The following is a 125,044-nucleotide window of genomic DNA, read 5'->3' on the forward strand; positions in this document are numbered from 1 at the left end:
AGGTTTCCAGTAAATTCACTTGTTCTTTGTTTAATTTCAGTCTTATTTTTTGCTCCCATAAACATATATGTATTTTAATAACAATGTAGGGCACTCGTCTGCTTTCAATAAAATCCCCTAAATTATCTCCCTTTCATTCTTTAATTCTCTCTGTTTTACTTGTTACTTCTCTTTTCACACGAGCGGTGAATTGGCAGCAACAGTAGTCGCTGAAGCGACGTGGTTGTTATGGAAACCAGTCATAAAAAACGTCGCTCACCTCTTTACGTTTATTTACGATTTTGAAAACTAGTAAATTCATCATAACTTTTGTTTTAAAGAACGAAAATTTAACATTTTTCTTTTTCACGATATAGCTGAGAAGGTAATAATTGTTTGAAATTTGGTCAAAAAATGAGTGAGCGATGAAACTTTAAAGCAGTTCTAAATGACTAAAACTGCAACTTAACCATATATTCGAACACTACCACTAGGTGTGTCAGAAATTTCGTGAAAATAGTGAATAATTCCACCCCATCTTTCCAAGCTCATAACTCCTCGAAAAATGTAATTCAAGCTCTAATTTTTTTTTTCAATTAAAGGAGCAAGGACCAAGGTTTCATTAAAAAAAAAACAAAAAACAACAACAACAACAAAAAAAAAAAAACAACGTGCTTTTTTTTTTAAAAAGGTTTTAAACTTCGGACTTTACAGGTAAATTTCTAAAAAAAACTGTTCTTTTTTTTTTGTTTTAAATTTGAATATATTATTTATTGACCTTTTCTCTTCAATTTGTGATATATAAGACTTTGGTACATAAATTAATTATTTACTTTTTAATAGACATTTCAAAATGGGAGGCGTTAATTATTCGACCCCCTGTCTTTCCAAGCTTATAACTCCTCGAAAAATGTAATTCAAGCCCTAATTTTTTTTTCAATTAAAGGAGCAAGGACCAAGGTTCCATTAAAAAAAAAAGAAAAAGAAAAAACAAATAATGTGGTTTTAAAAAAAGGTTTTAAACTTCAAACTTTACAGGTAAAATTCTAAAAAACTACGTTTTTTTGATTGTTTTAAATTTGAATATATTATTTATTGACCTTTTCTCTTCAATTTGTGAGTAAATTAATTGTTTACTTTTCGGTGAGTAAATTAATGATTTACTTTTTAATAGAAACTTGAAAATGGGGGTGGGCGTGAATTTAAAAAAAAAAACGTTTGTCTAAAATATTATATTCTGTTTATTGGAAAGAACATAAAATTTCACATTGACCTTGAAAATATCGTAAAAATAGAATCAATAGAAAAATTTTGATAGATTTTTAAAGTTTAAAAATTTAAAAATATTGAGTTCGGAAAATTCATTATTGTTTTAAAAAAAAATGTCTATTACTTTTAAAACAACTTTAATAGTTCATTTTGGAAGTATAATCCATAAAGAAAATAAATAACCCACTTTTAACAGAGAAATTACGAGATTTTTATATTTTATTCGCAGTTTCGTGTTAGGGGTGTCAAAAATTCCTACAAAAATTCTGATACACCTACACTACTACCACGTTTGAAGAAGAAGAAGAAGAACAACAACAACAACAATAATAATAATTATAATAATAATTACAATAATAATACTTAAAACTTAAATAATTTATGGGTATTAAGCAAGGATCGTGTAATATTTATTGTTTGTAAGTGTTAACTTTCTTTTTTATGTGAAACATTCCTAAAATTAAACAAACATATTTTTTACAAAAAAGTATCATTTTTACGCCAAACTACTTATAATAATACAAATACTAATGCTTGAAATACTAGTTATAATTCGTCAAAGAATGTGATAACTTTCTCCAGTTAAAATATCTGTTGGAAGATGTTTCGTCAGGGACGCCATATTAGCTTTCACCGTCTAGAAAACAGGGGAAGTAATGCAAGAATAAAAAGTCTCGAGAGATATTCCGGAGGGCCAAAATATTTAGTTAAAAAACCCTAAATGTTAACATGACCCAGAAACGAGAAAGCAGGGGTTTATATTACTGTACACATAGACTCGAAAAAGTTGTCAAAAAACAAAAAAAAATATATAACAAATAAATATTATCAAAGGCAAGATAAGTTACTTTTCTACCTAACTGAATATGCTTTTTTTGTGTTTTTATTTAATGTAACATGTTTATTCAGTTCGAAAAACAGTGTTTTTTTACCGATGTATTGGAAAATTTAAAATGGCGCTCGGCCGCCCGACTCTTTCTTTGACACGGTAAGTTTGGGAAAAGGAGTTAAAAATAAAAAAAAAACTAGAAAAATACTATTAAAAACCCACCGAATATATGTTAGCCTACGTCACGGTAACAACATACATTGAGCGAGTTTCTAACAGTATTTTGTCTAGTTTTTTTATTTTTTATTTTTAACTCCTTTTCCTAAACTTTTTTATTTTTAACTCCTTTTCCCAAACTTACCGCGTCGAAGAGAAAGTCGGACGCCATTTTAAATTTTCCAATACACTGTAAACACTGTATTTTTTCGAGTTAAATAAAAATGTTACATCAAATAAAAACACTAAACACATCCAGTTAGGTAAAAAAAAAAAAAAGTAACTTATCTTGCCTTTGATAACATTTATTTGCTATATATTTGTTGTTTTTTTTTTTGACAACTTTTTCGAATCTATGTGTATAGTAATACAAACCCGAAACGAGTTTACGTTAAAAGCATATACAAATCTGATCCCCCATTTTAAGTTTTAATTTTCTATATTCTGCCAAGTTTTCTAGAATTTTCACACATAATCGTTTAAAAAAACTTAAATATCATTTTTTCGCAGGAATGGCTTATTTAGCTGAGGATATTGATCTATAAATTTCATAATATATATTTAAAAAAAAAAAACATTTTAATTTTTAGAAGTTAGATTGTCAGTTTTCTAAATTCCCTATTCAAATTGAAATGTGGTTGTGGGACCGAAAACTGATCCCAAAATAATTTATGTGAGAACAATTTTACGTTAAACTTAGATAGAAAACCGAGCCCCCGGCTAAAAACTGAACAAGTAAATGTTTCTGAAAATAAAAATTTAATCTGTGATGCATGAATCGGTATAATAATCTAAAGAAATAAACAACAAAAAATTCAATAACATATTTTTATACCTCGATTTGTCCACTGAAAAAAAGTTATTTTAACCGTAGAATTACTTAACGACTAAGAAAAAGCTTATTAATAATTATTAAAGCCTTTAATAATTATTACACCATCGAGCATCCGTAGTTTATTTCGAAAATAAATGTATACTGGCTGTGGTTAAATTTTCTGTACATATTTTTTTGTTTTTATTTAAATAAATTTATCCATTATTCTTATAGTAAAAAATTTAAAAAAACAAAAAAACAAACAACAACTTATCATTAACACTATTAGTATTTTGTTATTATCCAGAAAAATAGTAATGTTCACCGACGGTGAGTTTTTCTCGTAGATCACGTGGTATAGTGACGTCATCGAAAGAGTGAGCGTGTGTAAACCCCCCCGCGCGCGCAAGTCGACGGGGACCGAAAATGTCGCGCAAAGGGGTACGAAACAGGGAACAAGATGGCGGCGCCCATGGCCGTGCACATGCCGAGAGCGGTCGACCCCAGTCCGGACTTACTTCGAGTATTTCCCTGGCCGCTGGGGCCGGCAGCACGGTCGTAGACGGCTGGCACGGATCCGTCTCGACGAGCCGTTGTCGGCCAGCTGCGGACAGAGCTGCCGCCGCCGACTTCCAAGATGGCGAAACAACACAACAACATACAAGACGGAGGAGGAGGAGCAGACATAACAACGTCGTTGAAACAGGCGAAAACAATACGGAATTAACTGATTCGTCTTCGTCGTCGCCCTATCATATCCAACAGTGCCCAGTAACGGTTGAGTCTTCTTCCTGTAGCACGGGTAGGATTGTTAACGTCTTAAACAGTAGTAGTAGAAATTCGATAAGCAATACTACTATTACTGGTAACAAACAGCAAGCGAAAATTAAAGGAGATTTTCTTCCTAATATTGTCACCACGGCGATTTGCAACAAAAAGAAGACTGTATTTCTTCAAGAAACACCATCGAATTGCGACAGTCTCTCGTTTAAGACGATTGCTACCCTCGACAGTAGTAGTCACAATAACAACACGACTATGGCTATTCGTGATCTACAATACTTATCAAATTCCTCTGATTATGATTATGACGAGGACGTTGAAGATGAAACCGAAAATATGGAGAATGGTTCCGAGTGGTTTAAATCTCGCTGTCGAAATTTCGACTCTGTCGTCGGTTTTGAACTGGTCGACCCCAACCAAGCGACCACCCACGGTGTTGTTGTCGATAGCCTGGATATGTGCACGGGTAAGGCCAACAAGGATATTACCGTGGACGATTTATTTGCTGAGGAACATTTAGCAGTGAGTCCCGGACCAGCTGTCGTGATTCCCCCCTTAGCCGGAACCGACCACCATGTGGTACTCTCAAACATAGAATGCGCATCTGTTGTCTTATACACCGCGTCCTCTGCTGCAACCAATGACAATGACATTCATAGTGGCCATAGCAATATCGTTCTTAACGGAGTTGACAGCAGTGACGTATCACCTTCGATCACAAATCCTGATAACAATATCGTGTCTATTAATAGTGTTATCGATAATGATCCAACATTAAATGTAGCATCATCTCAAATCGTGTCCAAGTCGAATATTTCTACAGATTCTTCGATAAACACTATTTGTGCAACATCCCTAACTTCAAAAAACTCAGCACTTGAACCGGTGGGAGGCCGAGAGTCTTGTATGTCGTCGACCCATCCTCCGGTATCATTGACGAGTGCCAAAGAGACAGCGGATGATTATAAACACCCGACCACGACTGACAGTACAGAAGACACCCTGGCTTTACACGTGCCCCTCCTGGATTTTAAACGCGTCGGAACGGACAAGAGCAACACTCTGATGACCCCTCAGGAATTGGAAAGTATGCCCGATCAAGGAATTGAGTTTGAAGAATCCGTTGGTCCCAAACAAGAGACGCATTCACCCCCACACCTCTGTTTGGGTCCGGATTCTTTGTCTGTAATTTCTAGCCCTCAAAATCAGACCCCCCGACAAAATACTGTCCATGTGTCAACCTCTAATACCACCACTAACAACAACAACATTTTTTCACCAACATCAGTCAATTCTGAATCGTTTACTTTAGAAACCAAATCTATATTTATTAACAATGACGCCCCCGACGCAAATACTACAAATAAAACCAATTTATCTAGTATTAGTAGTAGCAGTAGTAATCCTACTATTAATTCAAGTACTACGATATCTACTACTACTACTACTACTACTACTACTCTTACTACAAATAGCATTACAAATAATGGGGTTGGCACGACGTTAAATACGAATTTATTAAATTCTGGGAACTTCACGTTGGCGACAATCTCCATTTCTACAGACAGATCAACCAATTCTACTCAGATATTGGTGAATACGAACCAGGGTCAGCAGGTGTACCAAATAAACACCGCCGACTTGACCAAAGCTCAGACCCTTCCTGTTGTCCAACCCGAGACCCAGACTCCCTCTCCTCACTCTTCGAAACTGGTTACCACGACAACGACTGCAGTCTCCTCACAGACCACAACCAATGGTGCTTCCTCACAGACAGGTGCTTTTTTTTTTCAACATTTGTTTTTGTTTTCTTTTATTTATTTATTTATTTATTTATTTATTTTGGTACTTGTACAGTTTAGTCAAGACATTAAAAAATGAAAATATTGAAAAAAAGTTTGAATTGTATGCATCCGTTTTGGACCGAAGATCTCCGAAAAAAAAATTCATTTAATTTGATCGAGTAGTTTTTTTTTTTTTTTTTTTACAGCGGAAAAACACGTTTTTATGAGAGCGCGTTGAAGTCAGCCATTGTGAAATTTATTGGAGCACGCCACGGGGAGATAACTCCAGTTAAAGCGCCGACACTCCCTCCCCATCTTTAATAATAGGTTTTCTTCCTAAAAATCGAACCTTTTGCTCGGTATCATAACAAATTGTTTTTTCGCTGTAAAAAAAAAAAAAAAAAAAAAAAAAAAAATGATGAAATTAAGTGAATTTTTTTTTCAGAGAACTTCGTTCCATAATGGATACGTACAATTTAAACTTTTTTTCGATATTTTCATTTTTAATGTTTTCATCAAACTGTACAAGTACCCGAAATTGGTTGGTACTTCTACAGAATTTGAATCGAATGTTTTTTTTTTTTTTTTTTTTCATTCAACCTAAGTTTTAGATTGAGTTCTGCAAATGTCAATTTGGTTCAGTTCAAATCCACCAAAATACGTTACGATTTCTTAAACTAGTCAACCATTTTTAATCTTCCTGTAGTCCTTGCTACAATAACAAAAACTACATTCTTGGCCTTCGGGACAAGATCAAAGTGTAGTATCTGTTCTTCAGATGCTGCACTTCTATTTCTTGTTCTCTTTCGGTGGAGGAGAAATCCTTCACGACTGAGACAATTTTTATTTTTGTACCTTTTCTCCACGTTAAAAAACGACCCTGGTGTCTAACTCTGTCCCGTGGGGAGGCACAGTAAATAGGTACAATAACAACAATCGTAGAATAACAACACCTGAAATCATTCGACGCTTGCTCATAAATGTTTGATATTGATTAGAGCAAATATTCCATATTTATTTATGAATATTTACAATAAATAAATATAAAATGCGACACAAGGCCAAAAAGGGGGAAGGGGATAAACCTGTCCTATTTACTATTTGTTAACTAACCTTTCATCAAAATACCAGAATAGCTCCATGAATCAACTATTTAAAAGTTTGAAATGACTATATATATATATATATATATATATATATATATATACACACACATACACGCACACATATGATGTGGGGAGTTGAGAAGTAAACGTTTTATATATATATATATATATATATATATATATGGTGATTGTCACTTCTTGACAGAAGACCATCTTTCCCTTGCTTGTTGATTACTCATTCATTTTCATGTATTTTTGAAATATCTTCTTTTTTTTTAAAATTATATACACATATATACACTTATACACACACACACATATATACATGTGGAGATGTGATCAAGATGCATCAATTCCTATTTTCTGTGGGAACACAAGTGGCTCTTCAGACCATCCCTGCTCTTACACAGTCTGCTGCAAAGGTCACACTTAAGCTGAGATTGAGGGATGCCAACTGGTGCTGCTCTACTGTGGATGCTCATATGACGCTTCAGGCCCCCACTCGATTTACAGACCACACAGCAAACAGAACATCTGTGCCCTGCAATGTTATCCCCATCAAAGAAAGATTGATCTCCATGTGAACGCTTGTGGCCAGCTCCTGATAAAGTCATTTTACCACATAAATCATAGGTGTGGTTCTGCATGAAATTCTCCGACAGACCTGATAGATCTGACAGATTTTTCTTCCGGATATCACGCTTCATTTTTACATGCTCATATTTTTTCTTCTCAAAACTATCACAGCCATGATAGACCAAGGAGCGCCACTTTTTACGATCATTGGAAGCACTTACCCAACTGAACACGTCAATACCAAGAGCTTTAAGATTATCTTTGATGTTATCCTTAAAGCGTTTCCTCGGTTTATGTTGTGGACGCTTTCCTTGTGTAATTTCACCATAAAACAGGCGCTTTGGCAATCTATCGTCGTCCATCCTTGTCAGATGTCCAGCCCACCTCGTCTGGTTGCGTATAGTCAACTTCTCGATACAAGGTACGTCAGCTTGCATGAGAACATCCGTATCAGGTATAAAAGTGCTCTACCTGATGCCCAGAATGTGTCTCAGGAATTTCTAGTGCACTCTCTCCATGACTTTTATGTGTCTACCATAAGTTGTCCAGGTCTCAGAACTCGTAAAGCAGGGATGGTAAAATACAAGATTGATAGACACTGATCTTTGTATGAATAGTTATACCCCTGTCAGACCATATTCGCTTCTCTAAGCCACCAAAAGCCTTTGTGGCACGCTGTATCCTATAGTTGACCTCAGCATCCAGGGTTCCATCTCTGGCGAAAGTACTACACAAATACACAAATGTGTCAACCACGGCAAGTCTCTGGTTGTTGACAAAAATATTTGGTTCCACATACAAACTACCGGGTGGAGGTGTGAACATGACCTTAGTCTTTTTAAGACTAATAGTAAGCCCAAAAGATGCACAGGCCCCCCCAAAGAAAACAGATCCATGATACTCTGCATATCCCTCTCACCATGGGCCACAAGATCGGCGTCATCCGCATAAAGCAATTCACGAACCAGGTGCTGAAAGGTCCTTGTAGAAGCATGAAAATAACGAAGATCAAAGACCCTACTTGTGGTTCTGAAACGCAAATAAACACCTAGAGAACATTCCCTTAAAGGCATACGATAACATAGTTGCAGAATAAATTGAAAAAAGTGTAGGTGCTGGGATATCGCCGTGCTTCACACCATTGTCGACCGAAATGGGTTCCGATAGGCATCCGTTGAAGTTCAGTCGAGCCTTCATATTAGTGTGGAGCTCCCTGAGTAATCGTAGAAATTGAGGGGTCATCCCAACTTCCCCAGAATTATCCATAGGGCACTTCTGTTCACCGTATCAAAAGCCTTAGTCAAATCAACAAAAACCTGATAAAGCGGAACACGGTGTTCAGTACATTTCTCCTGCAACTGCCGAGCAGAGAAGATCATGTCCGTGGTTCCTCTGCCCGGACGAAAGCCACTTTGGCTTTCTGGAATGACGGATGGACAAATATACTTTAACAATCTATTGAGGAGAACTCCCGACCTCAGTTAGATGACAGATATGTTAGTTTGTCAGTGATGTAGGCCCACTTTCGAGGTGTTTGAATAAAATTGGCTTTTGGGGGACTTACATTCTTTTTGACTGGCAAAACTGCTTATCTGACACATTTCCTGGGGGAGGGGGATTCTTAAACTAACACCCAATTTGGACATTGTATATATTTTTCATTTATGTGTACTGTATATAAAATGTTTACTTCCCAACTCCCCACATCATGTGTGTGCGTGTATGTGTGTGTGTGTGTGTATATATATATATATATATATATATATACACACATACGCGTATGTGTGTATGTATATATATATATATATGTGTGTATGTATGTATGTATATATATATATATATATACACATATGTGTGTATGTATATATATATGTGTATGTATATATATATATATATATACACACACACACACATACACGCACACACATGATGTGGGGAGTTGGGAAGTAAACATTTTATATACAGTACACATAAATGAAAAATATATACAATGTCCAAATTGGGTGTTAGTTTAAGAATCCCCCTCCCCCAGGAAATGTGTCAGATAAGCAGTTTTGCCAGTTAAAAAGAATGTAAGTCCCCCAAAAGCCAATTTTATTCAAACACCTCGAAAGTGGGCCTACATCACTGACAAACTAACAAATCTGTCATCTAATTGAGGCCGGGAGTGGAAATTATTAAACAGAAAAGAAAATGGGGGACAAAATAAAGATGGACCATATAACGTCATTCATACTTTAAATACCGCCGTTCAGTCTTGAAAGACAAAGGATACCCCTTGTAAGTCGTAAGGCAAGGGTTGCGCAATCTCCAACCACACCTCTCCTGAATCGACACTGCTTGAGTCCAGTGGCAAGGAGAAGTCCAGGACGACTGGAAACAATGCCGAGATAAGCGGAGAGCACATACAGTACCTGGAAGTCTCAAATGGTCACCCATCTGATACTGGCCAGGCTCATCGTTGCTTAATTTCGGTGATTCGACGGGAACCGGTGTGTCAAACATGATTGTGCCGTATATTCATACTTTAGCTAAAGTTAAAAAAGGAAAAAACCTAAAACTAACCTAGCCTAACTGGTTCAGTGACTTGACTATGTTCGTCCGGCTAATCAAAATTCTGAACTTAAGTTATGTCTAAGTACCACTCGAGATCAACGCGATTCACTCAACATGAACGCGAAACTTTCACTCACCTTTTGTTGAAATCTGCCAGAGAAAGTTTCACCTTTTCCAGCCTGATATGCATTTTCAAATGGTGTTTGAAAATGAGAACACGCTGACAAGCAGTGAAGGTTTCATCTCCGTAAACTTCCTTCTGCTGTATTGACCAAATCACGCCTCTCATAACTAGTAGTAAGCAAAGAAAAACAATGTTCTTCTTTTCTCATAGTCAGTGCCCAATTGCAGCATGTCAAAACTGACTCCAGAACAAAGAACTGTCCATTCAACATGCGAACCCTGAATGGACGTACAATAGTGCAGTGGAAGAAAATGTTGTTGATATCTTTCTCCTCGTCTCCACATCGCACACAAGTTGGTGTCTCCACCAAGTCCATTGCGTAAAGTCTTTTACCGACCCAGAGAGCATTTCTAATTATCAGCCAAGTGAATGATGCCTCATAATTATCAAGACATCTCATCCCAGGCGCCCAAGGCCATATTGAGTCACACTCCCCATTTGTAAGACCAAGCCTCTCAATACAAGACAAGTTGCAGATCGTTTGCTAAGATCTTTGCCAAAATCTTTAACTCTGTGTTTAACATTGTTAAGGGCCAAAAATTACCTCTACCATCCCCTCCATTTTTATTCCTGCATAGCAATTTAATGATCCCCCTGTAAAATACTGGGGAATAAACCAGGAGTTGAATATCATGGCCAGCAAGGGAATTAAAATGGGCAACAGCCTCAAATATAATTCGTAAGGCAGACTATCGACACCAGGAGTTCTGTCGAGCCTGACCTGTTTTAGGGCTTTCAGGGCTTCTTCCTTCTTTATACACCCTTCACACCCAATTGGTCACCTCCAGGCGAGAGAATTGAGCTAAACAGGTGTCGAACTGAGCAATTATCAGGCCGGGTTCCCTGGTAAAGAGATGTAAAACCCTTCAAGATCCTGTTCTTTACGGTCACAGTATATCCGTTTGGCAATGTGACACTGGCGATGTGTTGATTGGTAGACTGTTGACACTCCTCTGCATGCAATGAAATGGCCATATTTGTTGACTTGTTTGGCGCTCTCTTTAACCTAGTCCTAACAAAAGTTCTCTAATCCTTCTTGTTATCCAAGGAGTCCAGTTCTTTTTTTTTTTTTTTTACACAGAAATCACCACATTATCAATGCCAAGAGGCCACTCGAGGATAAGGGTTAAAGAGTGTACAGTAGAAATTGGACAATATAGTAATCATTAGTAATGAAAATTTGGTAAATTTGTTAACTTATATGGAACGGCTCATCAAGAACTTGTTTACGTTAGACTTGAAGACAACCATATTGTAGTCAGCCAGAAAGCAGGAAAATGGAAGACAATTCCACAGGCATACAGTTCTAAGAAAGAAGCTTTGTTCATGGAATCTACGTTTAGGTTTAGGCACAGATAAAGAGTGGGAGGAATTATTGATAGTGTTTTCAGCTAGATGAGTGTTTCTTGTGAAAGTTTGGCGAGGGGGGACAATAGACTGAAGCTCAGTCGAACACTTTCCATGAAAATAACGATACATCAGAGACAAACTCGCAACATCTCTTCTGTGAGATAGAGGTTGCAGGGAAGAGAAAAGGACATCTCCTACGAGGCTACGAAGTCTATTTTGAACTCTATCAAGGCAGGACAAGTCCTTTCTAGCAGCTCCTGCCCAGATGTGGCAACAGTATTCCATCCTTGGACGTACCTGGCTCTTATATAGATAGAGAATTGCATCAGCAGTGAGATATCTACTGGATTGATAGAAAGATCCCACCATTTTTCCAGCGGCATTGGCAACAGATTTGATGTACGTGTTCCATTTAAGATCAGGAGTAACGATCAAACCCAGAAGCTTGTCAAAACTTGAGGCCTCCTGAAGACGAGAGCCATTCATTTCAATTGATGCCAGATGTGGATCAGAATGTTGATGATGTAAAGATAGAAGCTTGATTTTAGATGCATTAAAAGTAACCAGCCACTCCTTTCCCCATTGTACCACGTGCTCAAGATCAGAGAAGAGAGAATCGGAGAGAACTTGGTCGTTTACTGTCTTAGATGTGCTACTATGAATGGTAATGTCATCAGCATAAATGTCTACAAATGATGTAAGGATGTGATTTGGAAGATCATTAATGTAGATCAGGAAAAGAGTTGGACCTAGGATGGACCTCTGAGGGACTCCAGCATTAATACTGTTAGCTTCTGATTTTTGCCCCTCAACTACTATTATGAACCTATCAGAAAGAAATGATTTAATAATTGAGTAGACATTTCCAGCTATACCATAGCTAGAGATCTTGTGAAGTAAACCTTTATGCCATACCCTATCAAAGGCCTTAGATATGTCAAGAGCAATTGCCCTAAAAGGTTGCCTCCGTCGAGAGATTTGCTAATTCTATGAGATATAACTGTAAGCACATCTTCTGTAGATCTAGCAGGACGGAAACCATATTGAGTGTCACTAAGAAGGTTATTTTTGTTGAGATGGTTGATTACTTCTGTATTTAACACAGATTCCAGCAACTTACTCATGACGCACAGGAGACTTATTGGCCTGTACTGAGAGGGGGATGTGCGATCACCTGAATTCTTAAATACAGGGCATACTGATGAGATTTTCCAGGGTGTTGGGAAGCAATTCTCCTTAAGACAACGTTTAAACAGTTTTGTAAGTATGGGAGCTAGTTCTGGTTGAAGTTTTTTGAGTACTATAATTGGAATACCGTCAGGGCCAGTTGCTTTACTGGAATCAAGGTTTTTGATTAGCTTGGCAACATCACGTACAGATATATGTATATAGTAAAACTACTGCTATCCCCTTCCTCCACCAGTCAATCTAGTTTCTGGTGTCGCTTTGGCTGCTCTAGACCTAAGATTGAGTTGGCGACTATAATCGGCAAATACTCAATTTTGATTGGTTCCCAATGTTAGGATTTAACCAATCAGAAACAATCTGCTGCAGCTGCGTACCTGTACTTAGTTGTTATATAAAGAATTGTGGTCATTCTTTTTGATCAGTTTGTGACAAGAAAGCCAAACTGCACAAACAAACTCCATCTGAATTTATGACTCTTTGAAATTTTAAAAGAATTTAGGAGCTATTAAAATTGTCAAATGAACAATCAAAAAAAAACAATGTTTAAACTTGAGTTCAAAAATTTTTAGCCAATGTATTAAAGGATTCCAAGCTTATTTCCAACCAATAATTTTATAAGTAGAAATTAAAACTGTGTAATTAGTTTATAGTTTTAGTCAATGTTACCCAATGTTGCCCGGGTTTTGGAAAAAAAATAGAATAATTGGAAATAAAAGTGTAACCTTGTCCTTTTAAACTTCACTCTCCCCCTCCCTCTCATGTCAGTTTTTAAACACATTTCTTCCTGACAGTGCGTCTCTTACTGCCACTTGGAGTGTTAAGGGGTTACTATTTTGGATCATGTCTAATGTTAGATTATTGGGAACAAGATGGTGGCGACCATGGCCAGGCACATGCCGAGAGCGGTCGACCCCAGTCCTCACTTACTTCGAGTATTTCCCTGGCCGCTGGGGCTGGCAGCACGGTCGTAGATGGCTGGCACGGATCCGTCTCGACGAGCTGTTGTCGGCCAGCTGTGGACAGAGCTGCTGCCACCGACTTCCAAGATGGCGAAACAACAAAATGAGTAATAGCCTCAAATATAATTTGTAAGGCAGACTATCGACACCAGGAGTTCTGTCGAGCCCGACCTGTTTTAGGATTTCAGGGCTTCTTCCTTCTTTATACACCCTTCACACCCAATTGGTCACCTTGGAGTGTTAAGGGGTTGCTATTTCGGATCATGTCTAATATTAGATTGTGGGAAACTAAGCAGCAAGATGTCTGTTCACATTGCATTTAAATTTCTGCAGGTTAGTATAGTCAGGGAAGCAGGAGACAGAGAAGGAATTTCAAAGTCCAACAGTCCGAAGGTAGAAACTATTAAGAGTGAAAAGACTTTCTGTTATCTATGGACTTCACGAGTAAAGGAGTGGAACTTTGCTGCTTGTCGAGTTAGTCATGTTACAAACTCTCATCTAGGGAAATAGTCGGTCCAATGCCAATTTCGCTTGAGAATAATAGTAGCATTACAAGTTGATTTTTTTTTTCTTTTTAGATAATTGTTATTTTATCAACTTGCATGAAAAGAACTATGTAAAAGATGCTTGAAACAGTTTGAATTATGCAAATATGATCAGTAGTTCAAAAGTTATGAGAATTTTAAGAGCCAAAATTTTGGCTTTTTTGTGGACATTTTTCTTCAGAAAAAGTGGGTTAAATTACAAACCTCAACATTTAAAGAAATTCAGTAATTTCGCCACTATTTATTTATTTTTCAAGCTATTCTCATGAAACTTGGCATTTTGTGCTCTTTCTGATTATGCAGTCAAATCTGATGTATCTCTTTAACATAAGCCATGGATTATAAATTAAGATGTACAAATTTCAATTTCTTTTTAAACTGGCGCATGGTATCATACAGTGAGTGTCTATTCATGAACAAAACTAAGTATTATAGTGGTATTTAAATATAGCTTTATTGAGAGCAGGCATTTTCCTTCCTCCTCACCAAAGGAGAGCTTAATCTCAGAAATAAATCAAAGGAAATTTTTCATATAGATTTTGGATTTCTGTAAAAGATGGAAATTTCCATAGTCGACCAGAACTTATGCATTTTGGGACCAGTCCAATTTTCAATTTTGTAAATCCTCTCTATCTGGCCCAAAATATACCCCTATTTTCTGAGATGCAACCATAAATCGTACTCTGTGAATCTTTGATGTAGCTTTCACAGTACCAGGATACCAGGAATCCTGATAAGCAACAACTATATATTCACTAGTTGATGGTAATTTTTGTCATTTCTATTGTTTTACTGAAAATTCAATTATGTAGACAAAGAAATACAACGGTAATTTTTTACCTTGTTTCCCTTTAAGCAATTTGAATTTCTATAAAAGATAACATTTTAAAGAAATTCCTGCATAATTAATAATTATCAAATATTTACATATTATACATGAAAATAATTCTGAAACTATTATCTATATGAAAATGGATGATATATGCAGATTTATCTTATCAATTTTGAAATATTCTTTGTCAACTTTGCTCGGTCGTAATTTTGCTTCCTGTTGTTGTAAAAATCAAAATCAAACACCAGTAGAGATGTACTTCTATGTTTATATAGCCTGTAAAATTTCAGCCATATCCAATCGAATTCAACCCCACGAATATGTATCTAAATGTAACGTATGAAATGTAAATATTGAAAAAAAACTGCTTCCCTTTTTGCTGTTGTAATTTTTTACCGATTTTTCATTTTTAACTTGGAGCATAAAAATATTGAACGCATAAAAGAAAAATAAATTAACATTGGAATGCTTAGTTTATTCTCTTTTCATCAATATAATTCTTTTAAAAATTGACCAACAAATAAAAAGGATATGACTTGTTGAAGCACATTAGGTATGTAATATTGCTGATGTCCACGAAAATACAGCATACACTTGTAATGCTAATAATAGGTCTGGTTTTGTCTCCTGTATTTGGTTTTCAACCTCTGAAAGGTTGAAATGTTGACCCCTGATGTTGGAGAAGGCGATATGGTAGTGGGAGTCTACGTTGAGGGGGCACAAGTGCTATGAGTTCATCAGAGCATATTCCATTAAAGTATGTATAAAACAAGCACAAGAATGTGACATTACGGACAAGTTTGAGACTCTTTTTTTTTTTGGATCCTGTCTAAAAGTAAGTCGATTCGGAGTAGATTTCGAATCCAGTTGAAATGTGCAACTATTCATAAATTAGTTTTAGGATTGAATGAAACATACGTCCTCCTTTCAGCCCATGATACCAGATTACTTATTTCTTAACTAGCAGGGCTACTATGGAAAGAAATTTCCATGAATGTGAGGGGGAAAAAAAACTTAGGGGGTCTTCAGAGCGCTACTGAAATAAAATTCTCAATGCCATATTAGTTACAGCTTTACCTTATGTGTTACAAAAAAAAAAATATTTCTTCGTTTCTTTTTCTCTCTTACTTTCCCTTTCTGCCCTACTTTAAGCAAGTCTGTCAACCTATTCCACAAATCCCAAAACTCCATCATGAAAAGTTTCCTATAAAAATACAGGATTAAACCTAGATCTCCAACTTCCAACGTAGACCCCTACTATCATCTCTCCTTCTCCAACCTTCCAGAGGTTGAAAGCCAAATACAGAAGACTAAACCAAGACCTATTATTCCTAAGTGAAACTGGCATTGGACCGACTATTTCCATAGATGTGAGTTTGTAATTAAAGGATACTCTAACTTAACATCCAAATCTGACCCCAAAGATCACCATGGGTATGGAATATGTGCCTACATTAAAGATGGCTTTCGATGTGGTAAGGACATCTCCAGAGAAAATCCTAAATTACCCTATATGTGCTTCCGGGTTGCACTTGCTCACACTACTGCGTTTATATTTGCCCTCTATCGCCTTCACAACAGCTGAGTTACTATCTTTAATAGCATATCTGAGAAAATTGACCACATCCTGTCTGTTCATCCTTTGGCTAACATTCGCGTCCGTGGAGACTTTAATGTTCACGATGTAGAATGTTTCGTCCACTCAAATAAGACAGATTTTCTCCATTGCTTATGACCTCACTCAGATTGTTCACCCGACTCTGATAGTCAGTATGCAAGTCTCCTAGACCTTTTCATCATACAGTATATCGATACTCTATGGCTGACTGGGATAGCTTCCGTATGATTTTATCAGATCTACCTCTGCATTCCATGTTTAAAAAGGATCCTCTATAGTATCAGACCTGACGGAATTGTTAATTGTAGGTATAGACCGTTTCATACCCTCGAAAAAATTCCAGCAAAAACCTAACAGCCAGCCATGGTTCTCTCCAGAATGTGCTGCTGCTATTGCACACAGAAATCACTTTTTCCATTGCTTCCAACGTAATAGATGTACTGAGACTAAAGCCGCTTTCGGGACTGCCGGGAACCACTGCAGAAGAGTAATTAATGAAGAATGCAAGAGAGTTGTATGCTCAGTCCGTCAAATCCAAAGTAGCTGAGCAGCGGTTTGGTTCCCACTAGTTTTGGCAAATAGAAAACAGAATCCTGAACAGAAACGTGTGCTCTATCCCAACTATCATTAATGGACCTAAGGTAATCTTGTCAGCATCAGACAAAGCCAAACTCTTTGCCAGGAATTTTGCAGCTAACTCTACCCTATGTGACCCTCCCTCCCCGTATTTCCTCCTGTATCAGAAAACACACTATGCAACATACAAATATGTATGTGATGTTGCCAAGCTAATCAAAAACCTTGATTCCAGTAAAGCAACTAGCCCTGATGACATTCCAATTATAGTGCTGAAAAAGCTTCAACCAGAACTAGCTCCCATACTTACAAGCTGTTTAAACGTTGTCTTAAGGAGAATTGCTTCCCAACACCCTGGAAAATCTCATCAGTATGCCCTGTATTTAAGAATTCAGGTGATGAGTCATCTCCCTCTCAGTTCAGACCGATAAGTCTCCTGTGCGTCATGAGTAAGTTGTTGGAATCTGTGTTAAATAGAGAAGTAGTCAACCATCTCAACAAAAATAACCTTCTTAGTGACATTCAATATGGTTTTCGTTCTGCTAGATCTCCAGCAGATGTGCTTACAGTTATATCTCATAGAATTAGCAAATCTCTTGACGGGGGTTTCCTTTCTAGGGTAATTGCTCTTGACATATCAAAGGCCTTTGATAGGGTATGGCATAATGGTTTACTTCACAAGATCTCCAGCTATGGTATAGCGAGAAATGTCTTCTCAATTATTAAATCATTTCTCTCTGATAGGTTCATAAGAGTAGTGGTTGATGGGCAGAAATCAGAAGCTCATAGTATTTATGCTGGAGTCTCTCAGGGGTCCATCCTAGGTCCAACTCTCTTCCTGATCTACATCAATGATCTTTCAAATCACATCCTTAGATCATTCGTTGACATTTATGCTGACAACACTATCATCTATGGCAACACATCAAAGCCGTAAACAACCAAGTTCTCTGATGTTCTCTCCTCTAATCTTGAGCACATGGTACAATGGGGAAAGAAGTATCTGGTTACTTTTAATGCATCTAAAACCAAGCTTCTATTTTTACATCATCAACATTCTGATCCACATCTGGCATCAATTGAAATGAATGGCTCTCATTTTGGGGAGGCTTTATGTTTTGACAAGCTTCTGAGCTTGACCTTTACTCCTGATCTGAAATGGAACATGTACATCAAATCTGTTTCTAAGGCCGCTGGAAAAATGGTGGGATCCTTCTATCGATCCAGTAGATATCTCACTGCTGATGCAATTTTCTACCTATATAAGAGCCAGGTACATCCAAGGATGGAGTATTGCTGTCACATCTGCTAGAAAAGATTTATCCTGCCTTGACAGAGTTCAAAATAGACTTTGTAGCCTAGTAGGAGATGCCCTTTTCTCTTCTCTGCAACTTCTTTCTCACAGAAGAGATGCTGCAAGCCTGTCTCTGCTTTTCATTATTTTCATGGCAAGTTCCCGTCTGAGCTCCAATCTATGGTCCCCCCCCTCATCAAACTTTCATGAGAAACACTCATCTAGCTGAAAATACTATCAATAATTTCCTCCACTCTTTATCCATGCCTAAACCTAAATGTAGATTCCATGAACAAAGCTTCTTTCTTAGAACTTCACACCTGTGGAACTCTCTTCCGTTTTCCTGCTTTCCAGCTGATTACTAGATGGATGTCTTTAAGTTCAATGTAAACAAGTTCTTAATGGGCCGTTTCCCTTAAATAATCAAATTTACCAAATTTACACTGCTAACAATTCCTTTGATATTTTCTGATTGACTAATATACACTCTTTAACTCTTATCCTCGAGTGGCCTCTGGGCCTTGATAAGTGGTGACTCCTATGTAAAAAAAAAAAAATTCAAACTAATTCCCCACTTTCTTTGTAGAGAAATGACAATAGTTAAGGAACGATAAATTAAATCTGGAGTTAACATCTTTCAATCTGAAAAAAATGCTGACTGTCAATCCAGAGCTGTATTCATATCAGGTTGACATCAAAGTTCTTGCGGTTTTTAACTTTTAAATTCAGATGAACATGTCTCTGCTCAAACAAAAATTTCTTGATCGAAATAGGAACCATCAGAATCAACACACTTTTGCCAACGCAAAAAAGTGAAGTTATGTCAGTAACGTAAAAATCTTGTGTTCTAATAGCAATGAAGTCGCTGAAGGTGTTTTTGATATTGCTTAGGCTTTTGAAACATTTCTCATGCAGAAAGTTATCACGATGCTTGAAAAAGTGGTAGTCTGTAGGTGAGAGGACTGGAGAGTATGAGAACTTTGCAGCTAATGCGACCCACCCCCTGTATTTCCTCCTGTATCGGAAAACATGCTATGCGACATACAAATATCTGTGCATGATGTTGCCAAGCTAATCAAAAACCTTGATTCCCAGAAAGCAACTGGCCCTGGTGAATGAGGCAAAGTTTCGTAGCCCAAGTCGTTTAACTTTTGCAGAGCCAGTTAAGTAATGTGCAGTCAAGCATTGTCGTGGAGAAGAATTGGGCCTTCTCTGTTGAATAATGTTGGGTGTTGTTGTCAAAGTTTCTGATGCATTTCATCCATTTGTTGACAGTACTTGTTTGCTGTAATGGTTTCGCCTACATTAAAAAAACTAATGAATGAGAATGGGTTGTTATTGTGTCAAAGAAGGGAAGATGACACTGTCATTCAATTCATGAGGCACTCATCAAGTTTTTTTGTCTTTTCAATCTCTCTCAAGTGGTTGAAAATCTTCACGTCTAATTCAGAAGCAAGTTCTTGAACAGTTGTGTTTTGATTGTGGATTAGCTGCGACTAAGATTCTTCGTTGTCAACATCCAATGGCCAACCCCTATGCTCATCATCTTCAAGACTCTCGTCGCCGCCACAAAATTTCTTAAACCACCATTGTGCTGTGCGTTAAGTAGTAGTTTCTGGGTCAAATGCTTCGTTGATATTGCAAGCTGTTTCAGTAACTTTTTAGCCTAGCTTGAATTGAAATGAGAAAATTGTGTGAATTTGCTTTTTTTTCCCCATCTTGTATTTAATGTTCTGAAAAGAAGACATAATTGTTTTAAAATGATTATAATTTAAACGATTAGATAGAGCGTAAGACACTCTTTTAAAACGATATATAAAGTAAATGCATTATAACAAAAACTTATAAGAAAATGCATCATTTGGAATTAAAAATTCTGCAAGAACTTTCTTTTCAACTTAATACATGATATTAAAAATTGTGTTTAGTTCTTTATGATATTCAGTGATATAAATGGCCATTTGACCCGAAAAGAATGAATCTTTTTTTTTTTTTTTAAATTTTAGATATTATTTTTCTGGGGTTATACTGATTATAAATCATCAACTTTATATGGGTTTGTTATGTATTTTTGAAGTTTTAGCTGAACATACAAACACACAGACAACTGTATAATAGATTTTACATCTTATAATCTACAATTTGGGGTTGGGGCAACTCAAAAGTTCATTCAACATTGTTTGGGTGGAATGATTTAAGTGCAATCACATTGCAATTATTTTGGGGAATTTTAAAACCTTTAATCGCATGAGACATTTCCTCAAAATTTATGAAGACCCATGTATAAATCTCATATTAACATTAAATTTATTTTTTCGTTTTCACAATTATACTAGACGGAAGATCTGACGTTGCCCGGGATTGAATGATGATGAACGAATATTCCCCACTCGTATATTTTTATTGTCATTGAAGTCCATGAAATCGCCTGCGAGGAAGCTCCACATGTCTCCATGCAGTAACTTAGTCAAATATATGTTATTCTACATTGCACTCTAGAGAACCTACTGTTTCTTTTATAAAATTATTTTATATAAAGTTCTTTCCAGTTAACAAAAAAAAAAACATTAAGAAATTTACATGCAGGGTTTGAACGTACAGACCATGTCATGCAAAAAAAAAACCGTAAATTTTCAAGTCTCATAAAATTCTTTGCAATTAATGACAAAAAAATTAAGAAATTTACGTGCGGAGTTTGAACCTACAGACCACGTCATGAAAAAACCCCAAAAAACATGCTATCAACTTACTCACAGTAGAATTTTCATGGACCGTTTTTCTATTATTGTTGCTAAGCAACGACATGGAAAAAATGGCTTTACCGATGATAGATAAATTAAAATAACGGTTTCGATTATCGGTAATTATTGGGGGTGTTCGGAGACAAAACTTAACTATTTTACTCCCAAACTTATACACTAAAGTTCTGTAAATTTTAAAGAAAATCTGTTCAGCCGTTTCGTTGTCTATAAGGAACACACACACACACACACACACACACACACACACACACACACACACAGAGTTGCATTTATATTATTGGAGAGATAAGTTATAAAACCAAATAATCGTTACATTCGTTTTAATATTTGTTTTGCATGCTGGCATGTATTGGACAGCTTTTAGAAATTGACTTCCAAACTAACCTATCTCTGACCAGGTCTTTATTCATGTCTCATTTTCTTCAGTCTATCTTTAGCACTTCTATGTTCTTCCCTTACTTTGCTACCTCAGCTGTTCTATATCTAAAAAGCCAATCACAACAACAAAATCTCACTTTCTGCAAACATCCTTACACTGTCTAGATTTAATCTTCATTTGAGGTCATCAGACTTACGCCTGCCTTTAAGACTTGCATTACATATCCATCATATCATTCTCATATCATTTCTCTCCATGCAACACATGTCTTCAATTCTCACTGGACAGATTTCACTTTCATACATTATCATACTTCATACACCTGCCTGATAGTCTCTTCTAGTCGGTACCAGCAGCAACCTGAAAAATGAGTTAAATTCGTAAAAAATGGTCAACTTTAGGTTATGTTCACCAGCCTGTATTTCATTTGTTTGAATTTGTTTTTGGATAAAATATATATTAAATGAAAGAGCAAATCTTCCTCTTTCATATGGTGTTTATTTTGTATTTGTTGAATAAAAATTCAATTTTACTGATTTATTTTAATAGCACCAACAAAAGTGATAACATTTTGACGTGGAACGCTAGCTGCTAATTTTTTAAAAATCAAGAAAATCATACCTCTTATTTAAAACTCTCGCAAATTTTTGCCATTCGACCAATAAAAAAACTATAAATAGCATCAAATTAAGCAAAGAATGATCTTTATTTACCCATAAAAATTACAACAAATATAAAAAAAAAATATGCGAAATTCTTTTTAAAAATATTTTCTGGTTTAATTTGCTTCTAGTGAATTAACTATTCATAATAACCATGGCAAACATGATATTAAATTAAAGTTCATTCAATTTCCTATAAAATGGTGCTAAGAAATTGTACCTAGCTTTATTCGCGAAAAATGCGCAAGGCGAAAGAAAATTGACACCTCGGGAGTCTTTTGGACAAAATTGCGTGAACCGTGAACACGGTGAAAATGTGCGAGTCAATGAATGAAAGTTGTTCAACTTCGGTATTTCACCAAATAGTTAACTATACTTCTTCAATTTCAATATAAGCGATAAGAAACCATTTCTGTACATTAATTTGTAAAAATTACGTTTGAATATTTTAAATATTCAGAAGTATTTTGTAACATGTAGTTAGCACGCGTTCAGCTTTTTAACGTAAACAAATAAGCGATATTTTGGATTTTTTTCAAAAATTAGATTAATATTGTATCATTTTGGAGGGGAAATAAATAGGGAGTATTTATAATAAATTATTTATAAAACTAGTGATTTAATTTTAAAATGTTTGAGAGCATCTAAATATTCGTTTATTCGGCATTCTAAACCAGTTTCCTGAAAGTAAACAAACTTGGCAAAAGAGCGTAAAAAATGCTAGACAAGAAGCAAATTGAATAGCACGTTTCTAGCATTTTGTATTTATTTGAAAATGATTTCGTGCATGGTAGATATTTTATTCAAGGCATGCGACTGCATAAAATTAAAGTTTGAATAAACGTAAAAAACTATTGTCGTCCATAGATGAAAGTACGGTGGTTGCACTTAGCGAAACCGCGCTATTTTTAAATAGTATTTTCAAATTAAATTAAAGTTTTACGATAGCTTTTTATGTTAAATTGTTAGTTGAAAGTCCAGAAGCGTTACAAAACACCCTCTCCTCCCTATGTTAAGAGTGGCTTTCTAAATATTATTTCAGCACAGTTCGCTAAGTGCATAAGTACCGAAACTACAGACTAGGCTAAATTAAAAAAAACAAAAAAACACCCTCTCTTCCACATGTTAGTTCGCTTCATAAGTACTATTGTTTTCTTTTATTGTTTTGAAATTTATTTTTTATTTTTGTATAATTTAAATTGTTAGCTGAAAATACGGCGCTTCTACACTTTATTGACGTAATTGGAGGCGCCATTTTATTTCACGCACCTGCTGTCCAAATCCAGGGGAGACTATGGCCGAAGCGTGAAATAAATAACAAAAAAAATTAAACTGGAGAACTATTGCAGTTAAAACAAAAAAATAAATAACTAAACAACCCACTTCCCCGTTAAAAATTGGAAATTGTAGACGCCATTTTATTTCACGCACCTGCTGTCCAAATTTAGGGGAGAACATTATATTAAACTGTGGCCGAAGCATGAAATAAATAACAAAAAAAATTAAATTTCCGGAAAGAACTATGAAAAAAGTAAATAAAAAAAAGTGAAAGAGAACATATATCCGTAATTGTTTAATTGGAAATGTTTCGATTTAATTAATGAGAACGGGAAAGTTTTTCATGGAACGTGTTTTTTTTTATTAAAAACATAAAATGAAATGACATATTCATAATGATTTAAACTGGGCGAGCGCCTTTTTTTTCAAACAAATAAATAATTTTAAACATTTTTTTTAAATTAAAGCAACTTTGAAAGATACACAACAAATTAATTTAAATGATTATTTTTTCTTTTAAAAAAAACGACACACAGAGTTAAGAGTGGTTTTCTAAATAATAGTTTCATAAATACTATTTTAATATATTTTATTCTTGTATCGTTTATTAAATTGTTAGGTGAAAGTACAGACTAGTTAAAAAACACGCCCCCCCCCTCACATGTTTCCTAAATAATAGCTCACTTCATAAGTTTCATTGTTTTAATTTATTTTATTCTAGACAGAAAAATCAAATTAGCACAATGAAAACAACTTATGTTGAAGACGCAGCATTATTTTACTTAAAGGCCCGTCTCACGTCCGTATATAACAAAATGTGTATTTTTGTAGATTTCAGTGTGCTAAAAACGAATCTGAAAACCGTTTCCGTCGCAAAAAATAGTTTTCATGATATGAAGAAATTACTTTTTCGAAAAGTGGGTGATCACTTTTAATTTAACTTAAAATGAGTACCCACTTTCCACTTGGGGGGGGGGCATTTTTTTTATGATTATTGGCGAAAAAGTTTGTTTGATTTCTTTTGCATGGTATTAACTCCTGAACTCTGGGACTATTTTCCATTTTACAGCCTAGCCTTCGTTTACGCTACGTGCGAGCATAAACGAAGGCTGTTGAATGTGCACTCATGTACCAAACTGCCTTGTCACAGTGTAGTATTGGCAAAAAATTAAAATTAGACAAAAAACAAATACTTTTCCAAAAATTAAACCAAAAATAAAACTATGTTATGAAATTTGATTTTCTTAATCAGGCTGAGAAAAGAAATGTTTCTATGAAGGAATATAATAGCAACCGGTACACCAAAGATGTCATCAAGTGTGTCATTGAATTGATAGAGCAAGCAGAAGTATCTGGCAAGAATTGTGAAAAGATAATTGATATTGTAGCAAGACACATCTTTCACACAGCTATAGATTCAAAAGACCTGCCATCAGAGCAATCATCTCTAAGGTATGCTGGCAAAGGGCATGTCCTTGCCAAACAAAGCAAAACAGATGAAGAAAGTGCTCTAGTTGATCAGGCAGAGTTTGGAAACTACAGCTTTAGCAAACAAGGACAGTTTGTGGCAGTATATTATGACGATGACTTTTATTTAGGTCAAGTAATTTCTGTCACAAGTAGTGAAGAAGGACAAGTGAAATTTCTGGACAAGTGTAAGGTGAAAATAAATGCCTTTAGATGGGCAAGGTCAGAAGTAGAGAAAGTCTCTTCTCTGTATGTGTTTGATTGGGGATTTGAGGTAACCACCTCAAATGGACAAATGTGGTCAGTTCCAAGCGAAGAGTTCAACAGAATCACAAGGAAATATCAATTCTATAAAGAACTCTATTGTTAACATGCAGCTTCCCTTTGTATTGAATGTAAATTGGTGTTGAACAGGTATGTTTGCTTATATACGATACTTCGCCATGATAAACAGTGAATTATTGCGATTTTTAAGTTTATTATTTTAGAACTACAAGATGTACAGAGCTGAAATTCAGATATGATATTCTACAATATGTATTGATTATGCATGCAAAATTTCACATCTGTATCTTTAATAGTTTTTGTGATTTTTAAGTTTGTATACATTTAAAACATTTGGTACTTTATTTCCGCCATTGAAATTGAACATATCAGTATTTTTATCGATTTATAATGAAAAAACTTGCAGCTGGAATTGTTTGAAAAAAAAAACGGGCATAATAACCACTATGCATAGAATTATATTGCATGTTCATATTTAATTTTCTTTAATTCAGTTTTATTTGCTGGTAGTTCAAAAAGTGCCCACCAGTGCAATTTTGCGATTATAAATATTGCAATGTTCACTTCAAAAATGAAGGCTGAAATTGAATTAGATATGATTATACTTTTATTTCCTATTGTCTTCTAATACTAAGAGTGATGAAAGCATCTTTCGTGACGTTTTTACCGGTTACTTTTTTTGTCAGTTGCTTTCAAAGTTGCCATGTCGTAATATAAACATGTACATGCTACGTTTGTAAATATGAAAATGATCATAACTTGAAAACGAAACAAGATATCTTCATGATTTTTGTTTTGTTTTTCTTGTATTTGTGTGTATTTTTATATGAGAGGATCAAATTTAGCCATAGGCGATTTTAAAATTTTGGCTGCCGGTACCTAAGTGGTCAACAGTGATAACACTCTGCTGGTTAGTCATGACAAAAGTTTTCTGAACTTTTTCCACCCACTCTAAACCCTTTCCATCACTCTTGCATCATCTCCGTCTTGTCCTCCAATGTTATCACCAAAATAACACAACTTTCTTCTTTCTGATGACTTTCCAACACTGATCATTACTTTAGTCTTTATAAAATTCTCTCAGTTGGATAGAATTCTTTCCAAGTCTTTAACTCAATAACTCTCCCACAGAAGAGACGTTGCGAGCCTATCCCTGTTTTATTGTTATTTCCATGGCAGGTGCTCGTCTGAACTCCAATCTTTCACGAAAAACACCCGTCTAGCTGAATCCACTGTGAAAAATTTCCCCCACTCTATATCTGTGCCTAAATCAAAACGTGGATTCCATGAACAAAGCTTCTTTCTTAGAACTGCATGCCTGTGGAACTCTGTTCCATCTGCCTGCTTCCCATTGGACTACAACTTGGATGTCTTCAAGTCCAACGTTAACAAATTCCTAATGAACCGCCCCCTTAAGTAAACACTTCATCAAATCTCCACACTAACGTAATGTACTTGCAATAACCCTTATCCCTGAGTGGCTTCCGGGCCTTGATAAGTGGTGATCACTGTGTAAAAAAAAAAAAAAGAAGAAAACCTTCTATTGTTTCATAAGCAAGTATTGTCTGTATGCATTATCTCTGTTGGACAACCTTTCTGAGACACAAATTAGAAGCAACAGACGCAATACAGAAACCTGCTGCCCTTCCACTTTAACTTTAAAGCTGTCACTAATACGAATTTGAGCACATCTCTGCATTGCTTGAACAACCCTCACTAACCACTCGATTGCCCCTAGTTTATGTGAGCTCTAACCCAAACAATTCTCTTGACATTTTGTCAAAAGTCTTTTCCAAATCCATACAGGCAAAGTACAGGTTCCTCTTCTTACCAAGATACTTCTTTTGCATTTGTCTCAGGGTAAGGGTCTTACATTGTCTTTATTCTTTTTATATATAGGGGTCACCACTTATCAAGGCCCAGAGGCCGCTTGAGGATAAAGGTTACTGAGTGTACAGTAGTCAGTGGGATAAAGTAATCATTAGTAGTGGAAATTTGGTAAATTAGATTACTTAAGGGGACGGTTCATTAAGAATTTGTTTATGTTGGACTTGAAGACAACCAAATTGTAGTCAGATGGAAAACCGGCAAACAGAAGAGAGTTCCACAGGCGTACACTTCTTAGAAAGAGGCTTTGTTCATGGAATCTATGTTTTGGTTTAGGCCCAGATAAAGAGTGGGGAAAATTATTGACAGTGGTTTTAGCTAAAACCAAATTCAAGTCCTAGCTTTAAGACTGTAATTACATCTACCTAAAAGTTTATACATTAGTAGGGGTAGAACAACAAAATATTATTGTTTAGACTTGACAAAATATGTCCGACACAGACAACTGAGAACCACGTCATCTACGTATAATATAAAAGTGAAAATGGGTGTTTGTGTGTGTGATTTTTTATTTGTATGTCTGGCAAAGGCTTTTGGAGGGGGTGGGCATTCGGGGTGGGGGGGGGAGTCACTAATTCTTACAACTTTTTATATACTCGCTAGATTATAATATCTCCGATTTACGAAACAAGGTCGCATCTATCTTTTATTTGAGCAACTTTTATGTTACAAAATTCACAAAATGTGATTTCATTTCTCCATGGCTTGATGTTTGACCTAGAAAACCACACATCAACGTTCGTTTAACCACCGGCTTTTTTAAACGTTTAATTTCAACCATTATCACTTCTCTCCCCTCGTAGCATTGTGGTAAGTTGTCAGGCTATTCGCCTCAAGGCTTTGGGTTCGAGCCTACTTCCCTACCAAAACCTTTTCTTTTTCTTTTACACCTACAAACACCTGGGCAACGCCAGGCACCCCCGCGAGTTCTATATGAAACCTAGCTAGCACTCTGATGTTGCCCGGTCATACAATACGCTTAAACATGATATTTTAATTTATGCAGATTGTGTATGCATTATTATAGAATCAATCCTCTATTGATTATTATCCTGTGGACTAATTCACAAAAACAAATAAATAAATAAAATAAATAAAAATAAATAATAAAATAATAACGATAATGTCGTTCATCAAATTCCGTGTGTGTTCATTTACAATATCACATCAGCTGATATTTGAGCTTGACGATGAATGCCATGGAAAAATTACTTCTGATTAATGTTTGCATTTAAAATATGCAAACAAAGAAATGATTTGCAGCGATTTTAAATGGTACCTTTTCTTTTATCATAAATTGAACTCATTAATAAAAAAGAAATTATAATGAAATGGTGAGGTACACCCAGGCTTGAACAAGGGGATCTTTCGATCTGTAGTCAAATGCTCTATCACCAGATTATAAAAACCTATTTTTTTTAAGACGAAATGACTTTCTGAAATTTTATTATCTCCCTTGTCGGTGTAACATAAAATATTCCCCTGTAAAAAATGATTATTTTTTATCAATAAGAGAGAAAAACTATTTTTAAAGATTGGATTTTTTTTTATTTTCGATACTTATCGAATGAATTTCTGTACGAAACATATCCAAGAACACTGCCAGACATATAGCTTTGTGTGAAATTTGCAAAAAATAGGCTCATCCATTTCGGAACCTATGAGGAAGCAACTCACACACACACACACAAAGTGACTTATATATAATAGTAGAGATATATATACGATATCAACGTAGATTTCATAAACAAAGCTTCTTTCTTAGAACTGCACACCTGTGGAACTCTCTTCCGTTTACCTGCTTTCCAGCTAACTACAATATGGCTGTCTTCAAGTCCAATGTAAACAAGTTCTTGATGAGCCGTTCCCCTTAAGTAATCCAATTTACCAAATTTACACTTCTAAGGATTACTATGATATTGTCCTTTTGACCACTATACACTTTTTAACCCTTATCCTTGAATGGCTTCTGGGCCTTGATAAGTGGTGATCTTTTGTAAAAAAAAAAAAAATATATATACTTGAGTCAAAACAAAGGAATAATCTGTTGTCCTAGTCCTACTCATTATACTTGTAACGATTCATAATTTTACTAAGTTCTCAGGTTTTCTTCTTTTATGATCTGATTTATCAGGTGTGTGGTGTTACGACTCGGCTATCTCCACTGGGAACTGTAACGATAGGATCGCAACAATAATAAAAAAAATAATTTTTTCCGGGATTAGAAAAAATGAATATTGGAAGGGATTATCCAAATTCTTCAGAGACAACGGTAAAACAAAAGACAGAAAAACACAACCGAAATAACAAACAAAAGGCTGATGGGAATCATGAATGAAAGTTTATTTATAACAACACAATAAAAATATGTAAAAAAAAAAATGCAATTGTTTTTATAGTTTAAAATGTAATGCGTGAAAGAAAATAAATTGTCTTTATCGAGAGAGAATGTTCAAGTTAAATATATGCCAGACCTAAATACAACATTTTCGTATGGTCATTGTCGTCTGCTCAGTTCAAAACAAAAAGAGAGTAAGGGAGAGAGAGAGAGAGAGAGAGAGAGAGAGAGAGAGAGAGAGAGAGAGAGATTTTGTTTCACTCACTGTCTTAGCGTCTTTACTTCTTTCTTCTTCTTGTCCGATTTCCTTCCGAAAAAACTGGCTCCCAAAATATCTTAAGTAGACGCCTTTTCAATATTCATCGAATTCTTTTCCGTCTTATCTGGCTTCCTTTTGCAAAAACTTATTCCAAATACATCAAGTGGACTCCTTTCCAATGTTTATTAAGCGCGCCGTCCTCAGCTTTATCAACCGCAATGCGATATTACTGCTAATATTACAACTGTTTGCAGTGTCGCCGTTGACGACTGCTTCACTCGGTAGCGAGAGGCAGAGTCTTTTTTTGTCTTTCGTAAGCACGCAGGTTAAAACGCCCCCCTCTCTCTGTATATATATTTTCACCTCCCCCTCTCTATACAGCCTGCCAGCGTTTCTTTCTTTCTCCTCTACTGTCAGCGCTCGTTAACTATTCTTTCTTTTCTTCTTTTGTCCACTCTCTATATATCTCTCTATATATATATCTCTCCACATCCTCTCTCGTTGTGATTATTTTTGACTGAGTGCAGACGACAACAAAATTAATGAAAATAAAAAAAAAACAAACAAACTCCTATTCTCTCTCGATTTCGAACAACATATAAAAAAAATAATTAATTACATTTTTTTTTTACTAAAAATGTAACAGTGGTCATCTCAATGCCCATTTAAAAAAAAAAAAGAAGCTTTACTCGAATCTTGAATACAAAAATGTATTAGGCCTCGAATTTTCAACACTATGTGAGACATTGCACTGATACGTTACATGGCTCTACATTGCAAGTGAAACAGTCGCATTTGCGAGTAATTTTTCAAAGTGGCAACTAGAAATAATGAAACGCTTATCTTTTGCCGATTGTATTTCTTTCACCGGCACTCCTGCAAAGCTCACTACTGAGTGAAAAATATCTTTTCAACCTTTTTAAAAGAAAACGAACAAAGTCAAATTATTTAAACAATAAAAGGTTAAACAAAACAATATACTTTTTTTTAAACAAAGGCTTTTTAAAAAACATTTGAGGAAATTCGAATTTTATACGTTCAAGTATCAACATAAAATTTGGTGTATATTTACAGGGCTTTACATTGCGAGTGAAACAGTCGTATTTGCGAATGATTTTTCAAAGTGACAACTTGAAATAATAAAACACTTATCTTTTAGCAATTGTTTTTTTTTTTCACTGATAATCTTCAAAAGTTCACTACTGAGTGAAAAATATCTTTTCAACTTTTTTTAATAAAACGAACAAAGTTAAATTATTATAACAATGAAATTTTAATAGAACAATATGTTCTTTTTTTTTTAACGAAGGCTGTTTAAAAAACATCTGAAGAAATTAGACTGTTTATACCTTCAAGTATCAGCATAAAATTTGTTGTATATTTAGAATTACACTTATTAAAAAAATGCAGAAAAATATTTATGTACATATTCATCACTGAACGAAGATGTCATATTCTAAAAATCATGTGGGTTTGGCTAGTAACTTTTCTATTTGACTAGTAAACGAAAATATTTAGTGGAGATCCTATGCAAAAATGAACATCTCATGAGAATCCATCAATGTCAAATTGGAATCTTTAGAAAAAGAAAATTGAGAGCAATGTAGACGTTGGGAAAATAGAATGGCCAGTACCCAGTTTCCCCTCATCCAAAAGTGTTATTTTCTAACATTATTTCATTGTGTAGTGTGTAGCTTTTGAAATGAGAGCTTGTTTCCAGCATACTACAATAGCCTTTTGGTGTTTCCGGTAAGCTGCCATAGGTTGTTAACCCGGGGATCTTTATTTGGTTTGTCGTGGGGACATTTCTCGAATTGTTGTTACGTCCTGGCACAACAACTAGCTCCCCGACGGAATAAAGAATAAAATGATAAGACATTTCCCTTTTAGACTAAAGGATTGATATAACCTTTGTTGCTGTTAGATCAAGGATGAGTCACTAAGGTTAATTTGACGTTGGCTACAACTGCTGAGTCTTCGATTGGCGTCATTCGTGGCAGGGCTTCATCGGCATTGTTGATAGGGACTGTTTGCTGAAATTGAACGCTTGTATAAAACCGTGAACAAATACAGATTTCTTATAAAAATTATTTTTTTTAACAGTTAAGGACCATTTTAAATTTGGAACCCATTCTTGACAATCAGTCGTTGTCTGCAATTGTGGCCCAAATAGCTATGCATCTTGTTCAATAGCTATGCATCTTGTTCAATAGCATTTGCAGCAAAACTCTTTAATGCGATTACTCTCTCTTTGCAAGAGAGAGAAAGAGAGGGATAAGAAAAAAGAGAAGAATGAAAGAAAGAGAGGGACCTGCATACACGCTACAAACAAAGCCACTGAAATATTGTCATTGTTAGCAATTTCTGATGACAGCAACCAGGTTTGATCTTTTGTCTATTTTGCACCTGGTTATATAAACAATTTCAGATCAGCAGTTATCGCGTCTCAATCTGAGCCAAGCTGATATGCGTTGACATTTTGAAATATCTGCATCTGCCTATCTCCTCATGGATACAAGACAAGCCTGGTACAAGGCTTATTAATACGAGAAGCCCGAGTTCATCAGTTAAAATAATGTCCAGTTACTGGTTTTGCTAGCCTAATGTTGAAAAACCTAAAAAGTTGATGAAACCAGCATTTCCTGATTTAAACTGATCTTCCTCTTGTGTAATTAGTTAAAATGCTTAGTTTTAAGTCCATAATTTTAAAATTCAAACCCTACACTATGGCTGTAAAATGCACTGACTGCAGAAGGGTAAGATTCCAGTTGATCGTGAGTGGTGACCTGTGATGCCAGAGGACAGAATCTTAGTGTTTGAGATCTCCAGGAACTGGGATATACATATGCCCCTAAACTCTGATACACCACTTGGGTCCTAACTTTAGCTAACTGGTTGGAGAGACTCAATCAAATTAACTGGCTGGTTATGTCAACTCTGTCAGACCAAACATTCTTTCTCCTTATGGTTTGTTTTTCCAAAAGATAAGCTATACTTAACACCATGAAATTACTCAGTAAATTTTTGGTCTAAACATTTGAAATTTTACATAAAGTGTATTCAGATATAGGGCAAGCTTTTTAATCGGTTTTTGGCCAAAAATTTAGCTGCCAAGAGGTCAAAGTTGAAAGAATTGACCTTTGCAGACTCTACCAAACTCCTCTGTCAATTTTGGGTCTAAACACTTGAAATTTTAGATGTAGGTTACCTGGACAGGAGTCAAACTTTATATATATATATATATATATATATATATATATATATGCACATAAAGTTATGAACAGTACATAGGGCCCGAGCAAAGCTGGGCTGAACTGCTAGTATACATATATATATTTAGAGACTTAAAAAGAATCAGAATTGTTAATTGTATTAGAATTGGGAAAAAATATGAGAATCATCCCATCACTAATATTCATTCAATTCAAAATAATCCAGCACTAGGAATTGATAGGAATGTGTTCCAGGGGTTGACCTTTGGATCTTGACTATTCAGTATTCATGTCTGAGGTGGGCATATTTGCTGATAAAACCATGCCATGCTCTTGGTATAAGGGCAAATTGAACGCACACATATTCAAGGCAATGATTGAATTCTTCGGAAAGTACACCCTGTCTGTAGTGGAAAGGAACCATAAATGAATGATTACATTCAATGCTACTAAGACAAAGCTGCTTTCCTTTAACAATTATAAGAAACCATGGATTAAAATAAATACATTGAAGATACTACTACTAAGATTTTGCAAAAAAGGGTAGGTTCCCTTTATTAGGCTAGAAAGCGTCTCACATTTGCCAATATCCTATACCTCTACAAATCTACCATTCACCCATGCATGAAGAATTGCTTATTCATTTGGGCTGATGAACCCACTCTTGACCCCTTTGACACAGTCTAATATAAAAATGTCTCTAATCTAATAGGTCCCATGCTGTCTACTAAGTTCCAACTCCTGTCCCATCATCTCAATGTTGCATCTCTGCACTTGTTTCATGAATACTTCAACAGAATGTTCTATGATGAACTTGCCGCACTTGTGCCCCTCACTGCTGATACCATTCTCTATCTATATAAGAGCCAGGTACGTTCAAGGAGGGAGTACTGTTGCCTCATCTGGGCAAGAGCTGCTATAAAGGACTTATCCTGCCTTGATAGAGTTCAAAATAGACTTCAGAGTCTAGTAGGGGATGTCCTTTTCTCTTCCCTGCAACCTCTTTCTCACAGAACAGATGTTGCGAGTTTGTCTCTGCTTTATCGTTATTTTCATGGCAAGGGCTCGACTGAGCTCCAATCTCTGGTCCCCCTTCGCCAAACTTTCACAAGAAACACTCCTCTAGCTGAAAATACTATCAATAATTCCCACACTTTTTATCTGTGCCTAAACCTAAACATAAATTCTATGAACAAAGCTCTTTCTTAGAAGTGCACGCCTGTGGAACTGTCTTCCGTTTTCCTGCTTTCCAGCTGACTACAATATGGTTGTCTTCAAGTCCAACGTAAACAAGTTCTTGATGAGCCGTTCCACTTAAGTTAACAAGTTTACCAAATTTCCATTACTAACGATTACTATATTGTCCAATTTTACTACTGTACACTCTTAACTCTTATCCTTGGGTGGCGTCTGGGCCTTGATAAGTGGTGGTGCCTATATAAAAAAAAAAAAATCCAAACCAACTCGACAGGCAGCAAAACAATCACCCCTTTCCTGTAGAAGTCCTCAGATGCCAGTTTTATTTTTTAATTCTAATAGATTCTTTGAATACTTACCTTTGGAATTCCCTCTTTGCTCCCTAACTGTACAAACATGCAGAAATAAAAATGTAATGTGAAAAGGCATCTTACTGCACAACTCCCCACTTAAGATTGCTTTGTAAATCTGGCCTCTAATTCATAGTAACCCCTTATGTCTTACTAGCAGTGTGCCTTGTTTGTGGTGAATTGAAATTTAAAAAAAAAACTTTGATTTAAAAATAAATTATAAAAATTATACTTAAATCATATAAATATTCAGGGCTCTAGTTGACTTTTGACAACTGAATATTTTCATTTACTAGCTAAATAAAAAAGTTACTAGCCAAACCCACATGATTTTTAGAATATGACATCTTTGTTCTGTGACAAGTTGTGTACATCATAAAGATTTTTCTTTTTTTTTCTTTTTTGATAAGTGTAATTCTAAATATACAAATTTTATGTTGATACTTGAAGGTATAAACATTCTAATTTCTGCAGATATTTTTTAGCCTCTGTCCCATCAACGAAACGTTGCATCCCTCTGCCTGTTCTACAAGTATTTTAATTGTGAATGCTCTGACGAACTGCAGACACTTGTGCCCCCACGACGTAGACACCCTCGACAAACCCGATAGGCAGCTAAATCCCACCCCCACACAGTAGAGATTCCTAGATGTAAAAGATCTTTCTACTCTAGTAGTTTCTTCCCCAGAACCACTAGACTCTGGAATTTCATTCCAGGTTCCTGATTCCCTAACTGTACTAACATGCAGAAGTTCAAGTGTAACGTGAACCGACATCTTGCTGCCCAAATCCCAACATAGTGCACCAGTAGTTGCTGCCCCTGATAGTAGCCCCCTACACGAAAGTGGCAATGTGCCTTGTTTGGGGTGAAAATGTAATAAAAACAAAACAAAAAACAAAAACAACCTTCGTTAAAAAAAAAAAAAAGTATATTGTTCTATTAAACTTTCATTGTTTAAATGATTTAACTTTGTTCATTTTATATAAAAAAGTTGAAAAGATCTTTTTCACTGAGTAGTGAGCTTTGGAAGATTGTCTGTGAAAGAAACACAATCGCCAAAAGATAAGCGTTTTATTATTTCTAGTCGCCATTTTGAAAAAGCACTCGCAAATTGCTACTGTTTCACTCGCAATGCTATTGCCCTGCTATTGCTTCTTATTTCTATGGCTGTAATTTTTTTCTTTCTAGCAGTGACATTTTTGACATGTACTTATTGCTTTTAGCTGTCTTTCATCTTCTTTATTGTAATAAAATGGCCCTTAGTCCTAATTTATTGTAACCTCAGCTGCAATGATTATTTCTGTCATTAGGATCATGATACATAAGATATAAATACGCTATTAATGTTTTTATAATTTCTTTGATATCCACAAGACCAGCTTTTTTTTTGTACCATGAGCAATTTTTATTGAGTGGGGCTCTTAATGCATGCATTTCCCCCTAAGTAATCCAATTTACAAAATTCCCACGACTTATGTTTACTACGCTATAATCACATTGACTAATGTATACCCATTAACCCTTATCCTCAAGGTCTTGATAAGTGGTGATTCCTGTGTAAAAAAAAAAAAAAAAAAAAAAAAAAAAAAAATTTAGAAATAAAATTGCTTTAATAATTTGCAAGTCTCAAAAAAGCTTGCAATGTCTACACACTTATTGGTGGAGGTATATTTTTTTTAAATTATTCTTAATGTGTCTGGCTATCTATAGCAATTGATTAAAAAAAAAATTGACATATTTTGAGAATAAAATGACTTATTCCAGTCTATTCTGAATATGTTTTGATATCAATCTATGGTGAACGTTTCTGCTTATTTTTTTTGTGATTAAATGTATCATTAGCATAGAATTCACATAAGAAATACAGGTTATTCTGCGGCAAAAAACATATTTAGTATTGGTTTGCCGATTATTATATACATTTATTTTCATCAAATGTTTATGTTGAATTGAAATTTAACATGTGTCTTCCATGTGCGCATTTATGGATTTTCTTTTTGCTCCCTCGATAAAAGAGGGATTGGACTTAGTAATTCACTCCCGTTCATTTGTTCATTTATTTGCACTTTTCTCAACAACCACGCCTTGGATTTTTTGTGAAATTTGCACAAACATTAGACATGGTGAAAGTAAATTTTTGCCAGAATGGATTTTCTAGGATAACTCTGGTTGTTCCCTTCGAAGGCATTATAAGGATCAAATTGTCCCCAAATTATTCATTTGTTCGCACTTTTCCCAATAACCACGCCTTGGATTTTTTTGAAATTTTAAGCAAACATTAGTCATGGTGGAAGTAAATTTTTCACTTGTGGAAGGGGACCTCGCATGCTCCGGTATTTATTGTAGCAAATGAATTTTTTTGTTTATTTCGAATTAATTATATTTTTTAACTTTCAGATTTGTTTTACTGAACTTTTATATGATGTTAAAACTTGTTGCGACAATTACAATCCTCTTCATTTTTAAATGGACAATTTTTGGTTCTTGTCCAGAATTCACCCTATATTAAAAACAAAAACAAAAATAAAGAAACATTTGTATGATATCGATACACATGACAAAACAAAAATATCATATTCCAAAAATCATATGAATTGATCAAGTAGTTTTATTCTGAAATAAGAAAATCACATTCTATGACTATCCAAGTAGTGACTGTCTTGTGGTGCCATCTTGAAATAAATTTCAAGAAACAGAGGGAGATAACTCAACATAATTCAAACTTGCAAATTTTTTGTTGCCATTAATTGCTTAAAAATGATTTTCTTTATAAAAAACTTCTTGATCAATTTATATGATTTTTGGTATATGATATTTTCTTTCTGTCATGGGTACTTACATCATACAGATTTTTTTTTTTTTAATATAAGGGAAATTTTGGACAAGAATCCAATTTTTATATAAGTATATTTGTCTGTATCCGTAGCAAGGATTAATTTTAAAAGAAAAATGATTTTTACCATCTTCCTCCTGTATGTATATCAAATATCTCTTTCCTCAATTTTTAGCAATATCATCGTTGACATTCTTCCACTATGATTTGTAATACCTGTTTTGATAGTATACATGATCTTATTTCGATGTCTTTTGGAACTGTTAGTCCTTGCATAATATTTTTTTTTTGTTTGTTTTTTTACAAAAGAGTCACCACTTATCAAGGGCCAGAGGCCACTCGAGGATAAGGGTTAATAAGTGTCCAGTGATCAAGGGGAAAATGTCGGTCATCGTTCGTAGTAGAAATTTGGTAAATTGGATTACAAGAATTTGTTCATATTGGACTTGAACACAATCATGTTGTAGTCAGTTGGAAAGCAGGAAAACGGAAGCGAGTTCCACAGGCGTGCAGTTCTAAGAAAGAAGCTTTGTTCATGGAATCTATGTTTAGGTTTAGGCACAGATAAAGAGTGGGGGAAATTATTGATTGTGGTTTCAGCTAGATGAGTGTTTCTCATGAAAGTCAGGCCAGGAGGGACTATAGATTGCAGCTCAGATGAGCATTTGCCATGAAAATAAGGATAAAGCAGAGACAGGTTTGTGACGTCTCTTCTGTGGGAAAGAGGTTGCAGAGAAGAGAAAAGGGCATCCCCCACTAGGCTATGAAGTCTATTCTGAACTCTATCTAAGCAGGATAAGTTGCTTCAAGTAGCTCCTGCCCAGATGTGTCAACAGTACGCCATCCTTGGACGCACTTGGTTCTTATATAGGTAAAGAATGGCATCAGCAGTGAGATATCTACTGGAACGGTAGAATGATCCCACCATTTTCCCAGCGGCCCTGGCAATGGATTTAATGTGCGTGTTCCATCTCAAATCAGGAGTAAAGGTAGTAAGATCAGTTAAATTTCTCACACTTCCTATTCATTATACTTGCAAATGTTAGCTAATCTATTTGCCATCGTCTTAGGCCAGATTAACACATGGCCAACGTGTGTTAACAATTAAACTCTTTTTGTCTCAAATTTTTGTTAATTGCAAGATAGTTTCCAGAAACAAAATATTTACTGGATTTTTTTTTTTTGTACGCACTCTCTCCTTACCAATTAACAAAACAGAAAATATTTAAAAATCAGAGTAGTATTTTTTTTTTTTTATCCATGTTAGAAGCGTTGACTGAAATTTGAATTTTAAAATAAAATATGTATTCAATACGTTTGAAGCCAAATTACAACGTGAAATTATTAAAATAAACAAGTTTTTATTTTTAAGATATATATTTCGGAGTAAAACTCCCTCGTCAGTCTTTTATATTTTTTTCTCTTTTTCCTAGCCATGATGTTAAGTTGAAGAAAGTTGAATGAAGAGTCCACGTGATGTTAACGGTGGTGTTGTTTTTGAAATTCTGGAAAGGCATTCAATTTTCTTTTGACTTCATAGCGAGGAAAAAAAGAGAAAAAAATATAAAAGACTGACGAGGGATTTTTACTCCGGAATATACATCTTAAAAATACACATTTTTTTATTTTTATAATTTTGCTTTGTAATTTGGCTTTCAACATATTCAATAGTATTTTATTTCAAAATTTAAATTTCAGTCAATGCTTCTAACACAGATAAAAAAAAGAAAAAAAGCTACCCTGATTTTCAAATCGGGCGATCAAGTGCAACCTTTCTGGCATTACAAGAACACTGCAGCTAAAATCACGTAGACTCTTCATTCGACTTTCTTCGATTTAGCATCAGGGCAAGGAAAAAGAGAGAAAAAAAATTATAAAAAAATGATGATGGCGTTTTACTCCTAAATATCTTAAACACTTATTTTAATAATTTCGCATTGTAATTTAACTTCAACTGTATCCAATGCGTATCTTATTTTAGAAGATATTGAGTTTCAAATCTGAATTACGAAAGTAAAATTAGTAAAAATCAATCTCTTATAAAATTTATTGATCAGTAAAACTTTATTTATCAGTAAAAATTTATTGATCAGTAAAAATTGGATTTTTAGTGTTTTACTCATGTTATCAATTTTATAAGATTTGAAATCAATAAGTTTTCACAAATGAAAAGCATAAATTTTAAGAATTCTAAAATAATAGTTTTTTTGCTTTTAAATTCTTTCTGCCATAATCTCACCTTTAACTTGTCTAGAATGATAACTTTGTCTCTCTTTCTCATCGACTGCACATACAGAGTGGAATGATAAAATTGTTGCCCTAAAGAAAAAAACACTACAGCTTTATTTCAAAACTTTTATTGAAAAAATCAATTCAATGAACTTGATTATGTAGTAGTGCTGACATCTATTCAATGTAGCTGCCTTCAGCCTCAATCACCGCCTTGATACGCGTCCAGAACTGGGAGCATGCCTTTTCCACAAGCGCTGGCAAGAACTCAGCGGATGGCGGTGATCAGACTGGCTTTGGTGTCGTGGGAGGTCATGTTGGTGATGTTCTTGATGTATGACCAAACGAAATAGTTCGGCGGGTTCAGATCAGGGGAAGAAGAGGGGGGCAGTGAGAGAAGGGTACAAAGTCATCGCACTCCTTCTGAAGCCAAGCCTGGGTCTCTTTGGAATTGTGAGCTGGTGCCAAGTCCTACTCCCACATCCAGGGTTTGCAGCCACCTAATTGCACCAGGGGATCACCACACTCTTCAGCATATCCAAGTACACTTTGATGTTGACTTTCAAGCTGACTTCAAAGATGTGAGGTGACATAATGTAGTCCTCACTTGAAACCACCAAAGACCATAACCATGGCCAGAAACTTCATTGAGCTGTGCCCTAAAATGTTGAACTCTCCAGATTTGCATTTTGAGGGTGCTGGCAATGGTCCTGTTGTTATGACTTGGATTGGTATAAAGCATTAGTTGTACAAGTGGTGCATCTCTAATCTCGCTCGTTGTAAATTGTGTCACTTTCAGACATGATAGAAGGCTCCTATCACTCTTGGGATTTGTACACAACTGGCCAACTAGTAGATGGTCTACAACAAAAATAGAAAACTGGTCTTCATCAACCAGAAATGTAATCATGGTGTCTTTTCTAGGGCGGCAATTTTATCATTCCACCCTGTACATAAATCCGTTATAACTAATGATACAATTTAAATACAGATCACATCATAAAAGAACAAACACGACAAGTCCATAATCAGTGATGACAAACATTACATCACTTCAACCATGACTGACTTAGATTTAGGAACACCACATCCTGCAGTCGAAGTATACTATCGTTTTCATTCTGAATCCAGATTCCCAGCATCCCTCCAGTTTCTTCCTATTGCAATCAAATTTTTCTTGATTGTCCGCTTCCTGTTCTTTTTTGGTCTTCTTTTTTTTTCTATCAGGAGTCCATTGGAGCACTTTGCTGGCTATTTTCTCTGGGGTCAATCTTAGAGTATGTTTGAACATGCCTAGATGTCATTTACAAATTATTGACGATACTACCTGTTGGTTAGTACGGTCTCTGACTTCTTAATTGGTAATTTGATCGCTCCATTTGATCTCTAGAATCTTTCTCTGGCACTTGGAATCAAATCCCTCTAATTTCTTGGCTGATGCTAAATTTTACTTCCATGTTTGCTTAATCATGACAAAGACATTATTCCATCACATCGCTCATCATTCAATGAGAAATTATGAATCCATGACTCTCTTTTAAGCAAATTAATCATACAGCACTCCTTCTCACTATTGGAACGGTATTAATCCAATTAGCATTCGTATCTGATCAGCTGTTATGGTGCAACATTTATACATTAATACTTTAATCTATTCAACTGTTATTTTTTTTTGCTTAGTTCTGGTCAGATCTTAAAGATTATTTATATGGTTGGAATGAAAATATATGGTTGGAATGAAAATATATGGTTGGAATGAAAATATATGGTTGGAATGAAAATATATGGTTGGAATGAAAATATATGGTTGGAATAATCTAAATACGTAATTTATCTGTTTGCATTATTTTTTACTAACAGTTGGAACTGTATTTTGCTTCACAAACAGATGGAAATGCAAAATATGAATTTTTATTCCAAACTTATTTTTACGACATTTAATTCTTTTGCAAAATAAAAATAGTAAATCTTCTTTATCCATTTTCTAGAAATTTTATAAATAATTTGAGGACATCTTAAACTACAATCAGTTCCAAGCCACAAACATCAGGACAAAGTTAGTGGAGCTTCCTTCAAATGTTATAAGATGAGCAAAAAACAAACAAAAACAAAAAAAATGCCAAAATATATTTGGTAAGTCAGAAAGGGAGGGGATAATAAACTATTCTATTCGACGTTGTCTGGGAACAATAAAATTGTCGTTAGTAATATTTGGTAAGTGATTTTGGGGGAGTAACAAAATCTTTTGTTCCACTTGGAATTTTTGGGGAGCAAGAAATGTAAATTATAGTATTATATTTACATGTCTTTGGACTATTTCCATTATCAACATTATTTCTCTTCATATTATTTATTATTATCAAAGCAGATCGAGGTAATTACCTGGCATTAAAAATGTCATAATGTTTTATTCTATTCGGCATTGTCCAGAGCAATAAATGTAAAATTACAGTATTACATTTAAACAGGATATCAGGTATCACTGGCAAATGAGTTACATTACTTTTATTTTTAACGCAAGGAGAAAGAAGGAGAGAAAGATAAAAGGGCGACTAGAGAGGAAGAGATAGAAGTTTTAATATAAATATGTTGTACTCTGCTATTTTGTTTTTTATGACCCGCTCAGCGCTAGGTAGCCCTACTAGTTTTAGTAAAATAAAAAAATATCCATTATGGAAATTTAATCAATAGCATTATAACATCCATTATACATGTTATCATGTGTTGGACGACTTTTAAAAAATGATTCCAATCTAACCTATTGCTTTATTTATCTGTCTTATGTCCATTCCTATCACTTCTTCCCATGTTTTCCTTGACCTTTCTCTGTGAATTGGACCTACTACCTCAACTGTTCTATATCTACTAATCCAAGAACTTTCATCCATTCTTTAAACATGGCCATACCATTGACGTTACCTGTTCTGCACGCATCTCCTTGTACTATTTAGATTTAACTAAGTCTTCTAGGTTGAAATCTGTTGGGAACTGTCATAGAATTTCAAACCCAACTCTTCATTAGAATCCAGAGTATTAATGCTGGAGTCCCCCAGGGGTTCATCCTGGGCCCAACTTTCTTCCTGATCTACATCAATGATCTCCCAAAACACATACTTAAATCATTTGTTGAAATCTATGCTGATGACACGACCATCTATGACAACACATCAAAGGCTGTAAATGACAGTTCTCTCTAATTCTCTCTCCTCTGATCTTGAGCACGTGGTACAATGGGGGAAGAGGTGGCTGGTCACTTTTAATGCATCCAAAACCCAGCTTCTATCTTTACATCATGAACGTTCTGATCCCCATCTGGCATCAATTGAAATGGATGGCTCTCGTCTTTGGAAGGCTCCATGTTTTGACAAGCTTCTGGGTTTGACCTTTACTCCTGATCTGAAATGGAACACATACATCAAATCTGTTGCTAGGGATGCTGGGAAAATAGTGGGATTCTTCTACCGCTCCAGAAGATATCTCACTACTGATGCAATTCTCTATCTGTATAAAAGCCAAGTATGTCCAAGGATGGAGTACTGCTGCCACATCTGGGCAGGAGCTGCTAAAAACAGCCTATCCTGTCTTGACAGAGTACAAAATAGACTTCGTGGTTTAGTGGGGGATGCCCTTTTCTCTTCCCTGCAACCTCTCTCCCACAGAAGAGACGTTGCGAGCCTGTCTTTGTTTTATCGTTATTTCCATGGCAGGTGCACGTCTGAGCTCCAATCCCTCGTCCCCCCTCGCCAATCTTTCATGAGAAACACCTGTCTGGCTGAAACTACTGTCGATAATTTTCCCCACTCTCTATCTATGCCTAAATCCAAACGTAGATTCTATGAGCAAAGCTTCTTTCTTAGAACTGCACATCAGTGGAACTCTCTGCCGCTTGCCTGTTTCCCACCTGACTACAACTTGGACGTCTTCAAGTCCAACATAAACAAACTCCTGACAAACCGCCCCCTTAAGTAAGACACTCTATCAAAACCCGTAATACTAATGATTACTACAATACTATCTCATTGATTACTGTACACACAATAACCCTTATCCCTGAGTGGCCTTTGGGCCTTGATAAGTGATGACCCCCATGTAAAAAAAAAAAAAAAAAAGAGGTTACACGGTTCATATTCCATTTTTCTTGCTTGTGGCATTCTTTTAATTAAACCATTTTGCTGCTTTTGCTCAGGATTGAACTCGAGATAACTTGCATATTTTAACTAACATTTAAGTCATCTGAGCCAGTTGTCTCTGGAACTCTGAAAAAAGCTGAAGAAATAAATAGTCAAAACGTTGCGATGATAACAATCAGAATAATGAAACTATTGTGAAAATAATGACTAAAATTCCTCATCCCCACAAAAAAATCTGAGACAAATGTATAAAATAAAGTAAAAAAAAAAAAAATGTTATTTTTACGTATATTTTCAACTAGCAGAACCTGGGGATCCCTGTGCGTGGATGGAGGAACAGTAATTTTTTTTGTGTGCTTTTTAGCAATAGGTATCTAGAAATTTGCAAACATGACTTATGCAGTTTTGAGTTTTTGAAGAAAGTTGAACCAAGTTCCAATGCTTCTAGACAATACAAACCAAACTTAGTTTAGGATTAGACTCCCTGCTGAATCTTTTTTTTTTTTTTTTTTTCGATTAAGGGTTAAATGCTTTGGTTCTTTTTACTTATAGGTGTCTAGAAATTTGCATATGTGACATAAACACTTCTGACTTTCTGGAAAAAGCGAAATCAAGTTCTGATGCTTCTGCATAATACCAGCCAAAACTATACCGATTTTGCAAACAAAGTGTTGGTGCGGAGGTGGAAAAGAAAGGCGAAAGAACCTGACTTTTTACCGCTCGGCCATGACAGGAGAAGAACTGAAAAGCGTTTTAATTTAACGATTAAAAAGTTAAATGACAGGTGCATTAATTTAATGAGGTCAAACATCATGCGACTTAACTTTGGCTGCAAGCCAGTTTGTTTCCCCCCCAAAATGTTGGGGAAAACCATTAAACGGGGAGTGTCCAAATGAATAGCAATTGTCTGATATAAGGGTTTTCCATCATATTGATCAAACCTCATTGCTTTTCTGGACGTCTCTGCACGAGTGCCAGGGAGGTTAGTTTGCTACGTATTCAGTTTTGCTTTTGTACTGAAAAGCCAAACAAACACGCGTAGACCAAGGAATATCACGAAAATAGCGCATAAAAGTCGCCCAAATAAAAGATACACACCACCCACTTTCGTAAATCATAGATATTATAATCTAGATAGCATATAAAAGGTTCTAAGAAACAGTACCCCCCCCCACGAAAAAGCCTTTGCCAGACATATACAAAAAATGCACGCACACACACGTTTTCGCTTTTATATTATAGATGGTTTAAAGTTAAAGTCAGTTTAGTATTACATAGTAAAAATTATTACATAGTAACATGTAAAGAGATGTTTTAATACTTTTTACATCTATAAGACTCCATTTTATGGAAATCACATCTTTCAGCATATTCCAAATGTGTTATACTAAATAGATATTCAGTCAAAATGGTTTCTCATTAAATGTTATTAAAAAAACAAAACATGAAACGATTTGTTATATTACTATACTGTACACAATTTTATTATTGCAATGTTTGCTGCTTCTAACTCATCATTTACCCACAACAGATACTACACTTTAACATTGATTTTAATTTGCCTATTAAAATTAAAATATACAGAATAGGTATGGTAATTTTCAGAAATATTGAAAATAGTATTGGAAGAATGATTGCACCAGGGGATCACTGCACTTTTTAAGACATCCAGGTACACTTTGGTGTTGACTTTGAAGATGTGAGGTTGCACGATGTAACCTTCACTTGAAACCACACTGAAGACCATAAGCATAGCCAGAAACTTTGTTGAGCTGTTCCTTCAAACATTGAACCATCTAGGTTTGCATTTTAAGGGTGCTGGCAATGACCCTGTTTTTATAACTTGGATTGGCATGATTTGTATAGTGGCGCATCTCCGATCTCTCTTGTTGAACATTGTCTTACTTTCAGACATGATAGGAGGTGCCTATCGCTCTTGGGATTTGTACACGACTGGCCAATTAGTAGATGGTCTGCAACAAAAAAAGAAAACCGGTTTTCATCAAACAGAAATGGAATCATGTCATCTTTTCTAAGGCGAAAATTTTATCATTCTACTCTGTATTAATTTTTTTTTTTAATGCTGTAACTGATGTAGGAAATTTTGAAATCAAATGAAACTGATTTATAGTTTATAGAAGCACACGTTAATTCTTGAAATTCTACACAGCGAATATGTTTATAATCCTGTAGTGACTACAGTTACAAGGCAAAAATTAAGATTACTTTATTAATATAGATAGAAATAAAGTTATTTGTAATCATATTTCCATTAGATAAAAATAAAATTTGTAGAATTTATAGAGCTGTGTTCAGTTGTTGGTTTCAAACATTTTTCTTCCACCAAATTTTAGTTGAAAAATTTTTCAGACAAAAACTTCTGTAATTAACTTCAGAAAAAATCAGTTGTCATCTGTTTCTTATTTACATATACATGAAAGCTATTGTTACTACTCCTGTTGTATCAAGTTTGGATGGATTACAACTTTTTGATTCAGTGCCTGCATACTGGCAGTGTTATGGTCATGTTAACTAGCTAAAGAATTATTATCTAAATATGTGTCCGGACCATTTGTGTATTTCATAAATATTAAATCTTCAATGTTCAGAAAAAAAAAACCTAAGGCTATGTTTGTCTCTCTCTCTCACTCTCACACACACATACATGCATATATATAAAGTAGCCTGAAAACATTATCTATAAAAGTGAGAATGTGTGTGAGGACACTTCTCAACCTATATACTCAACAATTTTTTTGAAATTTAGTATATAAGGTATTCAGACATGTGGAAAACATTTTAATTGGTTTTCATCTGGAAGAAGGGCTGCCAAGGGGTCAAAATTGAAAAATTGATACGTTGGGGGGGGGGATATCGGATTTTTACATGTTTGTCAACTGTTTCATGAATGCACATGAATCGTTTACATGACAGATTACTTATGTTAAGAATAAGTAGGTTTGAAAACTCTTTTTAAAGTTCATGTCAGGCTGGCCTAATGGTTATCGTACTTGACTTTAGGTTTTGGTTTCAATCTCAGCTCGAGTATTTTTTTTTACTTACAAGAAGTGAACTGTTTAGAAAAACATAACACTCGCATGCTTCAGTTCCTGTATAAATTAAAATATATTTATGCGTATTTTACAACTGGCCAATGCTGGGCGGCTTGCTAGTTATAAATGAAAAGTGCTTTTAAACATTTCTATCCTGCAAACAACATTTTGTTTTAAAGTTTTTAAAAAAATTCACTCGTTAAGTTACTACCAATTCCTTTCACCGCGAGAAACGCATCGATTTTTATTGACAACTTGTTAGGACAATCCAAAATCAAAGGTTTGTAATTAATAAGAGCTCAGGGTATCTTAAAACATTTCAAATGAAGAGAAGTAGAATTTAATCTGTGCAAAGTTTCATATAGAAATGTGTCTTTCAACTATTGCTATGTAAGATTTTTTGCAAATGACACTGTGTAAGTTCAGTAGGCTAGGGAGTGTGTATTGAATAAGTTCATGAGTATGTTTCTTGCTGTTTGTGCGACAACCCTTGGTCTAGCATCCAATGCTGATTTTGAGGGATGTTCTTCTGTGTATCGTTTGAAAGCAACTGAAAGAGAGAGAAAGAGAGAGAGAGAGAGAGAGAGAGAGAACGCTTGTGTTTGAGTTTTTATCTATGTACAAAATTTGGAGATGAATCTTTCTGTATCTGTGACTGGCTGAAAGAAACTATTGGTTTGAAATTTTGTGCAATTGAACATTTACACTTTTAAACAACATTCACTGCTGCTGCTTCTATGAACTCATGAATTTAAATTTATTTATTTATAAATTTCTGAGATAAAAACGTTATGTGCATTAAAGATCTGTTCATAAGTTAAAATTTTCCTTTTTCTTTTTTATCACCTGTAGGTTACCTTTTACTGCCAATGACTCCTGCTGATAACAGTAACGACATTATAATAACAAACCCGGTGAATAATAATAATAATAATAATAATAATGGCCTCCTGAAACAAGTTGTAAAGCAAGAAGTAAGTATCTTTACATCTTATTACAATCAGCCTTCTGTACAAGAATCAAAGGATTTTCGAATGAATCCATTATTTGGATTATTTGGACGACTCTTCTCATCCTCAGTTTTATTTTCACAACATTTCGAATAATATAACTCCCGACCTTCTTCAGGTACATCTTTTTAAACTCAGGAATTTTTAAATTGAAAAGAAACACAGGAAGGTCGGAGGTTATATCTGCTGTGTTTTATCACTAATCAGCATATGGTGACAAGAAAAAAAAAACAGACACAGGATAAACTTTTAACTGATTGCAACATTCAGTCATTTATTTTCTGTTGATAATAGATAAGAATGGTTGTCTGCTAAATGGCATTGAGGTTTCATTAACAAAAGTTTTATTTCAAGTGACGGATTTTTGATGAAACAGTAGCAATAATAGTAAAGTTTCGATGCTCACCAGTCATTTGTTTCTTGGATAATATTTTATGAGCCATGATCACAATTTGATGATAGACAATTCTCGCTTGCCAAATAGTGATGAAATATTGGATTTATTTTTTGATGGTTTGGCTTATTCATTTATTAGTCAATGATGATAACAATAACTGTGGATTAATTGATATGATTTTTATAGCTGTGGACTTGTCACTTTTTAATGATAGCCAATTCTCATCTGCCAGGTGTTAAACAGTTAGGTTATTCATGATAATTATAATAGTGGATATTGTTTTGTCTAGCAAGAACCTATTGTCAGGATTTATGTGGCTTGTTCATGAGGAGTCTGAGGAGTCATATTGTAATTTAGAAAGGTTCATTTGACAAGCTATGATTCCTCTCCTTTGGTGTGCTTCAGTTCTTGTTTATGTAGCAATACTTAAAATGTGTTCAGTTCCCAGAGCGACTGTTTTTTTGATTCATTGAAGTTGGATATTAACAACCAATCAAAAGTGAATATTTTATAGAAATTGTTTTCTTTTTCTGCTTTTTTTTTTTTTTTTTCGTTTGCTTGGAACAGTGTTTTATTAGTACCTATTAGTTAGGACAAAAACTTAATAACTTGGAATGAAGTCTAGCTAATGATTGTGTAATAGCTAAAATAAGTTGTGTCATGGATTCTCAGTTTGTGCTTTTGAACATTTTAGGAGTGACTTCTGAAATCCAATATGGCTTCCATGCTAACTCGCTTCATAAAACAAAGCATAGAATCCTTTGATTATCACACAGAAAAATGACAGGCTTTCAGAAGGACTACGGCTTACAATACACACGCATAAATTAGTTTCTTTTAATGATGCACAAAAAAACTGTTCCTTTTCTATGAAAGCGCTGTCTTTTTTAATCCTTCTTTTAGTCCTTCTTTAATGCCAATAAGTAAATAAAGACTTTGCTTTTATCTGGCCTGCAGCCAGTTGCTTCTTCTTTCTTTCTTTTTCTTCAGTGTATTCTTCTTCTTTGGCTTGGTCTTCTTCTCTTATTTTTCTTTACATTATTGTACATGTTCTTACCAACAGCAAGTATATAAATAAACAGGTAGTTTTTAGCTGGCCCGCATGCAGTTGCTTCTTCTTTTTGTTTCTTTTCCAGCTTTTTCTTCTTCTTCTTCTTCAGTGTCTTCTTTGTCTTCGCATTAGTATTGTTGCCATCTTCTTTTTCTTCTTCTTCAACACCCTCTTAATGCGATGTTTAAAGAACACGAAATAGATTAAATACGAGCGTTTTCAGAAGTATAACTTTTTATTTGACATTTTAAATGCTTTAAAATTAATTTTAATTTTTCCTGCAAACGTTACAAATGGTCACAACAGATTACAGAAATTTCTTTTCATAACTGCCGAACACGTTTCAAAGTGTTCAGACTGATTCATGACACCAATATATTATGCAACTTACCACATTCATTACAGGAATGTAGGGAAACTCACAATTTCTTTGCAGAATATAAAGTTTGACATATTCTTCATACATAAACATATTCTTTAAAAAACAACAAAAATAACTTTGTTATTCGCAACAAAACACAATATCTTTAGGTATTTTTGTGTAATACAAAATTTACATTCATATAAGTAAATAAATGTCTATATTCTTCTTACAGTTAATGCTTAAAAGAAGCAAGTTGGAACTGTTACGGACTAGAACGCAAATTAGTTTATCACCATCTACTTCCGATTTAAGTTATTGCCGATTAGAATCAGTTAAAATGCTGGATCGCCTTCATGCTCTAATCAGTTAACAAATGGGTACTTTATGCAGAATACAGACCGTGCTGAAATGTTTTTATTTATAGACGCAGTCTTAACGTGGGAGGCACCTAACAATTTAATAAACAACAACTACTGTATGCATGTTTATTTTTACTTGAATATCATATGTAAAATATAGCATGATTCGTATTCTACATAAGTACAAAACATGCTGCGATATATATCTACATTAATGCAGCAAATCGGTATTGAGTAGAACAAAGAATAGGGTTTACACAGGATTGAAACATAACACTGCATCTGTCAGTGCCGCTATTTACTGACACTTGACAACATTGCCCAAAAATGCCTGCCAGCGCCTCAAAGTGCTAGTAACTACTTTCAAAGAGCACTAACCCCTCTCCCAATAAGTCATGACCGCCACTGGATGACAGTACCAACAATTGAAGACAGGCAATTTCTTTTTGGAGCAGTCCAATGGACGCAGACAATGGTCATAACAGACAATGACAGATTGTTATAGAGGCAGCCTGTGCCCACAAAACACCTCAAAACACTCCAACACACCAGTGCTTGCCAGTTTCATTTTAGAGCAGTTAAATTTAAGCTGATATTGATAAATGACAGCCAGTGGATTCTGCTAGCTGCCACTGCCAGGCAATGCACAACACTGGAAGCCAGTTGATTTCATTTTGGTCACTGTTGCCAGCGCTCGCAATTTTCCAGAGCCGACAGTGGCTACCTCTAGATACCGCTACCATCTCTGTGTTAATATTTTTTTTTTGCTGTTTATCCATAGTCAGTAATTTACGTGATTTGCATAAAATAATGCACTAGATAATCATAAGTTGATAATCTCTTCTGGTAGTAGATTGTATTTCCACTGGGCATTGCTGGTACATGAGTCCTGCTAGTTATTTATATTACACAAATTATGGGTGTTGTATATCAGCACAAATTGTTTACTATTTTCACAATTTCTGAGTGACTTGTGCTACCATATTTTAATACAGGCAAACATGTCGACATTTTTTATTGTATCATAAGTAAAATTTAAAATTCAAAGAAACAAAACATGAAAATTATTGTTTGATTCTAGAAATTTACTGAGATGTCAGGAGTCTATTGATGTATTCATTCAAATAATTGACATTTTTTGAAACATTAATCGGACATCTTTTTGTGGTGGATGATTTTAATAGATATATGTTTCTTGTTTTTAACCATAATATTATTTTTCTTTTTTTTTTTTTTTTAAATTTTCTACTCTCTTTTTAACCAGTCTGATCAGCAGTGGATGACCGATGTAAAAGAAGAAGTTAGTGATGATACTGATAGCAAATCCGATTCTCCGTCAGAGGTAAGTTGTAGGGGTTTTCCATTTCAATTGATATCTTTTTCTTATTGTTCTTTTGATGTCTCCATCACACGTTTCACTAATTATGTACGACAAATTAAGGCACGGCAAATGTAGGACAAAGCATGACAACTGCTTCTGCTGATTCTCTATTCGTGTGATAATTCGGCACGTCATTCGAGCCACATGGGATTCTTACTTCAAGAACAAAAAGTAACCATTTTTTTTTAATATTCCTCCTAAATTTACCCCCCCCCCCCAAAAAAAAACAAAAACAAAAAAACTTGTATACTTGATACAAAGACTTTTAGTGGAAAAAAGTGCTTTAATTTGCTTTCCTTAATTTATTTTTCACTTAATTATAATATGAGCTGGTTTTTAGATCAAATTTTGATCAAACTAGGCTCCATACTTAAAGGGGTTTGATGGGCCATTTTTATTATCTAAAATACTACTAAAAACATAAAATGAAGAATAAGATATTCTTCCTCATAATATTAATTTATTATGTATGATGAATTCACCGTAAATTATGTCAATATTGATAAAAAAAACAAAAAAACAATATATTTCAGTATTTCTTCACATTTTATTTGCTTTGAGTGTTAATTAACTATCCCAACTATAACTCCATTAGAGGAAAGAAGTTTTCCAAAGTTGAAACTAAATCAAACATACTTGATCTCTACAGTCTTACAAGAGAGACTTAACAATTTATTAATGCTCTTTATAGAAGACAAGATTACTAAAGTCATTAGCTTTGAAAAAAATGTTCAAATAAAAATGATAGAAAAGTCTTTTTCTAAAGTGTATGTCTGTAATTTGACTTTTTTATACTAAAAGCAAAGCAATAAAACTTTTCGTATTGCCTTTCAATATTTTATTATACTAAGAATTTAATGTTTGTTCATATTTTTTTGTCGGTTTGTATGTAGTATTTTTTTTATATGAAATATAAGCATCCATAAATTTTACTATGTAGAATAGGGGCGCTACCATCAGTTTTGTTAATTGTATGTATTAGTGTTGAGACAATTAATCGGAATTAGAAATCAGAAAAATCAGAACCTTTGGGAGTATCAGAATTGGAATTGGAAAAATATGAGCCTAATTTCCGATTCCAAAAACGATTCTTTGTATTTTATGAAAACTTAAGTTTCCTTTGCTCATACTACTGATAAATACTGTTTTTAAACAATTAGTAAGATTAAAATCTATAGATCATAATAACATAAAAATATAATGTAAATGTTTTTTTTTTTTTTTTTTTCGTAAAATAAACAAAACAAAAGTTGAAACTTTACCTAAATTCATTAGGTACACTTTAGAAGAATGCAGTTTATTTACAACTAGCGAGGGGTACCTGGCATTGCCTGGGTGTTTTTCGGAGTATATGAAAAAAAGCCGAAGCGTTGATGACGCACAGTTGGAAAATAGTAAAGTGTTTTAAATAAAAACAGGTGCGCGTTTTTGATTGACGTGATGGCGTAGGTATTCAGCAATTATTTTGTGCGGGACAGTTTTGAATAAATGTTTTTAAAAAGCCGCTCCCTGTTTATTAGGAGGAGCGAAGACGAACCAAACTGGCTCTGGGCCTATGATTAGAGTTGAGGTTCGCTTTTTTTATACCGAAAAGCGAATGTAACGCGTGCCGATGCGGGAAATGTGGAATAATTAAGGTTTGAAAGTCAATAAAATTAAATAGAGAGGCGAGCTCCGTGGATAATTTGTAGATATTACAATTTATAGATGATATATAAAAGTTTTAAAAAGTTGTGAAGCGAGCAAGCGCTTGTTTGAAAGAAGCCTTTCGTGGACATCGAGGAAAAGCGAACATACATACATACATACATTTTCGCTTTTATATTTATAGATGTTCGAAAAAATATTTTAAATGCCCAATAAAATATTTTTGTCCCAAAAATAATATCAACCATTATTGATAATTAAATTTTAATGTCCAATAAAATATTTTTGTCCCAAAAATAATATCAACCATTATTGATAATTAAATCAAAGGTAGAATATAAAAAGTATTTTTTAATTTTTTTAACTATTTATTTTATGATCTCAGCTTTTGTCCAGTTGGGTTTTGTTCAGTAGACTTTTGTCCGGTCCCTTATCTAGCATTTGCAAGTATTACAAGGTTGGGGCGGTGATGACACGTATGAGAAAAGGTTCACTTTGAATTGAATGAAGTCACTGGGATGATATTGACAGGGTGAAGTAAAATGTTTACAGGACGGACTATGTGAAGGTTGCCAACATCCTAAGTAAAAGTATTTCTGTAAAAGGAACTGCATTTGAACCTGGCATACTCAGGTTAGTAGTCCATATTGCTAACCACTAAGCCGAATATTCTCTAAAACGTTGTTAGTCCCTCAACTAAGGACGGATTGGACCTAGTTAATTCATTCCTGTTTGTCCATTCGTCTGTTTGTACTTTTCTCAATAATCACACCTTGGAATTTAAAAAATTTTGCACAAACATTAATCACAGTGAATGTAAATCTTTGCCAGAATAGATTTTTCAGGATAACTTTGGTTTCCCCCCCCCTCCACCTAGGGAGCATTATAGGGGTAAAATTGCCTCCAAATCATTCATCCATTCATTTGTTTCTCAATAACCACATCTTGGATTTAAAAAAAAATTTGCACAAACATTAATCATGGTGAAAATAATTCTTTCACTTGTGGAGGGGGTCCCTGCATGCTCGGCTTGTTTTTATATGAAAGCAAAAATCCAAATGCTGAAAATGAAAATGTTCTTGTGCTCGTATACATATGCATTATGTATGAAGTGGTAGTCGAGGTGCGAGAAAGAAGAGCTGTCTGCACTCCAAATCAACTTTTATTTTTCCTTCTTGCTTGAGAAATTCTAATTAAACAACTTCTGCATTTTTTAAAAATTTTGTTTGTTTTTCAGCCATCTTCTCTGAAGAAGGAGTGGCCATGTTCGCAGGCTGGCTGCGAGCAGGTATTTAAGAAATTGTCGAAACTCAAGATACATTTGATGAGACATACAGGGGAACGACCTTTCCGGGTAAGTTTAACATCTGTGACTATCTTCACAAAAAAAAAAAAAAAAAATAGAAAGAAAATACTGGTGCTTGTTAAGAGTTGACAGATTGATTTTTTTTTAAATGTGTTGTTTTAAGCAAAAAGCAATATTGCGTACTTGCTTGTCATGCTGAAAAATAATAATATATCTAAAAATTACGAAAAATCATTGAGTAGAAATTTATTTCTAGTTAAAAGTAATTTTTACGGAAAATTGGGTAAAAGTGCATTTTTCTTAGATATTATAAAGTAGGCAGTAGGAGGCTATACACAGGGGAGATAACAGTGAAACGAATATTTTAGATTACTTGTGTCATGGCTGCAATATTTGTTGTTGAGAGTGATAGGCGTTTTTTTACTAAAACCACAATAGCAATTGTCCTACTCAATGAATTTTCGTAATTTTTGGATATATTATTATTTTCAGCAATTAAGTATGTAATATTGTTTTTGCTTAAAACAATATATTTAAAAAATCGATTTGTCCACTATTACTTAACAAGTACCGAAATACTTTTTCTGTTACATACTACTTAGCAGTAACATGCTTTTCAAGTTGAGTGTACCTGTATGATTTGCCAAATGCTTACTGTGACAAGCATGCGCAGAAGCACTCAAGAATTGTATTCCAATGTCTAAGTCAGGCCTACCTATGGCAAAAATGAGTTCATCCAAAGGCTATAAAAAAGCTGATAACAGTACTTCGGCGAGTAACTCCCAAGGTGCTCTGGTAACGTGTCATGTTGAGTCATTGCGTTCAGAATCGTGTTGAATCGTTGGCAGTGTTCAGATTTGAAGCGGCTGTGTTGTTCAGGATAGTGTCAGATCAAATCGACTGTGGTGTTGTTCGGGATCGTGTTGTGTCGAATCGTTGAAGGTGTACAGGTTCAAGTCAATGAAATTGTTCGGGATCGTGTTATGCGAAATCATTGGAGGTGTTTGGGTTTGAATCAATGAAGTTGTTCGGGATAGTGTCGTGTTGAATCGTCAGAGGTGTTCGGATTCAAATCGAAAGTGTTGTTCGGGATCATGTTGTGTTGAATCAATGAAGTTGTTCGGTATTGTGTCGTGTTGAATCGTCGGAGGTGTTCAAATTCGAATCGACGGTGTTGTTTGAGATAGTATTGTGTTGAATTGTCGGAAGAGTTCAGATATGAATCGACAGTATGGTTTGGGATGGAGGTGTTTGGATTCGAATCAATGAAGTTGTTCGGGATTGTGTCAAATCGTTTGATTTGAGGTGTTTAGGTTTGAATCAATGGGGAGTTGTTTGGGATCGTGTTGTATTGTGTCAAATCGTCGGAGGTGTTCAGATTCAAATCGACAGTGTTAGGGATAGTGTCGTGTTGAATCGTTGGAGGTATTTGGATTCAAATCTACGGTGGTGTTTGGGATTGTGTCGTATTGAATTGTCGCAGGTGTTCAGATTCAAATCGACGATGTTGTTCGGGATCGTGTTGTATTGAATCAACAGAGGTGTTCGGGTTCGAATCGATGGCGTTGTTTGGGATCGTGTTGGGTCACGTAGATGAAATTGTTCAAGACCGTGCTGCCGCGTTTGATATTTTTTTGTTCTCTCTTCCCTCGTGAAGAGACACTTATGGTTAAGGCTTATATCATAGGTTTACTTTTCACCTGATATGCATGAATCATGTATTACTGTTTTTGTTAATGCTGGTTAAAATAGTATTAAATAAATGGTTCATTTTGTTCACAGGGCTGGGAATAAACAAAGTGACATTGCCGGTAAAACCATAAAAAAGAAAGGTTAATCACAAAGCTTGGGGATGAATTGTACAATTTCAACTTTCTCTAACCATTTGACCCATTAATCAAACAAAGATGATACACATTTCCGACTATTTTTACCAATCTACTAACAGATCTTGTATGGCATATTGTTGTCACATTTTGGGCTGGTAAATCTCTCTCCCATTTGAGAATTCTTGATAAGATTCAAAAACGTATCTTTGATTTTATTGGTCCTATGTTTTCTTCTCTGTAACATCTCCCTCACAGATGTGTGATGTTGCTAGTCTCAATCTCTTCTATAAATACTATTATGGCATGTGTTCTTCAAAATTGTCTGGTCCATTCCCTGCTTTATTTGTTCCATTTTGTATATATTGTAATTGTAATTGTTTTTGTTTTCTTTACAGTGCAATCAGCCTGGCTGTGACTGGGCATTTACGACAGCCTATAAACTTAAACGGCATATTGAGTCTCATCAGGGTAGAAAAGATTACATTGTAAGTTGTCCGACTTTTCTTTCCCTTGTTAAACATTTTTTTTGGTCCCTCAACAAAAGGAGGGTGGACCTGTAAATTCACACTTGTCCGTTCATCCGTCCGCACGTTTTTTTTATATGAATCTCATATACATATTATTTGGATTCCTCGGACTACTTTTCTCATCTTTGTTGTTATTTGCACAATGTTTCGCTCGATGTAACCACCGTCTTCAGGTGTATCTTGTCGAACTTGGAAAGTCTGAAGAATTCAAATAATATCTATATATCGATATCCGTATTCGCTTCAGCCATTGTCATGCTGACTATCCCTTAAAAGGAAAGTGGAATATTCCAAATGGCTAATAAACATTTGAGTTTAATGAAATGGTACTTGTACAGTTTAATCAAGACATTAAAAAATGAAAATATCGAAAAAAGGTTATATTGTACGTATCTGTTATGGACTGAAGATCTCTGAAAAAAAAATTTAATTTAATTTGATCGAGTAGTTTTTTTTTTTACAGCGGAAAAATACGTTCTTATGAGAGCACGTAAATGTCAGCCATTATGGAATTTTTTTAACACACCATGGGGAGATAACTCCAGTTAAAGCGCTAACACTCCCTCCCCATCTTTAATACTAGCTTTTCTTTCTAAAAATAAAACCTTTTGCTTGGTATCATAACAAATTGTTTTTTTCGCTGTAAAAAAAAACTACTTGATGAAATTAAATGAAATATTTTTTCTGAGAACTTTGTTCCAAATCGGATATGTGCACTATAACCTTTTTTCGATATTTTCGTTTTTTTAATGTCTTGATTAAACTGTACAAGTACCAATAAAACAAAAAAAACAAATTTAGTGTCGCTGGGAAGCATCATGCCAGTGAAAAAGGAATTACCTCCCTTTATGTTCACTCTTAAATATCATTTAAAATGAAAACATATCAGTATCAGTTTGACAGTTTCAAACGCTTATTTGAGCACGCTGTTTTAAATAGTATTTTCAAGTTAAATTAAAGTTATATGATATTTTTTAATTAAATGGTGTAAATCATTTAATAATTTAAAGAAAGACGTAGCTTCGTCATGCATAGCGAAACAAGAAAATGTGTCGTCAACGTAAGGCATATAAAAGGCTGGTCTTGAGCACTTATTAAACAACAACTGCTCCAAAAAGCCAACAAAAATATTGGCTAGAGTTGGTTCAAGGGGAGAGTCCATCAATATACCATCAACCTTGCGATACATAACGTTGTTGAAACTGAAGGAAATGGACTTGGTAGCAAGTTCCATAAGTTTAACAAACCTCTCTTCAGGAAAAGAGGAGATGGGGCCAGGACCTCTATATAGAAAATCGGCACAAATATTGATAACCTAGTCAAAAGGGACAATAGTAAATAAATTATTAATGTCAAAAGAGACCAGGTAACATGAGTTAACAGTAAGAGGAAACTCCTTAGTTGTCGAAGCAAAATAAAAGAGTCGGGGTACAATATATTGAATAAAAAGAATAAACTGGTTCAAGAATTACAACCAACCATTTAGCCAGATTGTGTTGGGCCAAGCCTACCATTGACAAGATTGGTCTCAATGGAGTATCCACCTTGTGTACTTTAGGCAATCCATAAATTTTGGGATGCTGTGAGCGTACTGGTCGTATAGTATTATATACTTCCTTGGACAAAAACTTACAAACAAAATTACAAAACAACTCCTCCGATGGCATAAATGCCATCGGAGGAGTTGTTTTGTAATTTTGTCTCAGTGGAAGGAGTGTCATCCAGGGAACCCAAACAAACAAATTTAATATTGTTGTTTAAAATAGAAAGCATTTTGTCAACATATTCTTGGCGGTCGAGAATAACAACTCCTGCGCCTTTGTCTGGGCGAGAAATGTAAATGTCATGATTACATTTTAATTGCTTTGCAGCAGTAAGATGATTTCTTTGCCAAATAAAATGTAGAGAAGAAATATTGCACTGAATAAATGTATTGGCAAGTTCAGTCAAACGAGACTTAACCTGATTTAAATTGTCACCGGACCCATGACTTTTTATTTGAGAAAATAAAATCTCAAATTCGCTAAGAGTTTGAGTAACATCAATCTTGCGAGGGGTGGGGGGCGCAAAATTCAAGACCCCTAGACAACATGAACATGTCAACGTCAGACAATTCAAATTTCGACAAATTAAATATATGTTTATCAGAGAAAGAAGGCTTGCTAAATTTATTTTTAATCAAAAAGTTTTAAAAATTTGTAAAGTTTTGATTGTTAGAGTGACGGCACTTAGCATTTTAGCTTAGAAAATCATAATTTATCGAAAGGTGACAACGTTTTCCAAGCAGAAGACCAAGCCAAGTGATGCTTATTCTGTAGGCTCAAAAGCACATCGGAATAAAAGGTTAATTCGTCTTTAAGAAAGGCACGAGTAAGGTTCGTATAAGTATTTCTACAGGAAAAAAAAAAACATTCAGATATATATTCTTGAAAAGTTTGTCTGACGAAAAGTGCTTTGGATTCCATTACAATTTGTGATTTTATTTTTTTAATCGACTTATTTATTTTATAACATCCGAATATGGTTAATTTCTTTTTCATTATTTTAAAATTTTGCAATTCTAATAAAGATATATATATATATATAAATGAGAATGTGTGTGTGAGGACACTGTCAACCTTACATACTCAACAAATGTTTGATCTACAGACTTGAAAGTTAGTATATGGAGTATTCAGATATGTGGAAAACTTTAATCGGTTTTCATCCCGAAAAAAAGGGCTGCTAAGGGGTCAAAATTAAAACATTGGTACGTGAGTGGGGCCATTGGATTTTTATCTGTTTGTTAAATGTTTCATGAATGCGCATGCGTGAATTGTTCACATGACAGATTCCTTATGTTAAGAATAAGTAGGTTTGAAAACCCTTTTTAAGTTTTTTGTCAAGCTGGCTTAATGGTTATCATATTTGACTCGCTGTCTTTAGGTTTTGGTTTCAATTTCAGCTTGAATATTTCTTTTTTTAATACAAAAAGCGAACTGTTTAGAAAAACATAATACTCGTATGCATATGTCTAAGTTTCTTTCCATTTTTTTGTTTTTTAAGAATTTAACATTACGTTTAATACCGGGCAACACTGGGTACATCTTCTAGTGTATGTGAGTGTGAGTGTGTGTATATATATATGTGTGTGTGTGTGTGTGTGGACATAATGAAGAAATGGACCATATTCATTATTCTTCATTATTTTAGAATTTTACGGTTCCAATAAAGATATATATATTCAATAATTTTTTCAAATTTACAAATTGAATAATTCTGTACACTTAAAGTGAGTATAAATATTAATACTAATATTTATAACTAAAAGATAGAGTTAGAGCATTGATATAAGGAATTCAATTTAAACTATAAATTAGAATTTACAACAATTTATTATTCGACAAGGTATGCAAGTTGGAGCTTTTCTTATTTGTAGTTTTCAATTTATGTGCTAACCAGTAAAATTATAGCTTGAATATTATTTTGCTATTTTCTTCCATAGAATAAGAAAAATTTAATAGTTTTTCAATTTGTATTCCTTGTTGAATAATGAATCGTTGTGAATTCTAATTTTTAGAGTTTAAATTTGCCCTGAACTATGTTCAGTTTCCGTTCTGTCTCTTGGATCTTCCGACCACTCAGTTGTATCAATTAAGATAAAAATGAAATGTAATAAGTCCTCAGACGTACCTCTCCATCGTACAATATATCGATACACTATGGCTGACTGGGATAGTTTCCGTACATTTATATCGGATCTTCCTCTGCGTTCCATGTTTAAAAAGGATGTGTCGTCTATAGTATCAGACCTGACAGAATGGTTAATTGTAGGTATAGACAATTTCATACCCTCGAAAAAGTTCCAGCAAAAACCTAACAGCCAGCCATGGTTTTCTCCAGAATGTGCTGCTGCTATTACGCACAGAAATCACTTTTTCCACTGCTTCCAACGTAATAGATGTATGGAAACTAAAGCCGCTTTCAGGACTGCCAGCAACCATTGTAAGAAAGTAATAAAGAACGCAAGAGAGTTGTATGCTCAGTCCGTCAAATCCAAAGTAGCTGAGCAGTGGCTTGGTTCCCACCAGTTTTGGCAAATTGCAAACAGAATCCTGAACAGAAGCGTGTGCTCTATCCCAACTATCATCAATGGACCTGAGTTAATCTCGTCAGCATCAGACAAAGCCAAACTCTTTACCAAGAACTTTGCAGCCAATTCTACCCTTTGCGACCAACGCCGCCAACCCCCAATATTTCCTCCTGAATCAGAAAACACACTATGTGATATACAAATATCTGTATGTGATGTTGCCAAGCTAATCAAAAACCTTGATTCCAGTAAAGCAACCGGCCCTGACGGTATTCCAATTATAGTACTCAAAAAACTTCAACCAGAACTAGCACCCATACTTACAAAACTGTTTAAACGTTGTCTTAAGGAGAATTGCTTCCCATCACCCTGGAAAATCTCATCAGTATGCCCTGCATTTAAGAATTCAGGTGATCGTTCATCCCCCTCTCAGTACAGGCCAATAAGTCTCCTGTGCATCATGAGTAAGTTGCTGGAATCTGTGTTAAATAGAGAAGTAATCAACCATCTCAGCAAAAATAACCTTCTTAGTGACACACAATATGGTTTCCGTTCTGCTAGATCTACAGCAGATGTGCTTACAGTTATATCTCATAGGATTAGCGAATCTCTCGACAGAGGCAACCTTTCTAGGGCAATTGCTCTTGACATATCAAAGGCCTTTGATAGGGTATGGCATAAAGATTTACTTCACAAGATCTCTAGCTATGGTATAGCTGGAAATGTCTTCTCAATTATTAAATCATTTCTCTCTGATAGGTTCATAAGAGTAGTAGTTGATGGACAAAAATCAGAAGCTCACAGTATAAATGCTGGAGTCCCTCAGGGGTTCATCCTGGCCCCAACTCTTTTCCTGATCTACATTAATGATCTTCCAAATCACATCCTTACATCATTCGTAGACAGTTTTGCTGACGACACTACCATCTATGGTAGCACATCTAAGACAGTAAACGACCAAGTTCTCTCTGATTCTCTCTCCTCTGATCTTGATCACGTTGTACAATGGGGAAAGGAGTGGCTGGTTACTTTTAATGCATCTAAAACCAAGCTTCTATCTTTACATCATCAACGTTCTGATCCCCATCTGGCATCAATTAAAATGAATGACTCTCGTCTTGGGGAGGACTCAAGTTTTGACAGGCTTCTGGGCTTGACCTTTACTCCTGATCTTAAATGGAATACGTACATCAAATCTGTTGCCAAGGCCGCTGGAAAAATGGTGGGATCCTTCTACCGCTCCAGTAGATATCTCACTGCTGATGCAATTCTCTATCTATATAAGAGCCAGATACGTCCAAGGATGGAATACTGTTGCCACATATGGGCAGGAGCTGCTAGAAAAGACTTGTCCTGCCTTGATAGGGTTCAAAATAGACTTTATGGCCTGGTGGGAGATGTCCTTTTCTCTTCGCTGCAACCTCTATCTCACAGAAGAGATGTTGCAAGTTTGTCTCTGCTTTATCATTATTTTCATGGAAAGTGTTCGACTGAGCTTCAATCTATGGTCCCCCCTCGCCAAACTTTCACAAGGAACACTAGACTAGCTGAAAACATTATCAATAATTTTCCACACTCTTTATCTGTGCCTAAACCTAAACATAGATTCCATGATCAAAGCTTCTTTCTTAGAACTGCACGCCTGTGGAATTGTCTTCCGTTTTCCTGCTTTCCAGCTGTCTATAATATGGTTGTCTTCAAGTCCAACGTGAACAAGTTCCTAATGAGCCGTTCCACTTAAGTTAGCAAATTTACCGAACTTCCAGTACTATCGATTACTATATTGTCCTTTTGACTACTCTACACTCTTTAACCCTTATCCTTGAGTGGCCTATCGGCCTTGATAAGTGGTGACGCCTATGTAAAAAAAAAAAAAAGAAAAGAAAAGTTCCTTATATATATATATATATATATATATATATATATATATTGCAGCACACAAGAACCATGACAGCCAACAAACTGACTCTTGTGTGCTGCGATGTTTGGCTGTGGAAATAATTATATAATCTCTCACTTTCTGAATATATATATATATATATTTTTTTTTCAAAGCTGAAAACAATGCGGAGGAAGACCGGAAACGATGAAGTAAAAAAGAAAAACAAGCAGATGTAGACGAGTATGGTTGAGTAGAGGAGTGTCTAACCTTTATTTGACTATCATTCTTCACTTCAATGTATAATTACTTTACATACACCGGACATACCAGCAACTTGGTTATAAATAATTATACATTGAAGTGAAGAATGATAGTCAAATAAAGGTTAGACACTCCTCTACTCAACCATACTCGTCTACATCTGCTTGTTTTTCTGTTTTACTTCATCTTTTCCGGTCTTCCTCCGCATTGTTTTTGGCTTTAAAAAAAAATATATATATATATATATATTTCTTTACCAACAATGCTTCAAGCAAACTACTACCTACTCTTTTATATATATATATATATATATATATATATATATATATATATATATATATATATATATAAATTTTAATCCATAGAGATGTGTTTCATCGTTTACAACTCCTCAGCATGGCTGAACCTAGTGAGATTCAAAACCAGGACCCCAGTGTTGGAAGTGTGAAGTTTTACCACTAAGCTTACTCTCACTAATGCTGAAATGCACCATATTCTTATAGATGTCATATTTGTTTGCAATATTTTTTAACAGATTCTATTATTTATACGGAAGTGCATTTTTACCTAAATGCTCGTTGAATTCATAAAAATAAGTGAGTAGAACTTTAATAAAAATAAAATTACTATTCTGAGTCTACAAACAACAAGACTGCGTGACGTGTTTATATTAGAAGGAAGATAATCTTCTCTGCTACGTTGGTTTGACACCAGCGTCATTCAGTGTTTGTGAACTCCAAATAGTTAATTTCGTTATTTATGAATTTATTTTTTTATTCTTATTCACCCGAAACAAGGCAAAGTGCCACTTGCACATAAGGGCATGTTATTTGGGACCATATCTACAGGGATGTTATGGAGTGAGTGGAGCAGCGAGATGTCTGTTCACATTACATTTAAACTTTTTTATGCCAGTACAATCAAAAAAGTAGAAAACTGGGAGGGAATTCCAAAGTCTAGCAGTTCAAGGGTAGAAACTATTAGAGTAGAAGGTGTTCTGGCATCTAGAGATAACCTATGGTGAAAGAATGGGATTTTACTGCTTGTCGGGTTGGAGGTATTTACGCCAAGAGGGCACAAGTGTTATATTCCAGACTGTTATAAAAATAAATGAAAAATTGATGGACAAATATGGAAATAAAAAAATAATTCGCTGTTTGAAACACACGATAATAATTTAAGATTTAATGGTTAGAAAAACGAGACAAGTGTGAAATTGTTTTTATAAATATTGCTATTTATTAAAAATAAAATATTTTTTCTTTCAAATTTTTGAATAGTAAAAAATTAATCTTCAAGAAATTGGACAGTTCTTTTATCTTTTTTCTTCTCCCCCCCCCCCCTTATATGCCATCATGGTGATAATCTGTGGCATGTCTTGAGACGTTTGGAATTAAGTCAAATGACGTTTGTCTGATTACAATTTTTTGGCATCTGTCGAACGCATGTGTAATAAAAAGTAATTCACTGTTTTAAACACTTGATAACAATTTAAGATTTAATGGTTAGAAAGACCAGACGAAGGTGAAATTGTTTTTAATATGTATTGCTATTTATCTATAATATGAAGGGCAAAGATCCATTTAAATATATGTATGTATGTTTACCTAAAACTTTCCACAGAGGTGACGGATTTTCACGAAATCAGTATCGTTTTGAAGCTCGACCCTTTGGACAACAAATATAAAAAAAATTGGCTAAAAACATTAATTTCTTCACCCTCAACTGGACACTTTTCTACAGAGAGGGGTTAGAAAAAAATCGTTCCTTCACGACAATTTAGCCAAACACGCATGTGCAAAAAACGTTCCTTCTTGAATTAGTTTAAATATAAAAAAAACGACCTAACTTCGCTCACGCGATCATAGACCATTCGTTATAGTGGCAGCGTCGTTATCTTCAGATTGCACGTTCGAGCCTAGATATCAGATATATATATATATATATATTTTTTTTTTTTTTTTTTTTGGTTTTTAAAGTTTTAATATTGAAACAGATTATTTATGCCATTTTTATGTTCGCTTTTTTTTTTTTTTCAATCATGTTTGCTGTTTTTTTTTGTTTTTCCGATTTTTTAAAGAAGTTTTAACATTTAAACAGGGTTATTTATGCCATTTCTTTTTCGTTCGCTTATTTTTTATTTTGCTTCAAGTTCGCTGCTTCTTTTTTTTTTGTTTTTCCAATTTGAAAAAATTATGATATTTAAACAGGGTCATTACGTTTGCTTATTCTTTATTTTCCATTTTGTTTTGATTACCTTTTAAAATATTCATCTTCATTTCAAGATGAATATTTTAATAATCGAAAATTTGAAAGAAAAAACAATTTCACTTTTATATCATAGATAAATAGCAATATTTATCAAACACAATTTCACACTCGTCTGGTCTTTCTCACTGTTAAATTTGGAAACATTTACAATGTTTTATATCGACTTTTTTTTTCTATATTTCAGTGTGATATTGAAGGCTGTGGTAGAAAATTTACAACTATCTATAATTTAAATTCCCACAAGAAGCTGCATGAACGACCCTGCAATGAGGTGTGCCCCAAACCCAACTGTGATCAACGCTTCCCAACAAAACGCCAGGTGGATCTTCATCTCAAAAACCACACTGATGTTGAGAAAACATACAAGTAAGTTGAGATAAATGACCTTTTCGGACAACTTAGAATAAAAATGACTAATATATATATATATCATTATATGAGGTCAGTATTATCTGTAGGTTTTGTCTGACAAGTAATGGGACACGTTGTGCTATGTGAACTATAGGTGAAAGAGCGATAAACGGATTATATTATCACGTAACCTAATATATTGGGAATCTGTCATCTTTGCTCTGTTATCTAAGTGTAGAAATGATTTACCAAAAGCATAAGTTTATTATGTATGGTTGATAAGGCTTGACCGCTGAGATCAACTATCCCTAGATGTAAACGTACAAGGTGTATCTCAAAATAAACACGTCTACATGTGTTGCGTGCTATGTGAGATATGAATAAAAGAGGGATAAGTAATTTGTGTCATCATCTAACCCTGACATGTTGAAAATCGATAAATGTAATCCGAGCGACTGGACTTAAGCAATGATAGGTCAGTGTGGTTGGAGATTGGGCAACCCTTACTTCATTATAAACTTTCATAAAGTATCTCACCTGATCTTGCATCATGTGACTTTTTCTTTTCTCATTGTTCAAGAGGATCATAAAATGCATCCATTTTGAACAGAAGGAGGCCACAGAAGCGTAGAATAGAAAAGTGCATTAGATTTAAGGAAAACTTTTTTGAACGAGAAACCATATTTGGAATTAAAAAAATTATTTGTGCCATTAGTCTCCTGCTTAAGCAATGATGAGTCGGTAGGCAATGTGGTTGGTGATTGGGCAACCCTTACTTCACTATAAACTTTCATAAAGTATCCAATATCTTTAGAGACAGAAGTTGGATAACCTGTTTTTAATGATTCAAGAAAATAATTGTCACATATTATTTAACAATATTATGATCGTAGGTTACGTGTAGAGATGATTTACCAAAATGCATAAGTTTATTAGCTATGATCGATAGGGGTTGACCCTTAAGGTCAACTGTCGCCATATTTGAATGTATGATGTATGTCTAAAAAAAATATAGATTTAGGTATGTACTGGTGAAAAAGGATAAGTGGTTTGTGTCATTATGTGATTTGATATCTTTGGAATATATAACTGTTATCTTTGTCGTGTTCAACAATTGTATTTTCATTTCACGGATTTTGTTTTACAATTACTCCCCCTCACCTCCTGCACTTGCTTACGATGTCCTTAACAGTTCCTGACTGAGAAGAGCATCGCCATACTCAAACAACCTCTCTATTCATCTGATCTTGCTTCATGTGACTTTTTCTTTTCTCATTGCTCAAGAGGATCATAAACGGGGTCCATTTTGAATGGAGGGAGGTCATCAAGAGGACTGTAATGACGGAGCTGAAGAGCCATCACAGGAGAAAACTTCCAGCATGGAAAAGTAGGGTGAAAAGTGCATTAGATTCAAAGAAAGCTTATTTCGAACGAGAAACCATATTTGGAATTGAAAAAGTTATTTGTGCTATTAGTATCATTAGTTTTCGAACACACCTCATTGTCCTTATCATGTTCACTACCGTGTTCACAAAATTTTGGATGTAGTATTTTCTCCGACCTGTTGTTTCTTGTAATAATCTTGTGGGGATTTCAAACTGATCCCTTTTATTTAATCTGCTGGGGTTAACGGCTCTTGTAAAGGAATTAAAAAAAAATAACTGGTATCATCAGCAAACATGATAAGCATTTCAATCGTAGACATATTCCCTTTCTTTCTGAGATTTTCATGGATTATTTTCATGTTTAGGAGAAAGCAACTCTAAAACTTTTTGGTCTTTTTCATCAAATCTGTCTTGGAGTCCATATATTAGATCCATTGCTCTTACTGCTTCTTATGAAATAGGTTCTCTATATCGTTCTAAACACTTTTTCATACCTGCCTGAGATTATCCTCTATCTCTAAAAACCTACTATAAGACCACGTATGGAATATTGTTGTAATATTTTGGCTGATGAATTTGTCTCATTTTAGAATCCTTGATAAAACACAAAAAAGTATCTGTAAGTTAATTGGTCCTCACCCTTTCTTCTCTGCAACATCTATCTCGCAGTCTTGCTAGTCTTGGTCTTTTCTATAAAAGTTTTTATTTCACACAGACAGCAGTTTTGGATTTACAGTTATGACAAGTGTTTGACATCAGTGAAGGCGCGTGGGGATATGTGTTCTTCCGAATTGTCTGATCTATTCCCTGCTTCTTTCGACGTACATATCCTCAACAAACCTACTTAGCAACAAAATCACACCCCTTCACTGTTGAGGTCCCTAAATACCTGAAAGCTTTCTGCTCTAGTTTCTTCCCTAGAACAGCTAGATTTTGGAATTCCCTTCCTGCTACCTGCTTCTCTGGCTGTACTGATATGCAGAAGTTTAAATGTAATGTAAACCAACATTTTTGAATCTTTCCTAGGTATGATCCCAAATAGTAGCCCCTTACGTCCAAGTGGCAATATGCCTTGCTAGGGGTGAACGTGAGTAAAAAAAGTAAATTCAAGTTATATTAATTTACTTTTGTCGAGCGATTGGAAGGGATACTGTCAAATAAATGGTGACAATTCCAATATTTTTCCTGATTCTGTTTTAAATTTCCAAGTCTTTTAAAATCTTTAAATAATTACTTGTAGAGTTGCCTTTTTTTTTTCTAAATTATTTTTCAGGTTACCACAAAAACCCATGTAATATAGCCATATATTTCACGTATGTAAAAGTACACTTTTGTCGTGGTATACAAATTTTAATTTTATTGGTAATTTAAAGTCAATAAATCTTTGTCAATTTTCATTTGTAACAGCGATGGGAAATTAAGTTTTAAGTAAAAACAAATGAAAAAAAACATAATTAAAAGAATCGTTTTTGGCATTTGAAAATAGGTACAAATTTTTCTAATTATGATACCCCAAAATGTTCTGATTTTCATGATACAGATTCGATTCTGATTAATCGTCTTAACACTAATAAATAAGGTATATTTACAGTTTTTATGAAAAATCCTTTTTTTTTCTTTTTATCTTTTGCAGATGTCCAGTTGAAGGCTGCGACAAAGTTTTCTTGTCTCCTAACTGTATGGGTTCTCACGCTCGAGTGCATCAGCAAGATCGGGACGAACTCGTGTGCAAATACGAAGGATGTGGTAAAATGTTCAGTAAAGTTTGTCGACTTAAACTGCATGTGCGATGCCATACTGGTGAGAAGCCCTACCAGTGCAGGTTTGATGTGAGTATGAGTATTTATGTTTGTGTGTGTGTGTATATATATATATATATATATATATATATATATATATATATGACTGCTTCATTTAATCACATAAATTAATATACGAAAGTATATATTTATGTGTAAACTTTAAGTATTTACTTCAACAGTCCTCAATATGTAGGTAGAGCTTACTATATATATATATATATATATATATATATATATATATATATATATATATAGTTAAAAGAATAAGATTGATTTTTTTTAAAAGAAGACTTATTGGGATAATGCAAAGCTCAACAAATTGTTTTGGAACTTATATAGAATATCAAGAAAATAAAAAGACAATATAAAAATATATACTAATAATTAAATAAACATCCACTTTCAATCACTTGGCCTATATTCTTCCCGATAGTACAGATGCGCATAGGCACACCTATATTGAACCCACCATGGCATACATAGTATACACCTATCTTCATTTTGTTAAAAAAAAAAAAAAAAGAAGCTATATTCCTCCTCTATCTCATAGATCACTGTAGTTCTCCCATACCTTCACCCAACAGTTTACATATATTACCATTCTCCTCTCATGCACAATTATTTCGCTCCTAGTGTAGCTATAGCTAGATGTCGCATCTCTATTATGTTACCTAGGGTCTTCTCCTCTCTTCTGATGAGAAGCATTAGACTTCGAAATCCCGTGGTATGCAGAGTTTTACTTATACCCCTAATTGATGTATCATCCTTATTGAATAAAAGAATACATCTATATGCCTTAGTATATATTTTTATAGCAATACACATGAAAAAATTGAAATAACTTAAAATATTTCAATATTGGTATCTACAGAAAGAGCTTGATGAGCTAAGAAAGAATCTTTAAAAAATTTTTAAATCCAATTAAACGTAAGAAAGTTATGACTATTTTTTGTGCCGCACACGTTTGGATATTTTTCCTTCTTTAATGATATGCATTTTGTCACATTTTTTGCACTACTTTTTCAGTAAAAATGCAAATCTTTGTTAAAACACAAGATTAAGCAATGAAATTACTCATATAAGTTTATTTTTGTGCTAGGAATTAGAATATGATACTGAAAATCTTTAAAAATTAATGGTTTCCAAATAATCTGCAGTAAATGCAAATAAATGTGCTGCAATTCCTTAAAAATGCCATGTATCCATTAAAAAGAAAAGAAGTTAAGGAACTCAAAGCTGAATTGTATGTACAAATAACTGAAATCGAAATCTAGGACTGTTTAAAAATGAATATATTGCAACATTTCTTTGGTATTATTGTAGATTAATACCTTTCGTTAATCCCCCACCCCATCTGACCACCTCTCCAAAATATGCGATTTTACCTTTGTAGGCAATTACGTGTGAATACCTTAAAAAACTTTAATGAAAGATAAACAAATATTATTTTAGAATTTAATGTAAAATGATTTCCCATTTTGTGCAATTCTAGCGTTTTAGGGCACGTAACCATTTTTTTTCTATCGGAGATAAATCCTGTGTGCCTTTTTTTTTTCTAAAGACGATTATATGGGGTTTTAAGAGAGTCTTTGTGCAATTATGAGAGGGTGGGGAAGGTTGCCACTCTGACTTTGGGTTAATAACAGAGCTAAGGAAAATTATGTGTGAACACTCTGAAGACTTGATAAAAACAAAACAAAAACAATTTTAGAATTTAGAGTGGGGGTTAGTTTCACATAAATTTAATGAAAAATAATTCACCATTTCGAGACCATTCTAGCATTTTAGGACAGTTGACTAATTTATTTTTTTTTCTTTAAGGAAGGATTTTTTTTTTTAGACACTTATATGTAGCTTACCAAGGAACCTTGTTTGGTGAGGAGCTTGCCACTTAGACTTAGCATTATTGTTAGGGCTAAAGGTTTTAAGAGGAGGAGGCTTGCCACTTGTATCTAGGGTTAGAGGTAGGATTAACAGTTTTTTTTTTTATTAAGGCGTTTGACCCTCATATTTATGGTTAGTGGATCATAATTATTGGCCTTTGAAAATGTTATGCCTTAGATTTTGGACATCAAATTACTTTTAAATATGAAATTTATTTTTGTCTGTTTGTCGTAATTCTTAAGGGGTGTGAAACTTAACAATAATTACGACAAATAGACAAAAATAAATTTAATTTAAATCAAGTGATGTCACTAACAGAAAACGTGACGTTTGGAAAACTTATTAAGTATTTTTGCCCACTTATTTAAATATCAAAAAACATTTTTTGCTAAAGCTAACAAATCGTTTACAAATTTTTGATAAATTTGGTTTTTATTTTCAATTACATTTCTTGTCCTAGTGACACATTATTTCGTTAAACTTTCCAGTTTAAGACGTTTTTTTTTTATTTCTCTACCTGGACTTCGGGCCAAGATCACAGTGTGGTATTCTGATGCTACACTTCGCCTTTTCTGTCCTCTGTCAGTGAAGGAGAAATCCTTCACGACTGAGACAATTTTTATGTTTGTTTCTATCCAGATTGACCCATTTTGGGAAGCTGGATTTTCCTGACATTAAAAACTGACCTTGTGTCTAACTGTCCTCGTGGGGAGGCAAGTAAATAGGAACTTAACTAGAAACTGAGCACCTCCTACAAATATTTAAATATTGATTTTATATTTTTTATTTTATTTTTTTATATAATTGGCTAGATTAGTGTCCATTCGATTATAATCCGCTGAAAAACATTGTAAAAAAAAAAGACAAAAAAATATATTGGGAGGGGTGGGGATACTGCTCGCACACGTGAAGCAAAAAAATTATATTTCACGTTTTCTTTTTTTTTTTTAAAAAAAAACACTATTTAATTCACCGTTAAAAACTAATGTAATGGATAAAAGTGCACACGTTACATATTTGTTTTTCAACTATATTTTTTAAATTTGACCAAGAATAACGCCGGATTGCTTTAAAATTATATATTCTGATAACCGAATAGCTCTACATAAATCTTACCGAAAACGCTGTTTTATGATGGTAACATTTTTAGCACTTTATTTGCTTAAAACTTTTAAAATATATAATGTACATTATCATTTATTAATTTATTTGAAAGTATATTCATTTTTGAACAAAACGGTCATATTTTGAGAACTTAAATTGTTTTGGTTTTAAAAATATGATGATTTTAGCAGAACCCCCTTGAAATCTAATTATTCAAAGCGTTTTATCGTCCGTGTGTATTGCTATATTTTTATATTGTTGTTTTCTTATTTTATTGATATTCTACATATATATATATATATATATATATATATATATATATATATATATATATATATATAATGTTAATCATTTACTTGAAACATACTTGGTTTGTATATACCAATCATAATGGATAAAAAAAATCTTTCTCATAAATAGTTTTTTTATGAGGGAAAATTTTTTTTTTATGTATAAATTTTGTAAATTTTGAAAAAAGTCCAAGCTCAATGAATTCCTTTTTATTGGGTTCCAGGGCATATATAGTGTAATATAATAATTCTCCAAGTTCCAAATATCAAGTTTTCTCAGTTATATATATATATATGATGATGATTGCAACGTCTTGTCAGACAAGCGAGTGCCACTCCTTCAGACATTTAAAATCCATGAGCCCAAATGCCTGAGGGAGTATCTATACAAATATGATGTTACAGAGTCTTAGCTTTGTACGACAGCTAAGTCTCTCTCTCGGTTCAAAATGTTGAGATCCAGCAATAAGCAAGAGCAAGATAGCCAGCAACAAATTAAACTGCATACCAGCTTAATGCGGGTAATGGTCTTCCGCTTTATGGTTTTTTAAATCAGAGATTTGCTTCTCCTAGAAAGGTTGCCTTCACCACGGCTTACGGGAGCCCTCTCCACCCCAATACACATACACAAATATACACGGTGCTAGTTGGCCGTTGACCCAGAAAAAGAGTTCATTCGCCCTTTGGAAGGTCTTGTTTTTAATCCTTCAGGGAGACTAGTCGCCCTCCTCACCAAACAAGTCTGGTGGGGGAACCAGTTTAGTCGCCGGTGACCCAACCATGAGGCAGGTAGTACTGGGTTACATGGTACCAGTAGCACATGACATGACCTGACACATATATATATACATACTATTATATAAAAGAAACTTTGTATATGTTAGTTTGTTGCATACGGAGTTGGAAACAGCTGGTCTGATTTTTTTTGTGAAATTTCACATGAAGGTACTTGATGTGTCTGGGAGTGTTCTTGCATAAGTTTTGTATCGGAATTCCTCTGATAAGTATTGAAAATCGATAATCCCAAAAAAATCTGATTAAAGAAATAAAATCCGATTTTGACCAAAGTTAACACTTTTATATAAGCTAACATCACAAGTGCATTTGATAAGTTTAATCATTGCACAAGTATTAAAACCAAGCTTATAAAATTAACTATAGATTCTTTTATAAGACAGGGGCCCCTTTTGAAATGAATGTTTCTTTTTAGAGCACCATTGAACCATGATACTTGACTTTTGTACGTTTAACTTTAATTCAAGTGATTATGTAAACATAATTTCATAAAATCAACAGTTGGTTCTTTGATACGACGGGGACACATTCGAAATGAATGTTTTTGTTTAGAGCATAATTGAACCATGATACTTGTGTTTTGCATTTTAAACTTTAAGTGAAGCCATTATTTACAGATAATTTTATAAAATCAACAATAAATTCTCTACAATATTTTGTGGACTGTCATTGTGGGGAGGCATGAGAAGCTTCTTCCCAATACACTGGGATGGGGTCTAGCTAGAGCACGCAATCAATCAATTTGATTAAAAAATGGGTGATTTCACTGATTTTAATTAAGTTTAAAGTATAGAATGGTGGAAAATTTGTTGATCCTCATTCAATCCTGGGCAATGTTGGGTCTCCCTGCTAGTATATTATATATACAGGAGTTCTTCCAAATGCTTCCTATTTTTTAATGCAAAAAGTTGAAGAGCTATGAAGACAGAAGGAGTACCATTAGAATGAGTAACTTTTTGTGCTCCGAAATTTATTTTTCTATCACCACCATTTTCAGTGCCCTTCTGCTAGCAATGAACAAGAGCCTTGATGCCTCGGTCGTAAAAATAAGCGCCTGTCGAGGTGGCCCATTTTTTTCACTGCTACAATTATAGCGTTGTTGCCAGAGAAATGTTACCCGCGTAATACGTCTTTCAGAGGTCCGATCAGGTGGAAGTCTGATGGTGCAAGGTTGGGACTACGTGGTGGGTGAGACAGCACCATCCAGCTGAACTTTGTTTTACATTCTGTTGTTTTCAAACTTGTGTGTTGCTTGGCGTTGTCATGTTGCAAACGGAAGATTTCCCTTTTCTCTGGTCTTATATGGATTATCTGGATGTTCAGCTTTGTCAATGGTTCAATGTGATGGTCAGAGTTGACAGTCACTGATTCCAAGAAATCCAGGAAGATGATACTCTTCCTGTCTCGGAAGATACTGCACATAATTTTGCCTGCAGATTTCTGCATCTTGAACTTCTTCTTTGTTTGGGAGCATGAGTGGCACCATTCCATCCACTGCTGTTTGGATCGGCTCACAGTGATGATACTATGCCTCATCACCAGTAATGATGCAGTCCAAGAATCCATCAGCATCAGCTCTGTACTGATTCAACAAGTCTTGACAGACATCCTGTTGGTGGTCCTTTTCGTCCTGCATAAACATTCATGGAACCCACCTGCTGTATCCTAGGGTTGACAACATCGTTTCCAGTGCACTGACACCTACATTCAACTCTACATGCATTTCATTCATCATTATTTGCCGATAGGTGCTGATGGTTGAGCTACATAATGTTTTCTGGGAATGGCGGCTGCATATGGGCGTCTGGAGCCCGCTTTGTTGCTCACATCTCCGTCGCCACTCTGAAATCAACAAACCCATCTCCCAGCTGTACCGACATCAACTGCATTGGCTTCATAAACATTCAACAGGTGCCAGTGAATGTGATCAGTCCAATTTTTTTATAATTATTAGTGATGGGACGATTCCAATATATTTCCCGATTCCGATACACAATCCTAGTCGATGGAAGGTCAACTGATGGTCTACTTGTGTTGCATGTCTGGTATTCTGCATAACCACTTGTTCAGCATCCCTTACCTAAACTGAAACTCTTAAAAAAATGACAGTACAATAAAAAATTACGCTTAAACCAGGCCAAAACTCAAACAAAACCAATTTGCCTCCTCTCTTGAGGCTTGCATTTACGAACATCCATGGGCTTAGAACTAATTTAGCTGATGTTGAAGCATTTCTCCTAACAAATACCCCGGATATCTTAGCACTAAGTGAGACTAACCTACACTCCTCTATCCCCTCTAACTACTTTAACATGCCTGGATATCTCCCACTCTGTCGTAAGGATTCTGACAGACATATGCACAAGTTTGGAGTTTATATACATAACACCCTCCCCTTGACTAGAAAAACAAAACTAGAATCGGACGATCAAGCCTTTATGTGCTTCAGACTTAACATGCAACATAACATTAGCTACTTTTATTTTCTCTACTGCTCTCCCTCGACCCAGGACTGTACCCTGATAAACAAAATCTCTGACAGTATAGATACAGCACTTTCCCTCGACATTAGCGCACAAGTGCATGTATTTGGTGACTTCAATGTCCACCACAGCAAATGGCTTGGATTTTCTACTTACACAGATGCAGCTGGTAGCACAACACATAGCTTCTCTATATCTCATTCCCTATCACAAATTGTTACGTTTCCAACCTGTTTCCCAGACCAGCAAGAACAACACGTTTCACTTCTTGATCTGTTTCTGACCACAGTTCCCGATGATTGTGTAACGAATACCCAAAGTCCACTTGGGAACGGTGATCATGCAGTGATAATGGTTGAAATCGCCCTAAACTCTAGAGCCAAAACTGAAGAGCCGCTGCTCAAAACAACGAGATATTATAAAACGGCTGACTGGGAAGCCATCTGGAATCTCATCAGAGACGCCCCATGGTGAAATATCTTTTCATTTCCTGCTGAACAGTGCGCCATTCAGACCACTAAATAGTTCAAAATGGTAATTGAAGCACATGTTCCCGCACGGAAATTTTATAGCAAGCCCCACTCTCCCCAATGGTTTACTTCTACTTGTGCAGCTGCCATTGCGCAAAGGCAGCATGCGTACCGCGGATTTAACCGACATAGGTCCAGTTCAAACAGACAGAAGTATATAGAAGCCAGAAGTAACTGTAAGAAAGAAATAGCGACAGCTAAGAGAGAATTTACTGAAACAACCAAAAAACGCATCAAAGCACAGAAATTAGGAACCCGTGACTTCTGGAAAATCTACAACAGTGTAGTAAATAATGGGCAATCAACTATTCCTCCACTATCCAACAATCATGAGGTTGTTTGCTCAGCAACCGAGAAGGCTAACATGCTTCCAGTCGGTTTGCCTCCAACTCCACACTGGATCTTGCTAACCACCTCCTTCCTGACTTTCCTTTGGGGACAGACGCCACGCTAGATGATCTGAAAATCACCCCTTCTCAGGTGCATGTTATAAAAAATCTTGACATTTCAAAAGCATGTGGACCTGATCTCATCCTGGCTGTGCTATTAAAAAAATGCTTTGCCGAAGTAGCTCCAGTTCTCTCCAAACTTTACAACAAATGCCTTAATGAATCTTGCTTTCCTGCCTGCTGGAAAACTGCTTCTGTGGTACCAGTTTTCAAGAATTCTGGCGAAAGAACTGACCCATCTAATTATCACCCCATTAGCCTCCTCCCACTTTTCGCCAAAATATTTGAGTTCATAAGTAACCAAGCTCTAGTCCATCACCTTACAGATGTTAAACTTCTGACCGACCAACAATATGGATTTAAACAAGCCCGTTCCACAGCAGACATCCTAACTGTAATCTCTGAACGTATATACCATTTACTGGACAAAGCAGGGGAGGGTAGAGCGGTAGCTCTAGATATATCTAAGGCTTTTGACAGGGTATAGTAATGAAGGTCTTCTCAGGAAAATTAGATCATGCACTATCACTGGAAAAATACTTAACATAATTAAATCCTTCTTAGATAAGAGAAAAATCCAGGTTGTCCTCGACGGTCATACATCTAAACAATATGATATAAATGCAGGAGTGCCTCAACGGTTTATCCTTGAACCTCTATTATTCCTAATATTCATAAATGACCTCCCTGACAAAATTGTTTGTGAGATGGGTATATATGCTGATGACACCATGCTCTATAACAGACATGACAGGAAAACAAATGAACACATATCTAAAGAAATAGCAAACACTAGAGGATGACCTCCAATCTGTAGTGGAATGGAGACAAAAATGGATGGTCACATTCAATGCTGCCAAGACTAAACTTGTTTCCTTCAATAATTACAAGAAACCTTCTCTACCACCAATGACAATGGCCAAAGACTCTTTATCTGAAAGTACATCTTTTAAACTCCTGTGCGACAAAACGAAAAAAAAAAAAAAAAAAAAAAATTTTTTTTTTCTGTACAGCTTGTCTGTAGCACTAGACAGATCGGATATCGGATATGGCAACTTCGAACAAACAACCTCCATTGTTGGAGGGGGAGGATGTTTACGAGAACTGGAAACAAGACGTTGAAATGTGGTCGTTGTTCACGGATCTTTCTGAGGAAAAAAAAGGGCCAGCAGTGTTTTTGACGCTACCACCGAATATTAGAGAATGTGTCCGTGAATTGCCAACAAGTGACATCGGCGGACGAGATGGCTTGAAGATCTTAATAAAGAAACTGGATGACATATATTTAAAGGATGAACACACGCGCGCTTACGTGACTTTTAAGGAATTTTACACTTATAAAAGATCGTCAGGTACCAGTATAAATGACTTTCTTGTTCGTTATGAGTTTTTGTACCAAAGATTAAAAAAATTCAACATTATTCTACCGGAAGGAGTGCAAGCTTTTCTTGTTTTGAACGCGGTTAACATATCGGAAGAGAACGAAAAATTAGCGCGGACAACGTGTTCTGTTTTGACGTATCAAAACATGAAGGAATCGATAAAGAAAGTATTTGGTGACATTTATCGTGATGAAAATGTACCGGCAGTGAAATCAGAGCCCGAAATCGTCAACTATAATTATTCTAAACCGGGTAACAACAAAAGGCGTTTTCGTCGAGGACAATCTAATCCATGTGACCGAAGTGGAAACGTGTTGTTGTGTTACAAATGTCAGTCTCCGAACCATCTAATTAGAGAGTGTCCTAGAAATACGCCCAGGTTTACGGAAGCGACAGAACAAATACACATTATGTTGTTCATTCAAGAAAATATTTATTTGAACAGTACAAATGAAAAAATCTCAAATCTTGTAAAGGAAACATTTGGAATGGCAGTCTTGGATTCTGCTTGTACTCGCACACTGGCTGGCGAAGTGTGGCTTGATGTTTATTTAGATACTTTAAATGAAAGTGACCTGCAACTAGTGAAGTATACGAACTCAGACCGGAGTTTTTGTTTTGGTGATGGAGTGGCTGTCACAGCAATTAAAGTTGCTAAATTTCCGGTTACACTCGGAGGTATAAGAGTTTATATCGAAGCAGATATTGTGAAAAACGACTTGCCTCTTCTATTAAGTCACAAATCAATGAAGACAGCAGGAATAGTGCTAGATTTCCGGAAAGATATGTGCTGGATTTTTGATAAATGTATTGAACTAAAGACCACAACTTCAGGGCACTATTGTCTCCCCTTAACAAATAAGTTGTTGGATCATAGTGGTACTAAGAACATTGTATTACATGTTCAGAATTTTGGTCAGTGTTCTTTCACAGAAAAAAAAAAAAAAGCAGAAAAACTTCATCGACAGTTTGCTCATGCCTCGAAGGAAAAATTTGTTTCCTTGGTTAAAAAAAGTGGCAAATTCAATGACAAGGAATTTATAAAGGCGATTGAGGAGGTTTGTGAAAACTGTCAAATTTGCCTTAGATTTAAAAAAGCTCCACTGCGACCGGTTGTGGGATTGCCTCTTGGCAATAGATTTAATCACACAGTTTGCATGGATTTGAAAGAGTTCATCCACAATGAGGTGTGGATACTACATCTCATTGATGCCGCTACCAGGTATTCAGCGGCAACATTGATCAAAACAAAGAAGAAGGAGGAGATCATCAAAAACATCTTTATGATGTGGATTACCTATTTCGGATCTCCTGTTCGTTTTCTGAGTGATAATGGGGGTGAATTCAACAACGAACACTATAGACAGATGAATGAAAAACTCAACATAGAGACCTGTACTACTGCCGCAGAAAGTCCATTCAGCAACGGTACTGTAGAACGTCATAATTTGATAGTTGCTGAGGCAATGAAAAAAACAATTGACGATGAGAAGTGTGAACCTGAAATTGCCTTGGCATGGGCTATTTGTGCAAAAAATGCCCTCCTCAATTACTCTGGACACAGTCCAAATGAACTTGTATTCGGTTTCAATGTAAATACACCCTCAATTCTGACAGACCAGTTACCTGCTATGGAGTCCTCTACTACAAGTGACATGGTGAGAAAAAATTTAAATGCTCTCCATAGTGCAAGGAGAAACTTTTTGGAAGCTGAGTCCAGTGAGAGAATTAGGAGAGCTCTCAGGTCTAATGTCAGAACTTATGCTGATGAAGATTATGCTACCGGAGACCAAATCTATTATCGGAGGCAGGGTTTTAAAGGATGGCGTGGTCCAGCAAAAGTGTTAGGCAGAGAAGGCCAGTTTGTCTTAATCAGACATGGCGGAGCATTTTATAGGATGTATCCGTGCCAATTGATGAAAGTGAATAAAAACAACGAAAAAAGAACAAAAAAAGCTGAAATGCTGGGAAACACTACAGAAGGGAAGAATGAATACCTTTCAGTTGAGGAGGAGGAGTTGCAGAATCAAGTGGTAGAAAGTGAAGATATAGACAGAGAAGAAGTTGTTGATAGTTCTACCAGTTTAAGAGATAAGACTGAAAAACCTGGCCGAAATAAGACCGTAACTTATAAAATAAATGGAAGTGAGGAGTGGAAGAAAGGAAAGGTTATGTCAGTACAGCCTAAATCAACTGGCAAATATAGTCATTGGATCAATATAGAACCTGAGGATGAAAACGAGGATCAAGTTTGTATCAACTGGAATCATATTGATCATTGGAAAGAAGTGCCCCAATATACTAAACAGGAAAATGTAGTCCTGCTCACCGCTGAACAAGAGCAGTCGAAAGCTGTAATGGATGCCAAGCATAAAGAAATAAAAAACATGAACACCTATGAAGTATTTGAATGTGTGCCATACACAGGTCAAAAAACAATATCCACAAGATGGGTGATTACTGAAAAATTCAAGGATAATCAGAAAACAATGAAAGCTCGCCTTGTAGCACGAGGCTATGAAGAAAATAGTAATCTGAAAACGGACTCCCCAACATGTAGCCGTGAAGCTATGCGAATGGTCATGCTAACCGCATCAATAAAGAATTGGATGCTGCAGACCATAGATTTTACCTCAGCCTTTTTGCAAGGTGGTATTTTAGAGAGAGATGTGTACCTGAGGCCACCATCTGATGTTTGTCCTAAATCTCAAGTGTGGAAATTAAAAAGATGCATCTATGGATTGAATGATGCTCCACGGGCATGGTACAAGAGAGTTACTCAGGCTTTGATTGAATTAAAAGGAGTAGCAAGTGCTTATGATAATGCATTGTTTTTGTGGCATGATATTAAAGGAAATTTGACTGGAATTCTTGCTATGCACGTGGATGATTTTGTTTTCTGTGGAAACACAGAGTTTGAAAGGGATGTGATTGCAACATTGAAAGAAAAATTTAAGGTGGGATCTCATGAAAGTGGAACATTCAAATATGTTGGACTGAATGTTAATCAACAGGAAAATGGGATCACTGTAGAACAAGATCTATATGTATCTTCCATATCTCCAATAGAAATAAGCAAAGGGAGGATACTGAGGAAAAATGATGAACTGAATGAAGAAGAAAAGCATGAGTTGAAGAGACTTGCAGGTTAGATGATGTGGGTTTCAACTCAAACACGCCCTGATATAGCTTTTGATGTGTGTAAAATGAGCAACACTGGAAAGCATCCCAAAGTAAAAGCCTTATTTGAGGCGAATAAAGCCTTATCAAAATTGAAATCCAAGAAGGGTTCTATAACATTTCCAAAATTGGGAAAGCCCTCAGATTTACACATTTTGTGTTATACTGATGCCTCTTATGCCAGTCTGGAAGATGGATCTTCACAGGGTGGTTTTGTTGTCTTTATTGGAGGAAGTACTGACAAAATGGCCCCCATGTGTTGGGCGTCAAAGAAATTGGACAGAGTGACAAAAAGCCCATTGGCCTCAGAGACTCTTGCTCTGAATGAGGGAGCTGATGCTGGTGTTTTGACTGCGGTTATGATACAAGAGGTATTTCAGTTATCTAAATTGCCAGACGTTCTCTGCAAGACAGATAATGCATCACTTGTGGAGACATTGAATTCCAACAATCTGGTAAGCGATCGACGATTGAGAATAGATGTAGCAAGGCTGAAGGAAATGAAGAGTAGAGGAGAGATACAGATAGAATGGATCAAGGGTTGTGATCAGGTCTCTGATTGTTTGACCAAGGCAGGAGCTTCGTCTGAGCTTCTAAGGGACTTGTTAAATCAGAAATAAATTATTCACTTGAGGACAGCAGCAATGTTAATGTAGACATTGGTTACCTCCCTTGCTTCAGTTACATGGTTACCTCCCTTGCTTGTGGTGATATAAATAGGAGTCGGCCATCTTGGTTTAGTCAGTTCGTTCGTACAGTTTAGACAGACTACAAGTGTCTCAACATTCAATGCTGCCAAGACTAAACTTGTTTCCTTCAATAATTACAAGAAACCTTCTCTACCACCAATGACAATGGCCAAAGACTCTTTATCTGAAAGTACATCTTTTAAACTCCTCATGTTCACAGGAAACATGAGTTGGAACAATTAGATTGAGAATATTGCCAGGACCGCTGCGAAGAAGGTAGGCTCTCTCTATCGTGCTAGAAAGCTACTAACGCCTGAAAGTATCCTGTATTTTTATAAGGCCACCATTTGCTCATGTATGCAGTATTGTCATAGTTGGGCTGGTGAATCTGCTACTAGTCTCTTGCTTCTGGACAAGGTTCAAAAGAGAGTCGCCAACCTGATAGGTCCTGAACTGTCATCTAAGCTTCAGCCTCTGTCCCATCGATGAAATGTTGCATCCCTCTGCTTGTTTTACAAGTACTTTAATGGTGAATGCTCCGACGATCTGCAAGCATTTGTACCCCCTCGACGTAAATACCCCCGACAAACCCAACAAGCAGCTAAATCCCACCCTTTCACAGTAGAGATCCCTAGATGTAAGAAAGCCTTTTACTCAAATAGCTTCTTCCCCAGAACTGCTAGACTTTGGAATTCCCTTCCGGGTCCCTGCTTCCCCAACTGTACTGACATGCAGAAGTTCAAATGTAATGTGAACCAACATCTTGCTGCCCAACTCCCTAGCTTATGTCCCTGATAGTAGCCGCCTACATCAAAGTGGCAACGTGCCTTGTTTGGGGTGAAAATGTAAAAATAAAAAATAAACAATTACTGATTCCTTTCTGAATTCCCAATTCCGGTACAATTACCGATTCCGATTCCTTATAAATCTCTAAATATTTAACTATAAAGTTGTTATTTTGTCAGGATTATAGTAAAAACATGTGTAAAATGTGCATATATTTTCTTGAAACGTTAAATACACACACTTGTGGGGGTGATTTATAGCTTTTAGTTTTACTGGTAGCTTAAAATTAATAAATATTTATTACTTTATTATTTCTACCAGCAGTTGAAGATTTTGTTTCAAACAAAATCAAATAAAAAAGAGATAAATAAATTTTTGGCATCAGAAAATAGACATATATTTTTCCGATTCCGATACCACCAAAAGTTTTGATTTTTCCAATTCCCGATTCCGATTTTGATTAATTGTTCCAACACTAATATTTATATTTATAATAGATTATGTATCCCTTATAGTGAGATACATAAAGAGAGACAGTTTCCTTTTTCGGTTTCAAATCTAAGGAATTTTATGAACCTAAAATGAAAAACTTTATTGGCAGATGGGAAGAGGTCATAGAAAAAGAATTGTGACTAAATTAATGATGAAATAAATCTGATATTGTGGGTATTTTAGCTTCACAAAAATGGACACATCGTTTGGTACAATCTGATAAAATAAAAATATAGTAAAAAAAAAATGAACTTGGAAATAATTTTTAGAAACCTATGTTATAGTTATTTAAAAGAAAGATATTTGCTATCTTGTTTTTCTTCTCCAATAGGGTTGTACGTGGGCCTTTGCTACAGCAAGCAAATTAAAACGCCACATGAGTAAACACACAGGGGTGCGTAAATGGCTTTGTAATGCATGTGGCAAAGCTTTTATGAGAGCCGAACATCTTAAGGGTCATATGGTCAAACACAGCGGAACAAAACCTTTTCAGTGTTCTGTTGATGGTAAGTATATCTATTTTTTTTTTTTTATTATCTCCTCTTCGTGCTTATTGCATTTCCAGGTGCTTATTTATATTGATCTTTTAAGCCAATACGCTTCAGGTGAAAACATTATTGCATACTTATATGCCGAAATTAATATAAATTACAAAAATTCCCCCCCAAAAATGATCCAGTAAATAAATGATTAGAAGTAAAAATGAAGATTTATTAAGTTTTAAATGATGAAAAGTTTACAAGATCCAAGGGGAGGTAATTAGAATTGATCATTTAGACTAAATCCTTAAATTTTCATTCACACTGCCATCTTGAATCTAGATATCTGAGACCGTATTTGTGGATGATTTTTTATTTATTTATACTTCTAGAACATCAGTTAATTATTTTTCATTAATTTTTGAATTTATACTAATTTCAGCATGACACGTAAGTACATGTTAATGCTTTCACGTGGAATGCGTGCGTTTTAAAGATAACAAATATAAACAAACACCAAAATTAAATTTCTATAATGACAAACAATTATATGCTGGTAATGATAATCCGGCTGTGTGCTTCACTTGTTATTGATGGACCTGAGAAAAGAAGATAAAAATAATTTTTTTTCACTGAAAATATGTCACATTAGTTTAACTACAGATCCATATTTATAAACTATTAAGCATACCTATCCGGTATTGCCCAGGATTCATTAGTGGCACATTTTAAAATTAATTTACATTAAAAGTAAAATTTTGAAAATATGTGAGAAATAAAGTAAAATAAAAATGGTTATGTGGTGGTCACTTACAGATGTAAACACACAAACACAGAAACAAAATACTATAAAGAAATGGAAAGAAATGCTTTATCACGAATTAAATAAGTCAAGTTTTTAAGATTTATCTCCCTTTGATTCGGTATTTAAAATTGTTGTCACAGTAATAATATTTCTAGTTGGATTTTTTTTTTTTTTTTTTTTAACAAACTGACCCAAAAAATATTTTGATATTGTAAAAAAAAACATGTTGGAATGTAAAAAGATAAGATGGTTACTCAGAATCAAATATTGATGCGTCAAACATGATGGTACTTTTTTAAATTCTAGAATCTTTTAAATTCCGTGGAATAAGGTTTTTCTTGTTTATTTGTACTCCTTGTCAGATAATTAAAATTTTGTATGCCTTTCTTACAGTTTTTTTTTTTTTTTTTAATTTGAATTAATTTTCAATAACAAGATTTTTCATTTTTATATATATATATATATATATATATATATATATATATATATAATCATTTGTTCATATATATATATATATATATATTTTTATGAACTTGTTTGCAGATAGCAGTTTCCCTTTGCAATATTGTCTCCTCATTCATTATGACTTCACTGATTCTTTTTAAAACTTTTATAAAATTTTGTACAAAAATCCTTTTCTCTAGATATACTTGTGTGAGTATTTATAAAAAAAAAGTTCACTTCAAGAGTTAGAATTTTAAATAAAGAAGATAGGAGCCATTTTGGTTTCATTGTGATTTTTTTTTATTCTGTCTTTTTTAAAGGTTGTAAGACACGTTTCACTGCCAAAAGCAGTCTGTACATTCATTTGAAGAAACATGATCATTCAGAAGAAAAAATTATCTATCCGTGTCCAATGGAAGGCTGTGAGAAAAAGTACTCTACCAAAGTCAGTCTCCGCAACCATATCATGAAACACTATAACCCAAACAACACTTCAGGTATGCAGCAATGATTTACTTTTTTTTTTTTTTTTTTTTTTTTTACTCCATGCTGTTTAATACACTTGGTACTTTAACTTTGTTATTTAGTCTATTGGTTTTCTGATTTCCTCGATTGTTTCATTAATTTCGCATAAAATTTTAAATGACGATATACAACAGGGAATGTAGAAATGTGATTGAACCAAATTTTTTCGAGTAAACTTTGGTTTATCTCATAAAGGCCTTAAATGACCCCAGGTGGACTAATATATCTGAACTGTTATGGCTCAAATTCCACCAAAACTATGGATGAATGATATCGGCAAGCTCTAGTTTGCATATCCCTGAAATTAGCAGAAAGTCATTCTCTGTTATTCTCTTATTCTGTTTGTCTTCTGATTTTCTCAAAATTGGTTCCTCCAGCAGGCAAAACGCTTCCAAAATGGCATTTTTATTTTACAAATATATAAAAAAAATTATCCTTTGTCTTAAATCCATCACAAGTTAGGATTAATTTTTATTTACATGAAGCAATAAGCTCATTATTTTTTTTTCTTCCGAATCCAACAAAAGTTGTGATTACTGGTGTTTACATTATTCAAGTATTAATAATTGCAGGGGAAGACAACTCGCAGCATAATTTAATTTGAATCTGCACACAATATCTACTTTTAGCTAATCATCGTACACAAATATGGTAGACGAATTTCAGCAATAAATTTTAAGTTTTGTCTGTTTTTTTTTATATGCCAAAACACAATAGCCATTCCAAATGATACATTGAACAAAAGCTTATTTGCCACAATTATATAGCATATTTAGCCAATAGCACTTTGAAAATATGTCTTGAAAAAATTGTTTTCTCACTTTTTAAATTGTACAATTTTTTGTAATGAATATACCAAGTCATAAACTCATAATCTTTCAATATTTAAATGAAAAACAAGTAGGCATTTTTGTTTTTGCTTTTGCTTTTTCCATGTAATATTTTATTTATATTTCTTGACACAGAGTGTTCCTCCCCACACAAAAATAAATTTAACCATTAAAATGAGAGCTATTTCCTGCTATGGCAGGGCTCTATGGACAAATTTATCTTTAGTTGACCTTTGATAACTAAATATTTTCGTTTACTAGTCAAACCCACATGATTTTTAGAGTATGACAATTTCGTCTGTGACGAATATGTACATCATAAGGATTTTTCTGTGTGTGTTCTTTTTAATAAGTGTAATTCTAAATATGCAACAAATTTTATGTTGATACTTGACATGCTAATTTCTTCAAAAAGAGCCTTTGTTAAAAAAAAAAATAGCAGATTTTCTATTAAACTTTTATTGTTTAAATAATTTAACTTTGTTCATTTTATTAAAAAAAAGTTGAAAAGATATTTTCACTTAGTAATGAGCTTTAGAAGATTGTCAGTGAAAGAAATACAATCGCCAAAAGATGAGCGTTTCATTATTTCTAGTCGCCACTTTGAAAAATTACTCACAAATGCGACTGTTTCACTTGCAATGTAGAGCCCTGTATGATATCTCACACACACACACACACACACACACACACACACACACACTCAGAGCCCAACTAATATATAAAGAATATGTTTTTGTTTCTCTTGAGCTTATGTTTTGAGTTGTTTCATTTTTATACTTGCAAACCTGTGCTTGCCTCCTTGGCAGCCGATAATGTGAGATACAATGACACAGCCAAAACTGGAAGAAGAAAAGAAGACCATGGAAATAGCATGGGGTCGGCAATTGTTGTCAAGTGAGGGAATGTGTGGTTGCACATATACACAACCTCAATATATATATATATATATATATATATATATATATATATAAATAGACAATCTCAATAATTTCACTAAATAGACTAATGTCAACGGCCTTTCATTTGTGTCTTTTTACTGTCATACCAGTATTACAACAAATTTCATCAGTAGCATCTAGTTTTTAATAGTTAACTTGAATTTTGACTCTAAAAACCAGTTTTGCCAGCCTTGATTCAGCATCATTCTTTCTATATTTATCTTCTATAAACTTAATCGTATTCTTATTTAAATAAGATTTCAATTTTTTTTGTTTTTATTTAGCCTCAGACAATTCACAATTTGATCTGGTGCCTCTTCTAGTTACTGATGACATGGACTCGTTAGGGCAACAAACGCACATTGTCAACCAAGCAACTCCTGTATCAGGTGAAATATTTTCTTACTCAATTCATAATGGATTCCATCACATCAAGGTTGTCTCTTTAATATTTAACAAACACTGACTAGCAACAATAGTTTATTTTGTTCTGAAAAGTGGATTATCATATTTTGGAGAAAGAATAATACAAAGGATGTTCAATAAGTAAAAGCCCCTGACAAACTTTCAGTTGTCTGATCTAACTGAAATTTTGCATGTACAATCATATATCGTAAAATCCTGGGATACAGTATTAAAAATTAGTAACAAAATACAGTACAGTATATAATACACATGTATATATTTTTTTTTTTTTTTTTACACAGTGATCACCACTTATCAAGGCCCGGAAGCCACTCAGGGATAAGGGTTATTGCAAGTACATTACGTTAGTGAGGAGATTTGATGAAGTGTTTAATTAGGGGGGGCGGTTCATTAGGAATTTGTTAACATTAGACTTGAAGACATCCAAGTTGTAGTCCGGAGGGAAGCAGGCAGACGGAACAGAGTTCCACAGGCGTGCAGTTCTAAGAAAGAATCTTTGTTCATGAAATCCGCGTTTTGATTTAGGCACAGATATAGAGTGGGGGAAATTTTTCACAGTGGATTCAGCTAGACGGGTGTTTTTCGTGAAAGATTGGCGAGGGGGGACCAGGGATTGGAGTTCAGACGAGCACCTGCCATGAAAATAACGATAAAACAAGGATAGGCTCGCAACGTCTCTTCTGTGGGAGAGGGGTTGCAGGGTAGAGAAAAGGGCATCCCCCACTAAACCACGAAGTCTATTTTGTACTCTGTCAAGGCATGATAGGCTGTTTTTGGCAGCTCCTGCCCAGATATGGCAACAGTAATTCCATCCTTGGCCGTACTTGGCTTTTATATAGATAGAGAATTGCATCAGTAGTGAGATATCTTCTGGAGCGGTAGAAGGATCCCACCATCTTTCCAGCGACCTTGGCAACAGACTTGATGTACATGTTCCATTTCAGATCAGGAGTAAAGGTCAAACCTAGAAGCTTGTCAAAACACGGGGCCTCACCCAGACGAGAGCCATCCATCACAATTGATGCCAGCTGGGGATCAGAGCGTTGATGATGTAAGGATAGGAGTTTGGTTTGGATGCATTAAAGGTAACTAGCCACATCTTCCCCCACTGAACCACGCGCTCGAGATCAGAGGAGAGAGAATCCGAGAGAACTTCGTCATTTACAGCCTTTGATGTGTTGCCGTAGATGGTCGTGTCATCAGCATAGATGTCAACGAATGATTTAAGTATGTGTTTAGGGAGGTCATTGATGTAGATCAGGAAGAGAGTTGGGCCCAGGATTGACCCCTGAGGAACTCCAGCATTTATATTGAAGGCCTCCGATTTTTGTCCATCTACCACTACTCTTATGAGCCTATCAGAGAGAAATGATTTAATGATTGAGAAAACATTTCCCGTTATACCGTAGCTGGAAATCTTGTGAAGTAGACCCTTATGCCATACTTTGTCAAAGGCCTTTGATATGTCAAGAGCAATTGCCCTAGAAAGGAAGCCTTTGTCAAGAGATTCACTAATCCTGTGGGATATAACCGTCAGCACATCTGCGGTAGATCTTGCAGAGCGGAAACCATATTGTGTGTCACTAAGAAGGTTATTCCTGCTGAGGTGGTTGACTATTTCTCTATTTAATATTGATTCCAGCAACTTACTCATAACACAGAGAAGACTTATTGGTCTGTACTGAGAGGGAGATGACTTATCACCTGAATTCTTAAATACAGGGCAAACTGATGAGGTCTTCCAGGGGGTCGGAAAGCACTTCTCCTTAAGGCAGCGCTTAAATAGTTTCGTAAGTATGGGAGCAAGTTCTGGTTGAAGCTTTTTTAACACTATAATTGGAATGCCATCAGGGCCAGTTGCTTTACTGGAATCTAGGTTTTTTATTAGCTTGGCGACCTCATGCATGGATATTTGTATGTTACCTAGCTTGTTCTGTATTATAGGAGGAAATATGGGGAGTTGATGGCCTTCGTCGCATAGGGTAGAATTAGCTGCAAAGTTCTTTGCAAAATGTATATAATCAAATAACATAAATAACACCATAAGGCAGGGCAAATACCATAACCACGGGCCGGAAAAGCATCATATTCCACATTGTAACCTGAAAAAAACGTATCCTAGGGCCACTGGATCCTGGGATTCGGTACTTTTACAATTTAATAAAGACATTAAAAAAAAAAACTACTCGATCAAATTAAGTGAAATTTTTTTCTGAGATCGTCAGTTCAAAATGGATATGTAAAATATAACCTTTTTTATGATATTTTCATTTTTGAATGTCTTGATTAAACTGTACAAGTACCCGGGTTTCTACTGTATATGTCTATGGGTTAAGTGGCAAATTACAGCTCTGAACTAATTGTAGTTTCTGATTTACAGGTTTTCAAACTAAGTCAAGTGTGAAATGGAACCTGTTAAGTATTGTGCAGTGATCTGGTTTTTATATTTGAAAAGATGCACACTACAGGAGACTTGATGACATATGTAACTCTGGGTAGTTTCTATGTAAAGAAAGACTAATAAATGTGCCGAGTTTTGTTGCTCTACTGCTGTGGGAAGTGGATCATGGGCATTATTTACTGAATGTCTCTTCTATAAGGAAAAGTTAATGTAATTGGATTCATTTTAATAAATTGTCACTAAAGATATTTTAACTCAAATGAGTAATGTTATTATTTTACTGAAATTAAATTCAACAGTAAAATTATAAATTCAATCAAATCTTTGAATATTCATAAAAGAATTATATAATAAACAAATTCTTTTTGCCAAGTTTAGAAGTTAATTTACAAAAAACTGTCCAACACATTCCAGCATGTAAAATGGATGTTGAACCAAATATAATGAAGCAGCATTCAGTACATAATGAAAGTTGTTGGCAGGAAATGTGACACACCTTCAAAACTTTGAAATATTAGATGGTTGACCATTTGGAAATGGTGCATATTGTATGTAAAACACAAATTGAACAATCTTACGTATCGGGGATCAGAAATATTAATCTTCAAATTCAAAATACATGTCAGTTCAGGGTCATTTGGTGTGATCTATGTCGATCAGACACTGCCCAGCGATGGTAGATTTGATATAGATTGAGAAGAATAATTGAACTTGACAATAAAATGATAAGTCCAGTGAAATCCTTATAATGTTTATAAAAGTAAATGTGGTCATTTTTTATTCTGGGGTTAAAAATTGATCAACATTTACTTAAAAGTAACTTTATTCTAATTGACCAGTCTGCCAGAGTTAGACCAATGGAAATTTTCTCTCAGCAAAATTCATGAGCTGTAATTTGATATGATATAACTATTCATTTGTCTCAAATCAAAACTCCTTCATTATTTTAACCGATGAACCCAACGGCACACATGTATTGCCACAACAATAATATCAACCACCTCAGCAAAAATAACCTGCTCAGTGACATGCAAAATGGTTTCCATTCTGTGAGATCTACAGCTGATGTACTAACTGTAATACCAAACAGAATTAGTGAACCTCTCGACAGGGGCTCCATTTCTAGAGCAATAGCTCTTGACACATCAAAGGCTTTTGATAGAGTATGGCATAAAGGTCTATTTCACAAGATCACTAGCTATAGAATAGCCAGAAATGTGCTTTCAATTATTAAATCCTTTCTCTCTGATAGTCATCGATGGGTGAAAATCAGAAACTTAGAGTATTAATGCTGGTATCTCTCAAGGTTCCGTCATGGGCCCAACTCTCTTCCTGATCTTCATCAGTGATCTTCCAAATCACATTTTTAGATCATTCGTAGACATTTATGCAGACGATACCACAATCTATGGCCACACTTCAAAAGCCAACAATGATCAAGATCTTTCTGATTCTCTTCTGATTTTGAGAATGTGGGGCAATGGGGAAAAAGGTGGCTGGTTAATTATAATGCTTCTCTTCTTTCATCATAATCGCTCCGACCCTCATCACGCCCCAATTGAAATGAATGGTTCTCGTCTTGGGGAAGCTTCTGGGACCGACCTTCACTCCTGATCTGAATATGGAACGCATACATCAAATCTTTTGCCAAGATCATTGGAAAAATGGTTGGATCACTCTACCGCTTCAATAGGTATCTCACTGCCGATCCAATTCTCTATCTGTATAAGAGCCAGGGATACCCTAAAATGGAGTACTGTTGCCATATCTGGTCATGAACTACTCGGAGCACTCTATTCTGCCGTGACAAAGTTGAAACTGACTTTGAAACCAAGTAGGTGATGCCCTTTCCTCTTCCCTGCTATCTCTTTCCCACAGAAGAGACATTTCAAGCCTGTCTTTGCTCTATTTTCGTGGCAAGTGTGCGACTGAACTCCGATCTATGGTTCCCTCTTCCTAAACTTTCACAAAAAAAATAAACACTCAACTAGTTATAACCACTATAAACGATTTCTCTCACTCTCTATCTGTGCCGTAATCTAATTCCACCTGTAGAATACTGTTCCGTTTGCCTGCTTCCTGGTTGAATACAACATGGAAGCTTTCAAATCCAATGTAAACAAGTTCTTGTTGAGCAATCCCCATAAATAATCAAATTCTACCCAATTTACACCATTAATGATTACTACATTTACACTTTACATTTATTCTTGAGTGGCCTTGATAAGTGGTGACGCCCAAGTAAAATATATATATATATATATTATATATGAACAAATGATTAATAAAACATGTTAAAAGACATCTTGAAAAACAGTTAAAAACATATTTAATTTTAAAAAAAGAAGCACAAGATAAGTGGATAGTCCTTAATCCGCGGAGTTTCGAAGAAATACTCCTATTTCTCATCAGAGGGCAGGAATTAGCAAAATGTGGGATCGGATTTTGCATATAAAAGTATTTAATGAAACTACAAGTAAGTCACAGATCTTACTTGGTTAAAAAAAAAGGGTGAGGTAAGAGGAATAGGAGGTAAAAGAAAAATGATAAAAAGATTTCACATGAATGGATAGTCCGGTGAAGGGTTAAAAATCCAAGAATGGTATATATATACCAAGAATGGTATATATATATATATATATATATATATATATATATATACCATTCTTTGAATTTAATTGTAATTTTTATTTTATATATATATATATATATATATATATATATAAAATAAAAATTACAATTAAATTTACCAAAATGATCCAAGATGGTAAAATTAAAGTATATTGTAAATATTAAAGAATTAATATTTATAAAGTTATCTCAGCCAGATGTAAAAGCTCGATAAAACCAAATAGGAGATAGAGCTTATAATACGAGCAAACAGTTAATAAAACATGTTAAAAAACACTTTGAAATGAGTTAAAAACATATTTAATCTGAAAAGGAAACACTAGATAAGTGGATAGTCCTTAATCTGTGGAGTTTCGAAGAAATACTTTCCGTCTCAGCAGAGGGTAGGAATTAGCAAAATGCGGGATCGGATTTTGCATGCAAAAGTATTTGATGAAACAACAAGTAAGTCAAAGATCTTACTTGATAACAAAAAAGCGAAGCAGAGGGAATATGGCCCCTATCATAAACCTAATATTAAACTTTTATACGTCCATAAATTTTCTACCCAATTAAACCCAAAACTAACTGTAATTGTAATAACAAACATCTTTGCCTACTCAATAATGATTGCATCCATAAAGATGTTATATATATATATGAGGAGAGAACTATTGAGGTGGTAGAGTTTTTCTAAATTTTATCGTGTTTAATAAAGTCTAATGCAGATTCTATGGGTTCATCTTGAATAATACATTTACTTTTATTGATTTAATTCAAAATTCTGAAACCATTATCATAACTCTTTCTTTTTTTTTATTGCGTTTGTTTTATAGTTGTATATCTGGGTTTAAAATATAGCAAGGTCATACTTATGTAACACTGCTTGTTATTTGGGCTTTCTTTGATAAATATTGGTTTGATAAACAATTCTTTTGGTTAGGCATTTATTTTGCCCACGGCAAAATAGCCATATTCTGAAAGCATAATCATAACTCTTTTTTTTTTTCTTTGTAATTTTTATAACACCTTTTTCTTTTGTCTTTTGGTTTTTACTTTTGATATTGCTGTCCAAAGGTTTTCCATTCTTTATTTTGTTTTTGTTTTTTTTGTTTTTTATTTTTTTCTATTGTTGTCCCAAAGGTTTTCCATTCTTTATTTATTTATTTTTTTTTGGTTTTGTATTTTTGTTATTGTTGCCCAAAAGTTTTCTGTTCTTTATTTTTTTTCTTTTTTTGTTATTGTTGTCCCAAATGTTTTCCATTCTTTATTTTTATTTTTTATTTTTTGTTTTTATTTTTGTTATTGTTGTCCAAAGGTTTTCCATTCTTTATCTTGTTTTTTTTTTTTTTGGGGGGGGGGGGGGTTATTTTTGTTATTGTTGTCCAAAAGTTTTCCATAGTTTATTTTATTATTTTTTTATTTTTGTTATTGTTGTCCCAAAGGTTTTCCATACTTTATTTTGTTTTTTGGGTTTTTTTTAAATTTTTGTTATTGTTGTCCCACAGGTTTTCTATTCTTTATTTTGATTTTTTTTTTGTTTTTATTTTTGTTATTGTTGTCCCAAATGTTTTCCATTCTTTATTTTATTTTATTTTTTTTTTTTTGGCGGCGGGGGGGGGGGTATTTTTGTTATTGTTGTCGCAAAGGTTTTCCATTCTTTATTTATTTATTTATTTTTTTTTTGGGGGGGGGGTATTTTTTGTTATTGTTGTCCCTGAGGTTTTCCATTCTTTATTTTTTTATTTATTTTTATTTTTTTGTTTTTATTTTTGTTATTGTTGTCCCAAAGGTTTTCCATTCTTTATTTTGTTTTTTTTTGGGGGGGTTTTATTTTTGTTATTGTTGCCCCAGAGGTTTTCCATTCTTTATTTTGTTTTTGTTTCTTTTTTTGCTATTTATTTTTGGTATTGTTGTCCCAAAGCTTTTCCATTGTTTATTTTGTTTTTTTTTGGGTTTTTTTTTAAATTTTTGTTATTATTGTCCCACAGGTTTTCCATTCTTTATTTTGATTTTTTTTTTTTTTTTTTTGGTTTTTATTTTTGTTATTGTTGTCCCAAAGGTTTTCCATTCTTTATTTATTTTTTTTTTTAAATTTTAATTTTTTGTTATTGTTCCTATTTACAATGCCTCCCCACGGGACAGAGTTAGACACCAGGGTCGTTTTTTAACGTGGAGAAAAGGAACAAAAATAAAAATTCTCTCAGTCGTGAAGGATTTCTCCTCCACTGACAGAGAACAAGAAATTGAAGTGTAGCATCTGAAGAACAGATACTACACTTTGATCTTGTCCCGAAGGCCAAGTAAAACGTTTTGTTGTCCCAAAGGTTTTCCATTCTTTATCTCGTTTTTTACGTGTTTTTATTTTTGCTATTGTTGTCCCAAAGGTTTTCCATTCTTTATTTTGTTTTTATTTTTTATTTTTGTTATTTTTGTCCCAAAGGTTTTCCATTCTTTATTTTGTTTTTATTTTTTATTTTTGTTATTGTTGTCCCAAAGGTTTTCCATTGTTTATTTTGTTTTTATTTTTGGTTTATTTTTTTGTTATTGTTGTCCCAAGGTTCTCCATTCTTTATTTTATTTATTTATTTTTTTTTTGTTATTTTTGTCCCAAAGGTTTTTCATTCTTTATTGGGATTTTATTATTATGTTCTCTCTTCCATCAATAATTTTCCATTTTTTTAATCCCTTTCAGGAGTTCACGCCAGTAATACACTGTCCAATTCGATTATAGGAACAACAGATCCAGTTTTGATTGGATCCTCTTCTGATTACGTGTCTGCAGGTAAGTCGTGTTTGTTGATGATTTGTAATAATAACCATAGCCACTTTATTGGCTTATTTCCTTTGGTCAGGCGTCGGACATTTTCTGACAGCTTGCAATCCTAGTCTCCAAACTTGGCAGTCTTGAGGGTTGATTCAGTGTAAATTCAGCTGTCAAGGATATTTTTTTTTATAGCTTGTATCCTAGTTTTCTTGGGTCATTTTTTTTAATCAATTCTTTTAATTTGATATCAGTGCATTTTTTTTATCCTAGAATTCGACATGGTTGAACCAATGTAACTGACTAACCATTAAGAGCTAATCACGATTTGGTATTTTTAACCTTGCCAACGGGTTATCAGAGGTGATGTGTCAGGTCTGAGCTGATGCGAAATTGCATGTCCATTTGATCATTGCTCTATCATTACATTAAAGACAGACATGCTCCTAAACTATCTGCTATACATCCTGTCTCTGGTTCTGAGAGAGAGATAACTGATAGTGGAAGAGAAGAAAAGTACTTATAAAAGTAAAACAAAACTCAGAAAGAAAAATAAAAACAAAGAAGAAAGTATCCAGTCAATAAATTTCAATGTAATCTATAATATAAATTTCACCTGTCTGTTTAAAGGTATGTATGTATGTATGTATGTATGTCTGCCTGAAAATTTCGACAGAGGCGACAGATTTTCACAAGATTGGTATCGTTTTGAAGCTCAACCTTTCAGACAACAAATATATAAAAATTGGCTAAAAACATTGATTCTTTCACCTTCAACTGGGCACTTTTCTACAGGGAGGGGTCGTTTTTTCAGTGATATTTTCGAAAGTCATCCCCTCTTTTCAATTGACTAGCCTTAATTTAAACCTCTGCTACTTCCAGTTTCACAATGGCTGCAACAGCAAAGACATCACAGGGTTTTTTTTTTTCACATTCTTTTTCTCTTTTGCGATATGGGTTCGAGCCTGCCTGCCTACTACCACATTTTTTTTTTTTTTTTTTTTTTGCTCAACACACATCTCCAAACGCCCGAGTAATGCCAGGCACCCAGGTTAGTTGATTCTCTAGGAGAAGTGTATCATTCGTAAGTTTTGACCTGCTTCTTTTTTGGAAGTGACCAGCAAACCAGCTTCTTTTCCAGGAGTAACCAGCAAACCAGCTTCTTTTCCAGGAATGACCAGCAAACCAAAGCCTTCTCTCTTGCTCTCTCTCAGTGGGAGTACTAAACTTTATCTAAATCAAACTCTCAAAATAAGGGGGATGTAATTTACCATTTATATATATATATATTTATATAGGCCGCACGAGTGAAACTATTCGTCATATAACATGAGTGTATGATGTCGCATTGTTTTCTCCTCGGGGAAACTGATGTAATCATCCAAATGATTGGTTTGTTTTATTTTCCGTCCAGATCTCTGTATCAGTTGAACTTCGACAACATCTCCCATTACATGTTATGTCTTCTTCCAGTCTAGGAAAACCCGAATACCATTAGCTTCTTCCAGAGAGTAATTCTATTTTAGAACATGATGCCAAATTATGAACAAACACAGTAGAGTCTCATTCATCAGGTTTCTTTCTTTTTTTTTTTTTTTAAACTTTTAATCATCCCAAACAAAGCATATTACCATTTGAACTTACTATTTGAGACCATATCTACAGGGACACTATGTAAGAAGTTGAGCAGCAAAATGTCTGTTTACATTACATTAAAATTTCTGTATATTAATACAGTCAGGGAAGGAGAGACCGAAAGAAGATTCAAAAGTCTTGTAGTAGAAGGCTTTCCTGCATCTATGGATTTCTACAGTGAAGGGGTGGGATTTTGCTGATAATCTGATATCTGTATATGTTAGTGCTTTTTTTAGGAGGCCAATACATGCCAGAATGTAAAATAGACATTAAATATGATAAGCGTGACTTGTTCAACAGTGGGTTTACTGTTTTTTACAAACCTTTTTAATGATATTGGATCCAGTGACATTATCCAGGATGGCATAAAATTATTGTGGTATCATGAGATAGCAAAGGTTGACATTTGTTGTAACAGTGCTAGGTGAAACACGTCCGGATGCTTTTTTCAGGCAAGTTATGCGGTCTAATATTAAGATGAATTTATTTGAAATAGTGAATCCCAATATTTTTCCCAATTTTGATACAATTACCGATTCTAATGCTGATTCATTTTTTTTTTTTAATATTATTTTTCTTTTATTTCTGGATTACTATAAAAACCTGTGTAATGTGTATATATTTTTGAAAACATAGAAATACTATTGTGGATGGAGGATCTATAAATTTTTGGTTTTACTTACAGTTTAAAATCAATAAATATTCATCATTTTATCATTACTACCAGCAAAGAAAAATTAAATTTTGAACAGAAACAAACACATTTTTTCGATTTCAATACCCTAAAAAGTTCTGATAAGAGATAGTTTTTCGGAGATTGAAGGTTCAATTATCACTACCGGCGATAATCACTAAAAATAAAATAAAAAATTACCAAACATCATTACACAATAAACAATAATGGTTTACGTAATGAAGACAGTCTACCTTTAAGGATTACATAAATGGCTCAATTCGAAATTCTGTATCGATTCCCAAGTTTTACAAAATGCATCTAAGAAAGGTCAGTTTACATTGGCTAAAACCTGAAAATAGTCTGAATAATCCAAATAATATAAGTTGTTTTTTTATTATTTTATTTACATTTTTTTTTTTTTTCAGTTTTTTTTTTGTTTCTTGATATAAAATTTATTTATAAGGCATTTCTTGTTCTGTTATCAATAAATAACATTATAAATTTAAAACAAAATTTTATATCGTCACTTATAAGATTTTTTTTGCTTTGCAGATTCTGAAAAGTTGTCAGTTGCTGTAAACTCTGCTCAGTTGTTTAATCCTGCGGAAAGCCTCCCTCAGCATGGAATTACTCTAAGGGACCCAGAAACTGGAATCACATACGTCCAAACACAACTTTTACAGGTGAGATTAATGATTATTTTCCGTTTCTTCATTTTCTTTTTTTCCAGTTTTTTTTCTTTCTTTTTTCTAGTTTTTGTTCTTTTTTGTTTTATGGGACTCTTTATCTGTGCCTAAACCTAAATGTAGATTCCATAAACAAAGCTTCTTTCTTAGAACTGCACGCCTGTGGAACTCTCTTCCATTTACCTGCTTTCCAGCTGACTACAATATAGCCGTCTTCAAGTCCAATGTAAACAAGTTCTTAATGAGCTGTTCTCCTTAAGTAATCCAATTTTACCAAATTTACACTTCTACGATTACTATGGTATTGTCCTTTTGACCACTGTACACTCTTTAACCCTTATCCTCCAGTGGCCTCTGGGCCTTGATAAGTGTTGATTCCCTTGTAAAAAAAAAATATATCAACCTTTTTTTAGGTTGTTTAAAGGCAAAGTCTGCGATGAATATAAGTACATCTGGGTTCTTCCTCCTTACAAATATATCTTTAAACCATAAATACCGACCGCTAAAGCTAGCTGGGACAGCTGTTGAAAGTTACACCACAAGCCTCATGCTAGGAATACTAGTTTCGACAATGAAGACTCGTTCAGTAGGACGACTTACAAGATTATTACTGAAAACTGTAGCAAGGCTCACTCAGCTACTTCAAACGAATATATCTCCTTCGCGGTTCATATCAGTATGATACTTATTGTATAAGATTAATCAAACACAAGTTGCAATTTTACATGGCTGAAAATTGCAGGTTTTGTACTGTTTGAACACAAATAGATCTGCAAGAATTTGAACTTGGCACAGCCAATTCCATTGTTTGTGATTTTACCCCCTCCCTCCACTTCTAGAATGCCTCAATCTTTGTTGTTTTGATCTCAGTGCAAATAATAAGATAGTTTGAACTTATTTGAATGTACGTTCTAAAAGGGAGTGCCAAATGAATGAGGAACGGGTTATGTATGACATGGTAAATTGCCAAAGCTGAGTTCACTCGATGGTGTTCACATTTGGAAAGGTATGAACACTTCTCCCTAAATATGCATAAAATAGCATGTTGTGTTCAATGAACAGTTTACAATCGATTGTTTAGAATATAAAATGTTTCAACATTAAATAAACAGAAAAGAGTTGATATGCCATAAAAAATACAAATCAAAAGATGTACACTAAACCTGAAGAAGTTCAAGTCTAAACTCCACAAATGAAGTTAGTTGCCCTGGTTTGCCTTGGCAGTATAAAAGGATCAGGTAACTTCCTGTCCACCATATTTGTTAAGTAGGATATTCATTATTTTATTTTTTTGTTTTTTGTTTTTTGGTGAATGGAGTGTGAATATTTGGTATAACTGATATTTTGGTGAATAGATTGTTTAGTGAATATGACCAGCTAAATTAATTAACTTAGCTAAAGTTCGAGAAGACCAACCTTTTTCTATGCTCCCCACATTTCGGCCTTCTGTCACTTTTTGTATATTTTTATACAAATGAATATTGGATCAGATTGTGCCATGATGAAGAGGCTGTTTTTATTGTTATATCAAGTAAATGACTAAGTAACCAATTTAACAAGAAATACCGTTTCAAAATGTGTGTGGAATAATGATTGTACCTTTAATAAAAATGGGAAATTTGATTAAGCAGATTTCATCGTTCCATCAGTAAATTATCACATTGATAAATAGATGAAAAGAAGACAATGGTTTTGTCATTATGCATAAAGTAATGTGCGAGTGTCACCAATAACACACAGAAGTCTGGTGATACTCTGGAACCAAATCCTTGATTATATGCCCCAAAGACTCAAGTATAAAAAGTTAATCTTGAATTACTTTTTTGAATTTACTTACCACAGCCTCATAATTCTTGTTTTCCTTATTTTGTTCTCTAGTTTTCACATTCCAGGAGAGATGTTTCTGACCAAGTAGGAAGAATTGCTGTTTTCTGGGTTGGCAGTTAACCATATAACATTTTTTACCTCTTTTTGATCTTCAGGGGTATTTTTTTAGCATCAAGTAACTTTATGCCTTGCGTTGAGCAATTTCTATAAAAAAATAAAATAAAATAAAGTCCTAGTATTAATCAAAATTAATAAAATAAAGTCCTAGTATTGAAAAATATGAAAAAGGAAGATAATTTGAATATGATTGGATGACCCCAATTTAGATTCTTAGGGACCATAAGAGTAGGGGGGGGGGGTTCACTGAGTGTCACTGTCAAAATATGGTTGCAGTTACAATGGAAATGAAATGAGTTTATAATATAGAAATTTCATGGAAAATCATACAAAAACCGAATTGTCTTTGTGTGTGTCTTGTTTACATCAGATGTTTGTGGCATGGTTTCCATTTAAAATTTTTTTTTTTTTATTACATATTCACCCCAAACAAGGCATTTTGATATAGGGGGCTACTATCTGGGACATAAATTGCAGGGATACTATGTAGGGAGTTGAGCAGCAAGATGTCTGATTACACTTGAACTTGTCAGTACAGTCGAGGAAGCAAAAACACAGAAGGGAATTCAAAAGTCTAACAGTTCTGGGGAAGAAACTATTTGAGTAGAAGGCTTTTACTATGTAGGGGTGGGATTTTGCTGCCTGTCTGGTTTGTTGGAGGTATTACATTGAGGGAGTACAAGGTTTTGTAGTTTGTTTGGAGCATCTACCATTAAAATACTTGTAAAACAGGCAGAGGGATGCAACATTTCATCGATGGGACAAATTTTTTGCTCAAGAATTAAAGAAATAATCATTAACTGAATAGAAACATTTATTTAATAGAATGTCTGAAGCTTGTTAACACTCAAATTGCTCGATATGGAACACTCAAGTTTGGTAAGAATGGTACCATTTCTTTACTACAGAATGTTTGATACAAATTTGATGTTTTTTGAAAAGAAATTTTTTGGCCACTAATTAATCTATTCTTAATACATTCAAAGAGCGTCTCTTAGAGAATTTTTGTTGCATACATTTCACTTAATGAAACCATTCTGAGCTTCCATCACTCCCTGAAGTACATGGCCTGAATGATGCCCTTCGAGAGATGCCTGAACGCCAATTTGATACTGCCAATCAGCTTGTTGTTGCTGGTAGTATAGTTGGCATCTTTCTCAACTGTGCTCTACACTTAATAGTCCATGAGATTGCAACCAGGAGAGTTGATGGAGGAGGGATTGGGGGGGGGGCGACAGATGTTGGAACTGGTGAAATTGTAGATGCTTTCTGACAGCTACTTCTGAATTTTTTCTGAAGGGGTGACATAGAGTGGAGTCCTCCTGTCACACATATGACTTTTCAGCAGCCACTCTCTCCATCTATCACTTGATAACAATAGACAACAACTCTATATATAATGATCTGAGTTTAGTCTAAGTCCTTTTCCAAAGAGGTGACTCACACTCAAAGACCATCATAATTTGAAGAAACTTTATCTTCATGATGTACAAAACTTTTGTGTGCACTGTAGGGTAACCATTGTTTTTTTTGTTTTGTTCTGAGCATTGTACGACTGGTCCTGGCAGAAATTCTTGTTGTCTGTGAAGAACCAGAGGTTGATTGGTTGTTTGATCTTGTAGTACAATTTATGATGACTTTTATAAGGTGGCTCTCTTGTGCTTTCACGATAAGTAGTTGGCCCTGGTGACTTTGGTGTGATGAATAGCAAAGATCCTTGTTTGGCGCTTTTTTCACCGTTCCAACATCTATCTCTCTCAATAAAGTCTGCATTGTCTTGCAGCTTTTTAACAAATTTCATTGTGCAGACAAAATGCCTGCTATGATCTGTTGGCTACTACTTTCACATCTTTGTCATAATTCTCCAACTTCTATTTCATAGCTTTCAAGGTATTCAAAAGCATTGAGCTAAGATTTTTATATTTTTTAATCCAGCATGAATTAGTATAATGCAGTTTGCTCTTTTACAATATTCCGATGCTTTGCAATGAGTTAGCCATTGCACGTTACCATTTATCAAATATTTCAAATGAAGCTGGCATAAAAGACTATCAAAAATTTACCAAATTTATCCCAAACAAACTCTAAGTTGGTGAAATTGCTTATTTTCCAGGAGTTTTAGTCATCTGCGTTTTATTGTGCATATGTTGCGTTGACATATTCAGGATACTCTCTCGTGACTTACTGTTTGTTTTTACAATAATCCTGTTGTTTCCGTCCTTCACATCTCTTGTTCATGTCTTTTTCTGAAGATGTTAATATTTCTGGTTTCAAATGATCTGATCGCATTTCAAGTTCTCTTTATACTTTTAATATCATCTTTTTAAGATGAATGATTGGTTCTTATGCCAGTAAAAGCCACTTTTCTACATGAATTTGTACTTCCCAAACTAATCTCCAGTTAAAGTATATAAAGGCAAGAAATTCCTTTATAGAGATTATTTTTTTTTTTAAGCTTTTATTACCCGGTCCATTTTGCCATGTTAATTTAATGATGTGCCTTCTTTTCTTTGTTAGGATGATCCACCAAACCCTGAACTCTATCCAGGAGAAAATAGTCTTGTGTCAGAACTGTCCCTTCATGATTCTACCTCAACCACAACAGGGGACTCAGTTTCTGAACATGGTGTGTCTTCAAACGAATTCACTGGGACAACAATCAACCTTTAGGATCTTGAGTGACCCTGATAAATCGGGGTGAAAAAAGGGTGGGGGAAATTTGAATTCCTTTTAGTTGGGTGGATGAGAATGCAGCAATCCTGGTCAAGTAGATATATAAAAGTTGAGGTGGTCGTGAGATATGTATTTTTTTTAATTTGACTTTTAGGTTATTATTTGAGAGAGAGAGATGGGGGTTGGGGAACTTTTTCACCCAGGAAAGTTATCTGCTGATGATCATCTGCTCGAGTGAGTGTTCACCCATTATTTATTTATCATTTTTTTTTCTGCTCTCCATTAACTAAGGAAACATTTGCATTAATATCTAAGATGAAGAAGCTAGACAAGAACGATGAAATGATTGGTTTGCTTCTCAACTTTTATGAGTATACGTGTGTGTGTGTGTGTGAAGCAAATGAGCTGACATTTTACACATACAAATATATACACACAGATATATATATGCAAATATATACGGATATATCTATACAGATATATACATATGAATAAATGCATACAGATACACACATACAGATACATACATACAATACAATACATACAAATACATACATACAAATAAATACATACCAATACACACATACAAATAAATACATACCAATACACACATACAGATAAATACATACAAATAAATACATACAGATACACACATGCAAATAAATACATACATACACACATGCAAATAAATACATACATACACACATGCAAATAAATACATACATACACACATACAAATAAATACATACATACACACATACAAATAAATACATACATACACACATACAAATAAATACATACATACACACATGCAAATAAATACATACATACACACATGCAAATAAATACATACATACACACATACACACATGCAAATAAATACATACATACACACATGCAAATAAATACATACATACACACATACAAATAAATACATACATACACACATACAAATAAATACATACATACACACATACAAATAAATACATACATACACACATACAAATAAATACATACATACACACATACAAATAAATACATACAGATGCACACAAAATTTATTCATACAAATACACAGACATCATCAAACAATAAACATCAACTCCAAGAGTGTCTTCTAAATAGTCAAAGATTAATTCCTATATGCATTTAGATTTGCCCTTTATTTGTTTTGTTTTTTTTAAATTTTTTTTTTTTTACTTTTCTATTTTGTATTCATCATTTGCTTTGCATTGGATCACTTGCAACTCAGCTGCCGTAAGGTAATGACTGATCACTTTGTTTGTTACATTTAAATAATGATTGTAATTTTTCAAATTCTTTGGTACTCATCCAGAACCTTACCACGTCGGCATCTTCTGGCAGTTTACAGTAAGCCGCTGCAAAAGCTGCAGGAAAAAAGCCAATGCGAACACTGCCAGACGATAAATTCAAAATGCTGAAAATAAAACATCAGAAGATATTACTTATCATAAGTTTAATTATATGGAAGAAATTTTTTTTTCAAGAAAAGTATATATAAAAGTTTTTTCTTTTTCAAGAAAAGTATATATAAAATTTTTTTTTATTTTTCAAGAAAAGTACATATAAAATTTTTTTTTTTTTTTCCACAAAAGTATATATATATATATATATATATATATATATATATATAAAAAATTTTTTCAAGAAAAATATATATAAACAATTTTTTCAACAGTTGTTTCAAAGAAATGATTTTTTAAGATGAAAACCTAGAAAATAAAAAAAAAAACTGAATGAAAATCAAGTTTTTTTTATGGAAAGTATCTAAGGTCTTTTTTGTTTGTTTGCAAGAAAAGTAAAATTTATTATTTTATTTTTTTTTTTGTAACGAAAAAATTTTTGTTTTTGTGGAAACAACTATGATCAAAAACAATTTTTTTTTTCAAGAAGAATATCAAATAAGTAATTTTTTTTTTTACCTATTAACAAAAACATCATCTGCTGACAGGTAATTGATGATTACTTTTCTAGTGGCTTATCATAAACTGCAGGAAGATGTCGATTTAACCTTGGGTTAGGTCCTGAACTGGTACCAATTCTTCTACAAAGATTGTTTTTTTTTTTATAAAAACAAAACCAAATATTCTTAAGATACCTCCATTCAATTCACGTGATGAGCAGTGAAAATCTTATTTCAAAGTTATGCATGTCAAGTTAGTGAAAATGCCATTTCAAACTTAAATATGACAGACTGATGAAAATGCTATTTCAAAAATATGCACATCACAGTAACTAAAATACTATCTTAAACTTAAGCGTGACAATTTAAGCTGCTTCAATTATAAGCATCTTAAACAGAACAGCTTAAAAGAAAGACTGAAAATATTATAACAAGGAAAATTAAAACAAATTGTTTTTTTAAAAAAACAAAGGCATTAATACTTACGAATAAATACAGCTTTGTGTCCGAATACATCCAAACAGTGAGCTGTTGAACACAATTAGTAAAGAGATTTATTTTTTCATTTTATTTTTAGTTCAATGGAAGAGGTAGTCATAAAAGGGAAATAACTTGGTGATGTACTTTCACTGTAAGCGATTTCTTTATCCACCTTTCATGTTTGTTACCTTAATTACATGATAATCTATATGGCTTTGTTACCCCCAAGAAAATAGTTTGCTGATTCCTCTTTGGGTTGTGAATCTCTGTGCTCAATAAGATTTCTTCCTTAAGAATGAAACTGCAGTATATGGGTAGAGGTAGTACTTTTTGATTCCTGGCTTTTGTGGCCAATAGAGCGGACTAAATCACTGATTCTCACTCATCTCCTAAATCTCTCACTTGTTAGCTCCAAGAGCTACACCTTGCATACTGACCCCAGCAGGCCTGCTAAATTTTGTTGGTATGGCACTTTTGGGTGTAGAATTCACCAGACTAGACTAATAGCCAGGACCGAGCTCCATTTAAGAGCAACTTCCATGTATCTGTGCCCAGGGTGAACTACCAAGGAGGAGGACTTCAGAGTGGAGCCCTGTAAGCAGTTGGCTGGTGTACTCATTCCCTTTTGCAGCTCCTGCATTCAACCTAGCCTCCAGCTGTCTTGACCATATCCTGCCGCTGGATCAAGCTGGTTGGGAGGTGAGAGTGAGGCTGACTCTGTGCAAACCGGCTTCACTTTAAAGAAACTTCCTGTGTGTGTCATCTATCATCATAATTGAGTTCATCTTGCAATGTTCATCTTTGTATGCTGATCAACCACTTGGTTTTCTAAAAATAAAAATGATGCAACTAGAAAGGATTAAAAAAATATGTAAAATTAAATTTTAACTTTCTAAAAATAAATTGTAAGCAATTTTAGCATTATTTAAAACATTTTTTTCTTTTTTTACTTACTACTGGGATGTGAGGATCATCAACAGCAAAAAAATGTCTCAATCTTAAAAAGTAAATAAAACACAAATTCAACTTTAAAATAAAACTCACACTCCTAACTTTAAAAATAAATATACAACTGAGAAATTAAAACCAATACCCTTGATTTGTTTAGGTAGATAGGTAGATAGGTAGATAGATAGATAGATAGATAGATAAGGAACACAAACAAAATTTGGGTAAAAAAATGCTGATTTTTGTCCAAAATTCAACCTAATTAAAAAATAAAAATACAGAAAAATCATGATTTACATACCTATCACAGAACTAAAATGTCATTTTCCAAAAATCATGTTAATTGATCAAGTAGTTTATTTTTGTTTTTTTTTTATTAAGAAAATTAAATTTTATGAATAAGCAAGGATTGCGTCTTGCCTCACAATCTTTAATAAATAAAGGGAAACAACTGAAATCGAACTACTGATATCAAAATCAGACTTGTAATAGCTATGATTTACTATTATTATTTCTATAAATCGTTAAAAACATTTTCTATATATAAAAAACTACTTGATCAATTTATATGATTTTTGGAATGTGACATTTTTGTTCCATGGCAGATATCAAAGATTTTTTTTTTTTGTATTTTTTTTTATTAGGTTGAACTTGCACCAAAAAGTTTGCTCACATTAGCTTAAACAAAAACCCAGATTATTTCCAAGACCTATCCTAATTAAAAAAAATCCCACAATTGAAAAATAAAACCCTTACCTACCTACTCCAAGTTAAATTAAAAATTAAAAAAACACAACTAATTTGACTTTTATAAAAAATAAGCACATACTTAAAAATAGTAATCTGTATCGTTGACTTTCTATTTAAAAACATGTAAAAAAAAATTTTTAACTATTTTCTTTTTATATAAAATATTTTATATTTTTTTATCTAAAATTTGTAAATTGTTACTTTCTTTTCATATTTTTTTTACCTTTTCCTTTTCTTTTCATATTTCTATCATATTTTGTGAATGTGGAGATTCTATTAGCAACTGACTCATTAATTAGTCATTAATTCTCAATCCTTTAACTCATGTGTTTAAGCAGATTTTAGGGGGATCATTTTGCAATCCAGCATGCAAGCAATAAAAAAACTATTAGGTTGTTACACATAAAATATTCCTATATTGTACAAGTATGGCTCAAAAACCTGAGAAAGTGATAGTTACTGTATAGAATGGAATCAAGCTTGGCAGTCATTCAACTCAATGTTGGCAATGGAATGCCATCCTTGATCAACCTTTATTTGAGATGCCGCGAAATCATTGGACGAAGTAGCTCAACTGATCCAGAGTGAATGCCATTACAAGTTTGCATTCAAAAATGATAATTTCAACTAATCTCTTTGTATTTATTTGCAGGTAACATGTTTATAACATAATGTAAATTCAGATTAACATTTATTGGCATACAAAGACATTAATTGAAGCATACAACCGTTAGTACATAAGAACTTTTCTATGAATTCAACAATATACAATTGAAGTTGCCAATCTCTGTTGAACACAATTAGTAAAGAGATTTATCTTTTCATTTTATTTTTAATTCAATAGAAGAGATAGTCAGAAAAGGGAAATAACTCAATCGTGTACTTTCACTGTAAAGCAGGTGAAGCATTCGCCGGCGGGTGGGGGGGGGGGCATGCTATTATAATGAAAATTTCTTACCTTGAAAAAAAGCTTGGCCTGCCCAAAGAAAAAGCTAATTGTTAACCAAAACTTGAAAAAGAACTGCTAATTTTCTTTCCATTGTGACAGGAATGGCTAATGAAAACATTCACTTGTGAATAAAATCCATTACTTTTTGTAATAACAGGAATGATTTCGTTTTTTGAGCTTTGTAAGTTAAAAAGTTGTTTCCTTGGCTGTAAATAGTTTTTATTTTTGACCTTGGATTTTAGCATTATTTAAAACAAATTTTTTTCTTTTTTTTTACCTACTACTGGGATGTGAGGATCATCCCTCATACTCCCTCGATATTTCACCAACAGATTAGCACTTGTTTAACAATTATGAACATTGGCAACAACATATTTTAGAAATAGAAAAACTGCCATCAATTTGTTTATTATTACCAAATCTTAAGATTTTCTATAAAAATGGAAACTTGTCGTTATTTTATCATTTTTGATGGATAGGGAAAGATTGATTTACGTGGGTCATATTTTGATGAAATAATTTCTTCTATTATTTATTCATACATTTTTTTCTTTATTTTCAGTGCATAAATCTATATTTCATGTGTAATAATGTAATATATATATATATATATATATATATATATATATATATATATATATATATTCATTCCAAAATGGGATATTTGAAAACGTTAATATACGTAGTAGAGAGAGAATAGCCACAAAAATTTCTTGCATGGTTTGATTGAAAACAAACGTTTATATTAATGTTTTCTAAGTGAAAAAAAATGAGAGATAGGCTGTCCTGTAAACCTGTACATTCTCTGTTACAAAACAACATCCCTGTTAACATATCTGATACAGTTTCTATGTCACAACATCCTGTAACATGATGTCAATACTATGTACCATAATGTACACTAATGTAACTTTTTTTTAACAAAATTTTTTTTTTTTTTTTTCTTTTTTTTAGAAAATGAATTGTTTTATGTTTATCACAGTCAGACTTTTGTCTTCATTATTTTGGCGCCAGAATATTTCAGTAAAAGTGTATGACTATTGCACTTTCATCAGCTGTTGGTCATAGTTGGTAACGTTTCCAGATACTGTATTTAATTTCTGTTGGATGAGGTGACATGGGATATATAGATTGTTCTTGTTGTATCCCGTAATCAAGAGATGTAAATCAAGATGATGAAGGCTTTGAAATTCCATCATTAGATGATCCTGTACAACACACCATAGTGATATTATACAATTGATCAGTTATTTTAGTTTTTAAAATATTCTTTTTTCCTATTAATACAACTCCCATTTTATTTAGCCTAAAAAACTGGAAGTGAAGTTTTTCATTTTAATAAACTAAAAGATGTAAAAAAAATATATAAAAAATTGTATACTCAATTTAAAAAAAAATGAATATTAAAACTTGTATCACAACCTTTTTATCTGAGCTAACATTATAATAGTAAAGTTCTGTAATCCATGTGCCATTTTTCTGCAAAATTTTGTGAAAATTTATTCAGCAGTTTTTGGTTTTATACATAATCCTGTAGATAAACAAATACTTAAATGTTTGCAAAATTTGTTGATTATCCATGTTTTTGCTTTTAGCGATGAAAATTCTGTTTTTATTTAAAATTTGACTTAATTAAAAAAAAAAAGAAAAAAACAGCAAAAATACAGAATATACAAGTCTTTGTACAGAACAAAGATGTCATATTTCAAAAATCACATAAATTGATCAAGTAGTTTTTTTAACTAAGAAAATCAAATTTTATGAGGAAGTGAGATCGAAGTTGCCATGTTGCTTTCAAATGCATTAAAATTCAGGGGCAACAAATCAATTTGACTACCGAGATTTTGTTTGTATTCAAAATAATTTAAACATTTTAAATTGCTAAAAATTGTAAATATTAATTTTCTTAATTAAAAAAAAACAAACCTACTTCGTCAGTTTAGATGATTTTTGGAATATGACATCTTCATTCCGTAACGGGTATGTACATCATAAAGATTTTTCTGTAATTTTTTATTTATTTTTATTTTTAACCAAGTCCAAATTCCAAATAAGAACCAAATTTTTAAATAAAGTGTGGCACATGAAATAAAATGTTATTTTAAACTTAAATATTACAAACCAAATAAAATGTCATTTAAAGTTTAAGCCTGACTAACAGATCGAATCTCTTACATAAATGCATATGAAATAAGATGTTTCCACTCAGTCTGTGCATTTGATGTTGAAAATTCTAATAAAATTTGAAATGTGATGGACAAAGTTTCTCATCGAGATGTTAGAACACAAATCTACAGGGTGGAACAATAATTTTGTCACCCTAAAGCAAAACAACACTACAGCTTTATTTTAAAACTTTTATTGAAAAAATAAATTCCGGTAACTTGATTATGTAGTAGAGCTGACATCTATTCAATGTAGCCGCCTTGAGCCTCATTCACCGCCTCGATACGGGTCCAGAACTGGGAGCATGCCTTTTCCACAAGCGCTGATGAGAGCTTGACAAATACTCAATGGACGTCAATGATCAGGCTGACTTTTTTGTTGTGATAGGTCATGTTGGTGATGTTCTCGACGTATGACCAAATGAGTAATCCAGTGGGTTCAGGTCGGAGGAGGAGGAGGAGGGGGACTAGTGAGAGAAAGGATACAAAGTTGTAGTACTCCTTCTGAAGCAAAGCCTAGGTCTCTTTGGACTTGTGGACCGGTGTCTGCCAGTGGCCACCTGATTGCACCAGGGGATTACCATACTCTTCAGCACATCCAGATACAATTTGGTGTTGACTTTTAAGTCGGCTTCAAAGATATGAAGTGGCATAATCTGGCCCTCACTTGAAACCACACCAAAGACCATAACCATGGCCAAAAACTTTGTTGAGCTGTGCCCTCAAGCGTTGAACTGTCCGGATTTGAATTTTGAGGGTGTTGGCAATGGTCCTGTTGTTATAACTTGGATCGGTAGAGAACATGAGTTGTACAGCGGCGCATATCCGATCACACTCGTTGAACATTGTCACTTTCAGACATGATAGAAGGCTCCTATCGCTCTTGGGATTTGTACACAACTGACCAACTAGTAGATGGTCTGCAACAAAAAAAGAAAACTTGTTTTCATCAAACGAAAATGAAATGTTGTCTTTTATAGGATGACAAATCGTTCCACCCTGTAGAACAAATATTTTAATATGACGTTTCTGAATTTTTGAGATGAGGATTGGTTATTCGTATTATTATTCATCGGACTACTGTTTTCATCTTGAGTGTAAGTTTCACAACGTTTCGGTTGATATATCCTCCGACCTTCTTCAGGTGTATCTTGTCAAACTCGAGAATGTTTCCGTCAAACTCTGGAATTTGGATGGAATTTCGAGCGGAACCTTTTATTTACTTCATACATTTGCGAATTACTTAGGACCTCTATCCAGTCACGGCTGACAGAACAAGAGCACGCTACCCCCGTGAAGTAAATAAAAGGTTCCGCTCTAAATTTCGTCCAAATTCCCGAGTTCAACAGAAACATTCCCGAGTTCAACAAGATACACCTGAAGAAGGTCGGAGGTTATATCGACCGAAACGTTGTGAAAATCACAATCAAGATGAGAACAGTAGTCCGATGAATCCAAATAATCCAAATATTTTGATGTCGTAATAATATGTTAGTCAGTAAGGAAATATGCAACATCATGCGCGTTTGATTTTAAATTCAAGATGGTGATTGCCTCTTTTTATTTAAATCTTATTAGGGTAACATTGTAAATGTTATTTGCGAATTTTGTTGCAACACAAGCAACTCTGCTTGAACTAGATAGATGAATGCCATAACACATAAAATATGTCCATTTAAAACAAAACTTTTTAAAAACATGTTAGCTTTAAATATACATACGAACAAACATGAGCGAAAATAATATCCCCCACTCTTCTTACATTGGTAAGTAGGTGAGCAATAAAAACCGCTGTTCAGAGTACAATTCCCTTGTGATAGTGAGTTCAATCCAAACGTAAAATCCACAAAAGAAATAGATGAACACTTACGGAACATATGAAAGGTCATTTGGTCGTTTTTGTTTGTATTTTACTCAACATAGTTTACAAGCTAAGTCAATACAAATTTGTTTCCCCTTTTTTTATTGTGCTTAACTCAAGCGGTCAACTCTGAACAATTTTTTCCTTTTTTAAAAAAAATTGGTGCTTGTGCAGAATACGGTTTTGAAACAAAATGCATTTTTGGTAAAAATACTATTACTTATGTTAGTAAAAATTTCTAAAAATCACGAAAAATGTTCAAGTAGAAAAATAAAAGTAAAAAAAAAAAAATTGTAGAAATTTATTGTATTTGTTACTGTTGAAGTTTTAAAATCCGGGGGTGGTCCAAGCTGACTTATCTCCCTTGCTTTGTTTGCTTTCAATTAAAATTCGCTATTTCAAAATAGAAAATGGGGGACAATTAATAACAATATTTTTTTTGTAAAAAATAATGATCGCAGCTCTTCTACTCTATCATTTTTCGTAATTTTTGCACCAGAATTTCTTTCCACTAAACCGCCACCCCTTTTTTTTTTTCTTTTACTGACAAAGTTGGTGCTAATATTTTTGAGATCTGATTAAGTGATTCCTACAGTCTTGCACTTTTAAATTAAAGGAAAGATCCACTTTAACAGACACTTGATAAAAACAAAAACGATCCAAGGCTACAGCATCCTAAACAGTGTTTTGGTATTCAAAATAAAAGCAATGATCTGACTGTAAATAATCTTCAGTTGTAATGCCATCCATAGGAGTAACATGTGTCACATGTAATTCTCAATGCATGAAATAATGTAACACTTTTGTAACAGTATCAGTATTACAACACATGTAACACTGTACTTGTGGAGAGGTGTAACGTGATCTATTTAAAAAAAAAAAACTTTTTGTTACTTTGGTGTAACATTGTACACATGATGTATTAATACCCATGTCATGACGTGATTTTAACGTGAAAATGTCTGTGTCCGTATTGTTATTGCATTTGTTTTGAAGAAAAAAAATATTGGGGCATGTTTAACTATAGATAACAAACGAATGTTACCTACTTAGATAAGTTTTTGATGTTTTAACTTATTTTGAAGCAGTTTTAAATGGAAGTAGTGCTGAGCGTTTAAAATGAAAACAAAAAGATGGCAGCATGAGGCTGTCACCTAAGGAGTCCTAAGAAATGCTTAAAAATGAAACAATACTGATAGAAATCCACCCAAATAAATCCTACAGTGATATTTATTTGGAGTATTACTACCAGTATTTTTTTTTTTTTTTTTTTTACTTTTGACTTTTGAGCGAGTCTTGAACATCAAAGGCAACAATCTCATGTCACTATCTATATTTTCATTTTAACTTGAACGTGCAACATTACTTGTTGCAAACTTAATAAACTCTTTAAAATTAGTTTATCCTGGTAGGTAGAAGAGTAACTTGCCTTTGGTAACGTTTGTTTTTTTTATATAATTGTCTCTTGACTACTTTTTGGGTTTAGTAAAACATGTCCCAGTCTTTTTTTTTTTTTTTTTTGCTCTCTGTTGTTGCCACAGAATTGTAACTATAAATCCCCTTTTTTCTGACCCACGTTTCTTCATGTTGTGGCAATAATCTAAAGGGAAAGATAACCATTCTGTTGACAGATTTATTTTTATCGATTGATATTCTATGTGTTAATGTCATTATATCCCCCCTTCCTTTGCTGACAAGCAAACAAAAATGTACGAAAATCAAAAGTTTATTCACGTAACTCTCTCTAATTTTTCTCATCAAACCCCTTGAGTAGTTTACTGATTATATGATTGAGTATTGGATTCTCTGTTCAAATATGAAAAGTAATTGCTGAATTTTCTTAGCTTTATGAAGGTAAATATTTTTACTGTATCGAAATTATTTTTAAACAAAAGATTTATAAATCTAATTATCTATGAGTTATTTAAATTATTTTAAGTCGAAAAATATGTCAATTTCTAACATAGGTCCATCGTAATCTTCCTGCTTTTCAGTCACTTGTCTCAAACAAAATTTGCACACAGCCAAATTATAATAGAACTTTCACTTTGGCAAGAGTAAAGTTTACATATTACAGCCCCAGTGTGGCAATCCATCACAAGATTTCCTGCCCTCCTTAAATTTTAAAATCACTTGAATCTTAAACAATTCAAGTGATTTTCTACACTTGCTGCAAGTAATCAGTTTGCAAAATAAATTATGAACATGCTTTTTCCACAAGCGCCGATGAGAACTCAGCGAATACTTGGTGCATGGCAGTGATCAGGTTGGCTTTGGTGTTGTGGGAGATCATATTGGTGACGTTTTTGACGTATGACTAAACGATGTAGTCCAGTTGGTTCAAGTCGGGAGAGGAGAGGGGCATTAAGAGACGGGTACAAAGTCATAACACTCTTTCTCTTTAGACGTGTGGGCTGCGCCGAGTCCTGCTGCCACACCCAGGGTCTGCCTGCAGCCACGTGATTGCACCAGGGGATCACCACACTCTTCAGCACGTTCAGGTACATTTTCGTGTTGACTTTCAAGCTGAATGTGAAGTGGCATAATGTGTCCCTCACTTGAAACCATACCAAAGACAATAACCGTGGCGAGATACTTTGTTGAGCTGTGCTCTCAGATATTGAACCATCCGGATTTGCATTTTGAGGATGTTGGCAATGATCCTGTTGTCATAATTTGGATCCAGAGAGAGCATGAGTTGTACAACGGTGCATCTCCAATCTCGCTTAGTGAACATTGTGTCACTTTTAGACATGATAGCAGGCTCCTATCGCTATTGGGATTTGTACACAACTCATGAACTAGTAGATGGTTTGCAACAAAAAAAGAAAACCAATTTTCATCAAACGAAAATGAAATCATGTCATCTTTTCTAGGGCGACAATTTCATCATTCCACCCTGTATGTATAAGTAACTTTATAAATTTCACAAATCATATTTGCATTAAGCTTTAAAAGTATCTTATTACTAAATAATATGTATAAGCATCTGAACACAACTAAAATTGGTAAAAATTTGTGAAGGAAATTGGTTAGAATTTCATGAATTGCTTTAGAACTTTGCAAATTTAAATTTTTGGATTTTACTTCAGTAGAAATGCGGTTGGATTGGAGAGAATGCGAATGTATGAGAAAGCTAATATTTTGAGTATTGACAGCACTGATAGTAGTTAAAATTCCTGAATACATGTTTTTAGACTCTTAGATCTAGTGAGAGTACTGCATCTATATTATCAAAGACAAATTCAAGCAGGGTACAATCCTGGGTTAAGGGAGAATGGTAAATAGAAGTAATTAATGTGTTGTAAAGTTAATTTAGAGCACACGTAAGCTTGACCATCTGATTTTATACAGTGTTCTCCAATCAAGGTAAGGTATTCACAATACAAACTCATTTCATGGATATATTTATTAGAATCCTTACCGTAAAGTAGGAGGAATCTAGTTATACAAGAGAGATTAGATGAGATTAAGGAGTATAGGTTTGTTTTATTTATTGCTAGGATATCCGGGGAGTATTCTGTAAGAAAGGTTCCATTGTCATTGATATTGGTTCTAAGCCCTAAGATATTTATGAATGCAAGCTCAAGAGAGAAGGAGAATGTGCTGTTTTTTTTTGGGGGGGGGGGATCTGGTTTAAATTTTTTTTAGGGGTGTGACGTGAATGTTTCATGCTAGTAAATGAACACAACTAGATTATTAACTGAGTTTTCATATATGGGATTGTGGCCTCAGGAAAGCCCATTGGAGATAAGTGCAGGGTTTGTTTCCATGCACAATAATGGCACTATAGTTACCCTAGTATTGTACAGATGAGCAGCTGTTTTTAGTGCTACCTAGGAATTAGGGTTCCTGTACTATCAGTCAGAAACAACAGCCAGACAAGCTATCAAACCTGTACCCTTAACATGTCAGAACAAGAGTGGCCCTTACTAGTCATGTGAAACTACATAAGAAATTTTCCCCAAGTTACCCAGATAAAGAGAAAGAGAAATACCATTCATTGTCCTAATCAAGAAACAAGGCCATGCACTGAGTGTCTTTGAGGTGTCTCTGTGGTGGTATCTCTGCACCTGGATAGTAGACAAACAAGGGAGTGAAAAAACTGAGTGATGAACAGAGATTATCTATTCCTTAAGCAATTTTAGGTTTGTAAACCTGATATTTTGTTTGAGTTTTCAGCATTCGAAAGATTGTCAACTAGGATTAAAAAGGCCTTACTTTCCAAGTGGTTTGTTTTGAAGATGTATGAAGTCAGTAATACGTTTTATATCAGAATTTTTCTTTTAGATGGATGACCTGACACGATCTTTGGGCCCATCACACTGAGAGGGGTAATCCCACGCTTGCATACTATGCCAAATATTTTTTGCGCTGCCACATGTATTAACATTAACTTTTTGAATAATTTTTCATGTATCTTCCGAAGCAAAAAAAAAGATGAAGAGATGTGACTTTTCACTCATGATAGGTAAAATGGAGGATAAATTTAAAGCAGGGGAGCATAAAAATTTGTTTTTATTGATTTATTTATTTAAAACTTCCATCTTGAAATGCATTTGAGAGTCAATTCTTCACACAGTAAGGTGAAGAGAGACACATGAAAGGGTAATAATAAATAATTTTTAATTAATTAATTAGAGTGTTTGTAGAATTAAGTAACTTATGTAAATTCAAGGAAATCCCATTGAAGATAGAATTACTCCAAACTGTCCACTTTGGGCGTTTTTCTTTTTTTTTTTTTCTTATTGAGATTAAGAAATAAAGAAGAAAAGTTAAGGTTTTAAAATGGATTATCAGCTCGCGCATAATCACGATAAATCTACGTGATTGGTTGCATGAGCTTAGGAAGTTTTGCCTAATTGATCAACTAACAAGACATTAACATAAAGAGAAAATAGAAAAATTATGCCCAACGTTTTTTAGTGCCATACACCTTACAATTAAAACAGCGCATATGTTGTGTCATCTATGGTATAAATCTCACCTGTCTGTTTAAATGTATGTATGTATGTTTGTATGTCTGCCTAAAACTTTATACTGAAGCAACGTATTTTCATGAGATTGGTATTGTTTTGAAGCTCACCCCTTCAGACGATAAATATCCAAAAAATTGGCTAAAAACATTGATTCCTTCACCCTCAATTGAGCCCTTTTCTACCAGGAGGGGTCGCTTTTTTCGCCAATATTTTTGAAAGTCATCCCCTCTTTTCGATTGACTAGCCTTAATTTAAACCTTTGTCACTTCCGGTTTAGCGATGGACACAATGGCAAAGAGCAAAGACATCATGTTTTTTTTTCACATTCTTTTCTTCCTTCGTGGTACGGGTTCAAGCCTGCCTGCCTACTACCACTTTTTTTTTTTTTTTTTCACTCAACACACACCTCCAAACACTCGGGCAATGCCGGGTACCCAGGCTAGTTAAAACATATAGAAAAATATTTTAAAGAAACAAACGTTGGTGAACTCATTTTTAGTAGTAGTATATATATATATATATATATATATATATATATATATATATATATATATATATATATATATATATATTAACATTTATCACATTACAGTTTGACCTCTAACTTTTTAGTTTGACTTTTCTCAGTTAATCTTCCAAACTATATTTCTACCAGACTATCTGATTATTGGTATATATTTTTTTTTTAATGAAAAAAAAAAATCTCAGAATGAGTAAATTTTTTTTCTTATGAACTGAAGAAAAGTTTTTTGTAATGCAATTTGCAAGCCATGTTTTTATTGTTGCCATTTAAAAAAAACAGCAACACAAAAACTGAATAATTTGTTCTCTGCCTTTTGTCTCTTCATTTTTTTTTTTTTTTTTGTGTTTAAAAATGGAGGTGGTGGGCTTGTATGCTATAAAAATGAAGATCCTCTGAGAGTTCAGAACTATTTTTATACAAACTTTTCTGTTATGTCCAACACTATCTGTCACATTTCTGCTTCACTCTTAATATAAGAATTATCAATTTCAGCACAGACATTTGAAATCCAATATCTTTTTGATGGAGGGGCAAAAACATATTCAACATTGCGAATCAGATTAAAAGAAAACAAAAAAAAAAGGGATAAATGTGTGTCCATGTGTGAGAGATTAAATTGATTTGATTTTTGATGGCATATCAATCCTTTGGGGGGTTAAGGTTAGTTAGGTTCTAATGTTTTTAACATTCATGCGTAATGTTGTACATAGTTCATTGTAGATGAATTTCATCTGAAATTTTACCCATAACTGAGAAACAATATAATCCATATCTTTTTCCATTGTTACTCATTCATATTTGCTTGCTGAGACTGAGTGACAGTATTTCTCGTTGGGGTTCTGTTTCTTGTTGTGCTTAACCAAGATTTCTGACATTTTGAAAAACTTTCTTTTTTTTTTTTTTTTTTTTTTTTTAATGTATTGACACATTACCACTGCCAATAGCTGGCCTCATTTCAGCTTCTAAACTAGTTGCCCTTCCAAGGTTTAAAAGTCCAGTCTACCCTATTATTTCACTCGTAGCTAGAGTGGATTTATGCCTTCTCCAAGGGTAATAGTAAAACTGATGTCACTTGAACACGGCACGCTGAACTTGTACCAGTAATAACCACTGCCACTTGCATGTTTGTTTGTGCATAAATGAGTGATGCTCTGAATTGTTTCCTGAAATTGCACAAAACAGTTTATTCTACTTGTATCTTCCAATGTGCATACGCCAAAAAAAGAGTGCGAGGTGATCAAAGCTTAGGCAGATATGAAGTTCATGCAGCCATTTTGAAGGTAGATTCGCGGACTTCTTTTTTTTTCTTTTTGTGGCCTGTACTCAAAAGAAGGTTGGGAACTGTGCCTCTCCAAGAAATTTTGTTGCCTTTTAAAGAGACTGATGACGGAAGAATAGTTTTTTTCGATAAAAATTCATCTTTTTCTTTCTTTTTTTTTTTTTTTTTTTTTTTTTTTTGTGTGTGTCCTCTTCACAATTGTAAGTCAGCTATCACGCCTCTAAATTCTGCCATTTTTCATTAAAAAAATTTCAAGGAGGCCAGCATAAGTGATCAACTCACAAACCTATCACAATGTTTGTTATTTCGGAGTTTTCCTTCTTTGAGAGGAGTTGCTTTACCAGGGCTTGAGAGTTTAGTTTAACCTACTATTTAACCCATAGCTAGAGAGAGGCCAAATGGATTCATACCTTTCTCAATCAAGTCCACAGTTTGCACCAGTAACCAGTACACAACTGCCACCTCTATGGTATGTTACTGGAGTGCTCTATAAAACGATAATGGACATGTATGCAAAAAATATAATGGCATTTATTGTTCATTTGCAGCGAATGAATTGAATCAGTGAGAATTTTCAGGAAGTGAAGAGTGTAACAGGAATTAACAAATTTGATGTTTCAAAATTGTTAGCTACCCACTTTCTGCCAATCTCAAATTAAGTCGGTTAATATAACATTTTTGGATATTCATGCATCCTCAACTGCCATGACCATTCCAAGATGTCATCCCTGCGCTCAGTGTAACTACAGCCTCTTCAAAATTGTAACGTGTGTTGCTTCCAGCTATGTATTGTTTATTTAAGTGAACGCATGTATATTTTGCTGTGTAACTGCAGGTGGTTCTGCATTGTAAACAGATGTATGTTCTTCCAGTCAGATTTTATCTGTCACCCACATTCATAAATTTCTGCTCCAGTCCTAGAGGCATATATATGCAATGTTCTTTAGCATCCTATTATTTTCCAAAATGTTCATGAGTGAACAGTTTAAACTGCATCACTTTACCATTCTCTTCTTTGTCTTCTCTTAATTGATGTATGCTACACAATGTGAAAAACAAAAGTACATTAAACAATTGAGTGCTCTATAGCCTTCACTCTATCTATCTCTCTTTCTCCCTCCCTCTCTCTCTCTCTCTCTCTATATATATATATATATATATATATATATATATATATATATATATATATATATAGAGAGAGAGAGAGATAGATGGCTACCTAAACAAATAAGTGATGCTGAGTCCCCTATGAATTTCCTTTTTTTCTTTTTTTTTTCTGGCATTATATTGTCATATTTTTTTTTCTTTCTAAGCAAAAAATTCTGTTTTATCACATGAGGATATGCACAAGAAGATTCGGTATTGACATAATAATATTGCTTAACGAAATGGATCTGTACAAAATGTACCAAAATTTTAATATGCTGAAAGAACTGTTTGGTGAGAAAAATAAACATTTAGATTGTCGAATATAGCTATAATGTTATTCTTATATATATATATATATATATATATATATATATATATATATATATATATATATGTATAAAAACATAATAAAATTGACAAAGCTTATTAGGTTCATCTCCATCAGGTCCTCAGCATGATATTTGCAATCAAGTTATTTTTTCTTTTGTTTATGAATATTATGTATACATTTTCTTACCTTATATCATATATATATATATATATATATATATATATATATATATATAATAAGAAAGCTGATTGGCTAACTAAAACCCTCAACAAAAGAGGACCATATAAAAACAATAAACAACCATAGAATTCGCGCATAAGCCTGACGAATCCTAGAGTGGATGAAACGCCGAATATTCAGTGTAGCTTAATCGCCATATATATTTTATAAATTACTAACTAGCTCTACCTACATATTGAGCACTTTTGAAGTAAATACTTAAAGTTTATGCATAAATCTATACTTTCGTATATTAATTTTATGTGAGTAAATGAAGTAGTTATATATATATAAATCCGCTGTTTGAGAAGAAAAAAAATAAAAAGCAGAAAAAAAACATTTTATTTTTAATTATATAATTAACAACAACAACAAAAACATTTAGAATCAGTTCAGAAAGTTTTTCTTCTCCAGACTGTTTCATACAGATTGTCATTCTGGTGCATTACCAGCTGATCAATAGCATAACCAGACCCAAATTTTAAAATGAGATTACATAAATGACATTATACTACTACTACTACTACTAATAATAATAATAATATATATATATATATATATATATATACTAGCAGAAGTATCCGCTGTTAACTGTTAAAAAAGTCTTTAAAAAATGGACTCTGATTTATGACAGTATGAAAGGTTATAAAAAAAAGGAGTGTGGGTGTAAATAGATAGTTTCATTCTTTTGGGCCATCAAAAACAAAACAACCCTCTCAAACGAACATGAGGGGGTCGCCGAAGGAATCCTTATTGACACGAACGTATAAACACTAATCAGGGTTCCCCATAAAACCTCTCCCTTCCCATGATGGGGTTATTATAGCAAGTTCCGTAGCTTTACAGCAAACGATGTGAGCATGCATAGGGTCCCAATTTATAAGTGACAGCTCTGGGGCCCTCTCCCCGTTAGTGGGGGTGAGCTATGTAGCTCGTCAAAACCTTCCCCTCTCCATAGTGGGTTATTCCGCCAAATTTGGTAGCTCTACATGAAATGGTGTGAGTGTGCATAAGGTTTACCCCCTGAGCCCCGCCCCCGTTGAAGGGGGGGGTGATTTTATCATACCCATTTTTGCTCCTTGATACCTCTTCTATCATTGTACGTGGTCAGTTTAGTGTAATAGTACAGACATGCAGAGAGATGTTGAGCTTTATTATATATTTTATACATATAGTGTATCACAAAAGTGAGTATGCCCCTCACATTTCTGAATATATATATATATATATATATATATATATATATATATATATATAATATCTTCATGGAACAACACTGACAAATGACACTTTGACGCAATAGAACGTAGTCTGTGTGCAGCTTATATAATAGAGTTAATTTATTTTCCCCACAAAATAATTCCAAATAAAACCATTAAAAGCTAAACCCCTATCAACAAAAATGAGTACACCCATTAGAGAAAATTGTCAATATTAACATACAACATGTCAACTGTCAATATTTTGTTTGGCTACCATAATTATCCAGAACTGCCTTTGCTCTCCTGGCCATGGAGTTTACCAGAGCTTTACAGATAGCCACTGGAGTGCTCTTCCAATTCTCCATGATGACATTGAGGAGCTGGCGGATATTTGAGACTTTGCACATCTCCACCTTCTACTTGAGGATCCCTCAAAAATGTTCTATTGAGTTTACATCTGGAGACGTGTTTGACCAGTCCATCACCTTTACTCTCAGCCTCTTTAGTAAAAGTGGTTGGTGTGTTTGGGGTCATTGTCATACTGGAACACTGCCCTGCGACCCAGTTTCTGGAGGGAGGGGATCCTGCTTTGTTGCAGTATTTCATAGTATATGTTGGAGTTCGTTTCCCTCAATGAAATGTAAAACCTGCAACACTCGTGCAGCTCCACACCATGATATTCCCACCACCAGGCATGACATACTTATCTTTGTACTTCTCAACTGATCGCTGCCACACATACTTTAAACCATCAGAACTAAACAAATTAATCTTCATCTCATCAGACCATAGGACATGGTTGTAGTAATCCATGCTTTGTTGACATGCCTTTGGCAAACTGTTCGCAGGCTTTCTTGTGTATCGCCTTCAGGAAAGGCTTCCTCCTGGGTGACAGCCATGCAGAAGTTAATGTAGAGTGTAGTGTATAGTCTGAGCACTAACAGGCTGACCCCTTCCCTCCGCCTCTTCAATCTCTGCAGCAATGCTGACAGCATTCCCACACCAATTTTTCAAAGAAAGCATTTAGATGTGATGCTCAGTATGTGCACTCAGCTTCTTTCGACAACCTACCCGTGGCCTGTTCTGAGTAGACCCTGCTATTTTAAAACACTGGATGATATTAGCCACTATGCTGCAGTTCAGTGTCAGAGTGTTGGCAATCTTCTTGTAGTGCATTAATACATTCTTTAAGATCCTCAGAGAGTTTTTTGCCATCAGGTGCCATGTTGAAACTTTCAGTGACCAGTATGATAGAGTGTGAGAGCTGCACTACAAATCTGAACACACCTGCTACCTATGCATACATGGGTCCTGTAACACTAATGAGTCACATGATATTTTGGAGGGAAAATGACAAGAAGTACTCTATTTGGACATCTGGGGGGGGGGTAGTTTCTTAGTGGTGTACTCATTTTTATAGCTAGGAGTTTAGCTATTAATGGTTATATTTTGAGGGGAAAATAAACTCTGTTATATAAACTGCACACAAACTAATTTTCATTGTTTCAAAATGTCATTTTATAAGTGTTGTCCTATGAAGAGATATACTTAAATATCTGCAAAAATGTGAGGGGTGTACTCATTTTTGTGATACACTGTATATATATATATATGTGTAGAGAGAGAGATGACTTTTAATGTAATAGGACTTGCAGAGTAATTGCATCTCCAGCAAATTAAAGTATAAAGAAAAGATCCTGGCATTGAAGAAATCTGGATTTCTGCAGCTGTGACTGAAATATGTTTGAGAGTAGAAAATAAACCTTGAGTTTACTTTCGACAACTTCATAAGTCGCTTCCCTTATTTTGTCCTGTAATCTTCACAACCTATGAGCAATGTTTTTGACAAAGGAGGAAGAAGTGCTGTTTTCTGGGTTGGAATCTGTGTACCTAACAGTTATGTTTGGCTAGTTTCTCACCTTGGAGACTTCATACATTTTTTAGGGTGATTTCCATAAAAAAAATGTGTAGCCAAACAATGTTTTTTTTATAAATAAAAATCTTTCATAACTATAAAGCAGCTCTGTTTATTATTAAGCACTCTTATATAAACAAAGTAAATAATTCTCTTGTGAATGTAAACGTTATCGAGATATATATATGAGAAATAAAATTACAATAAGTTTACCAAGGTAATAAAAGTGGTAAACTTAAAATATATTATAAATATTAAAGAGTTAATATTTACAAGTAAAATAATCTCAACCAAATGTAAAAGCTCAATAAAACCGAAAAGGAAATAGAGCTTATAATATGAACAAATGATTAATAAAACATGTTAAAAAACATCTTGAAAAAGAGTTAAAAACATTTAATTTTAAAAAGGAAGCACAAGATAAGTGGATATATATATATATATATATATATATATATATATATATATATATATATATATAAGGCAGCAAGTCATTACTTAAGCAGCTTTGATTAAATATAGAGTTTTCTCTTTTTTGATTTTCTGGATTATTTTCTAAATACTTGCTTCTGAAGACAATCAAGAGGCTTAAGTAATGGCTGAAACAAGAACATTCTGAGGCACATTATGCAATCTACTAATTAAAACCAAGAAAATTGCTCGCCACACCCAGAAAATGAGAAGTAAATAAAAAAAAAGAAGAGAAAAATCAGATTTAAATAAACGTGTTTATATATATATATATATATATATATATATATATATATATATATATATATATATATATATATATAGTTTTGTTCCGTTCTGTCTCGTCTGTATGTACTTAATCTTTTCTAAATTTCCAAGACATTTATGGAAACACAATATACATACATACATACATACCCACATATGATTCCCTACCATAACTCTGATTCTCTCTCATAATCTAATTGATCAGTGAATTCTCTTTACACTACAACTGTCAACACAAAACCTTTTGTTTTTTCTTTTTTAAATTCTTTCGTCCCATAAGAGACACTCTTATCACCATCTGCCTCTCTTGTGTAACAAAACCATTTTGAAGAATAACGATGTTTGTATATAAATAAATAAATAATTTCTAATTGCTAATCAATTTATTATTGATAATCATTTTTCAGTGTTTTTTTTTTTTCTTATTCGGACTACGATTCTCGTCTTGGTCATTATATTCACAACGTTTCACCCAATTTAACATCCAATCTTCTTCAGAGACAGCTTTTTGAACTTAGGAACAATCCAGTGGAATTTCTAACTGAATTCTTTATTTGATCCATGTATCCCTATGGCTTCGTGGTTAGTAGCATTGGTTAACAGTCAGTTCTAAGCGACAATATTTTGGAGGTTGATGATTCAATCTTTACTACAGGTGATAAAAACTAAGAATGACAAAACTTAACACTGGTCATGGCCGACAGAATGAGAACAATCTACCCCTATAGATTAAATAAACGGTTCTGTTCAAAATAAGCATCAACGAGTTCACAAAATCTGTATCTGAAATAGGTAGGAAGTGACATTAGCAGAAACACAACAGAAGAGAATAGTAGTCAATAATCCAGGAAATACAAATTATAAATCCTCATCTCAAAAATTCCTAAACATTTTTGTTTATTTTGTAACAAAAGTTTTGTTTACTGAAAAATTTTTTGACTTTTTCATTGCTTGTATATTTGAGGTATGTGTCGGGTGAAAGCTGGCTCATAACATATATATAATGAACATTTTATTGGATGAACGAACAATTTGTTTCAAACAAATGCTGAAA

General features: G+C 34.2%; 1 protein-coding gene across 1 annotated transcript; it reads left to right on the forward strand.

Moving 5' to 3' along the window:
* The first annotated feature begins 3,398 nt into the window (after nt 1–3,398).
* Nucleotides 3,399–103,172, forward strand: LOC145239885 (uncharacterized). The gene is made up of 13 exons (XM_080103501.1): nt 3,399–5,667; nt 47,633–47,754; nt 51,226–51,303; nt 54,227–54,343; nt 56,520–56,609; nt 65,322–65,503; nt 68,507–68,702; nt 83,071–83,245; nt 84,788–84,964; nt 87,048–87,152; nt 94,896–94,985; nt 97,828–97,958; nt 102,423–103,172. Exons 1-13 carry the CDS (start codon nt 3,534–3,536, stop codon nt 102,573–102,575), a joined length of 3,750 nt encoding a protein of 1,249 aa, XP_079959627.1. The 5' UTR covers nt 3,399–3,533; the 3' UTR covers nt 102,576–103,172.
* The last annotated feature ends 21,872 nt before the right edge of the window (nt 103,173–125,044 follow it).

This window comes from Euprymna scolopes, chromosome 19, assembly GCF_053919585.1.
Source record: "Euprymna scolopes isolate OS-2025 chromosome 19, ASM5391958v1, whole genome shotgun sequence".
Taxonomy (NCBI): domain Eukaryota; kingdom Metazoa; phylum Mollusca; class Cephalopoda; order Sepiida; family Sepiolidae; genus Euprymna; species Euprymna scolopes.

What these genes read in the sequence shown, in the direction of transcription:
- LOC145239885 (XM_080103501.1), top strand. Translation starts at nt 3,534, where the DNA reads ATGTCGCGCAAAGGGGTACGAAACAGGGAACAAGATGGCGGCGCCCAT. An exon ending in GATGTTGAGAAAACATACAA is followed by an intron (nt 65,504 to 68,506) that starts GTAAGTTGAGAT and finishes TATCTTTTGCAG; the next exon opens with ATGTCCAGTTGAAGGCTGCG. An exon ending in CCTACCAGTGCAGGTTTGAT is followed by an intron (nt 68,703 to 83,070) that starts GTGAGTATGAGT and finishes CTTCTCCAATAG; the next exon opens with GGTTGTACGTGGGCCTTTGC.